The 126,524-nt window shown below is 31.4% G+C and overlaps 6 protein-coding genes across 6 annotated transcripts; all 6 read left to right on the top strand.

Annotated features, from left to right (window-relative positions):
* The first annotated feature begins 55,764 nt into the window (after positions 1-55,764).
* Positions 55,765-64,354, top strand: LOC139529990 (uncharacterized). Its single transcript, XM_071325998.1, has 4 exons — positions 55,765-55,864; positions 59,136-59,250; positions 60,827-61,008; positions 64,112-64,354. Exons 1-4 carry the CDS (start codon positions 55,828-55,830, stop codon positions 64,312-64,314), a joined length of 537 nt encoding a protein of 178 aa, XP_071182099.1. The 5' UTR covers positions 55,765-55,827; the 3' UTR covers positions 64,315-64,354.
* Positions 64,355-66,324: 1,970 nt separating this feature from the next.
* On the top strand, positions 66,325-73,810 carry LOC139529989 (cysteine and tyrosine-rich protein 1-like). The gene is made up of 5 exons (XM_071325996.1): positions 66,325-66,448; positions 68,585-68,723; positions 71,925-72,106; positions 72,274-72,573; positions 73,262-73,810. Exons 1-4 carry the CDS (start codon positions 66,412-66,414, stop codon positions 72,483-72,485), a joined length of 570 nt encoding a protein of 189 aa, XP_071182097.1. The 5' UTR covers positions 66,325-66,411; the 3' UTR covers positions 72,486-72,573; positions 73,262-73,810.
* An 11,464-nt stretch (positions 73,811-85,274) lies between these two features.
* LOC139482971 (putative ankyrin repeat protein RF_0381) lies at positions 85,275-90,468 on the top strand. Its single transcript, XM_071267000.1, has 4 exons — positions 85,275-86,298; positions 87,447-87,773; positions 88,768-89,091; positions 90,368-90,468. Exons 1-4 carry the CDS (start codon positions 85,275-85,277, stop codon positions 90,466-90,468), a joined length of 1,776 nt encoding a protein of 591 aa, XP_071123101.1.
* A 447-nt stretch (positions 90,469-90,915) lies between these two features.
* LOC139482970 (putative ankyrin repeat protein RF_0381) lies at positions 90,916-98,212 on the top strand. Its single transcript, XM_071266999.1, has 3 exons — positions 90,916-91,324; positions 94,410-94,706; positions 97,878-98,212. The coding sequence occupies exons 1-3, from the start codon at positions 90,916-90,918 to the stop codon at positions 98,210-98,212; spliced, it is 1,041 nt and encodes a 346-aa protein (XP_071123100.1).
* Positions 98,213-103,281: 5,069 nt separating this feature from the next.
* LOC139482969 (ankyrin repeat and SOCS box protein 2-like) lies at positions 103,282-106,873 on the top strand. Its single transcript, XM_071266998.1, has 3 exons — positions 103,282-103,621; positions 104,989-105,309; positions 106,710-106,873. Exons 1-3 carry the CDS (start codon positions 103,282-103,284, stop codon positions 106,871-106,873), a joined length of 825 nt encoding a protein of 274 aa, XP_071123099.1.
* A 930-nt stretch (positions 106,874-107,803) lies between these two features.
* Positions 107,804-123,946, top strand: LOC139482968 (rabankyrin-5-like). The gene is made up of 6 exons (XM_071266997.1): positions 107,804-108,215; positions 109,878-110,216; positions 111,422-111,655; positions 112,735-113,073; positions 115,145-115,516; positions 123,579-123,946. The coding sequence occupies exons 1-6, from the start codon at positions 107,804-107,806 to the stop codon at positions 123,944-123,946; spliced, it is 2,064 nt and encodes a 687-aa protein (XP_071123098.1).
* The last annotated feature ends 2,578 nt before the right edge of the window (positions 123,947-126,524 follow it).

Below are 126,524 nucleotides of genomic sequence, written 5' to 3'. Positions count from 1 at the left end.
TTTCTGTGCATTTATAACATTATTTAGGACATTTTTTATATAAAAGCCTATTGTCAGGATGGGAAAAGCTAAAAATAGGACAAACTCAAGTTTTAGGCTCTAAATTTGCAATATGTGACATTTTGCCCCCAAAAAGATTGAAATGTGGCTACTATTATCTCAAATGATCAGTTAAGACAAAAAAAAACAATTGTTTTCTGATTTTGATGTTTCACCGCATTTTGCTTAAAGGTGTCATACCACCAATTAAAAGTCCCTATCTGTTCAACCAAATTTTGCAATTTTCACAGCTTTCTAAATATTTTACCTTAAGTTTAACTTCATAGAAACTAGGTATATCCTGAATTGTACAGGTGTCACCTTTCTGCATGCCAATTTTCAACATACATTCAAAATCATACAAGAAAGCAGAGAGCTTCCGAAAGGAGGTACCACTAAAAATAACCCCTGGTTTTCTGGAAATCTTAAATTAGTATACTATGGAGCGCATTAATCCTCAATTTTTAATGCAAACTCATAGACAGGTAAATTTTGGCTCAAAATGGTCTTAATATATTTCTCTTTCAACAAAACTTTCATTTCTGCAAATTTGTTCGTTAGTTTAGGGTGAACAATGACATCAAATGCACTTTTTTTTGTCCGAGTAGGCCTACTTTCACATACGTTCTAAATTTGAGGGAGTAATTGGTGGTATGACACCTAAAGAGACAAAAAAGTTGATTAGAAATCTTTTATTTTGCTTTATTCTTAATCCTTAGTCAATTTGTAGTTAAAAACAGCCTATCTGAGCATTATGCGACTTATAATAAAAATTTCACAGCTCAATTTAAACTGACTGTAATGTATGACTTTGATAGAAAATACTTGAAAATTTCATTTTGGGCTACAGGAACATAAACTTTCAATATCAAGATCATTGTTTGCTGATTTTTTTCTTGTTTGTTCTACTTCTTTAAAGACTTCCAACAATTTTTGCAATGAATTTAGTAAAAAATCCAAGGTATTGAAGTGTCAAGGAATATTGACCCCCCTTTTTTTCATCTGGTGTCAGTAAAGTACTACAAATTGATCAAAAGTGCAGTCATGGTCATTTAACTGTGTTTATTTACATCAGTTAATAAAAATTAAGATATAAAAATTTCATTTGGAATAATAAATGGTGCTTTTGTGAGTTTCTGCAGTGCTTACATTAGGCTATGCTATCTGCCAAGTACATAGTATGACGCAATGCTATAAGGGGTAAAAATCAAATAATTTCATTAAATCTGCATGACAAATTTTTTTTGGGGGTAGTAAACAACTTATGTTTCAATGTCTAACACCACAGAATAACTTTCTGTGCATTTATAACATTATTTAGGACATTTTTTATATAAAAGCCTATTGTCAGGATGGAAAAGCTAAAAATAGGACAAACTCAAGTTTTAGGCTCTAAATTTGCAATATGTGACATTTTGCCCCCAAAAAGATTGAAATGTGGCTACTATTATCTCAAATGATCAGTTAAGACAAAAAAAAACAATTGTTTTCTGATTTTGATGTTTCACCGCATTTTGCTTAAAGGTGTCATACCACCAATTAAAAGTCCCTATCTGTTCAACCAAATTTTGCAATTTTCACAGCTTTCTAAATATTTTACCTTAAGTTTAACTTCATAGAAACTAGGTATATCCTGAATTGTACAGGTGTCACCTTTCTGCATGCCAATTTTCAACATACATTCAAAATCATACAAGAAAGCAGAGAGCTTCCGAAAGGAGGTACCACTAAAAATAACCCCTGGTTTTCTGGAAATCTTAAATTAGTATACTATGGAGCGCATTAATCCTCAATTTTTAATGCAAACTCATAGACAGGTAAATTTTGGCTCAAAATGGTCTTAATATATTTCTCTTTCAACAAAACTTTCATTTCTGCAAATTTGTTCGTTAGTTTAGGTGAACAATGACATCAAATGCACTTTTTTTTGTCCGAGTAGGCCTACTTTCACATACGTTCTAAATTTGAGGGAGTAATTGGTGGTATGACACCTAAAGAGACAAAAAAGTTGATTAGAAATCTTTTATTTTGCTTTATTCTTAATCCTTAGTCAATTTGTAGTTAAAAACAGCCTATCTGAGCATTATGCGACTTATAATAAAAATTTCACAGCTCAATTTAAACTGACTGTAATGTATGACTTTGATAGAAAATACTTGAAAATTTCATTTTGGGCTACAGGAACATAAACTTTCAATATCAAGATCATTGTTTGCTGATTTTTTCTTGTTTGTTCTACTTCTTTAAAGACTTCCAACAATTTTTGCAATGAATTTAGTAAAAAATCCAAGGTATTGAAGTGTCAAGGAATATTGACCCCCCTTTTTTTCATCTGGTGTCAGTAAAGTACTACAAATTGATCAAAAGTGCAGTCATGGTCATTTAACTGTGTTTATTTACATCAGTTAATAAAAATTAAGATATAAAAATTTCATTTGGAATAATAAATGGTGCTTTTGTGAGTTTCTGCAGTGCTTACATTAGGCTATGCTATCTGCCAAGTACATAGTATGACGCAATGCTATAAGGGGTAAAAATCAAATAATTTCATTAAATCTGCATGACAAATTTTTTTTGGGGGTAGTAAACAACTTATGTTTCAATGTCTAACACCACAGAATAACTTTCTGTGCATTTATAACATTATTTAGGACATTTTTTATATAAAAGCCTATTGTCAGGATGGGAAAAGCTAAAAATAGGACAAACTCAAGTTTTAGGCTCTAAATTTGCAATATGTGACATTTTGCCCCAAAAAGATTGAAATGTGGCTACTATTATCTCAAATGATCAGTTAAGACAAAAAAAAACAATTGTTTTCTGATTTTGATGTTTCACCGCATTTTGCTTAAAGGTGTCATACCACCAATTAAAAGTCCCTATCTGTTCAACCAAATTTTGCAATTTTCACAGCTTTCTAAATATTTTACCTTAAGTTTAACTTCATAGAAACTAGGTATATCCTGAATTGTACAGGTGTCACCTTTCTGCATGCCAATTTTCAACATACATTCAAAATCATACAAGAAAGCAGAGAGCTTCCGAAAGGAGGTACCACTAAAAATAACCCCTGGTTTTCTGGAAATCTTAAATTAGTATACTATGGAGCGCATTAATCCTCAATTTTTAATGCAAACTCATAGACAGGTAAATTTTGGCTCAAAATGGTCTTAATATATTTCTCTTTCAACAAAACTTTCATTTCTGCAAATTTGTTCGTTAGTTTAGGGTGAACAATGACATCAAATGCACTTTTTTTTGTCCGAGTAGGCCTACTTTCACATACGTTCTAAATTTGAGGGAGTAATTGGTGGTATGACACCTAAAGAGACAAAAAAGTTGATTAGAAATCTTTTATTTTGCTTTATTCTTAATCCTTAGTCAATTTGTAGTTAAAAACAGCCTATCTGAGCATTATGCGACTTATAATAAAAATTTCACAGCTCAATTTAAACTGACTGTAATGTATGACTTTGATAGAAAATACTTGAAAATTTCATTTTGGGCTACAGGAACATAAACTTTCAATATCAAGATCATTGTTTGCTGATTTTTTCTTGTTTGTTCTACTTCTTTAAAGACTTCCAACAATTTTTGCAATGAATTTAGTAAAAAATCCAAGGTATTGAAGTGTCAAGGAATATTGACCCCCCTTTTTTTCATCTGGTGTCAGTAAAGTACTACAAATTGATCAAAAGTGCAGTCATGGTCATTTAACTGTGTTTATTTACATCAGTTAATAAAAATTAAGATATAAAAATTTCATTTGGAATAATAAATGGTGCTTTTGTGAGTTTCTGCAGTGCTTACATTAGGCTATGCTATCTGCCAAGTACATAGTATGACGCAATGCTATAAGGGGTAAAAATCAAATAATTTCATTAAATCTGCATGACAAATTTTTTTTGGGGGTAGTAAACAACTTATGTTTCAATGTCTAACACCACAGAATAACTTTCTGTGCATTTATAACATTATTTAGGACATTTTTTATATAAAAGCCTATTGTCAGGATGGGAAAAGCTAAAAATAGGACAAACTCAAGTTTTAGGCTCTAAATTTGCAATATGTGACATTTTGCCCCCAAAAAGATTGAAATGTGGCTACTATTATCTCAAATGATCAGTTAAGACAAAAAAAAACAATTGTTTTCTGATTTTGATGTTTCACCGCATTTTGCTTAAAGAGACAAAAAAGTTGATTAGAAATCTTTTATTTTGCTTTATTCTTAATCCTTAGTCAATTTGTAGTTAAAAACAGCCTATCTGAGCATTATGCGACTTATAATAAAAATTTCACAGCTCAATTTAAACTGACTGTAATGTATGACTTTGATAGAAAATACTTGAAAATTTCATTTTGGGCTACAGGAACATAAACTTTCAATATCAAGATCATTGTTTGCTGATTTTTTCTTGTTTGTTCTACTTCTTTAAAGACTTCCAACAATTTTTGCAATGAATTTAGTAAAAAATCCAAGGTATTGAAGTGTCAAGGAATATTGACCCCCCTTTTTTTCATCTGGTGTCAGTAAAGTACTACAAATTGATCAAAAGTGCAGTCATGGTCATTTAACTGTGTTTATTTACATCAGTTAATAAAAATTAAGATATAAAAATTTCATTTGGAATAATAAATGGTGCTTTTGTGAGTTTCTGCAGTGCTTACATTAGGCTATGCTATCTGCCAAGTACATAGTATGACGCAATGCTATAAGGGGTAAAAATCAAATAATTTCATTAAATCTGCATGACAAATTTTTTTTGGGGGTAGTAAACAACTTATGTTTCAATGTCTAACACCACAGAATAACTTTCTGTGCATTTATAACATTATTTAGGACATTTTTTATATAAAAGCCTATTGTCAGGATGGGAAAAGCTAAAAATAGGACAAACTCAAGTTTTAGGCTCTAAATTTGCAATATGTGACATTTTGCCCCCAAAAAGATTGAAATGTGGCTACTATTATCTCAAATGATCAGTTAAGACAAAAAAAAACAATTGTTTTCTGATTTTGATGTTTCACCGCATTTTGCTTAAAGAGACAAAAAAGTTGATTAGAAATCTTTTATTTTGCTTTATTCTTAATCCTTAGTCAATTTGTAGTTAAAAACAGCCTATCTGAGCATTATGCGACTTATAATAAAAATTTCACAGCTCAATTTAAACTGACTGTAATGTATGACTTTGATAGAAAATACTTGAAAATTTCATTTTGGGCTACAGGAACATAAACTTTCAATATCAAGATCATTGTTTGCTGATTTTTTCTTGTTTGTTCTACTTCTTTAAAGACTTCCAACAATTTTTGCAATGAATTTAGTAAAAAATCCAAGGTATTGAAGTGTCAAGGAATATTGACCCCCCTTTTTTTCATCTGGTGTCAGTAAAGTACTACAAATTGATCAAAAGTGCAGTCATGGTCATTTAACTGTGTTTATTTACATCAGTTAATAAAAATTAAGATATAAAAATTTCATTTGGAATAATAAATGGTGCTTTTGTGAGTTTCTGCAGTGCTTACATTAGGCTATGCTATCTGCCAAGTACATAGTATGACGCAATGCTATAAGGGGTAAAAATCAAATAATTTCATTAAATCTGCATGACAAATTTTTTTTGGGGGTAGTAAACAACTTATGTTTCAATGTCTAACACCACAGAATAACTTTCTGTGCATTTATAACATTATTTAGGACATTTTTTATATAAAAGCCTATTGTCAGGATGGGAAAAGCTAAAAATAGGACAAACTCAAGTTTTAGGCTCTAAATTTGCAATATGTGACATTTTGCCCCCAAAAAGATTGAAATGTGGCTACTATTATCTCAAATGATCAGTTAAGACAAAAAAAAACAATTGTTTTCTGATTTTGATGTTTCACCGCATTTTGCTTAAAGGTGTCATACCACCAATTAAAAGTCCCTATCTGTTCAACCAAATTTTGCAATTTTCACAGCTTTCTAAATATTTTACCTTAAGTTTAACTTCATAGAAACTAGGTATATCCTGAATTGTACAGGTGTCACCTTTCTGCATGCCAATTTTCAACATACATTCAAAATCATACAAGAAAGCAGAGAGCTTCCGAAAGGAGGTACCACTAAAAATAACCCCTGGTTTTCTGGAAATCTTAAATTAGTATACTATGGAGCGCATTAATCCTCAATTTTTAATGCAAACTCATAGACAGGTAAATTTTGGCTCAAAATGGTCTTAATATATTTCTCTTTCAACAAAACTTTCATTTCTGCAAATTTGTTCGTTAGTTTAGGTGAACAATGACATCAAATGCACTTTTTTTTGTCCGAGTAGGCCTACTTTCACATACGTTCTAAATTTGAGGGAGTAATTGGTGGTATGACACCTAAAGAGACAAAAAAGTTGATTAGAAATCTTTTATTTTGCTTTATTCTTAATCCTTAGTCAATTTGTAGTTAAAAACAGCCTATCTGAGCATTATGCGACTTATAATAAAAATTTCACAGCTCAATTTAAACTGACTGTAATGTATGACTTTGATAGAAAATACTTGAAAATTTCATTTTGGGCTACAGGAACATAAACTTTCAATATCAAGATCATTGTTTGCTGATTTTTTCTTGTTTGTTCTACTTCTTTAAAGACTTCCAACAATTTTTGCAATGAATTTAGTAAAAAATCCAAGGTATTGAAGTGTCAAGGAATATTGACCCCCCTTTTTTTCATCTGGTGTCAGTAAAGTACTACAAATTGATCAAAAGTGCAGTCATGGTCATTTAACTGTGTTTATTTACATCAGTTAATAAAAATTAAGATATAAAAATTTCATTTGGAATAATAAATGGTGCTTTTGTGAGTTTCTGCAGTGCTTACATTAGGCTATGCTATCTGCCAAGTACATAGTATGACGCAATGCTATAAGGGGTAAAAATCAAATAATTTCATTAAATCTGCATGACAAATTTTTTTTGGGGGTAGTAAACAACTTATGTTTCAATGTCTAACACCACAGAATAACTTTCTGTGCATTTATAACATTATTTAGGACATTTTTTATATAAAAGCCTATTGTCAGGATGGGAAAAGCTAAAAATAGGACAAACTCAAGTTTTAGGCTCTAAATTTGCAATATGTGACATTTTGCCCCCAAAAAGATTGAAATGTGGCTACTATTATCTCAAATGATCAGTTAAGACAAAAAAAAACAATTGTTTTCTGATTTTGATGTTTCACCGCATTTTGCTTAAAGAGACAAAAAAGTTGATTAGAAATCTTTTATTTTGCTTTATTCTTAATCCTTAGTCAATTTGTAGTTAAAAACAGCCTATCTGAGCATTATGCGACTTATAATAAAAATTTCACAGCTCAATTTAAACTGACTGTAATGTATGACTTTGATAGAAAATACTTGAAAATTTCATTTTGGGCTACAGGAACATAAACTTTCAATATCAAGATCATTGTTTGCTGATTTTTTCTTGTTTGTTCTACTTCTTTAAAGACTTCCAACAATTTTTGCAATGAATTTAGTAAAAAATCCAAGGTATTGAAGTGTCAAGGAATATTGACCCCCCTTTTTTTCATCTGGTGTCAGTAAAGTACTACAAATTGATCAAAAGTGCAGTCATGGTCATTTAACTGTATTTATTTACATCAGTTAATAAAAATTAAGATATAAAAATTTCATTTGGAATAATAAATGGTGCTTTTGTGAGTTTCTGCAGTGCTTACATTAGGCTATGCTATCTGCCAAGTACATAGTATGACGCAATGCTATAAGGGGTAAAAATCAAATAATTTCATTAAATCTGCATGACAAATTTTTTTTGGGGGTAGTAAACAACTTATGTTTCAATGTCTAACACCACAGAATAACTTTCTGTGCATTTATAACATTATTTAGGACATTTTTTATATAAAAGCCTATTGTCAGGATGGGAAAAGCTAAAAATAGGACAAACTCAAGTTTTAGGCTCTAAATTTGCAATATGTGACATTTTGCCCCCAAAAAGATTGAAATGTGGCTACTATTATCTCAAATGATCAGTTAAGACAAAAAAAAACAATTGTTTTCTGATTTTGATGTTTCACCGCATTTTGCTTAAAGGTGTCATACCACCAATTAAAAGTCCCTATCTGTTCAACCAAATTTTGCAATTTTCACAGCTTTCTAAATATTTTACCTTAAGTTTAACTTCATAGAAACTAGGTATATCCTGAATTGTACAGGTGTCACCTTTCTGCATGCCAATTTTCAACATACATTCAAAATCATACAAGAAAGCAGAGAGCTTCCGAAAGGAGGTACCACTAAAAATAACCCCTGGTTTTCTGGAAATCTTAAATTAGTATACTATGGAGCGCATTAATCCTCAATTTTTAATGCAAACTCATAGACAGGTAAATTTTGGCTCAAAATGGTCTTAATATATTTCTCTTTCAACAAAACTTTCATTTCTGCAAATTTGTTCGTTAGTTTAGGTGAACAATGACATCAAATGCACTTTTTTTTGTCCGAGTAGGCCTACTTTCACATACGTTCTAAATTTGAGGGAGTAATTGGTGGTATGACACCTAAAGAGACAAAAAAGTTGATTAGAAATCTTTTATTTTGCTTTATTCTTAATCCTTAGTCAATTTGTAGTTAAAAACAGCCTATCTGAGCATTATGCGACTTATAATAAAAATTTCACAGCTCAATTTAAACTGACTGTAATGTATGACTTTGATAGAAAATACTTGAAAATTTCATTTTGGGCTACAGGAACATAAACTTTCAATATCAAGATCATTGTTTGCTGATTTTTTCTTGTTTGTTCTACTTCTTTAAAGACTTCCAACAATTTTTGCAATGAATTTAGTAAAAAATCCAAGGTATTGAAGTGTCAAGGAATATTGACCCCCCTTTTTTTCATCTGGTGTCAGTAAAGTACTACAAATTGATCAAAAGTGCAGTCATGGTCATTTAACTGTGTTTATTTACATCAGTTAATAAAAATTAAGATATAAAAATTTCATTTGGAATAATAAATGGTGCTTTTGTGAGTTTCTGCAGTGCTTACATTAGGCTATGCTATCTGCCAAGTACATAGTATGACGCAATGCTATAAGGGGTAAAAATCAAATAATTTCATTAAATCTGCATGACAAATTTTTTTTGGGGGTAGTAAACAACTTATGTTTCAATGTCTAACACCACAGAATAACTTTCTGTGCATTTATAACATTATTTAGGACATTTTTTATATAAAAGCCTATTGTCAGGATGGGAAAAGCTAAAAATAGGACAAACTCAAGTTTTAGGCTCTAAATTTGCAATATGTGACATTTTGCCCCCAAAAAGATTGAAATGTGGCTACTATTATCTCAAATGATCAGTTAAGACAAAAAAAAACAATTGTTTTCTGATTTTGATGTTTCACCGCATTTTGCTTAAAGAGACAAAAAAGTTGATTAGAAATCTTTTATTTTGCTTTATTCTTAATCCTTAGTCAATTTGTAGTTAAAAACAGCCTATCTGAGCATTATGCGACTTATAATAAAAATTTCACAGCTCAATTTAAACTGACTGTAATGTATGACTTTGATAGAAAATACTTGAAAATTTCATTTTGGGCTACAGGAACATAAACTTTCAATATCAAGATCATTGTTTGCTGATTTTTTCTTGTTTGTTCTACTTCTTTAAAGACTTCCAACAATTTTTGCAATGAATTTAGTAAAAAATCCAAGGTATTGAAGTGTCAAGGAATATTGACCCCCCTTTTTTTCATCTGGTGTCAGTAAAGTACTACAAATTGATCAAAAGTGCAGTCATGGTCATTTAACTGTGTTTATTTACATCAGTTAATAAAAATTAAGATATAAAAATTTCATTTGGAATAATAAATGGTGCTTTTGTGAGTTTCTGCAGTGCTTACATTAGGCTATGCTATCTGCCAAGTACATAGTATGACGCAATGCTATAAGGGGTAAAAATCAAATAATTTCATTAAATCTGCATGACAAATTTTTTTTGGGGGTAGTAAACAACTTATGTTTCAATGTCTAACACCACAGAATAACTTTCTGTGCATTTATAACATTATTTAGGACATTTTTTATATAAAAGCCTATTGTCAGGATGGGAAAAGCTAAAAATAGGACAAACTCAAGTTTTAGGCTCTAAATTTGCAATATGTGACATTTTGCCCCCAAAAAGATTGAAATGTGGCTACTATTATCTCAAATGATCAGTTAAGACAAAAAAAAACAATTGTTTTCTGATTTTGATGTTTCACCGCATTTTGCTTAAAGAGACAAAAAAGTTGATTAGAAATCTTTTATTTTGCTTTATTCTTAATCCTTAGTCAATTTGTAGTTAAAAACAGCCTATCTGAGCATTATGCGACTTATAATAAAAATTTCACAGCTCAATTTAAACTGACTGTAATGTATGACTTTGATAGAAAATACTTGAAAATTTCATTTTGGGCTACAGGAACATAAACTTTCAATATCAAGATCATTGTTTGCTGATTTTTTCTTGTTTGTTCTACTTCTTTAAAGACTTCCAACAATTTTTGCAATGAATTTAGTAAAAAATCCAAGGTATTGAAGTGTCAAGGAATATTGACCCCCCTTTTTTTCATCTGGTGTCAGTAAAGTACTACAAATTGATCAAAAGTGCAGTCATGGTCATTTAACTGTGTTTATTTACATCAGTTAATAAAAATTAAGATATAAAAATTTCATTTGGAATAATAAATGGTGCTTTTGTGAGTTTCTGCAGTGCTTACATTAGGCTATGCTATCTGCCAAGTACATAGTATGACGCAATGCTATAAGGGGTAAAAATCAAATAATTTCATTAAATCTGCATGACAAATTTTTTTTGGGGGTAGTAAACAACTTATGTTTCAATGTCTAACACCACAGAATAACTTTCTGTGCATTTATAACATTATTTAGGACATTTTTTATATAAAAGCCTATTGTCAGGATGGGAAAAGCTAAAAATAGGACAAACTCAAGTTTTAGGCTCTAAATTTGCAATATGTGACATTTTGCCCCCAAAAAGATTGAAATGTGGCTACTATTATCTCAAATGATCAGTTAAGACAAAAAAAAACAATTGTTTTCTGATTTTGATGTTTCACCGCATTTTGCTTAAAGGTGTCATACCACCAATTAAAAGTCCCTATCTGTTCAACCAAATTTTGCAATTTTCACAGCTTTCTAAATATTTTACCTTAAGTTTAACTTCATAGAAACTAGGTATATCCTGAATTGTACAGGTGTCACCTTTCTGCATGCCAATTTTCAACATACATTCAAAATCATACAAGAAAGCAGAGAGCTTCCGAAAGGAGGTACCACTAAAAATAACCCCTGGTTTTCTGGAAATCTTAAATTAGTATACTATGGAGCGCATTAATCCTCAATTTTTAATGCAAACTCATAGACAGGTAAATTTTGGCTCAAAATGGTCTTAATATATTTCTCTTTCAACAAAACTTTCATTTCTGCAAATTTGTTCGTTAGTTTAGGTGAACAATGACATCAAATGCACTTTTTTTTGTCCGAGTAGGCCTACTTTCACATACGTTCTAAATTTGAGGGAGTAATTGGTGGTATGACACCTAAAGAGACAAAAAAGTTGATTAGAAATCTTTTATTTTGCTTTATTCTTAATCCTTAGTCAATTTGTAGTTAAAAACAGCCTATCTGAGCATTATGCGACTTATAATAAAAATTTCACAGCTCAATTTAAACTGACTGTAATGTATGACTTTGATAGAAAATACTTGAAAATTTCATTTTGGGCTACAGGAACATAAACTTTCAATATCAAGATCATTGTTTGCTGATTTTTTCTTGTTTGTTCTACTTCTTTAAAGACTTCCAACAATTTTTGCAATGAATTTAGTAAAAAATCCAAGGTATTGAAGTGTCAAGGAATATTGACCCCCCTTTTTTTCATCTGGTGTCAGTAAAGTACTACAAATTGATCAAAAGTGCAGTCATGGTCATTTAACTGTGTTTATTTACATCAGTTAATAAAAATTAAGATATAAAAATTTCATTTGGAATAATAAATGGTGCTTTTGTGAGTTTCTGCAGTGCTTACATTAGGCTATGCTATCTGCCAAGTACATAGTATGACGCAATGCTATAAGGGGTAAAAATCAAATAATTTCATTAAATCTGCATGACAAATTTTTTTTGGGGGTAGTAAACAACTTATGTTTCAATGTCTAACACCACAGAATAACTTTCTGTGCATTTATAACATTATTTAGGACATTTTTTATATAAAAGCCTATTGTCAGGATGGGAAAAGCTAAAAATAGGACAAACTCAAGTTTTAGGCTCTAAATTTGCAATATGTGACATTTTGCCCCCAAAAAGATTGAAATGTGGCTACTATTATCTCAAATGATCAGTTAAGACAAAAAAAAACAATTGTTTTCTGATTTTGATGTTTCACCGCATTTTGCTTAAAGAGACAAAAAAGTTGATTAGAAATCTTTTATTTTGCTTTATTCTTAATCCTTAGTCAATTTGTAGTTAAAAACAGCCTATCTGAGCATTATGCGACTTATAATAAAAATTTCACAGCTCAATTTAAACTGACTGTAATGTATGACTTTGATAGAAAATACTTGAAAATTTCATTTTGGGCTACAGGAACATAAACTTTCAATATCAAGATCATTGTTTGCTGATTTTTTCTTGTTTGTTCTACTTCTTTAAAGACTTCCAACAATTTTTGCAATGAATTTAGTAAAAAATCCAAGGTATTGAAGTGTCAAGGAATATTGACCCCCCTTTTTTTCATCTGGTGTCAGTAAAGTACTACAAATTGATCAAAAGTGCAGTCATGGTCATTTAACTGTGTTTATTTACATCAGTTAATAAAAATTAAGATATAAAAATTTCATTTGGAATAATAAATGGTGCTTTTGTGAGTTTCTGCAGTGCTTACATTAGGCTATGCTATCTGCCAAGTACATAGTATGACGCAATGCTATAAGGGGTAAAAATCAAATAATTTCATTAAATCTGCATGACAAATTTTTTTTGGGGGTAGTAAACAACTTATGTTTCAATGTCTAACACCACAGAATAACTTTCTGTGCATTTATAACATTATTTAGGACATTTTTTATATAAAAGCCTATTGTCAGGATGGGAAAAGCTAAAAATAGGACAAACTCAAGTTTTAGGCTCTAAATTTGCAATATGTGACATTTTGCCCCCAAAAAGATTGAAATGTGGCTACTATTATCTCAAATGATCAGTTAAGACAAAAAAAAACAATTGTTTTCTGATTTTGATGTTTCACCGCATTTTGCTTAAAGGTGTCATACCACCAATTAAAAGTCCCTATCTGTTCAACCAAATTTTGCAATTTTCACAGCTTTCTAAATATTTTACCTTAAGTTTAACTTCATAGAAACTAGGTATATCCTGAATTGTACAGGTGTCACCTTTCTGCATGCCAATTTTCAACATACATTCAAAATCATACAAGAAAGCAGAGAGCTTCCGAAAGGAGGTACCACTAAAAATAACCCCTGGTTTTCTGGAAATCTTAAATTAGTATACTATGGAGCGCATTAATCCTCAATTTTTAATGCAAACTCATAGACAGGTAAATTTTGGCTCAAAATGGTCTTAATATATTTCTCTTTCAACAAAACTTTCATTTCTGCAAATTTGTTCGTTAGTTTAGGTGAACAATGACATCAAATGCACTTTTTTTTGTCCGAGTAGGCCTACTTTCACATACGTTCTAAATTTGAGGGAGTAATTGGTGGTATGACACCTAAAGAGACAAAAAAGTTGATTAGAAATCTTTTATTTTGCTTTATTCTTAATCCTTAGTCAATTTGTAGTTAAAAACAGCCTATCTGAGCATTATGCGACTTATAATAAAAATTTCACAGCTCAATTTAAACTGACTGTAATGTATGACTTTGATAGAAAATACTTGAAAATTTCATTTTGGGCTACAGGAACATAAACTTTCAATATCAAGATCATTGTTTGCTGATTTTTTCTTGTTTGTTCTACTTCTTTAAAGACTTCCAACAATTTTTGCAATGAATTTAGTAAAAAATCCAAGGTATTGAAGTGTCAAGGAATATTGACCCCCCTTTTTTTCATCTGGTGTCAGTAAAGTACTACAAATTGATCAAAAGTGCAGTCATGGTCATTTAACTGTGTTTATTTACATCAGTTAATAAAAATTAAGATATAAAAATTTCATTTGGAATAATAAATGGTGCTTTTGTGAGTTTCTGCAGTGCTTACATTAGGCTATGCTATCTGCCAAGTACATAGTATGACGCAATGCTATAAGGGGTAAAAATCAAATAATTTCATTAAATCTGCATGACAAATTTTTTTTGGGGGTAGTAAACAACTTATGTTTCAATGTCTAACACCACAGAATAACTTTCTGTGCATTTATAACATTATTTAGGACATTTTTTATATAAAAGCCTATTGTCAGGATGGGAAAAGCTAAAAATAGGACAAACTCAAGTTTTAGGCTCTAAATTTGCAATATGTGACATTTTGCCCCCAAAAAGATTGAAATGTGGCTACTATTATCTCAAATGATCAGTTAAGACAAAAAAAAACAATTGTTTTCTGATTTTGATGTTTCACCGCATTTTGCTTAAAGAGACAAAAAAGTTGATTAGAAATCTTTTATTTTGCTTTATTCTTAATCCTTAGTCAATTTGTAGTTAAAAACAGCCTATCTGAGCATTATGCGACTTATAATAAAAATTTCACAGCTCAATTTAAACTGACTGTAATGTATGACTTTGATAGAAAATACTTGAAAATTTCATTTTGGGCTACAGGAACATAAACTTTCAATATCAAGATCATTGTTTGCTGATTTTTTCTTGTTTGTTCTACTTCTTTAAAGACTTCCAACAATTTTTGCAATGAATTTAGTAAAAAATCCAAGGTATTGAAGTGTCAAGGAATATTGACCCCCCTTTTTTTCATCTGGTGTCAGTAAAGTACTACAAATTGATCAAAAGTGCAGTCATGGTCATTTAACTGTGTTTATTTACATCAGTTAATAAAAATTAAGATATAAAAATTTCATTTGGAATAATAAATGGTGCTTTTGTGAGTTTCTGCAGTGCTTACATTAGGCTATGCTATCTGCCAAGTACATAGTATGACGCAATGCTATAAGGGGTAAAAATCAAATAATTTCATTAAATCTGCATGACAAATTTTTTTTGGGGGTAGTAAACAACTTATGTTTCAATGTCTAACACCACAGAATAACTTTCTGTGCATTTATAACATTATTTAGGACATTTTTTATATAAAAGCCTATTGTCAGGATGGGAAAAGCTAAAAATAGGACAAACTCAAGTTTTAGGCTCTAAATTTGCAATATGTGACATTTTGCCCCCAAAAAGATTGAAATGTGGCTACTATTATCTCAAATGATCAGTTAAGACAAAAAAAAACAATTGTTTTCTGATTTTGATGTTTCACCGCATTTTGCTTAAAGGTGTCATACCACCAATTAAAAGTCCCTATCTGTTCAACCAAATTTTGCAATTTTCACAGCTTTCTAAATATTTTACCTTAAGTTTAACTTCATAGAAACTAGGTATATCCTGAATTGTACAGGTGTCACCTTTCTGCATGCCAATTTTCAACATACATTCAAAATCATACAAGAAAGCAGAGAGCTTCCGAAAGGAGGTACCACTAAAAATAACCCCTGGTTTTCTGGAAATCTTAAATTAGTATACTATGGAGCGCATTAATCCTCAATTTTTAATGCAAACTCATAGACAGGTAAATTTTGGCTCAAAATGGTCTTAATATATTTCTCTTTCAACAAAACTTTCATTTCTGCAAATTTGTTCGTTAGTTTAGGTGAACAATGACATCAAATGCACTTTTTTTTGTCCGAGTAGGCCTACTTTCACATACGTTCTAAATTTGAGGGAGTAATTGGTGGTATGACACCTAAAGAGACAAAAAAGTTGATTAGAAATCTTTTATTTTGCTTTATTCTTAATCCTTAGTCAATTTGTAGTTAAAAACAGCCTATCTGAGCATTATGCGACTTATAATAAAAATTTCACAGCTCAATTTAAACTGACTGTAATGTATGACTTTGATAGAAAATACTTGAAAATTTCATTTTGGGCTACAGGAACATAAACTTTCAATATCAAGATCATTGTTTGCTGATTTTTTCTTGTTTGTTCTACTTCTTTAAAGACTTCCAACAATTTTTGCAATGAATTTAGTAAAAAATCCAAGGTATTGAAGTGTCAAGGAATATTGACCCCCCTTTTTTTCATCTGGTGTCAGTAAAGTACTACAAATTGATCAAAAGTGCAGTCATGGTCATTTAACTGTGTTTATTTACATCAGTTAATAAAAATTAAGATATAAAAATTTCATTTGGAATAATAAATGGTGCTTTTGTGAGTTTCTGCAGTGCTTACATTAGGCTATGCTATCTGCCAAGTACATAGTATGACGCAATGCTATAAGGGGTAAAAATCAAATAATTTCATTAAATCTGCATGACAAATTTTTTTTGGGGGTAGTAAACAACTTATGTTTCAATGTCTAACACCACAGAATAACTTTCTGTGCATTTATAACATTATTTAGGACATTTTTTATATAAAAGCCTATTGTCAGGATGGGAAAAGCTAAAAATAGGACAAACTCAAGTTTTAGGCTCTAAATTTGCAATATGTGACATTTTGCCCCCAAAAAGATTGAAATGTGGCTACTATTATCTCAAATGATCAGTTAAGACAAAAAAAAACAATTGTTTTCTGATTTTGATGTTTCACCGCATTTTGCTTAAAGGTGTCATACCACCAATTAAAAGTCCCTATCTGTTCAACCAAATTTTGCAATTTTCACAGCTTTCTAAATATTTTACCTTAAGTTTAACTTCATAGAAACTAGGTATATCCTGAATTGTACAGGTGTCACCTTTCTGCATGCCAATTTTCAACATACATTCAAAATCATACAAGAAAGCAGAGAGCTTCCGAAAGGAGGTACCACTAAAAATAACCCCTGGTTTTCTGGAAATCTTAAATTAGTATACTATGGAGCGCATTAATCCTCAATTTTTAATGCAAACTCATAGACAGGTAAATTTTGGCTCAAAATGGTCTTAATATATTTCTCTTTCAACAAAACTTTCATTTCTGCAAATTTGTTCGTTAGTTTAGGTGAACAATGACATCAAATGCACTTTTTTTTGTCCGAGTAGGCCTACTTTCACATACGTTCTAAATTTGAGGGAGTAATTGGTGGTATGACACCTAAAGAGACAAAAAAGTTGATTAGAAATCTTTTATTTTGCTTTATTCTTAATCCTTAGTCAATTTGTAGTTAAAAACAGCCTATCTGAGCATTATGCGACTTATAATAAAAATTTCACAGCTCAATTTAAACTGACTGTAATGTATGACTTTGATAGAAAATACTTGAAAATTTCATTTTGGGCTACAGGAACATAAACTTTCAATATCAAGATCATTGTTTGCTGATTTTTTCTTGTTTGTTCTACTTCTTTAAAGACTTCCAACAATTTTTGCAATGAATTTAGTAAAAAATCCAAGGTATTGAAGTGTCAAGGAATATTGACCCCCCTTTTTTTCATCTGGTGTCAGTAAAGTACTACAAATTGATCAAAAGTGCAGTCATGGTCATTTAACTGTGTTTATTTACATCAGTTAATAAAAATTAAGATATAAAAATTTCATTTGGAATAATAAATGGTGCTTTTGTGAGTTTCTGCAGTGCTTACATTAGGCTATGCTATCTGCCAAGTACATAGTATGACGCAATGCTATAAGGGGTAAAAATCAAATAATTTCATTAAATCTGCATGACAAATTTTTTTTGGGGGTAGTAAACAACTTATGTTTCAATGTCTAACACCACAGAATAACTTTCTGTGCATTTATAACATTATTTAGGACATTTTTTATATAAAAGCCTATTGTCAGGATGGGAAAAGCTAAAAATAGGACAAACTCAAGTTTTAGGCTCTAAATTTGCAATATGTGACATTTTGCCCCCAAAAAGATTGAAATGTGGCTACTATTATCTCAAATGATCAGTTAAGACAAAAAAAAACAATTGTTTTCTGATTTTGATGTTTCACCGCATTTTGCTTAAAGGTGTCATACCACCAATTAAAAGTCCCTATCTGTTCAACCAAATTTTGCAATTTTCACAGCTTTCTAAATATTTTACCTTAAGTTTAACTTCATAGAAACTAGGTATATCCTGAATTGTACAGGTGTCACCTTTCTGCATGCCAATTTTCAACATACATTCAAAATCATACAAGAAAGCAGAGAGCTTCCGAAAGGAGGTACCACTAAAAATAACCCCTGGTTTTCTGGAAATCTTAAATTAGTATACTATGGAGCGCATTAATCCTCAATTTTTAATGCAAACTCATAGACAGGTAAATTTTGGCTCAAAATGGTCTTAATATATTTCTCTTTCAACAAAACTTTCATTTCTGCAAATTTGTTCGTTAGTTTAGGTGAACAATGACATCAAATGCACTTTTTTTTGTCCGAGTAGGCCTACTTTCACATACGTTCTAAATTTGAGGGAGTAATTGGTGGTATGACACCTAAAGAGACAAAAAAGTTGATTAGAAATCTTTTATTTTGCTTTATTCTTAATCCTTAGTCAATTTGTAGTTAAAAACAGCCTATCTGAGCATTATGCGACTTATAATAAAAATTTCACAGCTCAATTTAAACTGACTGTAATGTATGACTTTGATAGAAAATACTTGAAAATTTCATTTTGGGCTACAGGAACATAAACTTTCAATATCAAGATCATTGTTTGCTGATTTTTTCTTGTTTGTTCTACTTCTTTAAAGACTTCCAACAATTTTTGCAATGAATTTAGTAAAAAATCCAAGGTATTGAAGTGTCAAGGAATATTGACCCCCCTTTTTTTCATCTGGTGTCAGTAAAGTACTACAAATTGATCAAAAGTGCAGTCATGGTCATTTAACTGTGTTTATTTACATCAGTTAATAAAAATTAAGATATAAAAATTTCATTTGGAATAATAAATGGTGCTTTTGTGAGTTTCTGCAGTGCTTACATTAGGCTATGCTATCTGCCAAGTACATAGTATGACGCAATGCTATAAGGGGTAAAAATCAAATAATTTCATTAAATCTGCATGACAAATTTTTTTTGGGGGTAGTAAACAACTTATGTTTCAATGTCTAACACCACAGAATAACTTTCTGTGCATTTATAACATTATTTAGGACATTTTTTATATAAAAGCCTATTGTCAGGATGGGAAAAGCTAAAAATAGGACAAACTCAAGTTTTAGGCTCTAAATTTGCAATATGTGACATTTTGCCCCCAAAAAGATTGAAATGTGGCTACTATTATCTCAAATGATCAGTTAAGACAAAAAAAAACAATTGTTTTCTGATTTTGATGTTTCACCGCATTTTGCTTAAAGAGACAAAAAAGTTGATTAGAAATCTTTTATTTTGCTTTATTCTTAATCCTTAGTCAATTTGTAGTTAAAAACAGCCTATCTGAGCATTATGCGACTTATAATAAAAATTTCACAGCTCAATTTAAACTGACTGTAATGTATGACTTTGATAGAAAATACTTGAAAATTTCATTTTGGGCTACAGGAACATAAACTTTCAATATCAAGATCATTGTTTGCTGATTTTTTCTTGTTTGTTCTACTTCTTTAAAGACTTCCAACAATTTTTGCAATGAATTTAGTAAAAAATCCAAGGTATTGAAGTGTCAAGGAATATTGACCCCCCTTTTTTTCATCTGGTGTCAGTAAAGTACTACAAATTGATCAAAAGTGCAGTCATGGTCATTTAACTGTGTTTATTTACATCAGTTAATAAAAATTAAGATATAAAAATTTCATTTGGAATAATAAATGGTGCTTTTGTGAGTTTCTGCAGTGCTTACATTAGGCTATGCTATCTGCCAAGTACATAGTATGACGCAATGCTATAAGGGGTAAAAATCAAATAATTTCATTAAATCTGCATGACAAATTTTTTTTGGGGGTAGTAAACAACTTATGTTTCAATGTCTAACACCACAGAATAACTTTCTGTGCATTTATAACATTATTTAGGACATTTTTTATATAAAAGCCTATTGTCAGGATGGGAAAAGCTAAAAATAGGACAAACTCAAGTTTTAGGCTCTAAATTTGCAATATGTGACATTTTGCCCCCAAAAAGATTGAAATGTGGCTACTATTATCTCAAATGATCAGTTAAGACAAAAAAAAACAATTGTTTTCTGATTTTGATGTTTCACCGCATTTTGCTTAAAGAGACAAAAAAGTTGATTAGAAATCTTTTATTTTGCTTTATTCTTAATCCTTAGTCAATTTGTAGTTAAAAACAGCCTATCTGAGCATTATGCGACTTATAATAAAAATTTCACAGCTCAATTTAAACTGACTGTAATGTATGACTTTGATAGAAAATACTTGAAAATTTCATTTTGGGCTACAGGAACATAAACTTTCAATATCAAGATCATTGTTTGCTGATTTTTTCTTGTTTGTTCTACTTCTTTAAAGACTTCCAACAATTTTTGCAATGAATTTAGTAAAAAATCCAAGGTATTGAAGTGTCAAGGAATATTGACCCCCCTTTTTTTCATCTGGTGTCAGTAAAGTACTACAAATTGATCAAAAGTGCAGTCATGGTCATTTAACTGTGTTTATTTACATCAGTTAATAAAAATTAAGATATAAAAATTTCATTTGGAATAATAAATGGTGCTTTTGTGAGTTTCTGCAGTGCTTACATTAGGCTATGCTATCTGCCAAGTACATAGTATGACGCAATGCTATAAGGGGTAAAAATCAAATAATTTCATTAAATCTGCATGACAAATTTTTTTTGGGGGTAGTAAACAACTTATGTTTCAATGTCTAACACCACAGAATAACTTTCTGTGCATTTATAACATTATTTAGGACATTTTTTATATAAAAGCCTATTGTCAGGATGGGAAAAGCTAAAAATAGGACAAACTCAAGTTTTAGGCTCTAAATTTGCAATATGTGACATTTTGCCCCCAAAAAGATTGAAATGTGGCTACTATTATCTCAAATGATCAGTTAAGACAAAAAAAAACAATTGTTTTCTGATTTTGATGTTTCACCGCATTTTGCTTAAAGGTGTCATACCACCAATTAAAAGTCCCTATCTGTTCAACCAAATTTTGCAATTTTCACAGCTTTCTAAATATTTTACCTTAAGTTTAACTTCATAGAAACTAGGTATATCCTGAATTGTACAGGTGTCACCTTTCTGCATGCCAATTTTCAACATACATTCAAAATCATACAAGAAAGCAGAGAGCTTCCGAAAGGAGGTAGCACTAAAAATAACCCCTGGTTTTCTGGAAATCTTAAATTAGTATACTATGGAGCGCATTAATCCTCAATTTTTAATGCAAACTCATAGACAGGTAAATTTTGGCTCAAAATGGTCTTAATATATTTCTCTTTCAACAAAACTTTCATTTCTGCAAATTTGTTCGTTAGTTTAGGTGAACAATGACATCAAATGCACTTTTTTTTGTCCGAGTAGGCCTACTTTCACATACGTTCTAAATTTGAGGGAGTAATTGGTGGTATGACACCTAAAGAGACAAAAAAGTTGATTAGAAATCTTTTATTTTGCTTTATTCTTAATCCTTAGTCAATTTGTAGTTAAAAACAGCCTATCTGAGCATTATGCGACTTATAATAAAAATTTCACAGCTCAATTTAAACTGACTGTAATGTATGACTTTGATAGAAAATACTTGAAAATTTCATTTTGGGCTACAGGAACATAAACTTTCAATATCAAGATCATTGTTTGCTGATTTTTTCTTGTTTGTTCTACTTCTTTAAAGACTTCCAACAATTTTTGCAATGAATTTAGTAAAAAATCCAAGGTATTGAAGTGTCAAGGAATATTGACCCCCCTTTTTTTCATCTGGTGTCAGTAAAGTACTACAAATTGATCAAAAGTGCAGTCATGGTCATTTAACTGTGTTTATTTACATCAGTTAATAAAAATTAAGATATAAAAATTTCATTTGGAATAATAAATGGTGCTTTTGTGAGTTTCTGCAGTGCTTACATTAGGCTATGCTATCTGCCAAGTACATAGTATGACGCAATGCTATAAGGGGTAAAAATCAAATAATTTCATTAAATCTGCATGACAAATTTTTTTTGGGGGTAGTAAACAACTTATGTTTCAATGTCTAACACCACAGAATAACTTTCTGTGCATTTATAACATTATTTAGGACATTTTTTATATAAAAGCCTATTGTCAGGATGGGAAAAGCTAAAAATAGGACAAACTCAAGTTTTAGGCTCTAAATTTGCAATATGTGACATTTTGCCCCCAAAAAGATTGAAATGTGGCTACTATTATCTCAAATGATCAGTTAAGACAAAAAAAAACAATTGTTTTCTGATTTTGATGTTTCACCGCATTTTGCTTAAAGGTGTCATACCACCAATTAAAAGTCCCTATCTGTTCAACCAAATTTTGCAATTTTCACAGCTTTCTAAATATTTTACCTTAAGTTTAACTTCATAGAAACTAGGTATATCCTGAATTGTACAGGTGTCACCTTTCTGCATGCCAATTTTCAACATACATTCAAAATCATACAAGAAAGCAGAGAGCTTCCGAAAGGAGGTACCACTAAAAATAACCCCTGGTTTTCTGGAAATCTTAAATTAGTATACTATGGAGCGCATTAATCCTCAATTTTTAATGCAAACTCATAGACAGGTAAATTTTGGCTCAAAATGGTCTTAATATATTTCTCTTTCAACAAAACTTTCATTTCTGCAAATTTGTTCGTTAGTTTAGGTGAACAATGACATCAAATGCACTTTTTTTTGTCCGAGTAGGCCTACTTTCACATACGTTCTAAATTTGAGGGAGTAATTGGTGGTATGACACCTAAAGAGACAAAAAAGTTGATTAGAAATCTTTTATTTTGCTTTATTCTTAATCCTTAGTCAATTTGTAGTTAAAAACAGCCTATCTGAGCATTATGCGACTTATAATAAAAATTTCACAGCTCAATTTAAACTGACTGTAATGTATGACTTTGATAGAAAATACTTGAAAATTTCATTTTGGGCTACAGGAACATAAACTTTCAATATCAAGATCATTGTTTGCTGATTTTTTCTTGTTTGTTCTACTTCTTTAAAGACTTCCAACAATTTTTGCAATGAATTTAGTAAAAAATCCAAGGTATTGAAGTGTCAAGGAATATTGACCCCCCTTTTTTTCATCTGGTGTCAGTAAAGTACTACAAATTGATCAAAAGTGCAGTCATGGTCATTTAACTGTGTTTATTTACATCAGTTAATAAAAATTAAGATATAAAAATTTCATTTGGAATAATAAATGGTGCTTTTGTGAGTTTCTGCAGTGCTTACATTAGGCTATGCTATCTGCCAAGTACATAGTATGACGCAATGCTATAAGGGGTAAAAATCAAATAATTTCATTAAATCTGCATGACAAATTTTTTTTGGGGGTAGTAAACAACTTATGTTTCAATGTCTAACACCACAGAATAACTTTCTGTGCATTTATAACATTATTTAGGACATTTTTTATATAAAAGCCTATTGTCAGGATGGGAAAAGCTAAAAATAGGACAAACTCAAGTTTTAGGCTCTAAATTTGCAATATGTGACATTTTGCCCCCAAAAAGATTGAAATGTGGCTACTATTATCTCAAATGATCAGTTAAGACAAAAAAAAACAATTGTTTTCTGATTTTGATGTTTCACCGCATTTTGCTTAAAGGTGTCATACCACCAATTAAAAGTCCCTATCTGTTCAACCAAATTTTGCAATTTTCACAGCTTTCTAAATATTTTACCTTAAGTTTAACTTCATAGAAACTAGGTATATCCTGAATTGTACAGGTGTCACCTTTCTGCATGCCAATTTTCAACATACATTCAAAATCATACAAGAAAGCAGAGAGCTTCCGAAAGGAGGTACCACTAAAAATAACCCCTGGTTTTCTGGAAATCTTAAATTAGTATACTATGGAGCGCATTAATCCTCAATTTTTAATGCAAACTCATAGACAGGTAAATTTTGGCTCAAAATGGTCTTAATATATTTCTCTTTCAACAAAACTTTCATTTCTGCAAATTTGTTCGTTAGTTTAGGTGAACAATGACATCAAATGCACTTTTTTTTGTCCGAGTAGGCCTACTTTCACATACGTTCTAAATTTGAGGGAGTAATTGGTGGTATGACACCTAAAGAGACAAAAAAGTTGATTAGAAATCTTTTATTTTGCTTTATTCTTAATCCTTAGTCAATTTGTAGTTAAAAACAGCCTATCTGAGCATTATGCGACTTATAATAAAAATTTCACAGCTCAATTTAAACTGACTGTAATGTATGACTTTGATAGAAAATACTTGAAAATTTCATTTTGGGCTACAGGAACATAAACTTTCAATATCAAGATCATTGTTTGCTGATTTTTTCTTGTTTGTTCTACTTCTTTAAAGACTTCCAACAATTTTTGCAATGAATTTAGTAAAAAATCCAAGGTATTGAAGTGTCAAGGAATATTGACCCCCCTTTTTTTCATCTGGTGTCAGTAAAGTACTACAAATTGATCAAAAGTGCAGTCATGGTCATTTAACTGTGTTTATTTACATCAGTTAATAAAAATTAAGATATAAAAATTTCATTTGGAATAATAAATGGTGCTTTTGTGAGTTTCTGCAGTGCTTACATTAGGCTATGCTATCTGCCAAGTACATAGTATGACGCAATGCTATAAGGGGTAAAAATCAAATAATTTCATTAAATCTGCATGACAAATTTTTTTTGGGGGTAGTAAACAACTTATGTTTCAATGTCTAACACCACAGAATAACTTTCTGTGCATTTATAACATTATTTAGGACATTTTTTATATAAAAGCCTATTGTCAGGATGGGAAAAGCTAAAAATAGGACAAACTCAAGTTTTAGGCTCTAAATTTGCAATATGTGACATTTTGCCCCCAAAAAGATTGAAATGTGGCTACTATTATCTCAAATGATCAGTTAAGACAAAAAAAAACAATTGTTTTCTGATTTTGATGTTTCACCGCATTTTGCTTAAAGAGACAAAAAAGTTGATTAGAAATCTTTTATTTTGCTTTATTCTTAATCCTTAGTCAATTTGTAGTTAAAAACAGCCTATCTGAGCATTATGCGACTTATAATAAAAATTTCACAGCTCAATTTAAACTGACTGTAATGTATGACTTTGATAGAAAATACTTGAAAATTTCATTTTGGGCTACAGGAACATAAACTTTCAATATCAAGATCATTGTTTGCTGATTTTTTCTTGTTTGTTCTACTTCTTTAAAGACTTCCAACAATTTTTGCAATGAATTTAGTAAAAAATCCAAGGTATTGAAGTGTCAAGGAATATTGACCCCCCTTTTTTTCATCTGGTGTCAGTAAAGTACTACAAATTGATCAAAAGTGCAGTCATGGTCATTTAACTGTGTTTATTTACATCAGTTAATAAAAATTAAGATATAAAAATTTCATTTGGAATAATAAATGGTGCTTTTGTGAGTTTCTGCAGTGCTTACATTAGGCTATGCTATCTGCCAAGTACATAGTATGACGCAATGCTATAAGGGGTAAAAATCAAATAATTTCATTAAATCTGCATGACAAATTTTTTTTGGGGGTAGTAAACAACTTATGTTTCAATGTCTAACACCACAGAATAACTTTCTGTGCATTTATAACATTATTTAGGACATTTTTTATATAAAAGCCTATTGTCAGGATGGGAAAAGCTAAAAATAGGACAAACTCAAGTTTTAGGCTCTAAATTTGCAATATGTGACATTTTGCCCCCAAAAAGATTGAAATGTGGCTACTATTATCTCAAATGATCAGTTAAGACAAAAAAAAACAATTGTTTTCTGATTTTGATGTTTCACCGCATTTTGCTTAAAGAGACAAAAAAGTTGATTAGAAATCTTTTATTTTGCTTTATTCTTAATCCTTAGTCAATTTGTAGTTAAAAACAGCCTATCTGAGCATTATGCGACTTATAATAAAAATTTCACAGCTCAATTTAAACTGACTGTAATGTATGACTTTGATAGAAAATACTTGAAAATTTCATTTTGGGCTACAGGAACATAAACTTTCAATATCAAGATCATTGTTTGCTGATTTTTTCTTGTTTGTTCTACTTCTTTAAAGACTTCCAACAATTTTTGCAATGAATTTAGTAAAAAATCCAAGGTATTGAAGTGTCAAGGAATATTGACCCCCCTTTTTTTCATCTGGTGTCAGTAAAGTACTACAAATTGATCAAAAGTGCAGTCATGGTCATTTAACTGTGTTTATTTACATCAGTTAATAAAAATTAAGATATAAAAATTTCATTTGGAATAATAAATGGTGCTTTTGTGAGTTTCTGCAGTGCTTACATTAGGCTATGCTATCTGCCAAGTACATAGTATGACGCAATGCTATAAGGGGTAAAAATCAAATAATTTCATTAAATCTGCATGACAAATTTTTTTTGGGGGTAGTAAACAACTTATGTTTCAATGTCTAACACCACAGAATAACTTTCTGTGCATTTATAACATTATTTAGGACATTTTTTATATAAAAGCCTATTGTCAGGATGGGAAAAGCTAAAAATAGGACAAACTCAAGTTTTAGGCTCTAAATTTGCAATATGTGACATTTTGCCCCCAAAAAGATTGAAATGTGGCTACTATTATCTCAAATGATCAGTTAAGACAAAAAAAAACAATTGTTTTCTGATTTTGATGTTTCACCGCATTTTGCTTAAAGGTGTCATACCACCAATTAAAAGTCCCTATCTGTTCAACCAAATTTTGCAATTTTCACAGCTTTCTAAATATTTTACCTTAAGTTTAACTTCATAGAAACTAGGTATATCCTGAATTGTACAGGTGTCACCTTTCTGCATGCCAATTTTCAACATACATTCAAAATCATACAAGAAAGCAGAGAGCTTCCGAAAGGAGGTACCACTAAAAATAACCCCTGGTTTTCTGGAAATCTTAAATTAGTATACTATGGAGCGCATTAATCCTCAATTTTTAATGCAAACTCATAGACAGGTAAATTTTGGCTCAAAATGGTCTTAATATATTTCTCTTTCAACAAAACTTTCATTTCTGCAAATTTGTTCGTTAGTTTAGGTGAACAATGACATCAAATGCACTTTTTTTTGTCCGAGTAGGCCTACTTTCACATACGTTCTAAATTTGAGGGAGTAATTGGTGGTATGACACCTAAAGAGACAAAAAAGTTGATTAGAAATCTTTTATTTTGCTTTATTCTTAATCCTTAGTCAATTTGTAGTTAAAAACAGCCTATCTGAGCATTATGCGACTTATAATAAAAATTTCACAGCTCAATTTAAACTGACTGTAATGTATGACTTTGATAGAAAATACTTGAAAATTTCATTTTGGGCTACAGGAACATAAACTTTCAATATCAAGATCATTGTTTGCTGATTTTTTCTTGTTTGTTCTACTTCTTTAAAGACTTCCAACAATTTTTGCAATGAATTTAGTAAAAAATCCAAGGTATTGAAGTGTCAAGGAATATTGACCCCCCTTTTTTTCATCTGGTGTCAGTAAAGTACTACAAATTGATCAAAAGTGCAGTCATGGTCATTTAACTGTGTTTATTTACATCAGTTAATAAAAATTAAGATATAAAAATTTCATTTGGAATAATAAATGGTGCTTTTGTGAGTTTCTGCAGTGCTTACATTAGGCTATGCTATCTGCCAAGTACATAGTATGACGCAATGCTATAAGGGGTAAAAATCAAATAATTTCATTAAATCTGCATGACAAATTTTTTTTGGGGGTAGTAAACAACTTATGTTTCAATGTCTAACACCACAGAATAACTTTCTGTGCATTTATAACATTATTTAGGACATTTTTTATATAAAAGCCTATTGTCAGGATGGGAAAAGCTAAAAATAGGACAAACTCAAGTTTTAGGCTCTAAATTTGCAATATGTGACATTTTGCCCCCAAAAAGATTGAAATGTGGCTACTATTATCTCAAATGATCAGTTAAGACAAAAAAAAACAATTGTTTTCTGATTTTGATGTTTCACCGCATTTTGCTTAAAGGTGTCATACCACCAATTAAAAGTCCCTATCTGTTCAACCAAATTTTGCAATTTTCACAGCTTTCTAAATATTTTACCTTAAGTTTAACTTCATAGAAACTAGGTATATCCTGAATTGTACAGGTGTCACCTTTCTGCATGCCAATTTTCAACATACATTCAAAATCATACAAGAAAGCAGAGAGCTTCCGAAAGGAGGTACCACTAAAAATAACCCCTGGTTTTCTGGAAATCTTAAATTAGTATACTATGGAGCGCATTAATCCTCAATTTTTAATGCAAACTCATAGACAGGTAAATTTTGGCTCAAAATGGTCTTAATATATTTCTCTTTCAACAAAACTTTCATTTCTGCAAATTTGTTCGTTAGTTTAGGTGAACAATGACATCAAATGCACTTTTTTTTGTCCGAGTAGGCCTACTTTCACATACGTTCTAAATTTGAGGGAGTAATTGGTGGTATGACACCTAAAGAGACAAAAAAGTTGATTAGAAATCTTTTATTTTGCTTTATTCTTAATCCTTAGTCAATTTGTAGTTAAAAACAGCCTATCTGAGCATTATGCGACTTATAATAAAAATTTCACAGCTCAATTTAAACTGACTGTAATGTATGACTTTGATAGAAAATACTTGAAAATTTCATTTTGGGCTACAGGAACATAAACTTTCAATATCAAGATCATTGTTTGCTGATTTTTTCTTGTTTGTTCTACTTCTTTAAAGACTTCCAACAATTTTTGCAATGAATTTAGTAAAAAATCCAAGGTATTGAAGTGTCAAGGAATATTGACCCCCCTTTTTTTCATCTGGTGTCAGTAAAGTACTACAAATTGATCAAAAGTGCAGTCATGGTCATTTAACTGTGTTTATTTACATCAGTTAATAAAAATTAAGATATAAAAATTTCATTTGGAATAATAAATGGTGCTTTTGTGAGTTTCTGCAGTGCTTACATTAGGCTATGCTATCTGCCAAGTACATAGTATGACGCAATGCTATAAGGGGTAAAAATCAAATAATTTCATTAAATCTGCATGACAAATTTTTTTTGGGGGTAGTAAACAACTTATGTTTCAATGTCTAACACCACAGAATAACTTTCTGTGCATTTATAACATTATTTAGGACATTTTTTATATAAAAGCCTATTGTCAGGATGGGAAAAGCTAAAAATAGGACAAACTCAAGTTTTAGGCTCTAAATTTGCAATATGTGACATTTTGCCCCCAAAAAGATTGAAATGTGGCTACTATTATCTCAAATGATCAGTTAAGACAAAAAAAAACAATTGTTTTCTGATTTTGATGTTTCACCGCATTTTGCTTAAAGAGACAAAAAAGTTGATTAGAAATCTTTTATTTTGCTTTATTCTTAATCCTTAGTCAATTTGTAGTTAAAAACAGCCTATCTGAGCATTATGCGACTTATAATAAAAATTTCACAGCTCAATTTAAACTGACTGTAATGTATGACTTTGATAGAAAATACTTGAAAATTTCATTTTGGGCTACAGGAACATAAACTTTCAATATCAAGATCATTGTTTGCTGATTTTTTCTTGTTTGTTCTACTTCTTTAAAGACTTCCAACAATTTTTGCAATGAATTTAGTAAAAAATCCAAGGTATTGAAGTGTCAAGGAATATTGACCCCCCTTTTTTTCATCTGGTGTCAGTAAAGTACTACAAATTGATCAAAAGTGCAGTCATGGTCATTTAACTGTGTTTATTTACATCAGTTAATAAAAATTAAGATATAAAAATTTCATTTGGAATAATAAATGGTGCTTTTGTGAGTTTCTGCAGTGCTTACATTAGGCTATGCTATCTGCCAAGTACATAGTATGACGCAATGCTATAAGGGGTAAAAATCAAATAATTTCATTAAATCTGCATGACAAATTTTTTTTGGGGGTAGTAAACAACTTATGTTTCAATGTCTAACACCACAGAATAACTTTCTGTGCATTTATAACATTATTTAGGACATTTTTTATATAAAAGCCTATTGTCAGGATGGGAAAAGCTAAAAATAGGACAAACTCAAGTTTTAGGCTCTAAATTTGCAATATGTGACATTTTGCCCCCAAAAAGATTGAAATGTGGCTACTATTATCTCAAATGATCAGTTAAGACAAAAAAAAACAATTGTTTTCTGATTTTGATGTTTCACCGCATTTTGCTTAAAGAGACAAAAAAGTTGATTAGAAATCTTTTATTTTGCTTTATTCTTAATCCTTAGTCAATTTGTAGTTAAAAACAGCCTATCTGAGCATTATGCGACTTATAATAAAAATTTCACAGCTCAATTTAAACTGACTGTAATGTATGACTTTGATAGAAAATACTTGAAAATTTCATTTTGGGCTACAGGAACATAAACTTTCAATATCAAGATCATTGTTTGCTGATTTTTTCTTGTTTGTTCTACTTCTTTAAAGACTTCCAACAATTTTTGCAATGAATTTAGTAAAAAATCCAAGGTATTGAAGTGTCAAGGAATATTGACCCCCCTTTTTTTTCATCTGGTGTCAGTAAAGTACTACAAATTGATCAAAAGTGCAGTCATGGTCATTTAACTGTGTTTATTTACATCAGTTAATAAAAATTAAGATATAAAAATTTCATTTGGAATAATAAATGGTGCTTTTGTGAGTTTCTGCAGTGCTTACATTAGGCTATGCTATCTGCCAAGTACATAGTATGACGCAATGCTATAAGGGGTAAAAATCAAATAATTTCATTAAATCTGCATGACAAATTTTTTTTGGGGGTAGTAAACAACTTATGTTTCAATGTCTAACACCACAGAATAACTTTCTGTGCATTTATAACATTATTTAGGACATTTTTTATATAAAAGCCTATTGTCAGGATGGGAAAAGCTAAAAATAGGACAAACTCAAGTTTTAGGCTCTAAATTTGCAATATGTGACATTTTGCCCCCAAAAAGATTGAAATGTGGCTACTATTATCTCAAATGATCAGTTAAGACAAAAAAAAACAATTGTTTTCTGATTTTGATGTTTCACCGCATTTTGCTTAAAGGTGTCATACCACCAATTAAAAGTCCCTATCTGTTCAACCAAATTTTGCAATTTTCACAGCTTTCTAAATATTTTACCTTAAGTTTAACTTCATAGAAACTAGGTATATCCTGAATTGTACAGGTGTCACCTTTCTGCATGCCAATTTTCAACATACATTCAAAATCATACAAGAAAGCAGAGAGCTTCCGAAAGGAGGTACCACTAAAAATAACCCCTGGTTTTCTGGAAATCTTAAATTAGTATACTATGGAGCGCATTAATCCTCAATTTTTAATGCAAACTCATAGACAGGTAAATTTTGGCTCAAAATGGTCTTAATATATTTCTCTTTCAACAAAACTTTCATTTCTGCAAATTTGTTCGTTAGTTTAGGTGAACAATGACATCAAATGCACTTTTTTTTGTCCGAGTAGGCCTACTTTCACATACGTTCTAAATTTGAGGGAGTAATTGGTGGTATGACACCTAAAGAGACAAAAAAGTTGATTAGAAATCTTTTATTTTGCTTTATTCTTAATCCTTAGTCAATTTGTAGTTAAAAACAGCCTATCTGAGCATTATGCGACTTATAATAAAAATTTCACAGCTCAATTTAAACTGACTGTAATGTATGACTTTGATAGAAAATACTTGAAAATTTCATTTTGGGCTACAGGAACATAAACTTTCAATATCAAGATCATTGTTTGCTGATTTTTTCTTGTTTGTTCTACTTCTTTAAAGACTTCCAACAATTTTTGCAATGAATTTAGTAAAAAATCCAAGGTATTGAAGTGTCAAGGAATATTGACCCCCCTTTTTTTCATCTGGTGTCAGTAAAGTACTACAAATTGATCAAAAGTGCAGTCATGGTCATTTAACTGTGTTTATTTACATCAGTTAATAAAAATTAAGATATAAAAATTTCATTTGGAATAATAAATGGTGCTTTTGTGAGTTTCTGCAGTGCTTACATTAGGCTATGCTATCTGCCAAGTACATAGTATGACGCAATGCTATAAGGGGTAAAAATCAAATAATTTCATTAAATCTGCATGACAAATTTTTTTTGGGGGTAGTAAACAACTTATGTTTCAATGTCTAACACCACAGAATAACTTTCTGTGCATTTATAACATTATTTAGGACATTTTTTATATAAAAGCCTATTGTCAGGATGGGAAAAGCTAAAAATAGGACAAACTCAAGTTTTAGGCTCTAAATTTGCAATATGTGACATTTTGCCCCCAAAAAGATTGAAATGTGGCTACTATTATCTCAAATGATCAGTTAAGACAAAAAAAAACAATTGTTTTCTGATTTTGATGTTTCACCGCATTTTGCTTAAAGGTGTCATACCACCAATTAAAAGTCCCTATCTGTTCAACCAAATTTTGCAATTTTCACAGCTTTCTAAATATTTTACCTTAAGTTTAACTTCATAGAAACTAGGTATATCCTGAATTGTACAGGTGTCACCTTTCTGCATGCCAATTTTCAACATACATTCAAAATCATACAAGAAAGCAGAGAGCTTCCGAAAGGAGGTACCACTAAAAATAACCCCTGGTTTTCTGGAAATCTTAAATTAGTATACTATGGAGCGCATTAATCCTCAATTTTTAATGCAAACTCATAGACAGGTAAATTTTGGCTCAAAATGGTCTTAATATATTTCTCTTTCAACAAAACTTTCATTTCTGCAAATTTGTTCGTTAGTTTAGGTGAACAATGACATCAAATGCACTTTTTTTTGTCCGAGTAGGCCTACTTTCACATACGTTCTAAATTTGAGGGAGTAATTGGTGGTATGACACCTAAAGAGACAAAAAAGTTGATTAGAAATCTTTTATTTTGCTTTATTCTTAATCCTTAGTCAATTTGTAGTTAAAAACAGCCTATCTGAGCATTATGCGACTTATAATAAAAATTTCACAGCTCAATTTAAACTGACTGTAATGTATGACTTTGATAGAAAATACTTGAAAATTTCATTTTGGACTACAGGAACATAAACTTTCAATATCAAGATCATTGTTTGCTGATTTTTTCTTGTTTGTTCTACTTCTTTAAAGACTTCCAACAATTTTTGCAATGAATTTAGTAAAAAATCCAAGGTATTGAAGTGTCAAGGAATATTGACCCCCCTTTTTTTCATCTGGTGTCAGTAAAGTACTACAAATTGATCAAAAGTGCAGTCATGGTCATTTAACTGTGTTTATTTACATCAGTTAATAAAAATTAAGATATAAAAATTTCATTTGGAATAATAAATGGTGCTTTTGTGAGTTTCTGCAGTGCTTACATTAGGCTATGCTATCTGCCAAGTACATAGTATGACGCAATGCTATAAGGGGTAAAAATCAAATAATTTCATTAAATCTGCATGACAAATTTTTTTTGGGGGTAGTAAACAACTTATGTTTCAATGTCTAACACCACAGAATAACTTTCTGTGCATTTATAACATTATTTAGGACATTTTTTATATAAAAGCCTATTGTCAGGATGGGAAAAGCTAAAAATAGGACAAACTCAAGTTTTAGGCTCTAAATTTGCAATATGTGACATTTTGCCCCCAAAAAGATTGAAATGTGGCTACTATTATCTCAAATGATCAGTTAAGACAAAAAAAAACAATTGTTTTCTGATTTTGATGTTTCACCGCATTTTGCGAGACAAAAAAGTTGATTAGAAATCTTTTATTTTGCTTTATTCTTAATCCTTAGTCAATTTGTAGTTAAAAACAGCCTATCTGAGCATTATGCGACTTATAATAAAAATTTCACAGCTCAATTTAAACTGACTGTAATGTATGACTTTGATAGAAAATACTTGAAAATTTCATTTTGGGCTACAGGAACATAAACTTTCAATATCAAGATCATTGTTTGCTGATTTTTTCTTGTTTGTTCTACTTCTTTAAAGACTTCCAACAATTTTTGCAATGAATTTAGTAAAAAATCCAAGGTATTGAAGTGTCAAGGAATATTGACCCCCCTTTTTTTCATCTGGTGTCAGTAAAGTACTACAAATTGATCAAAAGTGCAGTCATGGTCATTTAACTGTGTTTATTTACATCAGTTAATAAAAATTAAGATATAAAAATTTCATTTGGAATAATAAATGGTGCTTTTGTGAGTTTCTGCAGTGCTTACATTAGGCTATGCTATCTGCCAAGTACATAGTATGACGCAATGCTATAAGGGGTAAAAATCAAATAATTTCATTAAATCTGCATGACAAATTTTTTTTGGGGGTAGTAAACAACTTATGTTTCAATGTCTAACACCACAGAATAACTTTCTGTGCATTTATAACATTATTTAGGACATTTTTTATATAAAAGCCTATTGTCAGGATGGGAAAAGCTAAAAATAGGACAAACTCAAGTTTTAGGCTCTAAATTTGCAATATGTGACATTTTGCCCCCAAAAAGATTGAAATGTGGCTACTATTATCTCAAATGATCAGTTAAGACAAAAAAAAACAATTGTTTTCTGATTTTGATGTTTCACCGCATTTTGCTTAAAGAGACAAAAAAGTTGATTAGAAATCTTTTATTTTGCTTTATTCTTAATCCTTAGTCAATTTGTAGTTAAAACAGCCTATCTGAGCATTATGCGACTTATAATAAAAATTTCACAGCTCAATTTAAACTGACTGTAATGTATGACTTTGATAGAAAATACTTGAAAATTTCATTTTGGGCTACAGGAACATAAACTTTCAATATCAAGATCATTGTTTGCTGATTTTTTCTTGTTTGTTCTACTTCTTTAAAGACTTCCAACAATTTTTGCAATGAATTTAGTAAAAAATCCAAGGTATTGAAGTGTCAAGGAATATTGACCCCCCTTTTTTTCATCTGGTGTCAGTAAAGTACTACAAATTGATCAAAAGTGCAGTCATGGTCATTTAACTGTGTTTATTTACATCAGTTAATAAAAATTAAGATATAAAAATTTCATTTGGAATAATAAATGGTGCTTTTGTGAGTTTCTGCAGTGCTTACATTAGGCTATGCTATCTGCCAAGTACATAGTATGACGCAATGCTATAAGGGGTAAAAATCAAATAATTTCATTAAATCTGCATGACAAATTTTTTTTGGGGGTAGTAAACAACTTATGTTTCAATGTCTAACACCACAGAATAACTTTCTGTGCATTTATAACATTATTTAGGACATTTTTTATATAAAAGCCTATTGTCAGGATGGGAAAAGCTAAAAATAGGACAAACTCAAGTTTTAGGCTCTAAATTTGCAATATGTGACATTTTGCCCCCAAAAAGATTGAAATGTGGCTACTATTATCTCAAATGATCAGTTAAGACAAAAAAAAACAATTGTTTTCTGATTTTGATGTTTCACCGCATTTTGCTTAAAGGTGTCATACCACCAATTAAAAGTCCCTATCTGTTCAACCAAATTTTGCAATTTTCACAGCTTTCTAAATATTTTACCTTAAGTTTAACTTCATAGAAACTAGGTATATCCTGAATTGTACAGGTGTCACCTTTCTGCATGCCAATTTTCAACATACATTCAAAATCATACAAGAAAGCAGAGAGCTTCCGAAAGGAGGTACCACTAAAAATAACCCCTGGTTTTCTGGAAATCTTAAATTAGTATACTATGGAGCGCATTAATCCTCAATTTTTAATGCAAACTCATAGACAGGTAAATTTTGGCTCAAAATGGTCTTAATATATTTCTCTTTCAACAAAACTTTCATTTCTGCAAATTTGTTCGTTAGTTTAGGTGAACAATGACATCAAATGCACTTTTTTTTGTCCGAGTAGGCCTACTTTCACATACGTTCTAAATTTGAGGGAGTAATTGGTGGTATGACACCTAAAGAGACAAAAAAGTTGATTAGAAATCTTTTATTTTGCTTTATTCTTAATCCTTAGTCAATTTGTAGTTAAAAACAGCCTATCTGAGCATTATGCGACTTATAACAAAAATTTCACAGCTCAATTTAAACTGACTGTAATGTATGACTTTGATAGAAAATACTTGAAAATTTCATTTTGGGCTACAGGAACATAAACTTTCAATATCAAGATCATTGTTTGCTGATTTTTTCTTGTTTGTTCTACTTCTTTAAAGACTTCCAACAATTTTTGCAATGAATTTAGTAAAAAATCCAAGGTATTGAAGTGTCAAGGAATATTGACCCCCCTTTTTTTCATCTGGTGTCAGTAAAGTACTACAAATTGATCAAAAGTGCAGTCATGGTCATTTAACTGTGTTTATTTACATCAGTTAATAAAAATTAAGATATAAAAATTTCATTTGGAATAATAAATGGTGCTTTTGTGAGTTTCTGCAGTGCTTACATTAGGCTATGCTATCTGCCAAGTACATAGTATGACGCAATGCTATAAGGGGTAAAAATCAAATAATTTCATTAAATCTGCATGACAAATTTTTTTTGGGGGTAGTAAACAACTTATGTTTCAATGTCTAACACCACAGAATAACTTTCTGTGCATTTATAACATTATTTAGGACATTTTTTATATAAAAGCCTATTGTCAGGATGGGAAAAGCTAAAAATAGGACAAACTCAAGTTTTAGGCTCTAAATTTGCAATATGTGACATTTTGCCCCCAAAAAGATTGAAATGTGGCTACTATTATCTCAAATGATCAGTTAAGACAAAAAAAAACAATTGTTTTCTGATTTTGATGTTTCACCGCATTTTGCTTAAAGGTGTCATACCACCAATTAAAAGTCCCTATCTGTTCAACCAAATTTTGCAATTTTCACAGCTTTCTAAATATTTTACCTTAAGTTTAACTTCATAGAAACTAGGTATATCCTGAATTGTACAGGTGTCACCTTTCTGCATGCCAATTTTCAACATACATTCAAAATCATACAAGAAAGCAGAGAGCTTCCGAAAGGAGGTACCACTAAAAATAACCCCTGGTTTTCTGGAAATCTTAAATTAGTATACTATGGAGCGCATTAATCCTCAATTTTTAATGCAAACTCATAGACAGGTAAATTTTGGCTCAAAATGGTCTTAATATATTTCTCTTTCAACAAAACTTTCATTTCTGCAAATTTGTTCGTTAGTTTAGGTGAACAATGACATCAAATGCACTTTTTTTTGTCCGAGTAGGCCTACTTTCACATACGTTCTAAATTTGAGGGAGTAATTGGTGGTATGACACCTAAAGAGACAAAAAAGTTGATTAGAAATCTTTTATTTTGCTTTATTCTTAATCCTTAGTCAATTTGTAGTTAAAAACAGCCTATCTGAGCATTATGCGACTTATAATAAAAATTTCACAGCTCAATTTAAACTGACTGTAATGTATGACTTTGATAGAAAATACTTGAAAATTTCATTTTGGGCTACAGGAACATAAACTTTCAATATCAAGATCATTGTTTGCTGATTTTTTCTTGTTTGTTCTACTTCTTTAAAGACTTCCAACAATTTTTGCAATGAATTTAGTAAAAAATCCAAGGTATTGAAGTGTCAAGGAATATTGACCCCCCTTTTTTTCATCTGGTGTCAGTAAAGTACTACAAATTGATCAAAAGTGCAGTCATGGTCATTTAACTGTGTTTATTTACATCAGTTAATAAAAATTAAGATATAAAAATTTCATTTGGAATAATAAATGGTGCTTTTGTGAGTTTCTGCAGTGCTTACATTAGGCTATGCTATCTGCCAAGTACATAGTATGACGCAATGCTATAAGGGGTAAAAATCAAATAATTTCATTAAATCTGCATGACAAATTTTTTTTGGGGGTAGTAAACAACTTATGTTTCAATGTCTAACACCACAGAATAACTTTCTGTGCATTTATAACATTATTTAGGACATTTTTTATATAAAAGCCTATTGTCAGGATGGGAAAAGCTAAAAATAGGACAAACTCAAGTTTTAGGCTCTAAATTTGCAATATGTGACATTTTGCCCCCAAAAAGATTGAAATGTGGCTACTATTATCTCAAATGATCAGTTAAGACAAAAAAAAACAATTGTTTTCTGATTTTGATGTTTCACCGCATTTTGCTTAAAGAGACAAAAAAGTTGATTAGAAATCTTTTATTTTGCTTTATTCTTAATCCTTAGTCAATTTGTAGTTAAAAACAGCCTATCTGAGCATTATGCGACTTATAATAAAAATTTCACAGCTCAATTTAAACTGACTGTAATGTATGACTTTGATAGAAAATACTTGAAAATTTCATTTTGGGCTACAGGAACATAAACTTTCAATATCAAGATCATTGTTTGCTGATTTTTTCTTGTTTGTTCTACTTCTTTAAAGACTTCCAACAATTTTTGCAATGAATTTAGTAAAAAATCCAAGGTATTGAAGTGTCAAGGAATATTGACCCCCCTTTTTTTCATCTGGTGTCAGTAAAGTACTACAAATTGATCAAAAGTGCAGTCATGGTCATTTAACTGTGTTTATTTACATCAGTTAATAAAAATTAAGATATAAAAATTTCATTTGGAATAATAAATGGTGCTTTTGTGAGTTTCTGCAGTGCTTACATTAGGCTATGCTATCTGCCAAGTACATAGTATGACGCAATGCTATAAGGGGTAAAAATCAAATAATTTCATTAAATCTGCATGACAAATTTTTTTTGGGGGTAGTAAACAACTTATGTTTCAATGTCTAACACCACAGAATAACTTTCTGTGCATTTATAACATTATTTAGGACATTTTTTATATAAAAGCCTATTGTCAGGATGGGAAAAGCTAAAAATAGGACAAACTCAAGTTTTAGGCTCTAAATTTGCAATATGTGACATTTTGCCCCCAAAAAGATTGAAATGTGGCTACTATTATCTCAAATGATCAGTTAAGACAAAAAAAAACAATTGTTTTCTGATTTTGATGTTTCACCGCATTTTGCTTAAAGGTGTCATACCACCAATTAAAAGTCCCTATCTGTTCAACCAAATTTTGCAATTTTCACAGCTTTCTAAATATTTTACCTTAAGTTTAACTTCATAGAAACTAGGTATATCCTGAATTGTACAGGTGTCACCTTTCTGCATGCCAATTTTCAACATACATTCAAAATCATACAAGAAAGCAGAGAGCTTCCGAAAGGAGGTACCACTAAAAATAACCCCTGGTTTTCTGGAAATCTTAAATTAGTATACTATGGAGCGCATTAATCCTCAATTTTTAATGCAAACTCATAGACAGGTAAATTTTGGCTCAAAATGGTCTTAATATATTTCTCTTTCAACAAAACTTTCATTTCTGCAAATTTGTTCGTTAGTTTAGGTGAACAATGACATCAAATGCACTTTTTTTTGTCCGAGTAGGCCTACTTTCACATACGTTCTAAATTTGAGGGAGTAATTGGTGGTATGACACCTAAAGAGACAAAAAAGTTGATTAGAAATCTTTTATTTTGCTTTATTCTTAATCCTTAGTCAATTTGTAGTTAAAAACAGCCTATCTGAGCATTATGCGACTTATAATAAAAATTTCACAGCTCAATTTAAACTGACTGTAATGTATGACTTTGATAGAAAATACTTGAAAATTTCATTTTGGGCTACAGGAACATAAACTTTCAATATCAAGATCATTGTTTGCTGATTTTTTCTTGTTTGTTCTACTTCTTTAAAGACTTCCAACAATTTTTGCAATGAATTTAGTAAAAAATCCAAGGTATTGAAGTGTCAAGGAATATTGACCCCCCTTTTTTTCATCTGGTGTCAGTAAAGTACTACAAATTGATCAAAAGTGCAGTCATGGTCATTTAACTGTGTTTATTTACATCAGTTAATAAAAATTAAGATATAAAAATTTCATTTGGAATAATAAATGGTGCTTTTGTGAGTTTCTGCAGTGCTTACATTAGGCTATGCTATCTGCCAAGTACATAGTATGACGCAATGCTATAAGGGGTAAAAATCAAATAATTTCATTAAATCTGCATGACAAATTTTTTTTGGGGGTAGTAAACAACTTATGTTTCAATGTCTAACACCACAGAATAACTTTCTGTGCATTTATAACATTATTTAGGACATTTTTTATATAAAAGCCTATTGTCAGGATGGGAAAAGCTAAAAATAGGACAAACTCAAGTTTTAGGCTCTAAATTTGCAATATGTGACATTTTGCCCCCAAAAAGATTGAAATGTGGCTACTATTATCTCAAATGATCAGTTAAGACAAAAAAAAACAATTGTTTTCTGATTTTGATGTTTCACCGCATTTTGCTTAAAGGTGTCATACCACCAATTAAAAGTCCCTATCTGTTCAACCAAATTTTGCAATTTTCACAGCTTTCTAAATATTTTACCTTAAGTTTAACTTCATAGAAACTAGGTATATCCTGAATTGTACAGGTGTCACCTTTCTGCATGCCAATTTTCAACATACATTCAAAATCATACAAGAAAGCAGAGAGCTTCCGAAAGGAGGTACCACTAAAAATAACCCCTGGTTTTCTGGAAATCTTAAATTAGTATACTATGGAGCGCATTAATCCTCAATTTTTAATGCAAACTCATAGACAGGTAAATTTTGGCTCAAAATGGTCTTAATATATTTCTCTTTCAACAAAACTTTCATTTCTGCAAATTTGTTCGTTAGTTTAGGTGAACAATGACATCAAATGCACTTTTTTTTGTCCGAGTAGGCCTACTTTCACATACGTTCTAAATTTGAGGGAGTAATTGGTGGTATGACACCTAAAGAGACAAAAAAGTTGATTAGAAATCTTTTATTTTGCTTTATTCTTAATCCTTAGTCAATTTGTAGTTAAAAACAGCCTATCTGAGCATTATGCGACTTATAATAAAAATTTCACAGCTCAATTTAAACTGACTGTAATGTATGACTTTGATAGAAAATACTTGAAAATTTCATTTTGGGCTACAGGAACATAAACTTTCAATATCAAGATCATTGTTTGCTGATTTTTTCTTGTTTGTTCTACTTCTTTAAAGACTTCCAACAATTTTTGCAATGAATTTAGTAAAAAATCCAAGGTATTGAAGTGTCAAGGAATATTGACCCCCCTTTTTTTCATCTGGTGTCAGTAAAGTACTACAAATTGATCAAAAGTGCAGTCATGGTCATTTAACTGTGTTTATTTACATCAGTTAATAAAAATTAAGATATAAAAATTTCATTTGGAATAATAAATGGTGCTTTTGTGAGTTTCTGCAGTGCTTACATTAGGCTATGCTATCTGCCAAGTACATAGTATGACGCAATGCTATAAGGGGTAAAAATCAAATAATTTCATTAAATCTGCATGACAAATTTTTTTTGGGGGTAGTAAACAACTTATGTTTCAATGTCTAACACCACAGAATAACTTTCTGTGCATTTATAACATTATTTAGGACATTTTTTATATAAAAGCCTATTGTCAGGATGGGAAAAGCTAAAAATAGGACAAACTCAAGTTTTAGGCTCTAAATTTGCAATATGTGACATTTTGCCCCCAAAAAGATTGAAATGTGGCTACTATTATCTCAAATGATCAGTTAAGACAAAAAAAAACAATTGTTTTCTGATTTTGATGTTTCACCGCATTTTGCTTAAAGAGACAAAAAAGTTGATTAGAAATCTTTTATTTTGCTTTATTCTTAATCCTTAGTCAATTTGTAGTTAAAAACAGCCTATCTGAGCATTATGCGACTTATAATAAAAATTTCACAGCTCAATTTAAACTGACTGTAATGTATGACTTTGATAGAAAATACTTGAAAATTTCATTTTGGGCTACAGGAACATAAACTTTCAATATCAAGATCATTGTTTGCTGATTTTTTCTTGTTTGTTCTACTTCTTTAAAGACTTCCAACAATTTTTGCAATGAATTTAGTAAAAAATCCAAGGTATTGAAGTGTCAAGGAATATTGACCCCCCTTTTTTTCATCTGGTGTCAGTAAAGTACTACAAATTGATCAAAAGTGCAGTCATGGTCATTTAACTGTGTTTATTTACATCAGTTAATAAAAATTAAGATATAAAAATTTCATTTGGAATAATAAATGGTGCTTTTGTGAGTTTCTGCAGTGCTTACATTAGGCTATGCTATCTGCCAAGTACATAGTATGACGCAATGCTATAAGGGGTAAAAATCAAATAATTTCATTAAATCTGCATGACAAATTTTTTTTGGGGGTAGTAAACAACTTATGTTTCAATGTCTAACACCACAGAATAACTTTCTGTGCATTTATAACATTATTTAGGACATTTTTTATATAAAAGCCTATTGTCAGGATGGGAAAAGCTAAAAATAGGACAAACTCAAGTTTTAGGCTCTAAATTTGCAATATGTGACATTTTGCCCCCAAAAAGATTGAAATGTGGCTACTATTATCTCAAATGATCAGTTAAGACAAAAAAAAACAATTGTTTTCTGATTTTGATGTTTCACCGCATTTTGCTTAAAGAGACAAAAAAGTTGATTAGAAATCTTTTATTTTGCTTTATTCTTAATCCTTAGTCAATTTGTAGTTAAAAACAGCCTATCTGAGCATTATGCGACTTATAATAAAAATTTCACAGCTCAATTTAAACTGACTGTAATGTATGACTTTGATAGAAAATACTTGAAAATTTCATTTTGGGCTACAGGAACATAAACTTTCAATATCAAGATCATTGTTTGCTGATTTTTTCTTGTTTGTTCTACTTCTTTAAAGACTTCCAACAATTTTTGCAATGAATTTAGTAAAAAATCCAAGGTATTGAAGTGTCAAGGAATATTGACCCCCCTTTTTTTCATCTGGTGTCAGTAAAGTACTACAAATTGATCAAAAGTGCAGTCATGGTCATTTAACTGTGTTTATTTACATCAGTTAATAAAAATTAAGATATAAAAATTTCATTTGGAATAATAAATGGTGCTTTTGTGAGTTTCTGCAGTGCTTACATTAGGCTATGCTATCTGCCAAGTACATAGTATGACGCAATGCTATAAGGGGTAAAAATCAAATAATTTCATTAAATCTGCATGACAAATTTTTTTTGGGGGTAGTAAACAACTTATGTTTCAATGTCTAACACCACAGAATAACTTTCTGTGCATTTATAACATTATTTAGGACATTTTTTATATAAAAGCCTATTGTCAGGATGGGAAAAGCTAAAAATAGGACAAACTCAAGTTTTAGGCTCTAAATTTGCAATATGTGACATTTTGCCCCCAAAAAGATTGAAATGTGGCTACTATTATCTCAAATGATCAGTTAAGACAAAAAAAAACAATTGTTTTCTGATTTTGATGTTTCACCGCATTTTGCTTAAAGAGACAAAAAAGTTGATTAGAAATCTTTTATTTTGCTTTATTCTTAATCCTTAGTCAATTTGTAGTTAAAAACAGCCTATCTGAGCATTATGCGACTTATAATAAAAATTTCACAGCTCAATTTAAACTGACTGTAATGTATGACTTTGATAGAAAATACTTGAAAATTTCATTTTGGGCTACAGGAACATAAACTTTCAATATCAAGATCATTGTTTGCTGATTTTTTCTTGTTTGTTCTACTTCTTTAAAGACTTCCAACAATTTTTGCAATGAATTTAGTAAAAAATCCAAGGTATTGAAGTGTCAAGGAATATTGACCCCCCTTTTTTTCATCTGGTGTCAGTAAAGTACTACAAATTGATCAAAAGTGCAGTCATGGTCATTTAACTGTGTTTATTTACATCAGTTAATAAAAATTAAGATATAAAAATTTCATTTGGAATAATAAATGGTGCTTTTGTGAGTTTCTGCAGTGCTTACATTAGGCTATGCTATCTGCCAAGTACATAGTATGACGCAATGCTATAAGGGGTAAAAATCAAATAATTTCATTAAATCTGCATGACAAATTTTTTTTGGGGGTAGTAAACAACTTATGTTTCAATGTCTAACACCACAGAATAACTTTCTGTGCATTTATAACATTATTTAGGACATTTTTTATATAAAAGCCTATTGTCAGGATGGGAAAAGCTAAAAATAGGACAAACTCAAGTTTTAGGCTCTAAATTTGCAATATGTGACATTTTGCCCCCAAAAAGATTGAAATGTGGCTACTATTATCTCAAATGATCAGTTAAGACAAAAAAAAACAATTGTTTTCTGATTTTGATGTTTCACCGCATTTTGCTTAAAGGTGTCATACCACCAATTAAAAGTCCCTATCTGTTCAACCAAATTTTGCAATTTTCACAGCTTTCTAAATATTTTACCTTAAGTTTAACTTCATAGAAACTAGGTATATCCTGAATTGTACAGGTGTCACCTTTCTGCATGCCAATTTTCAACATACATTCAAAATCATACAAGAAAGCAGAGAGCTTCCGAAAGGAGGTACCACTAAAAATAACCCCTGGTTTTCTGGAAATCTTAAATTAGTATACTATGGAGCGCATTAATCCTCAATTTTTAATGCAAACTCATAGACAGGTAAATTTTGGCTCAAAATGGTCTTAATATATTTCTCTTTCAACAAAACTTTCATTTCTGCAAATTTGTTCGTTAGTTTAGGTGAACAATGACATCAAATGCACTTTTTTTTGTCCGAGTAGGCCTACTTTCACATACGTTCTAAATTTGAGGGAGTAATTGGTGGTATGACACCTAAAGAGACAAAAAAGTTGATTAGAAATCTTTTATTTTGCTTTATTCTTAATCCTTAGTCAATTTGTAGTTAAAAACAGCCTATCTGAGCATTATGCGACTTATAATAAAAATTTCACAGCTCAATTTAAACTGACTGTAATGTATGACTTTGATAGAAAATACTTGAAAATTTCATTTTGGGCTACAGGAACATAAACTTTCAATATCAAGATCATTGTTTGCTGATTTTTTCTTGTTTGTTCTACTTCTTTAAAGACTTCCAACAATTTTTGCAATGAATTTAGTAAAAAATCCAAGGTATTGAAGTGTCAAGGAATATTGACCCCCCTTTTTTTCATCTGGTGTCAGTAAAGTACTACAAATTGATCAAAAGTGCAGTCATGGTCATTTAACTGTGTTTATTTACATCAGTTAATAAAAATTAAGATATAAAAATTTCATTTGGAATAATAAATGGTGCTTTTGTGAGTTTCTGCAGTGCTTACATTAGGCTATGCTATCTGCCAAGTACATAGTATGACGCAATGCTATAAGGGGTAAAAATCAAATAATTTCATTAAATCTGCATGACAAATTTTTTTTGGGGGTAGTAAACAACTTATGTTTCAATGTCTAACACCACAGAATAACTTTCTGTGCATTTATAACATTATTTAGGACATTTTTTATATAAAAGCCTATTGTCAGGATGGGAAAAGCTAAAAATAGGACAAACTCAAGTTTTAGGCTCTAAATTTGCAATATGTGACATTTTGCCCCCAAAAAGATTGAAATGTGGCTACTATTATCTCAAATGATCAGTTAAGACAAAAAAAAACAATTGTTTTCTGATTTTGATGTTTCACCGCATTTTGCTTAAAGGTGTCATACCACCAATTAAAAGTCCCTATCTGTTCAACCAAATTTTGCAATTTTCACAGCTTTCTAAATATTTTACCTTAAGTTTAACTTCATAGAAACTAGGTATATCCTGAATTGTACAGGTGTCACCTTTCTGCATGCCAATTTTCAACATACATTCAAAATCATACAAGAAAGCAGAGAGCTTCCGAAAGGAGGTACCACTAAAAATAACCCCTGGTTTTCTGGAAATCTTAAATTAGTATACTATGGAGCGCATTAATCCTCAATTTTTAATGCAAACTCATAGACAGGTAAATTTTGGCTCAAAATGGTCTTAATATATTTCTCTTTCAACAAAACTTTCATTTCTGCAAATTTGTTCGTTAGTTTAGGTGAACAATGACATCAAATGCACTTTTTTTTGTCCGAGTAGGCCTACTTTCACATACGTTCTAAATTTGAGGGAGTAATTGGTGGTATGACACCTAAAGAGACAAAAAAGTTGATTAGAAATCTTTTATTTTGCTTTATTCTTAATCCTTAGTCAATTTGTAGTTAAAAACAGCCTATCTGAGCATTATGCGACTTATAATAAAAATTTCACAGCTCAATTTAAACTGACTGTAATGTATGACTTTGATAGAAAATACTTGAAAATTTCATTTTGGGCTACAGGAACATAAACTTTCAATATCAAGATCATTGTTTGCTGATTTTTTCTTGTTTGTTCTACTTCTTTAAAGACTTCCAACAATTTTTGCAATGAATTTAGTAAAAAATCCAAGGTATTGAAGTGTCAAGGAATATTGACCCCCCTTTTTTTCATCTGGTGTCAGTAAAGTACTACAAATTGATCAAAAGTGCAGTCATGGTCATTTAACTGTGTTTATTTACATCAGTTAATAAAAATTAAGATATAAAAATTTCATTTGGAATAATAAATGGTGCTTTTGTGAGTTTCTGCAGTGCTTACATTAGGCTATGCTATCTGCCAAGTACATAGTATGACGCAATGCTATAAGGGGTAAAAATCAAATAATTTCATTAAATCTGCATGACAAATTTTTTTTGGGGGTAGTAAACAACTTATGTTTCAATGTCTAACACCACAGAATAACTTTCTGTGCATTTATAACATTATTTAGGACATTTTTTATATAAAAGCCTATTGTCAGGATGGGAAAAGCTAAAAATAGGACAAACTCAAGTTTTAGGCTCTAAATTTGCAATATGTGACATTTTGCCCCCAAAAAGATTGAAATGTGGCTACTATTATCTCAAATGATCAGTTAAGACAAAAAAAAACAATTGTTTTCTGATTTTGATGTTTCACCGCATTTTGCTTAAAGGTGTCATACCACCAATTAAAAGTCCCTATCTGTTCAACCAAATTTTGCAATTTTCACAGCTTTCTAAATATTTTACCTTAAGTTTAACTTCATAGAAACTAGGTATATCCTGAATTGTACAGGTGTCACCTTTCTGCATGCCAATTTTCAACATACATTCAAAATCATACAAGAAAGCAGAGAGCTTCCGAAAGGAGGTACCACTAAAAATAACCCCTGGTTTTCTGGAAATCTTAAATTAGTATACTATGGAGCGCATTAATCCTCAATTTTTAATGCAAACTCATAGACAGGTAAATTTTGGCTCAAAATGGTCTTAATATATTTCTCTTTCAACAAAACTTTCATTTCTGCAAATTTGTTCGTTAGTTTAGGTGAACAATGACATCAAATGCACTTTTTTTTGTCCGAGTAGGCCTACTTTCACATACGTTCTAAATTTGAGGGAGTAATTGGTGGTATGACACCTTTCGGGATCCGGGATTTTTATTTATTTAAATTCGGGACCTCGGGATTTCGTGTTTTTAAGCCCGGGATTTCGAGATCATGACCCCTCCTATCCCCCCCTATATATCCATACGGGTCAATCAATTTTTCCCAAATTAAGTTAAGAGAAAGGGGAGGGGGTCAGTGAAAAAACTATGTGAATTAAGTTTTTTTATTCTTCATTGAACTTTTGATGTCGTCCCTAACTCAATGCTAATGTACCGATACTTGAATGTAGGACAGAAAGTCACAGGACAAAAAGTCACAGACAAAAAGTCACGGACAAAAAGTCACAGGACAAAAAGTCACAATTATTTTTTTCTGATTATTTTCTTTGAATAAAAAACACTTATTTCTACAAAAATATTTTTGTATTTTTCTTAAACTATTGTATATAAACCAACTTTTTAAACAAAATATATAAAGTTAATATCAAAGATTATCAAATAATTGTTAAAAACACAAAATGTCAAAGTGACTTGGCACATTTCCTAAACTTTAATATGAATACATGTATTTAAAAGTAAATATTTCAAGATATATTCTTATATATTAAAACAATTGTCAATAAATTATTTGTGACTTTTTGTCCTGTGACTTTTTGTCCTACCAAATTTGTGACTTTATGTCCTGTGACTTTTTGTCCTGTGACTTTCTGTCCGTTTACCCCGATACTCATGTCTACTTGTACAACAAATTAAGAAATTATGTTAATGAAAATAAAATTTTGCAAATCGATTAAGTATATTCAAACGTATATCTGGCGAAAAATACTATTTGAAACAGTTTATTTTCAAGGCAATTTCTGTCAAAAATCGGTTTAAAAAAGTGAATATTTCGGGATTTTTCAAATGGCGGATGATGTATATGGAAATGTTGCATCAAATCAAGGATCTGTATAGTACGACATTCCTTGATTACATTTAATTTTTCATGTAGAATCTCTAATGTTTCTGTTATATTCTTTGGTGATATTTCGGGAACATTTTATTTTGACAGATATCCAAGATATACTGTTACCAGAGAAAAGTTAAAAATAAAATTTTCTCTGCTTTTTTAAAGGCGTTTTTCCTGTTTTCTGTATAATTTATCTTTTTTTAGAAATATATTTTATATAGTGTCAGGTAGACGTGCAAACCAAAAGCAACCAGGTGACATTTAACATCCTGTGTATACATGTATTACCAGAGTTTGAATTTTGTGATATACAAAAGTTTTCATACAAATATATCTTCTCTTCCCCGTGTCAAATCAGAAGAAGAATGTCTCATATTAAATTTTAAGAAAATATGAACATCATAAAACAATTTCTTTAAAAAAATATTTTTTGCTTTAAAAGATAATTAAATTATTATTTATGTTTCTATAATTATATATTTTTAAGAAATATTTTGATTCAAATTTTAATTTAAATGGATTTGTTTTATTTAGTAGAAAAATTAAACGAGATTCATTGAATTTGATTTTGTTATTTTTTTTTTTAGATTTAATATTTTAAGGAAAATCAAGGCATTCAATAAATTGATATAAAGTTAACCTTGTGAAGAAAAAAAAATTGTTATTGTATACATTTCAACATAGACATATACTATAGTATACAATTGCTCTGATTTCAACCAACAACATTGTACGCGTACGGTCCGGACCATATACGTATACTCGTACGGTCCGACCATACGCGTACGGTCGGACCGTATGAGTATACGCGTATGGTCCAGTACGAGCTAACCATACATGTCATCATATGGGTTAAATTTAAACAAACGTTTATCACAGTCTTTTTTTTTTTTAGTTTTACAAATTGTTATTATTACAATTAGATGGATTAAATGAACAAACGAACTATTGAAATTAAATAGTTTTTTAATTGTATATCTGAATCCTATATATTTTGGGACTCTCACCCAAGGTGACGCTTGCTTCCACAAGTAACGTAAATTTTTTACACTTAAATGTTTGCAGTTTATGCATTTTCCTTTGCATTTACATTTTTTGGTAAAGTTGCTAAATATTCGAAAACAGTTGTTCTCTCACATTATGTTTACTTCCGATATCTTCAATTTCAGTGATCTTATTCAATTCATGTTAACTATTACTGATCGACATACTTTATACAAGAGATTAACAGATTTAAATAGCGTGAATGATCAATCTGTTAAATAGTTAAAATATAAAGTTTTTATTTCAATTACAATTGCACTTTTTTATAACAATTTGAGAGTTACGTTATGTTGATTTGTTATATGCATTTGTATTTAATAAACTTCACCAACTTCTTAATATTAGTCAAAAAATACTATTTTGAAAAAGTACGCATGCGGTCCAGACCGTACGCGTACGGTCCAAATACTCGTACGGTCTGGAACATATGTATATATATATACACGACAATATTTATCGACAGAGTTATCCGTCCTGAATAGGACTGATATATATATATATACAAATGTAGTTGGGTATGCGTACGTGTTGCTTATGTGATAACAAATCCGGTAAATAGTCTTAATTGTGACATAACGGTAGATATACCGTTTCCGTTCACAAAAAAAATAACTTATTATATATGTCATGTATATGTTCAGCATAAAATGCAGTACAAAACCTAACTTGACATAAGGATTACTATGAGGAAGGCGCTACCTTAAATGCCAGCTTTATACTATGCCCTATATATTGATTGATTGTAGTGGTTGTTTAACGTCCAGTGGCAATATTTCATGCATGTTCAGGAAGAATGTCCTACATATAGTTTTTTGTCTAAAATAAAATAAAGGGGCATCCCTTTGTTTATCAATGTTTATATATGAGATAGTGATTGGTCGAAATGTGAAAGGCTTGGGAGATAAGTACAAATTACTCTAAGATAAGCAGCGGGAACACATATTTTTTTTACCAAAAAATACTGTCCGAATAATTTTTCTTTAATTCTAGCAAGGTTTCGTTAAACAAACCAACTTTCTAAAGTTTGTATCTCGAAAAAGGCAATCATTGTCGCCTAGGGGGAAATAAATTAGATGAAAAATGTGGCCAACCTCAAAAAAATTGCAACAGAATTATTTTTGGTATTTTTCAATTCTAAAAGGCTTTCTTTGTAACATACTAAAAGTCTACCAAGATATAGGAGTGGGAAAATGGATTTTTTTGGGTGAAAAATAGCAAAATTTGACAAAAATATTAAAAAACTGGGAAAAGCTTGTTTAACATTCATTTTTGATGATAATCATTTCAAATCAGAAGTTTTAGAACAGGTTATACAGTGTTTATGAAATGAAATAATAAAAAAATAGTTTGTTTTTGTTATAAACATGAAATTTTAGGTGAAAACATCCGATTTGTTTTGTAATTTGAGATTTACAAAGAATGAATTGATTACCAACAGGACAGGAAAAATATAAATATTGGTAATAGAAGTTCATTTGATAGTTCAAAAAAGACAAAAACCTTTATTCTAATCATTCATAAACTTTACGGCAATTTTTAATAGGATAAATAGTGATTTTTGGTAAAATATAGCAAAATCATCAAAAAATCGTTAAAATCTGGAAAAACATTAATTTGGAAGTTTAACTGTTTTTAAATCACTCCAAAAATAAACAAATGAAAATCTCAATAGAATAATAATCAGATGAAACAAAATTCATGGTAAAACAAATTTGAAAATAACAGATTTTGGGTGAAAAAAAAAGATAAATTTGGCCAAAAATTGTCAAAAACTGGAAAAAACTGATAAAATTCATAGTTTTTTTCAGAAATCAATTAAGATGTTAGTGAATATTAATTTATATTCTTTATATGAATAAGTGCAATGCTTAAATTCATACTATTTTAACCAACAAGAGATGTTAAGCGAAAATCAAAGATTTATTGAACATGCATAATGAGAGGTAAAAAGTAGTTGTCTCATTGGCACTCACACCACATCTTCCTATATGTAATCATTGAACAAAACGGATAATTTAAAAGTAAATGACAAGATATATGGACATTTTTTTAAAGATTATTCCATAGTTTTCTGTATACAACAAATATCTTTTCATCAGTAAAGTCAGATTCAGCAATGGGAACAGAATTAGAACAACTCAAACCACAACATCCTACCGAACACTTCTGAAGACCATTTTGTCTACAGACACATCATTTAATGTTGCAGTTTTGCTTACAGTTGCATCTTATAATGGTAAAATTTTTATCAGGTGCAGCAGGAAGTTCCATCAAAATTGTACGAAGTTTTCCACGTGAAACTTCCCAACCAGTCTGCATGGTCTGTAGGATCTATGTCAACTTCTTCTTACATTCATATTTGGCACTTATAATACACTCAAAGACTATGAAATTGCCCTGAATCGGATGCTTCTTCTCCTGCTTTGATGATATCTGCTTTAATCAAGGATTAGCCTTAAAACATGACAAGCATTTTCAGATCTTCTTGGTTAAGTGTTTTTAATACATGTCCTTTGCCTATAAAAGCCTAGATGATGAGTCACAACCTGTTATAGAATGCAAATAGAGCAACAAATTACAAACATCCTCCCCAAGAAATCCTTTAGACTGTTCTATGTTCCATATTTTCATTGTTTTGGTTAATTGACATTTATTCAGATTTAAAGACAACCCGTTTGCACTGCTGATTAACATAATGAATAAGTAACACTAATAGATCCGTATCTTCACCATTTACTATGATATTAAAGACAAGGCACAGTCCAAAGCTGTTTGCACAATAAGAAGATCTGCATTATCAGTTGCATTCTTACATCTAATGTTATTATCCTTTAGCTTGTTACAAAGCACGTTAATAAGAGCTTGTTTGTTTTGACTGTTTAATATGAAAAGTTCCGTTATAGATGAGGTGAAATTGATGTTCGGCGAAATGATGCCTTTTGTTCTACGCAAATGTGTTATATCTTTAATTGAAGGAAGTTCTTTATAACTGTCAAAAACAATTACAGGGTCTTATATACCTCCTGATTACACAATCGACATACATTCGTGTAATGTCTCCAAATGATATACCATGTATCCAAGGAAGTCATTGCATTATAGTCATCCACCATCAAGGACATACTGAAGACCCTCACCATCTATTTAATGTATGCAATCACTTCCACATACTAATATCGCATCAGCTAAGTTTGACTTGCATGCCTCTCAAGGTAGTCAGTTGTAGTAATCAAAAATAGAAGAAGGAATGCTGGACAATTCATACTGAAATACCTGGGATGTGTTTTCATGAGAGACCATCTGCTGCTGTGGTCAGGCGTTGTCCAGACCATCAATTGAGGATCTGACTCTGACTTTGACTTAGCTTTGGCTGCCAATGTTGTTGATTGGTTTGACTTTTTGAAGCTTTAACTGTACATTTTTTCGCATTTCATCGATTCTAACGTTTCATTTCAAACACCAGCGAGATCTTGCATTGCACAAGCTGGCATAGATAGTCTCCATAGTGATCGTTGGGATTCACCCATTTTTCAGCCCTGTTTAGACCTCCAGAAGATTTGATACTTCTCATCAAGATCTGTTCTATAGATGTATAGAAAGACCACTCCAAAATTGTCTGTTCTCCTAAGTGTGTAGTATTGATGAATAAAAAAATCTATTATCCTTTACTAAAAAGGAACTTTTCATGTCAAACAGTCAAAACCAACAAGCTCTTATTGACGTGCTTTGTGACAAGCTTAAGGATAAAATTATTAGATGTAAGAATGCAACTGATAATGCAGATCTTCTTATTGTGCAAACAGCTTTGGACTGTGCCTTGTCTTTAATAGTCATAGTAAATGGTGAAGATACGGATCTATTAGTGTTACTTATTCATCATGTTAATTAGCAGTGCAAACGGGTTATTTTTAAATCTGATAAAATGGCAGTCAACCAAAAAAATGAAAATATGGAACATAGAGCAGACTAAAGCATTTCTTGGGGTAGATGTTTGTAATTTGTTGCTCTATTTGCATTCTACAACAGGTTGTGACTTATCATCTAGGCTTTTTGGAATAGGCAAAGGACTTCCATTAAAAAACCTAACCAAAAATATCAAGATCAAGTTTTTATGAACAAGGCTTCATTAAAGCAGATATCATTAAATCAGGAGAAGAAGCGCTCAAATGATTATATGGAGGACTTCCTCTGGAAGGACTTACCATTCTTCTCTGGAGAAAATTCCAATCCATAGTAATTACTGGAAACACATTGGTTCAGGTGAAAAGTTTACCATCAGATTAAGGGCAATTTCAATGTCTTTGAGTGTATTATCAGAAGAAGTCAACATAGATCCTAGACTATGGTTAAGAAATCAAACATTGAAAACTTTAACCAATTTTGATGGAACTTTCACCTGCACTTGATAAGCTTCTTAACATTATAAGATGCAACTGTAAACAAACTGTGACACCAAACGATGTGTCTATTAAAAAAAGGGGTTCTGAAAAATATGAATAGTAGTTTTTTCCAGTTTTTGACGATTTTTTGACAAATTTAGCTTTTTTCACCTAAACTCAGTTACTTTACTATTTGTTTTACAATAAATTTTGTTTGATCTGATTATAATTAAATTAAGATTCCAATTTTTCTATTTTGGAGTGATTCAAAAACAGTTTAAACTCCAAATTGGTGTTTTTCCAGTTTTTAACGATTTTTGATTGATTTTGCTATATTTTACCGAAAATCAGTGTTTACCCCAATATTGAATTGCTGTAAAGTTTTGGAATGATTAAAATAAAGGTTTTTGTCTTAATTGAAAAATCAAATGAACTTCTGTTACCATTTTTTATATTTTTCCTGTATGTTTTGGTAATCAATCCACGCTATGTGAATCTAAAATTCCAACACAAATCGGATGTTTTCACCTAAAATTTCATGTTCACATAAAAAAAATCTATTTTTTATTATTTCATTTCATAAACACTGTATAACCTGTTCTAAAACTTTTGATTTGAAATGATTATCATCAAAAATGAATGTTTAACAAGCTTTTCCCAGTTTTTCGCTATTTTTGACAAATTTTGCTATTTTCACCCAAGCAAATCCATGTTCCCACTCAGATATCTTGGTAAACTTTTGGTATGTTACGAAGAAAGCTATTTGGAATCGAAAAATACAAAAACAAATTCTGTTGCAATTTTTTTTTTAGATCAAATGCTATTTTGACTAGACTATAAATGATATTGTGGAAACACTTTTTTTGCAGATTTCACATCGTTCAGCTATGCAGATCCAGTGACCAAAAGGGGGTGGGGCACGGAGGTAAGATCCCCCTTTTTTTGACGACCAATGCATTTGAATGAGGACATTACTGTTTACTGTAGTAATGCAACTATGTTTCTACCTTTACCCTTTTTTGTACTGAGATCTGAAAACAACTCAATGGTACATGTACCTGCATTTCACTTACCATATTTTGTATATTAAATTTATCATGATATTATTTCACAATAAAGATCTGTGAAATCACTTCTGGTTTAGTTTCATATGTTTCATGATAATTGTCTTTTGAAAAGAATGATATTTACTTAAATATTTCAGGATATCAATCTCATTAAAATATAGATATCTGGTTACGGTATACTCATAGCTCATATGTAGTATAACGTAATCAGAGATATATATTTAAATTAGATTGTCAGGATATTATTTTCAATTATAATCTTTGAAATTATTTCCAATTTATTTGTTTTTTTTATTTACTTATTTAGCTTATATTCAGATACACTTTTAATATTCCATAGTATTTGCAATAATGATTTTTTTTTATTAACTATTCTATGTTTTACCTTTCCAGATAGAATTTCACGGCAATGGATAATATATCATAGTGAAATATTTTCCTCCGGATTAAAACAAATAACAACAACTACTGTTACATATTTTGCCGCCGGATCATATTTCATCCAGATATAATTTTATTTGCTTTATACGTGTATCTGTAGGCGATCTGCCAGATGAGAAATTCTATAATGCAAAATAAAAGTGAAATTGAATTCATAATTGATTTTACCGTGCAGGTCCAATATTTTCAGATACACTTGAAACTTTTTGCAATATAAACAAATGTATCATTTTAACAGTAATGTTTGTATGCTTAATTGTTTGATTAATACGTCACCGTAATTATTTATGCAGTTTCCAAGTAGTGGTATTGAATTCCAGTATAGTTAGAATTAATTGCATGCACTTCCACATATAATAATTAGACTGATAATGTTCAATGAGATTTTAGTCTTTCTTTTCGTCATAGGTGAGTTAAGTAATGAAGATTTGTTTTATTGTTTTATCGCAAAAGAGACAACCTACTACGTCATACACTATAATTACAGTATAACAGAAAGGTGTCAGTGTTGACATCTTCCGGAACGTGTTGTACTGCCAGTACTTTGTTCCTATTCAATAAACCTGATACTAGATGTTAGATTATGGCTGAACAGAGAATAAATCAAACATAACTCACCATTTTTTTACAAATTTATTAAAACAGTTAAGTAAAACATAGTCAAATCTTCGAATGGTACACTAAATATGCGAAATATATTATGTCACAGGGGCCAGTTCTACGAGGATGTCTTAGGACTAAGACATGTCTTAGTTAGGATGGTCTTACGACATATCTTAGTCCTAAGTGGGTTTCACAAAGTGGCCCTACAATAAGACATCTCTTAAAGTTGGTCATTAAGTTAATAGGACTACACGATGGCCTTAGGATAGTCATAAGTTTGTTTAAATAAATTACACTTATTTTCTAAATGAATTTTGCAAATCATCAACTTATCTAGACTTATTATTTATTTTTCTAGTCTCCTTTTCATGTTCCTAACTAAATAATTATAATTTGACGGATTATCAACAATGATTTATCAATTATAAAGAACATTCGATGTGTTTATAGCAAGAATACCCGATTTTATCCTTTAATCTTATCAAAACCGATGCAGTGACAAATTGAATTCATCACACTTGTACTTACAAAAATTATCAACACGTATTGTTTTTTCTTCTCAAATTTGTATTTGAATTTTTTACAAGTTTATTGGTGTATTATTAATAGGTTATTTATATAAATTACAATAATGTTTTATATTAATAATTTTAAAAGTTATACTTAATTCATGTGCAATTCACATGGGATTCACGTGACACTCCCATGCACTGATTTCACCTGGGTTAAACATATCAGTTCGGTTGAGGTGAAATTCAAGTGAATTAAAGTGAATATCACCTGAGATTCACATTCGTGAATTCAAATTTTAGTTCATGTTAAATTCAAGTGAATAAAAGTGAAATACACCGGAGATTCACATGAGTTCACATTTTAGTTCATGCTAACTTCATGTGAATTAAAGTGAATGTTTTTCTCTGACTGTATATGACGTTTTTACATTAAATCCATTGGATGTTGGATGTGTACGGATTGATATTTTAGTCTTAGATGCATGCATTTTTAATTAGTTGTTAGTGGCTTTGAACTAGCTGTCAGTTACCTGCGAGTACACTCAAATCTGTACCTAGTGTGTTTTTGTTGTTGGGATGTACAAGAACCCGGCCAAGTCCACTTGTATTTTTGGCCATCTGCTGATTTAAGCCTTTTTCAACTGATTTTTATAGTTCGTTCTTATGTTGTACTGCTATACCACCGTCCCAGGTTAGGGGTGATTGGGATCCCGCTACCTTGTTTAATCCTGCCACATTCTGTATGTATGTGTCTGTCGACCAATTCAGGATCCTGTAATTCAGTGGTTGTCAACGGTTTGTTTATGTGTTATATATTTGGTTTTTCGTTAATTTTTTGTACATAAATAAAGCCGTTAGTTTTCTCGTTTTAATTGTTTTACATTGTCATTTCGGGATTCTTTTATAGCAGACTATGCAGTATAAGCTTTGCTCATTGTTGAAGGCCGTACGGTGACCTATAGTTGTTAATTTCTGTGTCATTTTGGTCTCTTGTGGAGAGTTGTCTCATTGGCGATCATACCTCATCTTCTTTTTTTATATTCACCTGAGATTCCAATTAATTCAAATTTAAGTTCATGTAAAATTCGTGTGGGTAAAATTTCCTTGTGTACATATTTGATTAAAAACATAAATCTGATTCTAAAATATTGAAACTATCCAATTCATATCTAGAAAATCATTTGTTCCGTAATCAGAAAGTTTGGAAAATGTTCAAAAATAATTTTTATTAGATAGATGAAAAAAAAAGCGTCGGAGTTATATCGTCATACATAAAAAAAATTTAGCTTACCTATTAGCCATCCACTGGATAGTATTTGAACAGATTGACACAGGAGCAACTCATTTTTAACTTTTATGTTTAAGCAATGGGTATTTAGTACTATCAAGACATACATCATAAGTGTTTATGCCATGCAATTGTGAAATCAAAAAAATATAGGAAATTACATGTGCCTGGTTTTTTTTTCTCTCAGGATTTTAAGGTAAAATAAAATGGCAAATAAACAAGCTTTCATTTCCATTGTCTAAGTTATCCATGTCGACATGTGAACCATCGAACAGTTATATGTCCCCAGGCTATTCCCTCGATATAAACTTTATACTAAATAGAAATCTATAGGAGCGCCTACGCAGCCAAAAAAAGAGAGCCGAGCACTGTAAAGAACACATTGAGAGTTAGGTTGAATATACATGGTTTTAAGATGTGTGCAACTATGACAAAATTATAATATTAGATTCAGTGTCTTTTTTGGGACCAAAATATTTGAAAATCTAAAACTAAATATAAAAGTCCAAGACCCCCAAATAAATAGTAGGGAATGTTGGTTTGTATGCACCCTTAAAACATAGGGTTCAAGGGCCCAAGATTGCGACCACCGTGGAATTCCTCTCACATAAATATAAATGATACAATTCGATGAAGAACGTATGACGTCTGTCACATATTTCGACCAATGAAAAAGCTGTACAATTATATGAACACACAAGGATGTTAATCTCCGATACACAAATAAGTTTTCGTAAATAATTTTTTAATCGGATTATGATGATGTTGATGTTGAAACACTGCGTCATTTTTCAACCAATGAAAAAGCTGCATATCAATAAAAAGGTAAAAGGATGTTAATCCCTTGCCAGGAAAATATTGCCATAGGAGATTAACATATCGTTGTACGTACTGTTCAAACAAACACAAATTTATTCTGGTTGAATATACCTAATTTACGAAATAAACAAAAAAATGAAATGCAACAACATCAATAGACGACGTAATCATTAACAGTATACGTGACCTCATGCGATTTACTAACTCCCTACGCACCAATAGGGGTCACAACGCGATGGAGTTTAACCAATCACACCGTCATAATTTACCGGCGTAATCAGCAAGTGAACAACAATAACATATTGCGAATGGACTTTCATAAAGTTGCGTTGGTGGCATTTTAAACCCTATTTGTTTCTTAATTTTTGTGTCGCTTTCAAGTCTGTTCAGCTTTCAACAAACTTTCGTGCAAAATCTGGGTGTTGTATGAATATTGTTTTTAAATTTCATTTTGAAGACGAAATACTATGCGCCAAGTGTTACACGCACAGCCATTATTATGGCACCTACTGTAGTGGATACTGTAGCGGATTACATGGAAGCCAATATTGTTCCAACGAAAACCATGCTATGTAAGTATGAGCCAAATCAATCATTAAAAGGCGGTGGAACAAAACAAAAAAAATACTAATTGTTTATACATATGTACCATCAATGAACATTGATTCATAGTTTGTACAGGGATACCTTATGTTGCGAAAATTTTCTCTATCAAATTCTGTTTGGCAATATTTCACACTTAGTATGAGCAAAAGGATAACCATATTTGTCCTTGCATTAAGGATTCTTGAAAGTCCGTCAGAATGATGACGTTCGTTCCCATATCATCAATATCATTCTATTGTATACTAGTATGCAATTAACGTTAAATTTTCGTGGTAAAGTCCATATCTTTAATACTATACACAGTATAAAAGTTTTTGGTGGTAAAGTCCTTTGAATGATTGCAAGGTGTAAATAAAGGCAACAGTAGTATACCACTGTTCAAAAGTCATAAATCGATTTAGAGAACAAATTCGGGTTGCAAACTAAATTGTAAATATCAGTCTAGCAGAGATTATCTAGTTTGCTTGATTCTTAACTTCATAGGTTAATGGTAGGTAATATGACACTCTTTCTCGGTCACTTTAAGCAACATGTCAACTATATTTGATGTATGAAATGATTGTATAGTGTATATGTCTGTCTGACAGGTTCTTCTAAACTCACATTGACCGTATGCAATGATTGAATAGTCTACATGTCTGTCTGGCAGGGTTGACCTTGGCCTCTTTTTTTATTGTTTAAAAGTAAACGTTGTCTTACTTGATGAGTAAATTTCTATAAATAATTGATCAAAATATATTTTGTGTCAGAGCATAAACCTATTTTCATTTTCATAAGTAAAAGTTTCTTTTTCTTGGAAAGGTTGGTTTCACTAAAACTCCAAGCAATAGGTATTATTTGTATCGGGTACCTATATAGAATTATTGTAAGGTGTATATTATCCTACATTTTTCATCAGAGCGTCACTGGTTAGTCTTTTGAGGATTACATTTTAAACTTGGCACCTTTTGTTAGCTATTATTCGTGTGTTTCTCTGTCCTATATGTTCTCCCATTTATTTGTATTGTAGTCCTATCATGTAAGGTTGTCACTTTAATGTTATAATTAACATTGCCATAAAAGCAGCAGGTTTGGCATGCCACAAAACCAGGTTCAACCCACCATTTTGTTTTATTAAAATGTCCTGTATCAAGTCAGGAAAATGGCCATTGTTATATTATAGTTCATTTCTGTGTCTGTTACAATTTAATGTTGTGTTTCTGCTGTGTCGTAGTTCTCCTCTTATGTTTGATGTTTCCCTCAGTTTTAGTTTGAAACCCAGATTTGTTTTTTTCTCAATCGATATATGAAATTTTTAACAGCGGTAAACTACTGTTGCCTTTATTTACATCTTCATTTTATGAAGATATACTTGTAACCTTTTTCGCAAAGACTTTCAGCATACATTAAACCATGTCCAGTAAGTAGAGGATATATTTTAGCTTCCTTACCCTTGTTTTGTCAAATATGACACTCTAACAGTTATGATAAATTTTTCATATCGTGAACATGTGAAACAAACTTCTAGTTGTAAACGTAATAAATGTTTAATACTTTTCACAGTTCCGGAAGTGGCATAGCGGGATTGATTATAGGTGTATTGGTAGCAGGAGCCATTGTTGTTGTCATTGTTGTTATATGTATAAAAGGAGGATGTAACAAAGGCAGACCAGGCAGAGTAATGACAACAACAGATGGAGGCGTAGGAACACATGTGGCTGTTACAAACACCAGTCATAACCCAGGTAATTATATTGATTAGGGACGGTATACAGATTTGTAGTAACAACAACAGGTACAGACATAGGAACACATGTGGCTGTTACAAACACCAGTCATAACACAGGTAAAATTATGATTTGGACGGCATTCTTATAAGTTATAAAAGGGACGTGTTTTGAAAGGCGAGGACGAGACGAAAAGATTAGTATACACGTACTTGCGCAGAGGTATGTCCACGTCGGGGTTTGATTGGTTCATTAGGCTTTCTTTTCGACGATGCCTTTCTTTTTTTTCCATGCCCTCAAAGCTTTGCATACTGAAAAGAACAACATTGTAGAGGTAATATTTTTCAAAAAATAGATATCTGTTTTAATACACTGTACCGTATACATTTTATTAATTATGTTTGAATTGGTGTATTAAGAAGGCACAACACAACACTGTTGTCCCTTCTAAATAATATATATACTTAATTCGAAAATCATGTTCCCCAAAAGATTTGGCACAAAGTATTTTGTGATACATATGTTTTTAGTAATCTCTAAATACCAAGTTGCATGTACTTTTGTCCTACATTTTGTAACTATCAAATATTCATAAATTGCTCAATCCAATGTATAAATGTTTTGTTGGACTTATCCGTAGACTTATTATTTATAAAATGTCAATCAAATAAGTTAATATTCTATAAGAATTAATCGGGTTGACAACAGATACCTTGCGGAGCACAGCGGTAGACTAGTATATAATAGTATCAAAGTTCTTCAAAGATGCATTATGCATTACCAAAGAGTTCGACACAACACTTAAATAATGATTTTTTTGGGTTTCAAATATATATTAATAAGGAATATAGGACAACTATTTCGCCATCAGAAGTATGACTTAATTTTGACAAAAGAAGTTAACAAAAACCTATTGATAATGTATTATTGAATTGCAAGTCAACAATTCAATAACATTAACGGTACCAATTTTTCTGCACCAGATGCGCATTTCGACAAATAATGTCTCTCAGTGATGCTCGTGGCCAAAATATGTAAAATCCAAAGCTTATATAAAAGATGTAGAGCTATAATCCCAAAGTTCCAAAAAAAGTATAGCCAAATCCGTGAAAGGAATCAGAGCTTTGCATGAGGGAGATACATTCCTTAATTTATAATATTTTTTAACATTTTGTAACAGCAAATTTAATAACACAAAAAATCCGTATTTTCATGCCAGTACCGGAGTACTGGCTACTGGGCTGGTGATACCCTCGGGGACTAACAGTCCACCAGCAGAGGCATCGACCCAGTGGTAGAAATGACATTAACGGTACCAATTTTTCTGCACCAGATGCGCATTTCGACAAATAATGTCTCTTCAGTGATGCTCGTGGCCAAACTATGTAAAATCCAAAGCTTTTATAAAAGATGTAGAGCTATAATCCAAAAGTTCCAAAAAAAGTATAGCCAAATCCGTGAAAGGAATCAGAGCTTTGCATGAGGGAGATACATTCCTTAATTTATAATATTTTTTAACATTTTGTAACAGCAAATTTAATAACACAAAAAATCCGTATTTTCATGCCAGTACTGGAGTACTGGCTACTGGGCTGGTGATACCCTCGGGGACTAACAGTCCACCAGCAGAGGCATCGACCCAACATCAACCTGATTTTAATCCGTCACTCATGTAATCTTTTTAAATAACCTTAAGTGGATATTGGTTATGCATATTTTCAGCATGTAGTTTTGTTTCAACATTGTTACTGTTACAGCAGGCGCGTAGCTACGTTTACGTCAAAACGCCCGGGCGTACACTTGAATTTTGGTAAAAAAACCAATTTTAATCTAAATAATTAGAAAACGAACTGTGTAGAAGCACATCAGCCTTGTAAATATTTCTTCTGACAGTTGCTTTTAATCGCGAATAAAAATGATGACATTCACTTTTCAATCAAATGGTACCGTGTTTTATATTTATTCATTTTCTGTCAAAATCTGAATCTACTATGAATTCTTCTAACTTTCCTTTGGTTTAATACATTTTCTTTATCTGCTGAGATTCGATATGTGTTTTGCATTTTTATGGAGCCTAAACCATTTATGTTGCGATCAAGCGAGACAAAGCGATCGCAGATCTTCTTTGGCGTCGTCACCATTTAGGTTTAGTATTTGGTTCAAGATTTTTTTTTAAATATCTCTGACTTTGTCAAACCTTCGTGAAATTTTACGAAAGTTGGACAGAAGCTTTTTGTGATAGAAAGACTCAAAGAGTATTAAGAACCAGTGATGAAATAATACTTTTAACTTTCTTGTAAGTTACTGATAAAAAGTAATTTCTATTTATAATTTACAAGTAGATAAAGTCTAGGGTAAAAGTTTATTACACATCAATTGCTTTGTCAAACCTACATTAAATTTTATGAATCTTTGGCAGAAGCTTTTTTTAAGATTAATGTCTTAAAAAAATTCAGAACGTAGTTTTTTTCATTTTTCAGTTGACATACGGACTTATCTTTTAGCAATTATCAGACGGTCTGGGATTATCATTTTTACATGATAAATTTGAAAACCATCAGAGACTATCATAAAACTTGGATAGAAGTTAATATTGCAGATTAACAAAAACTATTTTCCCGTTTGAATGGTTTTACACTGGTAATTATTGGGGGCCTTTATAGCTTGATATTCGCTGTGAGCCGAGGCTCCGTGTTAAAGGCCGTATTTTGACATATAATGTCCTTTGTATCATATTTGTTTGTTTTTATAGTAATTAAAACCCAATGTTGTCAATATGGAAGTTTATGCGACTGTCATACAATACAAGTGCGAGGTTTAGCTAGCTACAAGTCATCTCACGATTGATATCACATAATATTACCTGTAGTGGTAGGTTTTTATGGCTAGTACTAATATCCATATATCTGACCCCTTATATCATTTAGCGTGATAATAAAACAATAATGTAACCATTTCAGTTTTTATCACAGTAAAAAGAGGTTCAATAAAAACGTCTTATATAGATATAATTGCCAATGAAACAACTCTCCACAAGAAACTAAATAACATAGAAGTTAATAACTATAGGTCACCGTAAAAGTTTTATTAACATGTACAATATTTTATTTCGATATTTCAGGATATTTGCAGCCTATGAATCCATATGGTTATTCTGCTCCTCCTCCAGCGTACGGAATGATGTATCCACAAACACAACAGGTTTCGCCAGCTTATCCGCCGGCTCCTGGAGTACAGCAGGGGTACGGTGCACCTGCCCAGCCTCAATACAGTTCTGTTTATAATCAACCAGTCTTTGGCAATTTGCCACGTGCAAATATGTGAAACGTAAAATATTGTTTAAATGAAATGCATTTTTTGCGCACTCTCTATTTTATTACCTATTCAATCAAATGTATATAGTTAGTACTAACTATTAAAATTTCGTTAACGATTTTGTATTGTTATAAAAAAATATTGATGAATGTTTCTGTATTTACTTTATATTCTATTTTAGTGACAAGTGTACTTCATTATTACAATGAAATGCTTTGTATGCAACAAGTAACGATTTCTATTTGAAAAAGAGAAAATCTATTTTATTCTCTTTTTTCCATTTTATACTTAAATGAAATGTGTATAGTTTTTATATTGGCAAGCTTGTATATATTTTGGGGCACAATGATAAAATAACTTATTTTTGAAAAGCAGCATTCAATGACGAAGCAAGCTATCATTTTCAGTTTTCAGTTTGGGGCAAAACCCCCAAAATGAAATTACGACATACAATGTGTCTGTATCATATGATTATGTAGCTGATTCAAATGAGATATAGTTTTGTAAGCAAACAATGAAATCTTGTAGAATTGGGGAACATGCCCCAAATATTTTTTGAAAGAAAAGATTTAAGTTTATCATACTTTCCGATAAGTGCAAGAACAAAGAAAATATCAGTTTGCTTGAATAACAAGACAAAAGCAAATATCGTAAAATATATGTTTTAGGTTATCTTTAATTAGTAACAACATTCTTCCTTCAGTCACAATGCCGTTTTGTCATAAATCAAACATTTTTTTTTGTTTGTATTGATTCACAATTTTTTTGATGTCGTTTAAGGTAGCACAATACAAAGATTTATCATCCCCAATAAGACATCTTTAAACTGATGTAACTCCACTCATCTTTCTTTAAATTTTATAAATGAGGTACCAAAAGAAAGTAGAAGGATTAATCTTTAAAATTTTGATAATTTCATTATGACATAATTATTACATTATTAATTGTTATGTAATCAGTTGCCATATTGTGATGACCATACTTGAATGAATTTAGCCTCTTTGTTATTCATAGCATCCCATAATATTTTATATATTCGTGCACAACACAGTTTGACCTCGAAAACCGTGTCTTAGATTTTTCCTATTGTATTTCATTCTCTCATAAATCTTCAATGAAGTTTGCAACATCAATTCATAAGAGACCACTAAATTCAATTGGGTATACAAAAAATCTATTGATGTTTTTTGGAAATCTGAGACGCATTTTTGGGGATCAAGCTGTGTTGTACAAGAATCTTTAAAATATTCTGGGATGCAATGAAGAACAAAGACGCTCAATTCATTCAAGAGTGGACATAACAATATAGCAACTAATTACATAATAATTAATTATGTAATAATTATGTCATAATGAAATTATCACAATTTGAAAGATTAATCTTTTTTCTTTCTTTCGGTACCTCATTTATAAAATATAAAGAAGGATGAAATGAAGTACATCAGTTTAAAGTTGTCTGATTGGGAGTGAAAAAAACTTTGTATTGTGCTACCTTAAATACAAACAGATCTAAAACAATAATGTTATGAGTATGAGAATGAAATTATGATTTTTTTTTGTATTTCAGGGACGTTTTGCCCACTTTAATTATAAATAAAAACAGTTACAAAATTGTTTATTTAACACAAGTTTTAATCAAATTTAGATCATACCAATTTCAATATGATAACAGAAATTTGCAGTATTCATTTTGACAGGTTTTTTTTGGCATAATTCCACTGAGTTTGCTTATCTTATTGACTTTTTAATTTTCAACAATGGTGATTGATTATTATGGTATTTAAGAAAAACAAATATTCCACGCTTTTGATAGCTTGTTTGATGTCAAACTAGTTTCTATGAACAATAAACATTATGAAAATTCTTTTAAGCCAAAAAATACAAAACCTGTATATTACACAATTATTGATTTTAAGATGCAAGTCACAGTGTGTTAAACTATCGAACCTTATTGCGAAATGTATGTATAATATTTAAATAGTTAAAATTAAATGCTTCATTGTATTTCTATACGTCACAGTTATTATTTATGTGGTTTCCAAGTAGTTATATTGAATTCCAATATTGAGATACTGTGAATTGTCTACATGAATTTCAACAGACAATATGTATAATGCGATTTTAGTCTTACTTTTTATCATAGGTGAGTTTAGTAACGATCATATTATTGTTTAATCGCAAAAAGAGACAATCAACATTTACCACTTTATTCACTATAATTTCAGAATTACAGGAAGGGTCAGTGTCTACACATCCGGGAACATGTAGTAGTTTATCGTTCGTTAATATACCAACATCAGAATACCTTATATCATATGTCAGCTGAATAATAATTGCAACAGCAGTACACCGCTGTTCGAAAAGAGATATAAATGGAATAGAACTGTCTCATAGTTTTATTAACAAAAGTTCAAAAATCAAGTATATATATAATAACATTAACGGTACCAATTTCCCTGCACCAGATGAGCATTTCAACAATACATGGTTTTCAGAGAAGCTCGTAGCTAATTTTTTTGAAATCCAAAGCTTATATAAAAGATGAAGAGATATAATCCCAAAGGTCCAAAAAGTATAGCCAAATTCGTGAACGGAATCAGAGCTTTGCAGGAGGGAGATACATTCCTTAATTTATAATCATTTCTAGCATTTTTGAACATCAGATTTTAATAACACAAAAAAATCCGTTTTTTCATGCCAGTATTGAAGTACTGGTTACTGGACTGGTGATACCATCGGGGACTAACAGTCCACCAGCAGAGGCATCGACCCAGTGGTAGTAATACCATTAAGTAAATCATAGCCAAACCTTGGAAAAGTATTCAAGTATAAAATGTCCCACATCAAATGACAAAAACAAAAGAAATATCAGTCCAAGGTTGGGTTTAAAAAAAAAACTAAATGTAATTGCAATGGTTGCGGTATGTTTTATAATTAAGTTAATCGTACCAAAATAATGACAATGTAGTTGCTGATAATTTTCTCGAAAAGTTTATCAAATCAAAGTATTCAAGAAATACCGAAGAGCGACACATTTGTGAAGTTATTCATGAATTTGTTATTTTAAAACATAAACTGTTATAGTTAACACGAGGAAAAGAGGCTCGAAAGATACCAGAGGGACAGTCAAACTCATAGATCGAAACTTAACTGACAACACCATTAACAAAAAAAGAAAGACAAATAGACAAATTATAGTACACCAGACACGACATAGAAAACTAAAGACTAAGCAACACGAACCCCAATAAAACTGTTGGTCTCAGGTGCCCGGAAGGGTAAGCATCTGCCATGTAATATAGTGTGAATTAATCGAACTAAATAAAATATAAACGTAGATCAATGAAACATTAATTTGATTCTTAAGTAGGAAACTACTCAATTCACACCTATTACAACAGTTTTTCCGAGATGACATACTGCACATGAGGAAAATAATAATATAGTTGTAACGCTCTATATAAGAACAATTCTAGCTTATCTATAAGCCATATTTGTACAGCATTCAAAGGGATAATAAGCACTATTGAGAAATATATCTTAAGTATCGATGCCATATAATGTAAAATAAAAAATATATTAGAAATAACATGTGCCTATCAATTTTGTTTTTTTAAAGATCAAAGAAAATGGTAAATAGAATATTTACTACATTGCATTGTCTAAGGTATATGTTTAGAAATGTTATATTTTCCGAAGCGATACCCTCTACAAAAACTTGACATTTTTTCCGAAGCGATACTCTCTACAAAAACTTGACATAGAATAGCCATTTACAGGAGATCCTTCTCAGGTAAAAAAAACCCAAAGCCTAAAAAACTGAATTGAGTATTCTGTGGTATATACATACCTGCTATTAATATATGTGTAATTATAACAACATTTTTATATCATAACAATCAGTATCTTTTCAGTAAAAATTGAGACCAAAATATTTTAATAGCCAACACTTTATGTAAGTGTTTATGAGCTCATGAAGTCAAATGTCACAAAAAAAGCCAAACCGTATTCTGATACCAGCAATTTCAAATCAATTGAATCTCTTATCATATTGAAAATATAAGCAATTGAAATGGCAGTACTTTAGAAGCGTTATAATCAGTCAATGTAGATCATTTGCCTCAAAAAGAGTTCCCTTTGATAATGCTGTCTTTGCGTGCATGGCTGTTTATACTCTCTCTGTTGTTTCGTAATTTTTGACTCATTTACGAGTTAGTTAAAAGCTTTCAACATAATCGTACAAAATATTGTGTTTAATCGTTCTTATTTTATTTTGAAGACGAAGTACTATGTGACACCTGCTACAAGTACAGCTATACATACGGGTCTTACTCCACCTATTGTAGTGGATACTGCAGCGGATATTCTGGATACCAATATTGTTATTACTATTATTATGACTACGGAGACTATGTTATGTAAGTATGAACCATGATTATTTCAAATCAATGAATGAAGAATGATGAAACAAAAGCTATTTGTTTGGTGTTGCTGCCCATCCTATTTGTTTGTTTGTTTTCGTATATAATTGTTTTTAGCAAAAGTCAGACCGCTAGTTTAAAGACCATACGGTGCTCTGTCTTGCGAACTTCGTCTTTGGTTAGGAGTTTTCTCATTAGCAATCATGCCACATCTGTTTTACGATATAAATAAATAAATTGACAAATTCATACATGCCGACGATATTATTACATAATAACTACATGATTCGCTCGTGTATGTAACAACGAATTAGTTTTAGCGAAAGAAATCTACGCATATAACTGAAAAATTATTACACCAGGGTTTTTGATAACACAAACTAGTCAAACCATTTACTTAATAAAATCAGAGGTACTAGGAAATCTTTCGTAAATAAAATGCAGACATCTTATACGTTCAGGTATTTCCCATCCAATCTGTTATGTTAATACTTTTCCCAAAGAACAAACATAACAGCATTCACCTCAAAAGCATTGAAAACCTCTAAACAGACTTATCAAGAAGAGATATAGTTACGACACTGTTGTCAGGTCATTCAAATTGGCATATTTTGGCTTCAAGGTGGTACCAAACACCTTGACTTCAATTAATTTGACTCGTTTAATTTTCAGAAAATTTTGACAAAATATTTACTTATAGCCTTTGACAAAAATACAAAAATTTTAAATAAATTGAACCACGAATTTTCTCGGAAAAAAAATCTATAGATATATAACAATTTGATAACACTAATTTTGATCATCGAGAAGCTTACAAAATCCTTACCAATACAATGTGATTAAAACGTTCAGCCGAGTTATCTCTTTGTAGTGTTATTAACCATCTTGATATTGATTCACTTATAGGGTCTTTGTATCGGAAATAGACACATTTATTCTTAAACTAGTTGTTGGCATGATACGGGTTATTTTCTTCTCATATATTGTATGATACTAAACCTCTAACGGGATGGATTGTACATGATATTCATACGATTAAGACATAATCTTACAAAACAATTTAATCGAGGTCCAGATCTATCATTACAGTTACTACTAGTAGTTCTCTGTTAATTTATATATCATTGTCATTTTGTTCAGTTTCTTTTGTTACCTTTTCCGACATCGGATTCGGAGATTCTGACTTCTTTTAAACTGTGCGTATTGATGTGTGATTGTTTTTTTTCTACAGAAGCTAGGTGTATTGGGGAGGCTTGAGATATAAAAATATCATGTTTAACCCCGCTGCATTTTTGTGCCTGTCCGAAGTTAGGCTCGTCTGGCCTTTGTTTGACCTGTGTGATTTTTAATTTTTAGTTTCTTTTTCTACATTTGAAAATGCCTGTACCAAGTCAGGAATATGACAGTTCTTGTCCATTCGTTTTTGATACGTTTTGTTTTTTGATTTTGCCATGTGATTATGGACTTTCCGAATTGATTTTCCTCTAAGTTCAGTATTTTTGTGATTTTACTTTTTTTTTTATATATTGTTGTGTTTATCGTCCATCGTCATTAACTAGTACATATTTTGGTCTAGGGGCCGAAACTGCTGAAACACACCTATCGCTGTATTGAAGACCCGTTGGTGACCTGCGGCTGTTTTATGCTCTTTTGTCGTTTTGTTGTCTCTTTGACACATTCCCCAATTCCATTCTCAATTTAATGCATATCGACAATCTTTCATGTTATGAGAAATACTTTAGTCGATTCAACAGTTAATTTCCGTGACAAAAAGTTTTCGCCACAAAGTTTGATGGTATCTATACCTAAAGTTTAATTACGAAAATACTACTAGTATTGGATCATTTGACATTACTGTAAATACTCTTATGGATTCATATTCTAACTGTGTTAAGTGCAACCGATCATAAGGTGAAAATGGAACAGCAATGTCACGAAAATTAAAATAAACAATTGGAAAGGACAAGGTCGTATTGTTTTTGAAAAGACTTTGTCACGACAATTACATTTCCAACTTCTTATATGATGATGTTTAAAAGAGTGACACTCTATTTAAAAGTTGGATTTATTGAATAACTAATCAGCTTGACCTTATATAAACATCGTTATTTTAGTCTCTGTTTGGTCAAATTGATTCTGCTGTATTCAGATATTTATATCTATGTTAGAAGAGTGCATTCAGTAAATCATATAGATTACTGTTCTCGGGCGGCGACGGCGTTAACTATTATTGTTGCTATATACTAGTACTGTACATTTTAAACAGATACCTCATATTAAGAAAGCTCAATTTTCGTCGGTAATTTTTCTGTTGTTTTGATCTGATTATTTTGGTTTATGTACTGCAAGATGTAAATGTCTGACCTTGTCTCATTTGTTAAGGTTAAATTTTCATAGTAAGATTACACTGTTTCTAGGGTACTGTAAGAAGGTTAAATATATTTGCTGTATGCAATGATGTATGATGTATATGTCTGATTGCCAGGTTTGTCTGAACTTGACCTCATTCTTTTTGTTCAAAAGTCAACGTTAGGTCTAATACTCACAAACTGTAAACATTTGATCATTTATATGTAGTGTATGCAATAATTGCAAGATATGCAGTCTGTTTAAGAGAGTTCATCTGATCTTCAACTCATTTGCATGGTTCATTGGTCAAACATTTTTTTTCGTGGATAGGTCTGTCTCTCAGAAACTGTAAGCAATAGGAAATAACTGGATTGGACATTTTGAATGATTGTAAATAAACTCATCATAGATACCAGGACTAAATTTAGTATATACGCCAGACGCGCGTTTCGTCTACAAAAGACTCATCAGTTACGCTCGAATAAGACGTAGATTTATCTGACATGGTACATCTGAATTTGGTTTCATTTACATGCATGGCTCATTAATATATTTAATTTTATGTAATACTTGTTTTATAACCTTTTTCGTAAAGATTCTCGGCGGGAATTGAATCCGGACCATTAAAGCAGGCAACGCAATATCGCTTGTTCAAACTTGTTTTGTAAAAAATAACACTTTAACGGTTGTTCATATCGTGAACATGTAAAGCAAACTAGTAACATTGAAGACCTATTGGTGTCCTTTCTGTTGTTGTCTTTTTTTGGACGGGTTGTTGTCTCTTTGACACATTCCCCATTTCCATTCTCAATTTTTGTAAACGTTATAAATGTTTAATATTTTTTATAGTTCCGGAGGTGCCATAGCAGGATTGGTTATAGGTGTATTGGCAGCAGGAGCCATTTTTGTTGTCATTGTTGTTATATGTATAAAAGGAGGATGTAACAAAGGCAGACCAGGCAGAGTAATGACAACAACAGGTGGAGGCGTAGGAACACATGTAGCTGTTACAAACACCAGTCATAACCCAGGTAAAAATATATTGATTAGGGATGGTATGCAGATTTGTTATGATTACCTAATTTTGGGCAGATGCATATGTACACAGGGGTTTGATTACTTATTTTTATTAGCAACATTGTATACAGGTTTTATGAACACAACTTTTCTTTTACAATATTTTGTTTTAAAATTTCAGGATATATGCAGCCTATGCAGCCTATGAATCAATATGGATATTCTGCCCCACCTCCTGCGTACGGCATGATGTATCCACCAGCACAGCAGGTGTCGCCAGCTTATCCGTCGGCTCCTGGAGTACAGCAGGGGTACGGGGCACCTGCTCAGCCACAATACAGTTCTGTTTATAATCAACCAGTCTTTGGCAATTTACCACGTGCTAATATGTGACAATTTGTTTAAACTAAATGCATTTATTTTTGTACACCCTTAATAATTGGTTAATATGTTAGTTATTGAATCACATGTATATAATTAGGTCTTTCCACTTTTCCGTGGAAAGACCTATTGGATTTCTTCTGATTATTATTATTATTATTATTTTTTTTCTTCCGCCAACTTTTTTTTCCTTCACAGTTTTTTTGTTTCGCAAGATGTCGCTTAGACATATGGTACATGATATCGAACAGTTATTATGCTTTTGTAACTGACACCGCGTAACCAAAATCTTTTCAATGTAAGAGTTATCTCCCCGAACACTGTTTTTCTTGTGATCGCTCAATATTCGCAACCATATAAGAAACCGACAAATATATCCTCAGGATGATTTGATTTATTTTGACCGAAGCTATCCGGAGACTCCATATGAGAGTTATTTCCCCTTTTATATTTGATATAAGTGATTTGCATTTTTAACTGGAAACCCATAAGTGTTAGAGGCCTAGGGTCTTTTGTTTTGAGGTCCAATATATATTTTTGGAATCAGTGTCAATTAAACTATCAAACTATACCGGAAGTAACATGGTTTGAACCGGAAGTAAACAATTATCTCCCTTATCTATATCTTTTTCCATAGAAACCATACTTTTTTGGAATCAGCGTTCAATTAGCTGTCATTTGACGCTACAATTGACATTTAACACCAAATTTTAATATTTTCATATAAAAAAGATCCTTACTGGTGGAAAGACCATCAATGGTTCTCTGAACAATTGGTTTTTAATTAGCACTTACTATTAATGTTTCGTTAAATTTGATGACGATTGTGTATTGTTATTGAACACAATATTTATGAATATTTATAAAAGTAAATCTACATATTACACTATATTCTGTTTTATTTTCGACTAGTTTACATTAATATTATTAATATAAAAAAATATGTTTTGTATGAAACTACCAGTAGTTTACTTACAGTCTATGATTGCTGTCACTGTTCAAACTCTGTAATGCTCGTAGCGAATGCTTTATTTACAAAATACTTTTGGGGAAAAAGTTCAGGAAGTAGTCGAATATCAAACATTCCGAACTCTGAAGATAATTCTAAATGGTTATTCCCTAAACGAATATTGTACATTTTTGAAAACTACCAAATTTGCTTTTTGATTTTACCTTTTTATATCATTTAATGCATTAACTGAAAGATCTTAATTTACATGAATGATGAAAAACCCACAAAAACACACATAGATCAACTGGGCATATTTCTAAAACGTTTGATCCTATTTTAACTGCATTAATTTAACATGAGAATAAAACTATTTTCATATGCCGATGTCGTTCTTGATTTCAGATGACATGAAGTATACAATGATCTATATCAATTTACTTTTTACAAAGTGGGGACTTAGATTGAGAGTTTTTTCATTGGCACTCATACCACATCTTCTTATATCAATATATTAGAATTCCTATGTGCACCAATCATGCAGCGCTCTCTGTGAAATTGTTTCTATACTAATATGAATCATAATCTACCTAAATCTACCTAAATATTTCAAGCAATAGATATATTTTTGTTAGCATTCAACTTCAAATGTATAGGTTTTAGTAATGATTCATCATTGTTTACCTACCACTGGGTACGAACCGCTAAAGATTAACTAGTAGGCGATGAGAGAATCGTCAGCTAAGTACAAAGTACATTAATGATATAGTTTGAAATTCAAAATCTCCCAATTGATACAATATTTCCGTGCTTGTATTGCCTATCATGATTACTTTGAAAGAGGGTTGCTGCTCACTAGGAAGCTATCAAACCGAGAGTTTCAAATGGTGAAGTTGAAATCATCCCTTCGAAAATGTCACGGACGCCATCATGAGTTAATTGATCGTAATGGAATAACCGTTTCACAGATGATATCGGATATGTTCCTTACGTCGTAACTACAATCCCCTCTACTTTTGATGAATGTGACCTTCCGAATTAGACTATTTAACGGGATTGTATTAACATGAGCAACATGACGGGTGCAACATGTGGAGCAGATCTGCCTACCCTTCCGGAACACCTCAGATCACCCCAATTTTCCAGTGGGATTCGTGTTGCTTATTCTTTAGTTTTTAATATTGTGTCATGTGTACAATTATTTGTTTGTTTGTCTTTTTCATTTTTAGCCATGACGTTTATTTTCGATCTATGAGTTTGACTGTCCCTCTGGTATCTTTCGCCCCTCTTTTACATTAAAAAAAATCAGTTTGTACATTTTACAAGTGCTTAAGAAAGACAGAAACTTTTTTACGTAAAGCGTAAAATTTACGTTTACAGGAGTTTGACTGCACTGTCAGGTACATCTGCATTTGATGGCCGTACATGTCTTATGTGTATTGTATATCCAGACTATTTGTAGGAAACACGTGTGGTACAGAATGATATCGGTGTTAAACATCGTTGCAATTAACATTGGTAAACAAATATACTAACGATACGTTTTGGTTTGTAATTTTTTATTTTCCCAAAATCTTTTCTTAAACATATGAATTGAACTTATTTTGGTAATGAATAGATTAAATGGACCGTTTTGTTATGTTCATGACCAAGAATAACTTTGTATACTGACTGGGTGTGTCTGCGTCTCTACTTAAAATACAAACAGATCTAAAGCGTCATTTAAATGCAAAATTTTATAACTTTTAAATAATTGATAAACTCCAAATAAATAACAGTCATTTGTTTAACGGTGTTTGTTTACGTTAAGCTGAGAGAAAATACTTTGACCTGCATGTTTATTTTTCACTGCCTTAAAAAATATTATTGTAAGCTTATAACTAATAACATAATATTAGCATGCATATGCAGTTACAACACAATGTTTTGACGACATTCGATAAACAAGTTATAACTTAAAAGTCTATAAAATATTGAGCTCCTGACACAAATGGTTTGCTATTTTTAAGATTTTAGAGTACCAAATATCATGCTTTAATGAAACTGACATATCTCGAAATTGAAAGGTTTAGAGGGGGTGAGTGTAAAAAAAATGGCGGGGGGGGGGGGGGGTCAGAGAAAAAATTAGGTGAATTCAGTTTTTTTATCCTACATTGAACTTTTTATGTCGTTCCTAAGAGATCATACCCTTACCAATAAAATATACCAAAACACTGGTGTCATGAAATGTATTGTGATACATGTACTGCCATAATAGCGTGCTAACCTCCATTGGGGGAGATAGTGTATTCCAACTACTGAACTTTAATTGGACAGAGTGGCGTAACTTGATTTTTAAAGTGCAAGGTTAAAAAGTAACATCATACACATCAACACAATCACGCACATCCATCGACATCCACCTACACACCCATCAATAGTACTATCAATAAGTATACCAAAAACACAGGGTTCAAGTAACTGTAATGTTATTCAATACCGCAGCACATAACTCGATGTTGCATTCTAGCATTAGGTGTAGGAGGTCGTTGTCCATATAAAGTTTTTCAAAACATAGTATTTGCTGCTTTCGGATAAGTATATAGCATTGATGACTACTAGCAGAGACTTGTTGACATCCACGATTATATTAATCATCAAAATCTTTGTTCCTGGAATGCACCATTAATTGAGTTTCTTGTTTGACAATAGTTGTGTTCATGTTTGCAAGATAATTGTTAAATTGGAATTCCTATGTATAATGGTATACTTACTCCTTGCAGTATTTTTTATCCTGGTTATAAATTGTTTTTAAATTAAAATACTGAAGAGAACTGAAAGTTAATACGTCTGACACAATATTTTACATTTTAAACAATAATAACATATACCGTCATGTTTGTAACCCTATCTTTTTAATTTATGATTGTATTTTATCTTAAAGAAAATTGAATTTATTTTTATTTAAATTCCGATGTTGGTCTGCGTGGTTTTCTAAAAATTGTGGATGATCCATGGTAACAAACTTGTATGAGCAAACCAATCATACATAATCGGTTAACATTGTAGAGGTGAAACTAGTTATGAAATCCAGATTAATTCAACTAGTAATTACTATGTGAGGGAACACATGTAACAAGTCAGAAATATAACAACAAGACAATTATGGACAAAGGAAATTAACCTAAATATTACTTATTTTTAAAAAGTGTAAAGGCGTAGGTTCAGTAAGACCCCTTTTTGGCCTCAAAATATAGCAGTTTTACAAAAGTATGAAACTGTAATCTTTAAGCTATTTACTGGAAAGCAGAATGCTTCTGCTACATAAATATGGACTGTTTTTGACAATACAATACACATATATCGGATACTAGCATCATTAAGTCATGCTAAATTACTGAAATCTTCACAGTTAGAGCATTTTAGTTAAATTTTCGACGGTTTCCGTCTAAAATGAAAGTGGCCGCATTCGTGTTCATTCATAATATTGAAGTTGTATTTAATGATAATACATAACATTTATAAAGGTTGAGGTTGAACGCAGATGCGGCAACTTTCATTTTTGACAAAAACCATCTGAAAAGTGACGGTTTTTGGCATATTTGATAGATTTTTCATATTTAAGCTTAAATCTGAGCGTTTTAAATGACTTAATTAGTTAAAATCTTTTACATACACAAATTGAATCAATTTAAATAAACATTTAAGTGTTTAAAAAGTGTCCAACATCTTTCGTTTGATGAACTTGAAAAGCCAAAATCGGCCCTTACCGGACCTACTCCTTTGTTTTCCAGTACAAACTAGGTAGGTCCTCAGATTTCCTGCACAATGGAATGTTTAATGATGCCATTAAGGGACAACAATTTAATTATGAGGGAGGGAAGGGGGCTCGTAGATTGTGGAAGTAATTATTTTGGTTCCGATTTTGGTAGAATATAATAATCTTGCCCTTATCATACAGTGCTACCTGTGACTTTATCTTATTAATGGTGGCCATAAAAAATATGTTCACCATGGTGGCCCTATATGTTCATCATCATACCCCCTGTTGCTTTTTTAATACACAAGGTATTAATCAAAAACTAGTCAAGGATAAAGGGAAATCTTGAATGCATTGAAGTGTTAAAATTATATAACTTACAGGTCAGGTGTCTCAGGTAAAATATACATGTATGTGTTTGTCAAATTTAATAACTGTGATTATGACAAGAAATTCAAAAATAAAATGAAACAATAAAACTAGTTGAACAAACAGCTTAATTAAAAAATAATTGTCTCCTGACTATTAGTTTTGATATTATACCTTTTAAATAATTTTTGATCAATTTAAGTTATTTTTTATATTAAGTCTATTTTTTGGTAGTGAAGAATAACTGAAATTCATTTTCAAATATACTGCAAACATTTACAATGCCTGCCTTTTTCTATTGTCTAGGTGTTTCTCAAATTAATTTTCTAAAATCAAAATGGTTTATTATTGTAGATAGACTGATCTTAACATATGTTTAAGATTGTCTTTAGGACTTACGCTAAATAAAATTTAGGCAATTCATTATTTCTTTATTGAATAAAATATTTATAAGTATTAGAAATATTCAGTACAGCAAAATTTGATAATATTTTTATTGTCATATGATATTTTAAACATGATCCATGTTTTAGAGGTTAAGCATTTCTTTTACTTTTTGTTCTTGGGTTAGAGACATTTTAATGAGAAGGTAAATAATTTTCAAATAGATTTATATCTCAAAGTTGTTTTGTTAATTTTACAATCAAGGAATAGGTGTTCTTCATTGACCTACAAGAGGCACAGTTTACACATTCTATCCTTTCTAGGAATTTTATATTGTCCACTATTTTCTATTTCTAAATTATGACCAAAAATTCTCTACCTTAATTGACACAATCAAGTTAACTTTACAGTTTTTATCATAAGTTATTATTTTTTTATTTTTCTTTAAATTCATTTTTTACTAAGGACTTTAAAAGTCTTAATTCATTCAAGTCCCTGCAATTATTAACTTTATCTAAAAGGCCTAGGTTGATTGAAATATTCTTTGTAAATGTATACCAAGAATATGTATCATGCCAGTCCAGCACTTTCAACAATATAATATACTGGGAAAAAAAATGATTTAATTAATAGACCATTAAAGTGTCACCATCTTTAGAAGTGCACTTTACTTTTTCTGGAGAGTCTGACAAATTTTGAAAGAAATTAACCAAACTGAAGATAACATATTTAATAAGTTTCAAGACAATTTCTTTAAATAATTTCTTTTCATAAGATTCACTTGATTTAGATATATAAGAACATTTTTCATTATGATTAGCATTTTTAATGAACATTTATCAAAATTTTATGATAACTAAGTGGACATTTGGAAAATAAGTCTTTTCGGTGATTGTTTGTGCACAACTCTTGTTTTGAGATTTGAAGAAAATTTAGATAAACAAAATTAGTTTTTTCCTAAACCATATAATGGTACTTGTAGTTTTCCTGAATAATATTAGATGTTATCAAAATCTATTGTAAAAGGATTGATATTGAATCATCTTATTTTGTTAAGAAACCAAATTGTTTAATTACTTTCATTTTTTTTATATAAAATATCACTTGCATGATTATTAGTTATTATTAATAGTAATAACTCATTTAATAATAATCTTTATTGCAAAATTACACCCATGAGGGTCAAGCAATACAATCAAACCATAATTTTATACTATACAATGCAATACAGTGAAATACAATGAAATACAATGAAATACAAAATAATACAATACAATATATAGAATAATAGAACATTAGAGTTCAATTATAAATGTATGTAAAAAAACACCATCATAACCTTGCCTGACACGGGTCTGACTCCCTCAGTTCTAAAGACTGTTTTATGAAGACTCCAATATGACAAACAAGTTCAGGGATGGGGTTAAGAATGTGTTTAAGTTTATTGAATGCACCAAGATGTTGAAATAATGGTACATAGTCTTTTAGATAAGCAAAAAGATTAGAACGCAAAGATAAGTTAATGTCACAATACAAAAAGAAATGAAATTCATCATCTAGGACTTCACATTTTTTACATAATCTTTGTGCTCTTGGAATGTTTCTGTACCTTCCTAATTCAATGCCTAGGGAATGATCACTTAGTCTAAATTTTGAGAGTGACTGCCTATGTATAAAATTATTGCAATTTAAACGTTAACAAACAATTGAATACAATGTACATCATGTACATTTATATAAACCTTTTATTTAAAAAACAATTATTAAAAGTCTGTTTATCATGTTTATTTCAAATGCTAGTCAATAACTTTGGCTTTGACTTTTTGCCATTTCGACGCATCTTTTATTAGGATAATTCTGGAAAGTTCCAATCATTCTGTAATTGTTCCAGTGATTTCTAAACTGCACAGTTTCTAAAATCTCTTTTGGCTCGTTTGTAATTAAAATACGACTCGTGTTGCATACCTCTGGGTCTTCCTTCTTGCATCCACACTCTTCGCATATTTCGTTCTTTCGTGTGTGCTTGCTTCACGTCGGCATTCCAGTAGGTTTTTGTGTGCGGATTATACATATTGCACGGAATTGTCTTTTTCGCAGTATTTATAAACGTATTCACCAGATTATGATAAAAAAGGTTTATGTCAATGTCATTATTCTGCACTTCTTGTATAAGTATATCTAAAGGAGCACACTATGTATCTTGATATACTTTAATACTATGTTCATTTATCTTATGCCAAGCTGGGAGTTTGGAAAAATTGTTTAAGTCAACATGCGGATGTTCGTCTAGTTCCACACAGGCGATAACTGGTAGGTGATCCGATGTCGAGCTAAACATTCCTTCTTCTAGGATTTCATACCGTCTTAATTGTCTGACTAACGTCTCGTCTATCAATATATAATCTAACATTGTGTTTTTAAATGTAAATGTGAACTCTGGACCTTATTTTGCATGTGTCAATAAATTGATGACAAATATTATGTCTATGTACAAAATTTTGCAGTTCTTTTGATTTTGTCGTGTTTGTAAACTGTAGATTTTTGTTTATACAACTAGCATTGAAGTCACCTGCAACAACGACTTTGCCGTAGTTAATGTAATATGTGTATAAATCATCAAGGGCGTTTAACTCTTGTCTATAATTATCAATCGAACCGTCAGCAGGTAAGTATACACCGAAAATAAAAATTGACCCAAAACTTTTGTTTTTCAGCTCAACACCAACAATTCTATCTGAATTTGTTTCTGTAATTTCTTCTATTGAAAATTGTAAAGATGCTTTGTATAAAATAGAAATACCACCTTTACCATGTGTACAATTACATAAATCATTTAACTTGTCAGTTTTTGAAATACTCTTGTATCTCATATCTATACTGTTCATATAAGGCAATAAATTTGGTTTTAGCTTATGTTCACTTATTATAGCAATATCACAGTTTGTAGATTCTAGTAAGTTTGCAAGACATAAGGTAGAGGACATAATCCCTCTGACATTCCATGATAAAATATTAAGACTCATTAAAGCATTAATGATAAAACATTTGTTAAATATAAACATTATATACATGTACAACATTTTAAGTGTTTGATAATCTTGTAGTGTTCGACTTGTATCTTTCTATGAATGTTCATTACATCTGTCTTGCCAGTCGTGATTGTTCAGCCATCTCCTACAGCGTACACCAGTAGGCCAGAATGATTCGGTCTCGATAATGCTTGCGGATTCTTCTGTGACGTTTAACTTAGCTGATATTCGTGAATAATTGTATCTGCCGTGAAATAGTTGTAGAAACGTACTGTTAACACCTTTCACTTCGAGAAATTGTAAAATTCCAGATCGTGTTGATTTGTTATCTATTCCGGATAAATAGTATCTAGCGGATTGTTTCTTTGGTGTTACACCAACAAAAATATTCTCATTTAATGGTTTTATTTCTTCGGTATTACCTTGTACACGTACCGGAATTTTAAAATTTAAATGATCCTTGTTTGGAACTTTCGCTGTTTCCTTTAAATGATCTAATTCGGGATTCGACACAAAATGTTTTGAATGGTCTACTTGCGATGACAAATGATCACTTTCTTTCAAGGTTACATTTGTACCGTTACTATTTCCTGGGGTAGTCTGTACATTTAAATGTTCATTGATCTGTGACTTTTTCGTGTCCGTAGAGTGTAACGACGTGCTGCCTTTTAACTCACCAGAGGCTCTACTGGGGGAAGTTATCGATGCGTAAGACGGTTTAACAATTAATTTTAGTTCATTTAATGACTTTTGCATAACCGATTGTAATTTGTTATGTCTATCAAGTTCGATATTCATAGTCTTAATATCTTGCTGAAAGTTATTCAGATCAAAATCATCCAATATTTTTGTCGACTGGGACAGCACTTTAAATTTGGCATCGTTTTGTGTTGATTTTCTCTCGTAGTCCCTTAAATGAGTAGCTAGTTGTTCATTTAAATCTAAATATTGCGAACGAAGTTTATTGTTTTCAGTTTGTAAGATTTTAATCATTTTTTCATGTTTCTGGTCTGATTTTTCTAGTTCCGAAACTCTTTCTAATAAAATATGGATATTTGCGCACATTTCGATAATTTCATTAGAAACCACTTCGTTGTTATGCTCAACAACACTTAATTTATTGTCATCTTTTCTGAAGACTTAGTCGATTTGCGCTTTATCACTTTGCAGGAACATATATATGATATAGCAATCCCTAGCATATTTAGACGTAGAAGTGCTTTTTGTCGTAGATTTTCTGTTGTAAAGTTTCCCTGTGGGACACCCCTGTATAGATTTTGCTCTACCAGCTAGAGTACTTCGGTACCATGTTAGGCAATCGTCAGAGTTATTTGTCTTTTCAATAAGTTTTGAAATATATGTTTCTTTTGGTAGATCAGCAAGATCGTAGTCTAGTTTTGCTATAAATTCTTGTTGGGGAACATAGACGGACTCTTGTGAGGGCTGGGAATACGAGAACTCATCGTCTTCGTGACCATTGTTTGTGACATTGTTTACCTTTTGTTGACTTGGAGTTCCGACTTCGGTACAAACACGAACAAAGTCTGAGTGTTGGGGTAAATACTCTCCAAATGTCCCATTTAGGGATCCATTACCAATAATACAATGATCGTGCTGGAGTACAGGAGCTGAATCCATGTTCACATTCACATAAATCACCATATTATATCATATGAAATGTGTTTTTCTGACACTGTACACAGACAAATATCCACAAAATCGGTCTTAAATGCAGTTTAATCTTATCAAAATAGATTTAAGGTGTGTTTATTATTAATGTTCTAAATCACAAATCCGACAAGCTTTCATTTAAACCATTACAATATTAATCACAATTTATTTGGTTGATGTCCAATACAAAAGTTACATATTTAATTACATTAGAAATAAAAAAAATAATAAGCATGGGTGTACTGAAAATTCGACATTTTTTAAAAATGACCCATATATCAGTGACCACCGTGGATAGTTAACTTGGAATTGACAGTAACTAGCAAATAACCATTATGTATAGTACATATGTATGTTCATAGTATGCATACAGAAAAATGCGAAAATAATAGTCCAGTCCCCAAGTACCCATGTCGATTAAAAGCTCAATAGAGCGTACGTTATGTCCTTGTTTGTGCAATATGCAGCCACTTAATGAAGCTTATCTATTTATCTACATCTTATTACTATAAAATAATGTTTTTGTCTGTGACTTAAAATACCGTCCGATGACGGAAACAATATCTGAACGCTTTAATTTTCGTGTTACTCCCAACATATCCCAGACAGAATAACACAAGTAAGAATAACAAATGCGACTATGCATGATACCTATAGGACACAGAGGTATTTATTGTTGAAGCAAGAAAAACAACACATAAAATGAGGATTTTTATGAACTTTCTCCTTTAATCCCACTCTGTTATCATCAACCGACTTCCTTCGTCGTCGCCATCCGATCGTCGTCTGTCGTTTACAATGATCTTTTCCTCTGATAGTACTTATACTTTTTTTATTTTAGCCAGCTTTGCCACAATCATCATTTATTTTAATTAAAATATGTGTCTTATGGTCCGGCATGCCAATTAACTTGGACGTCATAACTAAGAATAGAACATAGAGGTAAAAGCAAGTTTGTTTGTTTGTTTTTTTTTCATCTTGAAAACAACTTGTATAAAGGTTTTTTGATGGACCCGAAGAGTGACGAAAGATACCAGAGGGACAGTCAAACTCATAAATCGAAAATAAACTGGCAACGCTTGGATAAAAATGAAAGAAGACAAACAGACAAACAATAGAACACATGACACATCATAGAAAACTAAAGAATAAGCAACATAAACCCCGCAAAAAACTAGGGGATATCTCAGGTGCTCCGGAAGGGTAAGCAGTGACATGTGGCAACAATCATGTTTCTTATGTTATAACAAATCCGGTAAAAACTCTAATTTGGTAGGTCACATTCATGAAAGAGAAGGGGATTGTAGTTACGACGTAAGGAACATATCCGATATCGTGTATGAAACGGTTATTCCATAACGGTCAACCAACTCGTGATGGCGTCCGTAAAATTTACGAAGGGATGATTTCAACTTCACCATTTGGAACTGTTAAGTTTAATAGCTTCCTTCTGAGCAGCAACCCTCTATCAAGAAAATCATGGTAGCAAATACAAGCACGGGAATATCGTATGTTTTACATTTATTTAGAAGAATTAGGTAAAATTAAAATATATGAAGCACATGATCATTTCAACTTTCCAATTAAAAACTAATTTATCAGAAGTAACATATTGGCCATCACAATATTCCAGCATTCCTCTAATTTACTATTAACCAAATAGTCCTTATGGTATTCCAAAGTAATCATTTTTTAACATATGCTACTATTTGTAAGTTTAAAAGCATTGTTTTTTTCTTTCTTTTAGATGGATTTTTCAATTTGAAATGAGGAATTGTGGAATACAGGGTTAAAAGACAAAAGTTCTGATTGAACTTATGTCAGAGATAGATAGAGATAAAAATAACCCAGAAGGTTTTTAGAACCACAAATGTTAAATTCCACTAAACTGTTTCACAGTATTTCTAAAGAATTTCTTTCGTTACGAAGATAGTCTTTGTCAATCTAATGGACAATTATTTCGTCGAGCAGGCAAGGTACTGTTGTTTGTATTGGATTTTGTGAAACTCGGGTACCCAGTGCAAATTAGGTAAGTCCTCCGATTTTCTGTTCAATGAAATGTTTATTGAATCAATCTACGTTACCGTTGAAAATAATCACACATAACCAAATTAGCCTACAGGGATGTACTTATTACATTAAAACGGTTGCTGCATAGTTATGAGGAAAAACTAGTGAAATTAAAATTAAAAAAACTGACTCAAGAACTGAAGAGGATAGTCGTATCACAATTTTACCGATTGTGGTATTCCTGATTTTGAATCATTGATTTAGAATATTATGAATTAAAAATAGTATATTGACAACTTAAAATTTATGACCTGTATTCCGCGTCATAGCTGATTGTTGTTTATATCACAGAATAAAACATTTATTGTATTTTGATAAGCTACCGTTTGTGTTCAGTGACTTTTTAAAAAAGAAAATCAATAACTAATGAAAATTGACACATGGATGCACTATAACTATAAGGTATTGTGTTATAAATTAATTGTTTTATAATGATATATAATTTATTTCAAATTTCATGGCAAAACGAGTTAAAGGTAAGATAACTACTTTTGTATGATAAATATACTTCCAAACATCGATTTTTACATTTTCATTTTCATACTTAGGATTTATAACATTTGTCATGTTGATTCAATGAAGAAAAAGTAATGGATGGATCAAAGTTTGTTGATCAATTGGTTGAAGCGATTAATACGCAGGATGTCAAAACTCTTCTCCATCTGTGTTGTGATAGTTCCAAAAGGGATAACATTTTGAAATTTACAGACGACGATGGAAATAGACTAATCCATCTTGTTGCTTCTTTTGGTTCAATTGACCTTATACGAACTTTAATTGAAATAGGTGCTGATGTGAAAGAGAAAAATTGCGACCAAAAAACTGTTTTACATGTTGCTAGCTCGTATGGTAATACGAAAGTAGTAACGTATCTATTACAAACTGACGATGACCTCAAGAATGACGCGACAATATGTGAAAAGAAAGATTACAAAAATATGTTATATTACGCTGCCAAATCTGGAAATATAGAAACAGTCGAAAGTTTACAAAATATTGGTCATTTTGATATCAACAAAATATTCCCGAATGGAAGTACAACATTATTGGTGTTAGTTAAAGAGGATGATTCTAAAGGCGTTGAGACTTTGTGTCGATGTGGAGCTGATGTAAATCTTGGAAGTATCAGTATGAATAGTATTGAGCATGGATATAAAGCAATTCATGTGGCTTCGGAACAATATAGTTCACGGAACAGACATGACAGAGATGTAGAAATGATCCGGATACTCTTAAAATATAATGCAAACGTAAACGAACCATACATAACATCAGAGTCCATCATGCAACCTCTTTTCATGGTTTTAAGAAGGAGAAAATTACACAATGCTAGTGTGTTGTTAGAGAATGGGGCTGATATATCATTTCAGGGGAAAACTCAAGATGAAACAATTGGGTGTTTTTGTTTAGCGATACAAAGGTGTCCATCCCTTGTTCCAGAATTCATCAAACGTGGTGCAAACCTGTACGAGACACACCAAAACTGTTCAGTTCTGATGATTGCCATATACAGCAATGCCGGCAGTGAGGTTATTGAGGCTTTAGTGAAAGCTGGTGCAGATATCAAATTTGGTCGAAACGGAAAAACTGTTATACAATGTTGTGAACGTTATGGTAATTATATATTCTTTTTTTCTACTCATATCGATCGAAAAGCAATAAAACTAACTTGTGCACTTATCTCACCCAAATTAAACAAATTAAAATTGACCGACGACAGGAATGATTCTGATTCTGAAAGCACCTTATTAAATAAAATAGGAGAACTATTGAAATTTTGTAATACATTTAACATAAATTAAATATACTGTTTTTTTTAAACAAAAAGGGGTCGTATATACGATTTTTGCTTTATGTAACGAAGGCTCTTATATATTGTAAACTCCCACACTGAGTCTTAAAACAAATATATCGAAGTTTGCTGAGTTTGATAAATTGATATTTTACGAATTCACGCAGTATCTTCCCAAAGACAAACTTCTTGCAGATGTTTAAAATTTCACTTTCGGAGATATTTTTGAAACTCCATAACCAGCATTTAAAGGATTGCTTGAATATCAACTATCCCAATGAACATGAAATAAACAATGTTTTCGACGGTCGAAGGGTTTCTTCGTATATCGATCTTTTCCTCCATTTAGAGAAAGAAGCAGAAAAACGACTTCAAATTAAAATCTATGATAAGTTTCCTCATGGTTATTCAATTTCTTAGAAGTTAAATACCTACCCTATCAAATAGCGTGGGCATATTAATTCAATCGGTACGTTACGTTCGAAAAACAATTATCATGTACAACGATATGTTCACCACACAAAGACTGTTTCAAAACATTTATGAGGTTACATTGAAATAAATATCTCTTGACCGATACGAGATGCCAGTGTATAAATTCACTAAAATAATAATATCTTCAGACTCGTACATCCATTTTGTTTTTAAAGTTTTACTGATTATATCTCCATTTTAATTATTTTTATACAGTGTAATTATCATGTGTCGAAACACTGCTATTCTAAGGTAGAAGAGATTTAAGCGTTCGCAAATATGTTGAACCTAATTACACGGACTTTTGTCGTTTTAAAGTCATGAAACCGTTCAATAATTCAAAAAATATATGTTCTTTGAAATCAACTCAAAACAGGCAATCACGGTTCATCATCATTCTATTCAGCATTACAAATGAACGTTTTAATATGTAACGTGTAAATTAGCAACAGGCACACCTTTAAACCTTTTGAAAGTTATAACTCTTTTATTTCAGACCAAATAAAGTCTTTTCTTACAGCAGGGATATCTGTGCAGGATATCGAGTCGAAGCATAAAGTATCTACACTAGGAATGGCTGTGGCAACTTTTACATGGGATCATTTGTATTACATGACTCAATCGTTGGATCTTAAAAATGAGATAGCAGACTTAATTTCAAAAGGAGCTAATCTTGATATGGCAATTGAAGGACATGACACACCCATTATTAAAGCAATCAAAATGAATTTGCTAGATGTCTTCGAAATGTTGATAGCCACTGGTGCCAACATTGATAAACCAGGAAAAGATGGCAATACAGCTGTCCATGTTTCTTGTATAGGTTAGTTGATGTCTGTTATATGTCAAAGTCATATATTTGACAGCCAAGATGGCTAAAGGGTACTTTAACATAATATAGCTTCAATTTATCTCGGGTCAACTACAACAAAAGAGATGGTTCGTGCTGCTTAGTCTTTAGCTTTCTATGTTTTTTTGTGTACTTATTTGTCTGTTTGTCTTTTTTTTCTAGCCATGGCGTTGTCAGTTTACTTTCCATCTTTGAGTTTGACTATCCCTATTTTATCTGTCGCCCCTCTTAGACAAGAAAATGTTGGCAATTCTCATCCCATCTCGTTTGTTCTACCAGGGTTGATCTGAGCCAGATTGCTCCTACCAAATAACCATAACTGGAGTTTCTTCATTTTGCATGCTTTCCTTCGTTTTTGAACATTTTGTCCGGAATGTCAAATCCACAATAATACTTAAGAAATATTGTAATACTTACTATGAAAAAATATGAATAAATCCAGTGTTTACGGTAGGATTCGAATACAAGACCTGAAACATAGAGACCCACGACTCATATCCCTACATCAGGACGACTGGACACAAAGTAGCGGTTTATTTCATGAATATAAACATAATTATTGTCATGGGCTGATTTAGGGTATAAACATGTACTTTTAAGTAATATATGAAGTTTATTATTATGATTGTGTTGCGTTCTAGACTAAATTTTATCCCATCTAGAATATCTGGGATGTAAAATTGTTATCCGATTCGGACTTGGTGTGTCAGTGTTACATCACCTTTGGCATCCGGCTATCTGGGTGATCATTCACTGACACACCGCGTGTCATGGGAAACCTATTACAAATCCTCATATATAAATACAGCCGAAAGTGTTCAAAACGAAATCATCAAACAATGTATTTCCAAACTTTAACCGATTATGCCGTAATTAGAGAAAATGATATGTTTATGTATCAACCATTACAGTCTGATCTACCTGACTATTTTGTAAAGTATCATTTTTATATTTTTATGTCCTTCAGAGTCAAAATGGAAATATCTAGAAACATTGATCGAATCAGGCGCAGACCTTAACAAGGCCAACTCCACATGCATTTACCCATTAGAGCTTGCTTTGAGGTATTTCAATGATACAAAAAGCAACGTGTCGAAAGAAGATATCATTACAAAAATGCTAGATAAAGGTGCAAATCCAAACTTAACTGCACCTGGTAAAAACTCTCCGCTAATTTTGGCAATAGAGAAGAGATTAGACATCATTGTTGAGATATTGCTTCATAAAGGTGCTGATATTTCTCATATTGGGAAACAAGAATCTACAGCATTTGAAACGTGTTTGAGATCGGGTGAGTTTACTTATTCTTTATTAATTCTTATATCTTAAGTCAAATAACAACTTATTACCATGTGTGAGTATGTGTGTGTGTTTGCGCGCGAGAGAGAGAATTTAATAATAGAAAATAAAAAAAGGAGAGAATTAAAGGAAGAAAGGAAGAGAGAAAGGAAGAAAGAGAAAAAAAAGAATAACTAGAGGCTCTTAAGAGCCTGTGTCGCTCACCTTGGTCTATGTGCATATTAAACAAAGGAAAAATATGGATTCATGACAAAATTGTGTTTTGGTGATGGTGATTTGTTTGTAGATCTTACTTTACTGAACATTCTTGCTTCTTACAACTATCTCATTATCTCAATTTATAATGAACTTGGCCCATTAGTTACAGAGGAAAATATTTTGTTAAAATTTACAAAAATTTACAAAATTAAAAAAAATATTAAAATTTGACTACAAAGGGTAATATCTCCTTGAGGGGTCAACTGACCTTTTTGGTCATGTTGACTTATTTGTGGATCTTGCTGAACATTATTGCTGTTTACAGTTTACCTCTATCTATAATAATATTCAAGATAATAACCAAAAACAGCAAAATTTCCTTAAAAATTTCCAATTCAGGGGCAGCAAACCAACAACCAGTTGTCGGATTCATATGAAAATTTCAAGGCTGATAGATCTTGACTTGCAAAACAATTTAACCCCTGTCTGAATTGCTCTTAATGCTTTGGTTTCAGAGTTATAAGCAAAAATCTACATTTTACCCCTATGCTCTATTTTTTTGCCATGGCGGCCATCTTGGTTGGTTGGCAGGGTCACTACACACATTTTTCAAACTACATACCTCAATGATGGTTATGGCCAAGTATGGTTTAATTTGGACCAGTAGTTTTAGAGGAGAAGATTATAAAGGGCAGTAACTCCTTAAGGTGGTACCTAACACTACAGGGAGATAACTCTGTAAGGTCAGCTTAACGTTTTAATTACGTTGTGTTGTAAAGGGAATATTAAGCTTTTCAATGATAAAAATTGGTGTTTGTCAAACTGCTTTGAAAATTTTGAACCAACCGTTTTGTCAGAAAATTTTCTGACAAAACAGTTGGTTCAAAATTTTCAAACTTTTTATATTTTAGTTAAAGGGTCAAAGTAAATACTGTGTTAAAATTTTATGAAAATTAAACGAGCCAAATTACTTTTAGCATTATTGCTGTTTACAGTTTATCTCTATCTATAATTATATTCAAAATAATAGCCAAAAAACGGTATAATTTCCTTACAATTCCCAATTCAAGGGGAACAAACCAACAACCAGTTGTCCGATTCACCTGAAAATTTTAGGGCAGATAGATCTTTACCTAATAAACAATATCACCCAATGTCAGATTTGCTCTAAATGCTTTGTTTCAGAGTTATAAGCCAAAATCTACATTTTACCCCTATGTTCTATTTTTAGCCATACCGGCCATCTTGGTTGGTTTGCCGGGTCACGCCACACATTTTTTTAAACTAGATAACCCAATGTGGATTGTGGCCAAGTTTGATTTAATTTGGCCCAGTAGTTTCAGAGGAGAAGATTTTTGTAAAAGCTAACGACGGACGACGCCGGACGCCGGACGCCGGACGCCGAACGCCGGACGCACAGTGATGAGAAAAGCTCACCTGGCACGAAGGGCCAGGTGAGCTAAAAAGGAGAGAATTTAATAATTGAAAAAAGACAAAAAAAAGAGAAAAACAAAAAAAAAAGAAAGAGGAGAGAGAGAGAGTTTAATAATAGAAAAGAAAAGAGAAAAGAAAATAAAAAGAGGAAAGAAAGAAAGAAAGGAAAGGAGAGAGTTTAATAATGGGAAAGAAAAAGAAAGAGAAAGAAAAAAGAGAGAAAGAAAGAAAAGGAGAAAATAGAGAAAGAGAGAGGTTAAAATTTAATTTTATACAAACAAATCTTTTGAAAGGACGCAGGGATATCAACATTATCAGATGTCTCATCAATCACAAACTGCCTATGAATCAAGCCAATTCTGCAAGACAATACCCTATGGAATTGTTGATCAAATATTTTCCTGACATTACTTTATTTCGACTAATGCTTTCAAATGGCGCTGATCCAAATATTGTGACAGCTGGGGAAGATTCTCTTTTAAGGAAGACAGTAAAATTACAACTGTATGATCTCTGCATAGCGCTGTTAGAGGCAGGGTCTGATGTTAATATGAAAGATGTGGATGCATTAACTGCATACGATATTTTCGCAAGTAAGCTTGATATCTATAGTTGAAAAATGGAAACGGTGCAAGTATAATATATTAATTTTCGTCCGAAGTTGTTTGACTGTAAATCATACATCCGTAGTGTTTGTTTTAGTTATACTTTGCGCAATTTTGTTTTTATATTAAGTAAACGGTTTGTTAGTTAATGAGAATTTTGGGTCCACAAAGTGAGTTAATTACTACATTGCCTTAATTAATGAGACTGGGATTAACATTGATATAATGCTTACATATTTTGCCCAAAATGTAGTTGATATATTGCGTTTAAAAATATGCATAATTGACAACAGGTCTTTCTATCAAGTCACAGGTGGTGCACATTGTCAAATGATGATATGATTATACAAGGGAAACCCAATCTTGTGTGGATAGAAAATAATATAAATAAAAATATTTTAGAATAGAATTTGAGAATATACCTGTTATTCTTTTTGATGATTTTCATGATCTAAATTTTCCAAGAAGGTACAAAGTTTAATACTTGAAAGCCATGGATACATAAGAACCGAACAGTGGAAACGCTATTAGACCATACATATCCGAATCCATATAACTCTCCATGAAGATGTTGATACTAAGTAACTTTTATAACTTCTTACAGTTTAAATGAAGGATTTACGAAAATTCAGTTCTATGGGATGTATATAAGTACTAACGTAAAAGAACTTTCTTCGAAAAAATATTATTGAAAAATGCAAAACAAATATTACAACACAAGCATTTTATCAAAGTTTTAAAAATAGTTTGTGTCTGTATGTCTTCTGTTGAAGTATATGATAAAAAGAAAATAACATGTCAATCTTCATATCAGACTATATGGTCAAGATTATCTCTAACGGCTCTCGGGCTGATATCATGACTTAGTGCTGATAAGGGGTCTGATATGAATAATGCCATGTTGTTACAATCTATATTTGTTATATGCTTCAACAATGGAAGAAAATAACACATAGATTTTACATAAAAGTTAACGGACACCTAATGTAAAACATCCAATAGGAAATATTTCTGTCATATGCCTCAACGGAGGATATAAATGACGGTATAATATATATTTATACTGACGATAAAAAACAATTGACAAAACATAATGAGGAGGATATTTTGACTGGTCAGGTAATCCATTTTTATAGGAGATTTTGAAATGATAATGGATAACGATCACAGACAGGAAAGACGAGGTAAGAAAGATGCTAGTTTTAAACATTAAATCGTATTGATGGAGTGTACCGTAAAATGACTGATATTCTGATGTATCCCTTTTTTAGATTTGTTCCTTGATACTTAAATTTAAATTCATATCAGTTTTAAAGAAAATGTTATATGAAACATGTAAAAAAAACCATGATTAATATTTCGGGCAATATTTTCAGAAATATAGATACAACTTCTCTAAGCAAGTCAGAGCGGTCCAAATAATTGTATCTATAGAGGCTTAAAAGTAAAATCACAAAAATACTGAATTCCGAAAATTCAAAACGGAAAGTCCATAATCAATGGCAAAATCAAAAGCTCAAACGAGTGGATATCAACTGTAATACTCCTGACTTGGTACAGGCATATTCTTATGTAGAAAATAGTGGATTGAACCTGGTTTTATAGCTAGAAAATTTATAAAACCTCTCACCTGTACGACAGTTGCACTTAATTCCATTATATTGATAATGCGTGAACAAAACAAATAGACATAATAGGTAAAATGTCAAAAATACAGCAGTCAATAATTGTGTAATACATTGTAATCTTAATCATTAAAACACAACAACATACATATATGTTACAAAGAAACATAAAAAGGCATATAGACAAAGCACATAGCAAAAATGAAAGACAAGCAACACACAAGTTTTCGAAGTAACACCAAAAGGCATATAAACAAAGTTCATTAGCAAAATGAGTCATTCTAATACGAGAATATCATATCCAATTTTGGGACGTACAAGTAAATTACAAATTGGTTCTCTATTACTCACAATTTTGACCCTAAAAAAAACTTTGCGGAAATGTGTTGAAAATTTTATGAACACATATGCTAATATGTCCAATAATTTGCCCTTAACATGTTTTTTCAACAATTCTGTCACAAGGGACGTATTTATGACGTCATGACATACTACTAATATCGAAAAATCTTGAATTCGGCACAATATTGGACCGTTTTCTGCAAAATCAACAGTGGCGTCGCCCTTCTCAAACAAATATATTTGCTAAAATATTCCGAAATACCATACTCTTCACTTTTCAATCAATATGCCAATGAGAGAAGCGTGATGCCATATATAAAGTCAAGAAATAGGTTTTAATAAGTTGAAAATTTCTAAGAAAATAGATTATAATGACATCTTGTCCTCTATTTGAGTCTTATATTTATATAATTATGAAGCGGATATACAACTTTTTTCGTATTATACTTTCAAATATCATGTATTTAGCGTTATACCTTAGATTTACATTGATAATATAAGTTTTAAAAAAAATCTCCTCTACAGGGCCGTCAATTAGCGTTCTTAATTCTACTCTTTTCCAATTGAAATAATTTTGAAAACTTTGAACCAGATCGTACTGTATGCAAAATGTAAAATTCCTTTGCAAGCATATGCCATTTGTTTAATTACATAGAATGTGTAAAAAGTAACACATTCCGGTTTTTCGCTTCTGTATGCACGTTCTATGTAGACACGTGTTAAATATATCTGTAAATATAAACGTTCGATTTAATTTCTAGTTGTAAATTAACATATGATAGAAAGATTTGGTATGAGTCCGAATGAAGCAACTCTCCATCAAAGTCATAATTTATTACGGTAAACCATTATAGGTCTAGGTACGGTATATAACACGGAGTCTATGCTCACACCGAACAGCAAGCTATAAAGGGCCCCAAAAATTATTAGTGTAAAACCATTCAAACGGAATAAACAACGGTGTATTCTATAAAAAAACGAGAAACGAGAAAAGTGAAACACTTATGAACTACATAAACAGAGGACATTCACTGAACATCAGACTCCTGACTTATGACAATTGCAAACAATTCATGTTCACTTCAAATATTTTTTTTATTATTTAGATTCAGCGGTAGCTCTTTTCAAGGCTTTTGTATTAGCTGGAATTGATGTGAATCAACACAATCTGTTTGGAACATATCCATTATTTTTGGCTATTTCCTTTGACAGAGAAGAACTTGTTCAATTTATATTAGACAACGATGCAGATGTAAACATAGTCGATGAAGCTGGAGAAACATCGTTGACGAAAGCTATTTTTCATGGATTTGATAATATTGTCCAACTTCTTCTGCGTTCTGGAGCAAACGTTGACCATTTCTGCAAAAGATTAACTGCAGTTAATCAAGACAAAAGAAGAGGTAAACATCTGTTATATATATATATATTTATTAGAAGTAACACCCCGTAAGATTTATCGTTGATTGTTTATTCAGTCATTTTATATATTTATAAATATATTGAGTGTTAATTGCCTTAAGTTTTATTTGAATTTTGGGTTCTCAATGCTCTTCAACTTTGTACTTGTTTGGCTTTTTAACTATTTTGATCTGAACATCACTGATGAGTCTTATGTAGACAAAACGCGCATCTGGTGTATTAAATTATAATCCTGGTACCTTTGATAACTATTAATCGAAACGTTATTAGCCCTTACTTTTACTTCTAGTTGATTTTGTATTTTTATCCAAGTATGCAGGGTGAGTCTTTCTTCCGTGTGAGAGATTTTTATCGGTGTGTTGAAGAACCATTGGTGGCATTAGACTGTTATCTGCTTTTTGACCGGGTTGTTATCCCTTTTACACATCTCCTACATTCTTTCTCAGTTTTATCATAACTTCAGGATGTTGATTTTACCTGAGTCTTATCTTCTCCAATAAATTTCTTACCAAAAGTTTCGATCATAATATACAATGTATCTGTATATGTCTTTGTCAAATTAATATCTATAATTATCATATAATTTAAAATGTCAAATTGTTAGTTTGAATTATCGACAGTTATACATGTAGTTCAACATAAAGGGAAAACAAAAAAGAAATCACTAATTTGTTATAATTGCTAAATCATGTTTCACACTGCTGCCTTACATGTTTGACTCAAGTAATGGTTAACTTAACATGTTAAGCAATATTCGATTCCAATTCAAAACGACGCCAATCAGTAATTTAGGATGCAGTGTACATGTGTTCTTTGACCTTAATTTCCAAAAAGGGAAAATAGGGATGTTTCGATATTGTACACTCAGAATGTCAAAGTCTAACGATGACACAAAAAGATAAACTTACACACATTTTGTTTTGTTTCGTGTTCTCACAAAAAAGGGGAGCAATGAAAATATGAATGAATGAGTCACTACGACATGAAGACATAAATACCGAATATACAATCGACACCTAACTGGACATGCATAGCTAAAAGGATAGTCTGTGAACTTTATTTTTCTTTGTAGTTTTGACAATGCCTTATCGTGTTATAATTATGCCTTTTGTTAGGTTCTTCTTTTTAAAGTGTTATCATCACGCCGCAAAGTGCATTATGTCTACTGTTTCGGCCCGTATTTCCGTTCTTCAGAATGATTCACAGTCCTTCCATCAGTCAGGTTCTTGTCAGTGCTACTCCTCTCAAGCTGCCTATCAGAGTTTCATATAATTTTGTATATAATTAGGAAATACTATATTCTGATTGTTTTTAGTTATGCCCCTTTGATCTTAGAATTTAAGTCATACTATACTTTTGCAATAATTTGTAATGACAACTCCTCTGAAACCAAACAACACAATTTTATGAAACTTTGAACTCAATAAGGACATACTATTCAGATGTGCAAGTTGATTGTAAATACATTATAATTCAAAGTTCATTTTAGGTATTATGCCTTTTTTAATTAGTTTGTTATCATAATATACTACTACAGCATATTATCATGGTAACTCCTCTGAAACAAACCAACTGTTTCTGAACACTTGTAGATAATATGAACACACCATGTACATGAATTTGTGCATATCGACAAGAAAATAAAATTCAGTCTTTTTCCATGCCCTTTGAACTAAGAATCTCGACTGTAATATACTACTGCAACAGACTGACATCGAAAATCCAGAGCAAGAACAAAACGGTTATTAAAGTGATACAGCCGACTATGGGGTTTATGGGTTATTGTTAATGTTGATTATATAATGTCAATGGCAAATCAATAATTATTTCATAGACAATGTTAAAAAAACAGTTCTTTGTCTTTTATTGAAAGCTTGCAAAAGGTATTAATCAGTTTTTCTCGGATGTTACTTAACTATTCATCTTTTGATAGAATATATAATTTTTCTATCAATGCTAAACTTGTAAAAACTATACTTTATTAGGAAATGGAATCGTTTCCGGAAGAATGTCCCACTTGTGCAGCGCTAATGCAGACCTTTCGTTACTGTTGAACTTAAGTTCTAATTAATGTTAACAGTTGTATTAAGATTTTATGCGTCTGCATGTTCGAGGTTTCGGAAAGATCGCTTAACCTTACTCCCAATTTGATGAGCACTTTCCTTTTTGGTTCTGTTTTGAACACATGAAAATCACGTGTGTTTGTGTAATAAAGTTTTTCTCCAATCCTTTAAATGATATAATGTTTTAACTTCAAATGACCAATTCTTTGTGACCCTTTTATAGTCCTACACAGTAAAGACGTGTTCACAAACACGATTGTCGTCCTAAAGTGTGTTTCAATATCGCATACGTTCTGTTACATGCACCCAACATACTTTACCGTTTATTGCAAACGTCAATGTAAATTTAAGCACATGAAAAATAACGAATTGCTTTGACCTAAATTTAATTCAAGTAAGCAAAGTCTGGTATCCTCATCGAAGAGTTTAAATTCTAGCATTGACATTAAATCCAATGTAAAGAATTTCTCAAAAGATTATATTCCGAAGTCTTTTAAATCTCTTTAAGTCTCTAAATCTTGGAGTTACCCTTTCCTAAAAGTGTACCACAGCTTCCAAATGTCTACTAGTATTTACATTAACTTAACAGTCATAGGATCGTAAACAGTTAGGTTGTGTTTATAATATTTACGTCTGCATATAGACTGCAAACTATGAATATTTTTATTTTATAAGAGTTATGGTATGCACCTTATCCATTTTCGCCTTAATATACTACGGCGAATAAACTCATTTTCATTCTTAATTTTATCATCATAGATACCAGGATTTATATCATTTGTATGTGTGCCAGACGCGCGTTCGTCTTCTAAAGACTCATCAGTGACAATCGAATCATAAGTTTTTCATCGCAATTCTTATTGGGTATGTAAATATAAAAAAGAAGATGTGGTATGATTGTCAATGAGACAACAGTCCACAAGAGACCAAAATGTTCACAAAGGCTCTTCCGTTCTACATGTTTCTAATGTCCAAGTTACCATATTTACTTTTTAGCTTCCTGTGATGCTTCATTTAGAAAAGAGAAAAAAAACGTTTCTACAATATCATCAGCTATGTTGTTTTTAATTTTGTGTATTTTTCCAATAGTTCATGTTCATACCTACTTTGAAGCTGGATGTAGGATACACAGGAAACATGATGACCAGCCTGAGATATGTTTACTATTGAACTTGATAACAAACAGTCAAATGCCTTTGGAGAAAATACGACATTTTGTTAGTTCTTTGTTAGAATTTGGCGCCGATCCTAATCTTGAAATGTCTGGAAAAGATTCGTGTCTCATACACGCTGTCAAACTTGACGACTCCTTATTGGTAAAGACTTTACTGAATGCAAATGCAGATATCAAACATATTGGACACAAAGGATACACAGCCTTACATGTTTTTTTCTTGACCAATCATAGTCCAGGTACAGTTTGAATAGTATCAATTTGTAATAACTACTTTAAAAATCGAGTTGATTTAAAAAAAATGATATTTGGTAACCTGTTGTATTAGCATAGGCACATCTCTTAACCATAGCGATTATTTGACTACATCTACTCAGTCATGGTATACTTACATACAAACTTTGCTTAGTTTACATGTATTACTTTGATAGGTCAGTTGATTGGGAGTCACTAGCGGTATGTCAATGATATTTAGTATGCAGTTCTATCAACATTGAAATATACCATTTCGATGGAATTTATTTCCCCCTAGCTCATAATCAGTCTTGTATATTGACTATGACACTTCTACGCAGTTTACATATATTAGTTTATGATTATGTCAGTTTATAGTAAACCACAAGTAGTAGATCAAGGATATTTGGTTTTCAGTTATATGCGTTGGCATATCTCATCTCCATGAAAAATAGTTGGTCCTTATCCGTCAGTCATTGTCTATTGACTTTTAACCCTTTGCTTAGTTTACATGTATTAACTTGTAATAAGGTCAGTCTGGGTAGATAAAGTAAACGTTTATGTTTAGGTTTGTTTAGAGGGAAACGTCAATGTTATTTGTTATATATTTATGCAATTGTGTTAGGATTGAAAAATTGTTTCCATGGATGATGTTAATTCCTGTTTTTTGACGATCAGTCGTGGTTCATGACTTTGAATATTTGAATAACTTACATGTTAAAGTATAATAAATTGCTATTTTAGTTTTTTAACATTTGCATTATGAAAACAACAAATAGACGAGACACATCTCAGTTAAAAAAGATTACAATATAACACATAGAAATAAATTTTCTTGCACGCTTATTAGAGATTTCCAATAAAATGACATATACGTACCTAACTCGACGTACGCACGTAACGGGACCGGTTATTGCGAACCAATTAATTTTGTTAAACGCGTCACTCAAGTTTTAACTAAGTATTCCTAAATTATAAAACCCATTCATAAGAAATTTTATCAATATCAAGTATTTCTAAGATGATGAAAAACGAAAGAAATTATGATTTTTATATATCACGTGACTATTGAGATTCCCGCCAATACTTCACTGTCATAAGACCACGTATATATACGTATCTTTACCTATCATACGATTCATTTGAGTTGTCTTTCGTGCTTCTCATGACCATGACTTTGTTTTTCCGATATACTTTGCAAAAATTAATGAACCTTTTATTATTTGATATTTGTATTGCTCTTGTTTGTCGTTATCATGGTGTCCCTTCTTCTTTTCGTTTTTTTATAATGTTTTGTAATATCTTATTTCCGTGGGTATTTAATATTAAATAAGTTTTTTTTTTTTTTGCAATTTCATAAAAAAAAATGAACTGAAAGTGTTAATTAGAATATGTCTCAGTTAAAGTTGATAACTGGGATTGCATCATACTTTATTCAGCATCATTTCAAACGTTCTCTTCTGTAGTTAATCTCCTTAGTTTACAATCTCCGATTTTTTTTCAACTGGGAAAATGTACGACAACGGGATGAGTATACTTAAAAAAAAAACAGGTCTCGTACGTCTTTAAATTTAACTAGTTGACATACACTTTTCTTTCAAATGAAAGTCAACGAACATTAAAAAAAAGAAAAGATTTTAATTGATAATAATGTATGTAAATAAATGTGTACACCAAATCATTACATAGATTGTAATTTGGAAGGTGTACTTGATTCGCAACTGATGAATAATATGCATATAAACATTGGTCACTGTAGATAGTAAACTATCAGTTAATAGTACATAGTAATTGGCTAAAATATCCTTACCCCAAGTATCTCGGATTAAAAGAGGATGGGAATGCTATTTACATACTTGTTACACTTTTGAGACAACAATAATGTCACTTCAGTCTTTACGGGAATAACTCTTACTTATCCAATTAGAAGTGGATTTGTAAGCTATCACATATACTGATTGTATTAACGAAACATTTTAGTTTCAATTTTTGTCTCGCTTTGGAGGAATATGTATAAAAGTGACAAATCTGCGACAGATAACCAGTGACTAAAAAACACTTTATATTCATACTTATATACTAGTACAATGTACATGGGATTGACTGGTAGCAGGCTAGCCTCGAGTACGGGTTCAATTATTTTGTTGGACCCCCTGATCGAATGACTTTGAGAATATATTTTTCGGCTTCTCCACCAAGCATGATGCATTCACGAGTAAGAACAGGTATTGGTTTACTTGTAGAAAGACAAGTGTGTCCTTATAGTGGTTACGCTCTCTTGTTACCTAGCATATGAAAGTGCGACGCTAAGTATTGGGCATGTACAATAAGATATATTTGCATTTATCATTATCATTTCATCATCCTTAATAAATACATGTAATACTTGTCGCTGGATATAAGACATACAACAGTATCATCATCATAAGTAATATAGCTTGAGGCTAATTCTCCGTCGTAAGTACATATATAGCTTGAGGCTTCTTCGTCGTTAGTATTATAACTTGAGGCTTAATTCTTATCTGATATTTTAGGCAATGTATGTCGAGAATTTATTTTACGCATGCATATCTATGCTACATATAAATGTCCAAGTTAAAGCCAATAAAAATCATTGAAGTATGTTTATCAAATGATCATGTGACAATTAAAACAGTAAGAAAGGAATTGACTCGTGAGACTGAAACGAAGCATCAAAACAGCAATTTATAGTATTTCCAAAATAAACTCCATGTACCGATCTGATATTATCCATAGCTGCTGAATACTATCTTAAAACAACAACAACTTATGAATAGAGAATAATTATCCAGTTTATAGTATTGAACAATTATGTCGTACTGTTAAACCATTGTCCTAGTATGGATGTGCCTGTCCAACGTCAGGAGCCTGTGATTCAGTGCTTATCATTTGTTGTTGTTTTTTCGTTCATTTTTTTAACATTAATTTGGCCGTAAGTTTTCTCGTTTTAGTTGTTTTACATTTTTCTTTTTGTGCCGTCTTATAGCTGACTATGAGGTATGGGCTTTGCTCATTGTTGAAAGCCGTACGGTGGCCTACAGTGGTTAAAATTTCTGTGTTATTTGGTATCTTGTGAAAAGTTGTCGCATTGTTTGTGGTACATATCACCAATGAAGTATAAGAAATTCATACACATAGATATAGTCTAAAAAAGCAACACTACTTGTCAGTATCACATTTCTGTGTTAAGTGAGATACTAAATCACGGAAAAAATAAAATTCAGAGTGTAGTCTTAAACTTTTCAATCTCATGCGAGATGTCTAATGTTCAGACAATGTTGTTTTTAAAAAGTATTTATCAAAGTCAAATGACAATGATTTAAGGTTTTTTTTCGTGCAGCACAATTTGTGAATATGGCCGAATCCAAGATATTTGAAAGAGGGTGTAGTTACCGATAATTGGATTTATGCTGACGATTATACCGTAACAATTTGTATAAATATTGTGGAAAACATGAGACTTTCAAAATTATTTAGCGATCAAAAGGGGGGAGTATTCCCTCTACCCCTGTATCCTCGAATGCACGTTTAGGTATACAAGGACAAACACCTCGTCCCATACATTAGTATAGGTAAAGACGGAAAAGTACCATTTGATAAATATATCAATGATATGAATTTCTGCTAACATCAAATTATCTTTAATAAAATTATAGAAAATTATATTGAAAAAAATAGTCGAGTACACCTTTTTCATTCGGGTGTGTTGGAATCTACTTTAAACTTAAAACTTGTAAAAACAAAAACAAATAGACAACCTTTTCGCTTTGGAATTCCTTATTTTAATATTTTCATGCTAAATGTTGTCTTTGTATTTGTTTAAATTCATAATTTGAGAATTACTAAAATATGGGTCAAGTGAAATGACAAGAAATGATGGGTGTATTTGATTACAAGTTGCTAACTTACTTAATCCATTATAATATTTGTTTTAATAAAATCTTTCAAAGTTTAATGACAAAATATTCAAAGATTAAAAAAAATAGTTGGGTTGATTTTTACATATAGTATATTCCAGCAAAAAATGCGTGTTAAAAGAGCAAAACATTCATGCAGTGGATTCTCCCCTCCGTCATGCTTCAATGCAATAGAACGAAATACGTTGAGTTAGGTCGGTTATGTCGAGTAAAGTCATTTTATTGGAAATCTCTATTACTGCAATGACTGTTTAGTCTTACTATTATACTGACAATGGATAGAAGCCTAAAAAGACATTGCTTATGGGCCGAATATAAGTCGACCAAAGGAAGCTTTCAACTTTAAAATTAGTAGACAAACATTATATTTAGCCAGTTATGTACCTGTCTAAATTGTGGTAACGGTGTTTTAAGAGCCGCGACATCGATACGTATGAGTTCACCTTCGGTTTCTGAGGAGGTTCATAGTCATGGTGTTGACAGTTCATTTTCGACTTATGAGTTTGAAAATCCCTTTTGTATATTTTGTCTCTCTATTATATACGTCGGTAAATGTATAGTGTTGAACACTATGTTTTGTATCTATCATTTAGAAAACAATATGTTGATTACATATATTTGATTGTTTCTGTTAAATTTTATTAATTCACCATTTGTTTTTTAAATTGCGAAAAATCATAGCTATTATTCTTTCATACGAGTATTTTGTATAGACACTTGTCTATTATAGAAAATTTCATTTTGACCCGTTTATTGAATTTTGAGTCATTTTTCATTACCCCGAAATCTCCTATTATTCTTGTGTCTGGATATATTCAATAATGAAATTTGACAAGTTTCAGCGCTATAAAGCGGAGTTCAGTATTTTTGTGATTTTACCTTACACTACAAAGTATTCTATTTCAATGTTAAGCATAGGCATTTATGCAACTTGTGTTACTTCAGATAAAGACCCCCAAAACAAATCTGTTATTTATTATGGTAAAGCAAGTACCTTTAAGTTAAGTTTTAATAAAAATTGTTTTTTAAATAAGAAAAATAAAAAAACAACGGAAACTATTTATCATGTTTTTAATTTTGTTTCCAAAATGTCAGTTACTTTATTTTATAATATATAGCATCGTACAAAACACACCATGAACAAACAATGACTGGTAACCTTGAGGAAAATTGTTCGCCAATCTTTAAAACCTTGCTTGAGTATGGTGCTCCAACTAATATACCGTCTTCTGATGGAGATCTACCAATTCATATTGCTGTATCGAAATGCTCAAACCAGTGCCTGTTTGATGATAATCTAGCCGAGATAATGACGATGATAGAGTCAAATAAAGATCTTATAAACATACCAAACAAAAACAGAACTACTCCGTTTTTAGGTGCTACTAAGTTTTGTAGCCTAGACGTTATACAAATGATGGTAAATCTGGGCGCTGACGTTAAGTCAAAAGGAATGTATGGTAATACAGTTCTTCATGAAGTCATGGGTAAGTAAAACTTTTATAGAAAAACTATTCGATAAAAAAGTCCTCTAGATTGGTAAAACTCCGGTCATTTTATGCTGAACATTTAATTTGCAATCATAGTGGGATAGCTTTCAAATACAAACATAAAGAATTAGATAAATGTGTTTCAACGCAAAAGAAATATAACATTGTTTATTCAGACTGACAATATCTTAAAAATCAAACCATTCTAAATATGCATATCAGCTTGACATCATACATTGCGGCGGGAAAAAATGAAATACAGGTGTAACGATACACGGTTATCTCTCTTCATGGACGCCACAACGAGTTGGTTGACTATGCGGATATCCGTTTCACAGATGACAACGAATAAGTCGTAACTGCAATCATGTCCCCCATTTCCAAGAATGTGAACTACTTAAGTAGATTTATCACCATGTTTGTATAAACATGAGCAACTCGACGGGTATTTAGTCTCCTATGTTGTGATGTTGTGTTGTGTGTACTGTTGTGTGTTGATTTGTCTGTTTCTTTTTCAGCCTTAGTTCTGTCAGTTTATTTTCGAATTATAAGTTTAAATGTACCTTTGGCATAATTCGCCTCTTTTATTGGTTATTATGCATGTGCAATTGAAGTCTTTTATATGAGTGCAATACTGTGATCGTACACAATTTTCATCTTGTTAACTGACACCCAGTACATTAATCAAATTTGATACACGATGAGACACAGTGTCTTGTACCTGTTTTTGACACATTCCCTATTTCCATTCTCAATTTTATTACATATAATAGATATGTAAAATCTTATTCTGTAACAAATATTTCTCTACTTTCGTTATGTAAGCGGTTTTTTTTCTATGCAGATTAATTGTTGTTTATAAAGGTATCAAGCAACTGGTGAAAGTTTAAAGAAGTAGGGTTTAGAGCTAAAATGCCTCGTTTGATTAGGGAACCTTAACACTGGTTGTCTCATATATTTCGGGGAAAGGATAGAAGAACTATGACACTTCCAGTTTTATCTTTTCCGTGCATGTTTTACTCATGCTTGTCACATTTTAAAAATTCAAGTCTTGTTGATCACTGTGTATTGACATATATATATATCTGTAGTGTAGTTTGGATGCTTATTACTGTCTGATTGAACATTTATACTCCTAATCTTCTTTTAATTTATAACACAAATTCCTCACCATGTAATCTTGTGTATAATTGAGTTGTTGGGTATACACGAAAGAGAGACGGAGTAACCCAATGACATAAATAACCCAAAGATATTTAAAATGTTTGATGCTATAAACGTGGTAATATTTCTATTTTAAATAAATATGATTTGTACAACACGAATTAAAAATATGTATATTCTTACTGGATTTTTTTTTACAGAGAAAGTACAGTTCGACAAAGATGTCGTATCATTTTTACTGTTACATGACGCAGATATTAACGCCATTAACGACTTAGAGGAGACGCCACTTATTACATGCACCAAAAGAGGATCGACATTTTCAAACCTAGAAAACATAACTTTTTTACTTGAGAATGGCGCTGATCCAAATATCTGCGCTGAAGGATTTAATTCTGCATTTCTAGAGGCGATTAAATTCGATTCGTTCGACGTTGCTTTTGTTTTGAAGGACGCAAAGGCAAATATAAATCATATAGGAAAGAATGGAAATTCAGCCCTTCATGTTATTTTTTCTAAAGGTATCAATCTAATATTTGTTAATGCTTAGTCAATTAACCGTTCTTAAAGTTTACTCTATTTGATAGTTTTTTTGTTAATTAGTATCATTCGTTTCGGATCGGCACAAAAATCATATAAACGAATTTATATGATTGTGTTTACTATGAAAAATTCAGTACTCATAAATTTATTGTTAACTTTCGAAACATGATTTGAAGGCGTCCTTCGTAAATTTCTTTTTCGTCATCTTTTTAATAATCTTTTCAGAAATTAACACAATGAAATATGAAAAAACAGGAAAGTGTCCCAAGTACACGGACGCCCCATCCGCAATACTATTTGCTATGTTCATTGGACCGTCAAAAATGGGTTAAGATCTCTAATTTTGCATTAGAATAAGACAGATCATATCATAAGGAACATGTGTACGTAGTTTCAAGTTGATTGGAATTCAACTTAACCAAAACTGCCTTGACTAAAAACATGAAACTGAAACGGGACAGACGGAAGGACGGACGAATGAACGAACGGTTGGACGATCGGACGCACAGACCAGAAAACATAATGCCCATAAATGGAGCATAAAAATTAATCTTATGAAAGTTTTGTTTTGTATACCTATCACGTAAATTATAATTTTGACTATCAGTAAAATGTAAATAGTAAAAACCATATCTATAAATGATTGAAAGACAAGAATGAACTTTTGATACTAAATTTATTTTCCACATTTAACCAATTTCAACTTTTAAGCAATAAACCGGAGTCTGTCATCATGTCATCACTATTAGCCATGCAAATTTGTTTAACAACTTATTAAGTTTATTTATTCCACTTCCATTACAACTTCTACATACAACAATGAAAAAACAATGGCAGAATATAAGCCTTTTGGACTAACTTAAGGTTTTGGACCGTCCCATAAGTCTATTCTATAATATTTAGCCCCAATAACTAGAGGTTGTCATACCGTATTCTAACATACAGCAGTGTGTGATACAATGCGGTGTGAAAACAATAATTTTGCAAATAATTATACCAATAATTTAATTCAAGTTTACTCCTTACCAGACTGAGTACTGGCTCAGTAAACTCTGTAGTAAGAAACATTTCACAATACAAATATGGCTTACCTTTAAAGAGTATCATATCGACTGATAGACATATTTGTTTTCTGTATCCAAAGGTGACGCAATCAGTATTTTGATATCAAGTGAGACATAATATTGAAAGCTTAATTTGAAAATTAAGGTAAATCATCAAGCGAATTGAAATGATAAACTAGAGCGGTGTAATAAAAATTGATAAGTTGTGCAGAAATGTGGACAGGTTCTATGAAGGTTGAAATATCTACTATTTGTGATGATTTTATGATTTTATGATTTTATGAAATTTTAAATTTTATTTAATTTTGTTGTAGAATACTTCTATGAATCAGATGAATCTACATCAGATGACGAATACACATCGTCTTCATATAGCTCATTGAATCCACGTGCAGGTGGAGTGTTCGAAAATACTGATTATAGCACAGACGACGATGATACAGGAGAAGATTCGATTCATTGTGACGGTGAAATATAGAAATAAGATTACATTATTGTTTCCCTTATTGATCGTTGTCTATGTTGCTTCATTGTAAAACGAAGCATGGAATGAATCAATAAATATACGCCCCACCCCCTTTCCTAACACACAAAAATAAACAACAAAAACAAACAACATATTCTCATAGATTTGAATGGTTTAACACAAGTAATTTTCTTAAAGAGAGACATATGATTATCTCAAATAAACAAATTACAATTATATGCAAATATTTACGCTTAATTTCGATCCTAGTTACTGTTTTGCAGAAGCTTGAATAGTAGGTTATTTCTTAATGAAATTACCAGAGTGTTAACTGCGAGTACTGTACTTAGTATTTTGTTGTTGACCTGATGCAATCTGGATTTGTTAGAATAGATAACATAAAAGAAAACCGCTTTGGACGCATACATTTTTTGATCAATTGAAAACAACAGCATACGACAACATGGACGTTTCGTTCCGAATTTTTAAAGGAGTTCGGCATTTTGTTATTTATAATAACGTACGGTGAAGGCAATTAAAATCTTAAGACATCATAGATATCCGCAATTTCAAAAAATATTTAGATGATTTTTTTTCTATTATTAATAATGAGCGAGAAAATGTGTGGTTGTTGATTGGTTTGTATCTTCTAAATAGATTTATGAAAAATGGACATTGATAAACTACTACTATATAATTTCAGTAACTTTATTTCAGTAATCCTTCATATTGCAATTAGAACTAAATTTTACATAGCCTAGTTGATCCAGTTGTTTATTGCGCTGGACACATTGCAGGAAGTGTTGCCTTGTTGTTATAGAGTCAGGTATTAGTATTCCTATCTTGCTGAGGAAATGATATATTTAATGAAAATTTGAAGATCTAGTTAACGTTGTTGGTCTGAATTTAAATATATGTATAGAAAAATAGAAATAGGAGAAAATGCATATATATGACGTTGTATTAAAAATTGTTTACATAATATCTACTGGTTTCATACCTCTTAGTACATTTATTTCAGTTTTTGAAGCATTATTTCAACAAGTGGTAGCAGTATCTCGACTGGTGGATGCCGGAGCATGTTTGAATATTGTAAACAATGACGGAGAGACACCGCTTTACTTTCTCATTGTAAAACAGGATGCTACCATTAATATAGTGTTATCAAAGCTTCTGGAAAAAGGAGCCGATCCAAACCTTGGTGATGATTTGCCATTTATTGTTGCAGCAAAATTAAATCAACCAGCAACGATAAAAATGTTATTGGAGCATGGTGTGGATGTGGATCAAAAGAATTCTCGAGGAAATTCAGCACTTACAACTATTTTAGATGGTAACATTGACTTCTGGAAAGGTAAGAAAAAAATTGTTTAAATCTAGCATTTTTATTTATTTATAATCATTGTACGGAAGTTGTTACTTAAATGAATGCGTTCATTTTGCATGTTTTGTTGTCAAGGTGAATGCAAACCATTAGGACACAATAAAGAAAAGGCCCATGTGGATATTAATTCTATCTATTGTCCTTTGTCGAAAGATCAAGTGTTAGCCTGACACTAACCAAGGTTCATGTCAATGTGAATTCCGGAGCTTCAAACACTAAACGATATCAAACAAAATATAAATATTTGTGAAGTCATGCAAAAGAAAGGACCTTTCTATTAAATACAATATGGAAAACAGCGATTTCTAGAAATTTTTCGATTAATTCTAGCCTTGTTTGATATACTCATGAAGCTTGATAACGTGGATATACGACAAAGTGACCGTGTCTTTGTTACAGCCTTCTAGAAAAGACAAAATATGTATTTGACTTTCTAAATACTTTGTTGGTTTGAACTGTTGGATATTCAAAAAAATTAAAAACGGGTTGGGTTTTCATAAGTATCCTACTGCAAAAGTGTTGTAGTATATTTATGCTTATAGATAAAAAAAATAATCTAAATACATGAAACAGAAAAGGAAAAAAACCCAGATGGATTAACAATTGAAACATTGTTAGCGCTTTTAGTCGTTGTTACTTCAGCTCTTCAGTATATATGTATATAAACGTAATTTTATGATAACATATCCACAATTCCTCACATTTAATTGTACACAATCCCTTAGACGTTCGAAGGAAACAAATTAAAGTTAACATGACAAATCGTTTGGATATAAACTCATCATAGATACCCAGATAATTAAAATTGATATACACACAATCCTCGAAACCACATTATTTGGAACACTGCAATAGCTAGCTGTTTTATAAGATCATCAAATATTGTATCAATCTATACAACTAAAGGAACTCATATCGGAAACAACACTAGGCTAATAAATAGCCGCGAACAACCGCCAAATTTATAATGGCTGCTAAACAAGGCAGATTCTAATCTAAAATAGAGTATACGAAAGTACAAACATGGGGATATCGTCGCTGTGGAACATCCAAAATATATTAACGAAGTGGTCAACCTGTAACATTTACAGTGACTGCACTAAGGAATTGCAAAACCAGGAGTCTGATTGATTGAACAACAAACTAAACGTACATGGACAACTACAAATGGCAAACTCTAGACATCTTCTGTGAAAGGATCAGAGTGCATAATCAACACATTAGTGATACTCAAGTCAGAAATAATTCATGCAGTAAACATGTTGATTGTTACGGAATGGGAATATGACATATTTTTCCAAAGTTGTGGAATGAAAATAAAGCTCTTCGAATATAAAAAAAACCCCAGCTATTGTCGTATAGATCTGCATAATGGATATATTGAGATTAATTTTATACTGGTTGGTTTCCCTATTGACATGCAATATATTGCAATTTAATAATCAGATACTGGTGTGTTAAGCGTTGAATATGCGAAAAGCTTTAATTGGTTGTAGTCAATGCCAAGTAAGGCAATGCCAAGTACAATTTTAATATGTTAATACATGTTGTTCAAATATTTCTGGCATCTTTAGTAATATAACATTGCTTCATACGAAGCCCCACTATAATGTGTTTGTTTTATTTTCATAGGGTCTGGAAGAGAAACAGTAGATATTATCTTGAATGCGGGAGCATCAGTAAATCTTTCCGACGGCGAAGGCAAACCACCCCTGTTTTTATTAATAAATTCTGCTAAACAAAACTATGGATGCGACACATTCGACATGTCAGTCAGTGAAATAGTTTCAGAACTTATTAAAAAAGGAGCAGATCCAAATACAACACCATTTGGGGAGGATTCTGCTCTGATCGTAGCAGTAGAAAATATTATGCCAACAATTGTCAAAATTCTTTTGGAATCCGGCGCAGATACTAATCACATTGGTGAAAATGGGCAAAATGTTTTACATAGTTGCTTTAGGTCTAACAGTAAGCTTGCTTTCTATTTTTCATATTACATTACCATCTTGATAACTAGTTACATGTACACAAACTAAGAAGATATTCTACGAGAGCAAACTCTATATCCAAGTCAAAAGTGTAAAAAGTAATCTATTATGAGTCAAGGTACCGCCTACAACACAAAGTTTTTGCTTACACAGAACAGTACGCTATTTAGGGCCCAAAAATGACCAGTGTAAAACATTTCAAACAGGAAAAACTAACGATCTAATCTATATAAAAATGATAAACGCATATGAACAACACATCAGCTAACTAGAACCACTGGAAAGTGTCCTGACTTAGGACATGTGCATATAACGCAAATGCATCGGGTTTAAAATGTTTTAACAGGCGCCAACATGTTTTTTGTAACAAAACTATAACACCATAGATAAGATTGGTATTTTAAGACGGCATAGGATTAAGAGTTGTTTTAATAATTTGAAAATACTCAATTCTTCTCATGAATAGTTAACCTCAGGAATAGATAACCTTGACCGTATTTGGCAAAACATTTCCGAATTTTTGTGCCCCAACGCGTTGTAACTTCGTACTTTATTTGGAACTTTTAAGTTTTGTTGCTTCGGGCGTCACTGCTGAGTCTTTTGTAGACGAAACGCGCGTCTGGCGCAAATACAATTTCAAGCCTGTTATATATGGTGAGTTAATTTATAACCACTGGGTCGATGCCACTGCTGGAAGAGTTTTTATTCAGTGACAGTATCAAAAGACAATGCCCAGAAGTCAGCATTTCTATGTTATATGTCACCGTACGGTCTTCAACAATGAGCAAATCCCATACAACAAAGTCAGCTATAAAAGGCCACGAAATTACAAATGACAAACAATGACGAGAAAACTAACGGCATAATGTATGTATATGAAACACAGCCACAAGCGACAACCGCGGAATTAGCTCCACTTAATGTTCACATATGGAAGTCGAGGCACATACAATCAGTGGAATTATTAAGCCGGGTTCGCACTAAATACATTTAACCCGGATTAACTTATTTGGGTCGAACGTAGACAGATATAACTTAGTGTGAATATGGTTATACGTGTATTAATTTTAAAAGTTTGTTCTGAAATAGTTTCAAGCAATTGTATACCAGAACCGTTACCGGGTTATTGTTAACAACACCTTCCGTTGTGCATAACTGGTTTTAATAAAAACAATATATTTTCAGAAATGCAAATTTTCCGGTACGGAGATTTAAAGAGTAAAAAGTTAGAAATACTCGAGGCACTTTTATCGAAGAAATTAAACGTCAATCTTCAAGACAACGATGGATATACTCCCTTACAACTATCAATACAAAATCTGAAGATTGACGGAACGAAGAAAATTTTATCTGCTAATCCTGATTTGTTACTTCAGAGACAAAATAGATTAAATGAGTTTGATATGTGTTTGGTGATCGGTAAGTACATTTAGAACAATTGTATTCTAAGTTTCGTTATTAGTTATTTGGAATCAAGTCACAACAACCGTATTTGATAAAAAAACGCAATTATATATAAATTCAATGAATAAAAAAAAAGAAATAACAGTAACTTTAAGTATCATCTAATAACAATCATTTTGATGAAAAATGGAGTAATAAAAGACACTAAAAAGACGAAAACAGAAAGGAAAAACCGAAAATGGGAATTAATATTATGATAACAATTAGTAAAGAGAATAAAGAAGTGGTTAATTAGAATCGAATCATTGAGATATACAGTCCTCACCAAGTATATCAGGCGTAAAGTTTGTGACTTTAGACGCGCGTTTCGACTTGTTAATACTCATTCATGGTGCTAGAATCAAAACAGTTATGATGCTAACTCAAATACTACATGTAGTACCAACTTAAAAGCATTATATATAATAAAGAAGATTTGATATGATTGCCACTGAGACAACTGTTCACAAGAGACCAAACTGACACAGACATTAACAGCTATAGGTCACCGTAAGGCCTTCAACAATGAGCAAAGCCCATATAGCATAGTCAGCTATAAAAGGCCCCGATATGACAATGTAAAACAATTCAAACGAGAAAACTAACGGCCTTATTTATATATAAAAAAATGAATTCAAATCAAAACATGAGATTCCCACAACAATGTGACAAATACGAAGAAGAAAGTAATGCCTGACGTTAGAACAATTTTCGTATTTCGAGTTTTTCAAGATGTTGTGAACAGTAGATTTAAGTAGAAAGATCATTGATAATTAATGTCAAAACAAAAGTGAAAAAACTGAGTTAGTGTTACCCTAGGGAGCAGAAGGTCCACCAGAATTGGTATAGATCTAAGCTTGTATAAATTCATAAAAAATACCAGGCGCGCGTTTCGTCTAGATACGACTCATAAATTGACAATCAAGGGCAATACTAGACTATAGTATATTAAAATGTATGATTACTACTGACAATCGATGTTGATGTGCTTATCAAACTTGATGACTTTGTTCTTTCTTTTTGTGAATATGCATTTGTGCGGTGTTTTTCAACAGATGACAGGCCACAAGAGTGCTTGCTGTTCCTAGACGCCCTTACTGATCACCAAGGCTTAGGCAAACATGTTGATGTCTTCTTTCATAAGTTTTGGGAATACATCAAAGCAAAGGATATGTCAGACAATAGCGCTGTTGTCGATAGCGTTACATTCAAAATGTTGTCTACTGAGGAATTGGTAAATGTAAATGTAGAAAAAAAAAGGGACGACTCACCACTCATTTACTTCTGTCAACTTGGATGCATTAAAGCCGTGAAAAGGTTATTGTTTCACAAAGCCGATGTAAACCATGTTGGAAAGAGAGGAACTGCTCTACATAACATGATTGATTTAAAAGGTTAGAATTAATAACACGTTCAAATTTGCGCAATGTAACGACGCTATTTGTAATAAAATGAAATTCTGTAATAAAGTTACTTTTGATGAAACGAATTCAACACATTTTAATAGACTTATTGCTCATTAGCTACATATAAATAGTAAATAAAACCAACACATAAAACAGTTTATTGAGCATTCGCTACTTTTCTCCCAAATCATAAAACCATAATTTAGTGTATTCAAAGACCAATATTTCCAAAAAAAATCTTTGACTAGGGTAGAACCCCTTAGTCATGTTAGTGTTTTGATTGATTTGAAAACTCCTTAGTTTGAAATGTGAAATAAGACAAACGCATTTGTTTGGATACTAGTACCGCTTATGTTTTTACCACTCCATAGACGATTAAGATAAGCGTCTTATAAGCATTTGTTTGAAAGACAAGAGAGACAGGTTTTGCAATCCAGAAGATATTATGAAAACTTGTCGAGTGCAATTATGGTAGTCTTCAAAAAAAAAAAACTAAGACATGTTTATGTAGGAGTTAATTTAAAATACAAATTAATGAAATCCCCGTATTCTGTCTTTAAAACATTTAAAAGCTCATTAATAAAACAAATCAAGTTATGATATATACGTTATAATATTTTGTAAAGACTTACGGACACAATACGGAAAGAAAAAAATACGTGTAAATTGAAATTTGTGAAATTGTCTATTAAACAAAAATGTCGAAACATATCGAACAAGGTACATGTAACGTCTTCATTGTCTTTAAGTAGATATTTGTAAAATTGTCAGTCTTATCGAAAATTCTATGTATATGTTTGGTTACTATCATAAATTAACTGTTTACAACACAACTTCTTGTTGTTTGGTTCCTCAACGCTCTGTAATTTAGTTTCTCTGGCCTTTTAATCTTTTTTTTATTGGAGCGTCCCTGATTGTCTATACACGAATTGTGCGTGTGGCGTTTGATATTTAAATCCTGGTATCCTTATTGATTTTATTAACTATCACGTATTTGTTTTTATATGCCTATTCAAATATCTTCATAAAAAGCTTCATATTTGAATTGCAGTGATAGCTGATCATACATTCAATAGATTGATATTGCTCTTAATTTCATGTATCGCGTAAACGTAAGAACACTTTGTTTCAATTTTTTTTTACGAAAAATTCAAATGCGATCCATATACAAAAAGGGAAGTATTTTCCATTGTTGACACGTGCACACCAATACGCATCGGTCAGGGCTGTTATTTTTGTGTGAGCCAAATTGTTTTTTTTTTATATATATTTATGTTTTGATATACAGTTGAATGATTCAAAGATATTTAAGCTATGTTAAGCAACATTTGCAAAATCTTTTATAGTCTTTTCAGTATTTCATATTAAAATAAAATCAACATTTTCCACCACATATATCATGATATAATGTATGTGTTTCCCTTGTATACAAGTTGAAACCGACAGTTCAAAGGTACCAGAGGGACATTCAAAGTCATAAGTCGAAAACAAACTTTCAATGCCACGGCTAAAATAAAGTAAAACAGTCAAACAATAGTAAACACAGCATAGACAACTTATCATAAAGACAGAGCAACAACAAGACTTTGTCAATGTCCTGCTACGTGACCTAGAGTAAGGAATATAAGATATAATGGTCAGGAAATTTGAAGGTTTGTTATCTCCTTATTGCCAAATATCGGAAGGTGGTTTTTTTTTCGTTGATAGTATCAAATGAAATTTTATTCTAAGTTTGTTTTTGTAATTAGTAGCACGATGCATGGAAATAGTGTAGCATTGGCTGCTCAATCTTAAGTGTCCCTGAGTTGTTAACTTTTCATAAAGGATGATGTAGTTTAATCATACGGAAATTGTGAAATTGATTGTCGATTGAGATCATTTAAACATTTTGCTACTGTAATTACCGTTAAGTTAGTTTTATGTGTACCATAAATACATGTCAACTATTTAAGGTAGATCCCGATACTAAAGGATATAACAACGTTTTCAAATTTTATTATTACATTTTCGTATATTCTTGTATGACATAAACGATGATTATTTTTTTTATGATATGCAGATAATGAAAATGCCGTGCCAATATTTGAATGTTTGCTCCAACAAAACGCGAAGCTAAATATTTTGGATGGTATGGGCAAGACAGTTCTGAAAAAAGCAATTGATATACTGTGTGGTAAGCAGACGATATATTGGAGTATGGATGATTATCATTTTCTAAATGGTTGTAATTTTACTCCTACTCTTAGTTCATTTATCCAGAAAATGTTACAGGCAGGGGCGATCCCAGCTCGAGATGACTTGAATAATACATTATTTGTTTGTTCAAAGAAAAGCGATTTTAAAGGAATGGAATGCCTAATACGTCATGGAGGAGACTATTGTGCAACAGATAAAAATGGGATGTCTTTTGTGCATCTGTCTTTGGTAAATTGTGAGTATTTTTCAAATTATTCTTAACTATATCTTATGCTTAACAATATATGTGGACGTTTCAATGGACATGTACGTTGACGATTGGTTTAGTAGCAGTTTATTGTTTCTGTTAGTCCGTTATTTCCTCTTATAGTTGATGTTCCCCCACGGTTCTGCTTTGTTACAGATTATTTTACGCTTAATCAATTTATTACTTTTGAACTGCGGTATACTACTGTTGTCTTTATTTAACAGCTGTTATTACAAAAATGATAAAGGGCATAGGTTTTGCTTCTCTTGGTTCTTGTCTTGTCTCACTTAATGCTGAGCAGGTAGTAAGCATATATGGAAGGTCTTCTGGTTTTTTATTACACAACTGACATGTTGGAGCAATTTCATATCTGCTGAATTTATGCCGATCAGCTTGTAGGGTATATGTTCGTGGCATCATCCTTTTGATAATACATTTTCGAACATCTACAAGTGTAGGTTGCAATGTGATGTATGATATATGCGGCTGTACAGTTTTGATATGCTTGATAGCTAGATAGTTAAGTGTTGTCTCTTGGACTGTATCGATTTGAAGAACATTATTCCAGTAGTTTGACAATTTAAGATTTATTAATATTTTTCATTTAGATTTTATAGGTAAATTGCTTTGACGTTATATGAATATATATTTTGAAGATCATATATTTGAAATGTTTCCAATGCACAAAAAAGAAGCTTTTTGGATTGTCAACACTAAATGTTGATTGGCGTTGTAAAACATCTTGAATAGTTTGATTTTTAGCCGATGGTAAAGAGTAGATTATTGAAATACATGTAACTAAGTCAGTATACAAATCTATTGCCACTTTTACAATGAAGTTTTATAAAATTTATATTTATATATTATATCCTAGAATGGAAAGTCGATATGCACTACTATTTTATTCAAAGGTCAAAACACAGGACTGTTCGGCATATTTTCAATATTTTTATGCCCCGAACTTGTTAGACTTATACTAACATTATGTACTACTCAAATATATTCACTATTTCAAAATTCAATTTTCACCGCAAAATATGTTTTATACGGATATATTTCCCAAACTATTTCTCTACAACATGAACATAGAGGACATATCTAGGAACCAGTATGTAAACAAAACGAACTATCTATGGATATTGTATAATAGAGGCGTGATTTGAGAAACAGATGTATTTACAAAGTGCAACCTACAATTGTAAAGTGATAACCCCACTTTAAAAGAGTAGGGGTATACTGTTGTGCTCTGCCTGTCCATTATTTTCTCATTCCGTCAGTCCATCCGTCCCATGAATATTGTCGTCGCATTTTTCTCAGGAACTACAATACAAGGATTCAGGGTGTATATAAGTCAGCTTTACCGTGTGATGCGTTTTCAGAATCATCACTCAACAACTTCCTGTTTACCTAACGCTTGTATCATTTTGCACATGATAGCCAAATTGAAAATGTTTTTTCACATTTTACTCAGAAACTACAATACAAGGATTTCTTAAATTTGGTTTTCACGGCTATACAGTGATGCGTTTTCAAATTCATCACTAATTAACTTCTTGTTTACCAAAATATTTGGGCGCGGATATTTTCATGGTACAGTAGCTCGCAGTTTCACTTGGTTATATCATAATTTATCAATAACTCATCTGAAAGAACTGTTAGTCATCGCGAGATTAACCAACCAAGTAACCATTACTTCGGTACTGGTTTTAAACCGTAATTGTGTTTATGACAGAAATGTGATATTTTTTGTGAGGCTAAGTTTTCAATTTCTGTCAATTTAATTTCAAACTCAAAATTTACCAACTGAACCAGAATCGGAATTTAATGTATTGTTGTAGAATGTGAATATAAGATTTGCAATATATTTATTTAAAGATTTCAACATGTTTGAAACAATCACAGTACGTATGTTCTTGTCCCGAGTCATTCGCAATCAAATTTTATATTTGTTCGCTTTTTATTTCATTTTGTAAAAATTCTGGTAAAGTATTGCAATTAATTCATGCTTGTAAGTTAAGAAAACAATATTGTTTAAAGAAAAGAGTTTTGGTATTATTTTGGATTGTTCCTAGTGTCGTATTAAACTGTAACCAAAAAAAGGAGGATATATTGCCAAACCACTTTTTTAATTGAAAATAGGAAATTCAATGATATAATATAAAAAGAAACGCATAACGGATTTTTAAATTTTAATACATGTATTTGGAATGAAAATTTTACAATTACTACATGTAATAAGTAAATTCACCGAAAACGTATTTGCTTGAGAAGACGACAGTTAATTCCTTCTAGATTGAAGTAAATGGATCACAATCAAAGTTACTTCCGATGCCAATATAGTTGGTACCGGGTATGAGCACCCCTCCCTGCTAAGACTGATACATGACTTGACTTTGATGCAAACAAGGTTACACTATTGTTGCGTGGAACTGATCCTTTTGCAACATTTATCGGAGCTGATCAACGGTATCAGACTGGTTTGACGCTTGCGCACACGTTTATCCAGTTGGTCTTGTAGATGCTCAATAGGATTACAGACTGGTGTGTTCGAAAGCCAAGGTAGCACATTGATGTCTGCTGGTATCTGTGTCCGTGTCGACAATTGTGCTGTGGTTAACATTTTCAGTGTTTGTTTCGTCACTCAGGAACGACCGATGACGATATTTCAAATAGCAGGGTTATTTAGGTTATGAATACGTCTGCAACATACTGATATCATAACAATATTTTCGTTGTTGAACACTATGATATGATTTTTCAACATGTTTGTACCGTCTTTGTGGTCTCTTTGTCACTTTACCCGTATTAATTCTCAATTTTATTTATGTATTATTCAGATTCAATAAAAACGATAAGTTCGTAAAATGTTAGACGTTCAAACAAACCACAGGCATCGAATTAGCAAGCAAGACATTCAAAAATCGTGTAAGGTCAAATTTATGTCCTAAATCCTATTTTTTTCCTTGGTCGGGTTGTTGTCACTTTGACACATTTCCCATTTCTATTCTCAGTTGTATACACAGAGTATATTATATCGGCTTATTTTGCAGTTTATTTAATACGGTAATGTACAGGGTAAAGTAAGCTATCATTTGACACCAGAAATTACTTGTATTTAAACGGACGTGGTTTACTATCTCATTTAATCGAAGACAAAATACCCAAAACAACATTTTCAATATCAAGGTTTGATAAGCTATCCTTTAAACCCGGACATACTGTTGTTGTAGATTTATTCTCATCCTAAGCTCATTTGAATGGAAAAAAAAATAAATGATATCTGAACAAAACGGAACAAATGGTTTTTAATTATGTATAGAAATTTTGGTAAAAAACTGTTTGATAACTCCTAATGTCTTGATTTGTCTGTCTATTTCGTTGGGTTGCTGTCGCATTTTTGTATACCTCTATTATCTTTCAATCAAAACCGAAATATTGACATGGATATAACAAACTTTTGTCGTACTTTAATAAATTAAAACCAGGATAAGCTATAAGCCCACTTTTGAATATACAAAAATAATGGCCGCCCTGAGTAAATGAGATATTGCCTTATTTAGTAAATAAATCCCATTGCAGCCAACATTTCTGGGTTTCGGACAAGTTTGTTTTCCCAATCAAATGCCGTTTGACCGCAGATAATAAACCAAAAACACTTTGATTCTATGAAATTGTAAATCAAGATATTCCGCTGGCTGTTTTCGATCTTTCCGATCCTTATTTACCCCCTGATTCTAAGAAAGCGTGTCATTTCCGATTTAGATTTGAGTAAATATCACCTCGACTACATGTAACACCGGGTTAATAAGTTCAAGGTACAAGAAGTAATAAAAAGATATAATTTATGCTAACCCCATGTATCTTTATAATACATTTTCGTTAAACATGCACGAATAGATTTGTAAACATGCATCAAAAGCATTTTGCACATTCAATCATTCTCCCCTGGAAAATAAGGCCAAATTGTAAGTCAGAGCGCGTTATTTAAAAAAAAGTAACAATACAATGTGTAATCCCGTAGTGAATTTTACATTTCATAACTTAATTTAAAACCATTATTTTATGACATCAACATTTGCAGTTTAAACAATAATTTTAATTGTTTGACGACATTAACCATATCTTCCTTTTGATATTGTAGTGAGAATAAATGTCACACTTTATTTATTTTTTCTAGCGTTAAATGGTGCACTGGAATTTTTGCACTTTCTTATTGATAGTGGACGCCCATTAAGCAGTATAGATTCCGTAAAAAAATCAATATTATTATCATTATTGAAGTCTAATAAAGGATATGGATATGATTATATGGAAGGAGATAAATTCAAATCAGAGATAGTGGCATTCCTTATAAAAAATGGAGCATGCTGTGTAAAAGATAAGGAAGGAAACGGGCCGTTGCATATTGCTGCTAAAAATGGATATCTGACAACTTTAAACGTACTTTTGCAGTCAGACCTTGGTTATATAAATGTATTTGACCACAATGTAGTTGGTGATACAGCGGTACACATCTGTCTAAAACATCGTAAGTAATCGGACAATGTATAAACCAAAACAAGTATAACATAGCTGTCGTTATTTAGCTATACCTTCTATAGTTATTACAGGTATCAGGCTTATAATTTGATACGCCAGACGAGCGTTTCGTCTCCACGAGACTCATCGCTAATACAGTCATGCTTAATCTCATTTCTATTTCTAAATAGGAGAGCGTATTTGATTTTCTTATCCAATTATCATATTTGACATATTGTCATGTTTACATGATCATTATACACATACTCACTTGATATATTGATACAAGAAAGCTCCAAAGCAAACATTGTGTCGCATGGTGGCCCCTTAGTGTCACAAAGTGTCATGCATATTGTTGCCTAAGTGTTCAGGAAGAGTGCAAAGTATCTACAAATATTGACTACTAGTATTTAATTTTTAAAAGTCTGATGAACGATGGTTTATATTTTGTAAGATGGTGCTATATTTAATATAGTACATATAATTGGTCTCATTAAAACCAGTATCTATTATTATAAAATAACGAGGTCCAAATTGTCAGCCGTAATGGGGTAGAACGACAAATCAAAGAATTCAACTTTATATATAGCTTATATAGGACAATGGTGTTGATTAAAAATTACAGCACTCCAGACCCTTTTGTTGTCCACATAATTAATACTGCCAATAATTAACAAGTTCCAGGTCGAATTCGATACCGATAGTTTATTCAACTGTTACCTACTACCTTATCTGTACGTTCCGTATCTGACAGGCGCACCACCATACAGTGTATTTAGGATTTTGCTATATTCACTGGTCATAACCATAGGGTTGACACTACTAAATTCAATCATGGTCATATTGCTCCCTATTGTAGTATTTTGATCAGTATGACTTTCTAAGAAGTCAATACGAATACCAAAAATCTAGACTAACATCAAGGTGTATAGGTACTTTTTTCAATTGGTTAGCCTGCATGACGTAAAACAGCGAATCAAAGAATTTAACGTTATTTATAACTTATATAGGACACTGCTGCTGATAAAAAATACTCCATTCCAGGCCCTTTTGTTTTCCAAATAATTAATATTACCAATAATTGATTAGAAGCATAGTATTATACTTTAATTCAGTCACGGACCCGTGACATCATGGGTGTGTTCTAGTGAATAGTGAAGAAAAGAGGGAGCGGTTAAGTGTTAGGAAGAAAATGTAGATCGAAATTCATCGTTTTGGAACCATTTGGTTTTAAAAGCTGTCGTGATTATATTGTTCGGTTAGAGAATGTGTTAATATATTCTAAAACATTTTTTTTTCAAAGTAAAGTATTTGTTCATCCTAAGAAATTCATTTAGTATGTTCCGAAACATGACGATTGAGAACAACTGAGGTCTTCAATCGGTTCTGAATGTAACACCTTAACCTGATTTAATTTGTGTCGTCATGCAGCGTAAATTGATGGCAACATATATAGCTTTTACCTACAATACATTTTAACATGAAAAACAATCGAGAGAGAGAGAGAGAGAGAGAGAGAGAGAGACAGACAGACAGACAGACAGACAGACAGACAGACAGACAGACAGAGTGTAGAAGACATTGTAGCTTCCGTTCCCCGGAGTCCTTCATTGATTGTCTGTTGCGAGTTAGAATTATGACAGTTGTTTTCCATTTCGTTTAAGGTAGCTCATAGGTATATGATTCCCATTTCCTTATACTTTGCCATAATGAAGACCTTAATATGTTTTTTTTTCAAAAATGTAATAGGAAGGATGGGTCTCCGTGTTATTTTAGGCTATGAGTCGTTCACAATTGCCAAAATTTGATAAGAATGATCATGAAAAAGAAATCAATGTCAATTGAAGGACAAGGTAAACTTATATTTTACATTCAGCAGAGGATATACCTATCAAAACTATAGATTATATTCTATTCATACTTTAAACGATAAAATTATTTCAAATCTCTACCTGTGTGAAGTTTACATTCTGACGTCAAACTCTCGATTCTACGTCAGAGTTAATGTTAATCTGACTATTCGGTCCCAGTACGTACAAACTTGCAATCCTTTATGGTTGGATTTAACATACATAAATAAAATTCAAAACTAAGAAAGCAATGAATGAGGTTGTAACATTTGGTATCTTCTTTTAATGCCCCATTTATGTTTTCTGGTCTGTTCGTCCGTTCGTTCGTCCGTTCGTCCATCCGTCCATCAAATCGTCCGTTAGTCCGTCCCGCTTCAGGTTAAAGATTTTGGTCGAGGTAGTTTTTGATGAAGTGGAAGTCCAATCAACTTGACACTTAGTATACATGTTCCCTATGATATGATCTTTCTGATTTTTTTGCTAGATTAGAGTTTTTATTCCAGTTTCACGGTTCACTGAACATAGAAAATGATTGTGCGGATGAGGCATCCGTGTACTTGGGACACATTATTGTTTGTGATTATTTGTTAAATATTTGTTGTTTTTATTGTGACTAAGATTATAACACGATATTGACTGCAAATTATGTTTTTTTACCCTTTTGTCTATTTTTCTTCACGCATTGTGGTCAATATAATGGAATTTGATGCGACTGTCGTACAAGTGAGATGTAAAGCGCTATATAACACCAGGTTCAATTGACCATTTTCTTCATAAGAAAATGCCTGAACTAAGTCAAGTATATGACAGTTGTTATCCATTCGTTTAATGTGTTTGAGCTTTTGATTTTTGCATTTGATTAGGGATTTTCCGTTTTTTATTATCCTCGGAGTATAGTATTTTGTGATTTTACATTTTTTTTATCTGTTGATTATTTTTGAAGTTATTTTCTATCGTTTTGTCCTGATGTCATCGCCTTATTAGTTTGAATATTACACAGATGGAAAACCTGCAGTATATACATGCAAATTATGTAGACAACGTGTTGTTAATTTTTGTGTCATTTGGTCTCTTGTGGAAAGTTGTCTCATTAGCAATCATACCACATCTTTTTTTTTCATAAATATATTACGACAAATACTGAAAAATAGGAAATAAATAAAAGGATATTTTTATTCCATACTTTTTGAAAAAAAGATATTGAAATCAAATTCTGTAAACTAAGTCTTTAATCTTTCAAATTACTAAATATATGGCATAAATAAAACTCAAAAATCAGAGTAAAACAGAGACCACAATAATCAACTGCGATAGTACTAATAATACTAAAGTAAAACCAAACATCTCAACTTGTCACACTATACAGATTTTTACGTGGATTTACAATTATTTATTATGAACTTATCCATTAATCCTCAATATTGGAATATGATTAATCAATGATTTACCTGATAACGCTTTTTTTGTCATACATATTGATGACCGGATCATATTCAATCAATCCCAGATATATCCCAACTAATTCTAATCTTTAAAAAAAATGTTCCTTTAAAGACCATTAACGATATTTTACTTATTGTTTTACCTGGGAATGATTTATCACTAAATGATGGTGAATTTGTCATTTATATAAACAAGAAATAATTCGACCCTTGTGATTTTATTTTCTGTTTTTTTTTCAGCAAAGGCTAACGTATATGAAGTTGTTAGAAGGTTGCTAGAAAGTCATAACTCAAAACTGGTTTGTAATTTTAACAGAGAGTCAGTATTGTATCTTTCGACGGTTATTTGCCGAGAACTGAAAACATGCAATGTAGATGTTACATCACTTACAACTCAGTTGGTCACAACATTACTTGAATATGGCATTGATCCGAATAAGCACTTGCAGAATCATATACCGTTGTTTGCTGCATTGAAAGTAGGAAATGTCAAGACTTCAACACTCCTGTTGGAAGCTTCTGCAAATGTCAATGTAACTAACTCTAGCGGAAAATCGGGACTTCATATTGTTCTTGAAAGTAATGGAGGAACAGGTAAATCTTTATAACGAAACATTTTTATAAAATATGATGTGGTTATAGAATATATTTCACCCTTTTATCAATCAAATACTCTCAGTCTGTGTGCAAGGCTTAAACATTTGACTGATTACTCAAACACTGTCTTTCTACATGTCATTTTTTTTATTTGGTTAAACAGGTATTTATTATCAGTTTGGAGTCAGACAATTTACGTTGTTTTATCTTTAATATTAATTTTTTTTTCATTAATCCAATAACATATCGGTTCTTTTTCTTCTGCTCTTGAACCAAATATGCATATGTTGGACAAAGAAGGAATAATGAACGAAAGGATCACAAAGATTTTGTTTCCGATTGAAAAATGGATAGTTCCTTACTTGATTTATCAGTTTGCAGTTTACTTTATATCTGATCTCAATGGCAAAATATATGAAACTTTAATGAAATTGAACAGAAAATCTTCTTCTTCCGTATGTATTGAAGATTTTATTTTTTTTTATCTCAACACAGGTTTCTTGATTAAGGTTTGTAGACAAAACATGACGCAAAAATGTTAGATTATTAACATTATAAAATCAAAAAGGCGTAAACAAAACAGTTAAACAATATGATAGAAATGTCTACCACAGGCAAATGCCAGTTCAGCAATTCTATAAACAAGCGACTGCCACTTGGTGTTTGGTGTCTTCAGTTCTTCAAACGCAGTACGTTTTTTTTATAGACTTCGTCTGTCTGAATTCTGATCGGAGTTCGGTATTTTAGTGTCAATTGTTTTCAATGTACATTCCTTTCCCAGAAGTTTTCTTCCATATTAAATCTTCATCATATTCACTTTTTAAATACCAGAAAAGAGGAAGACACTATAATTAATAATTCGCACTTATGGATACAATTATGATATAATTTGTCTTAATTTATGAAAAAACTCACATGACCGAATTGCAATTACCGTAGTCAATATTGAAGTTTTGAAACAAAAATCCTATTGTAATTGGAGATCCAAAACTGTATTTTATTTTGAAATATATTGGTATCCATTAGTTCGAATTATTAATCACTGAAATAGGTCATTGTTTTTTTAATGGGAATTAACAATTTTATCTTAAACAAAAAAGTATAAAGTCTTAATCGGATTTGTTATTGCAAGGGTTCAAAGTGACTATATGCTTCAAATTTATTTTTAACACAGTAAATCAATAATCTACAAAGACTTCATATAAGGAATTTTTCCTCATTGCCTTTTTTTTTTGTATTTTCCATGCAGTTTATTCAGTTTTGATAAAAGATTCATTAATGCTGTATTTGTTAAGATAAAGGTAAATTTTTATTCTCAGCCTATGATATGACCAATGCATATTTCATATATAAAGTTGCACATTGACTGTTTTTATAACAACTTGATTAGCAACTTTGCAGGATCTGCTTACCCTTCCGGAGCACCTGAGATCACCCCTAGTTTTTTGGTGGGGTTCGTGTTGTTTATTCTTTAGTTTTCTATGTTGTGTCGTGTGTGCTGTTGTTTGTTTGTCTTTTTCATTTTTAGCCATGGCGTTGTCAGTTTGTTTTAGATTTATGAGTTTGACTGTCCCTTTGGTATCTTTCGTCCCTCTTTTACATTAAATATCACTGATAAAACATTAAACTGTGTCAAATAGATGTAATTCTGACACAATTTTAGAAGAAACATATGTGAAATGAGATGTATAATGGGTCCGTGTATATCTGCGTCCATTCGTTTTTCGTTTTGAAATATCAAAAACAAAAAACAAAAAACGAAAGTGTTTTCATTTTTCGTTTTTGATTTCATAAAAACCAAAATGAAAAACGAAAGTGTTTTCATTTTTCGTTTTTGATTTCTTAAAAACAAAACGAAAAACGAAAGTGTTTTCATTTTTCGTTTTTGATTTCTTAAAAACCAAAATGAAAAACAAAAGTGTTTTCGTTTTTCGTTTTTGATTTCACAAACGAAAAACGAAAAACAAAAGTATTTTCATTTTTCAATTTTGATTTCTCAAAAACTAAAATCGAAAAATGAAAGTGTTTTCATTTTTCATTTTTGATTTCACAAACACAAAAAGTGTATTTATGTTATCTTTCCAACATAGTTTAATTGTCATTCAAAAAATGACAATGTTGTTTTTTGTCATTCATTTAAAGGTCGTTAAAGTATACATGCACAGCGGTTGTCAGATCAATACTACTTTAATCGAAGATAATGTCGACGGATGCAAAAGTCTTTAGCAATCGGAAAAATATGGATGCGTGAACTTTATTACTTTTAAGTTTAGAAAGGTCGATCCAAGATTATTAGAATTGATGACCAAGATCCATCTGCCAGTATTTTACGAACTACGAGGACGATAATGTATTTTGCTTGATTTAATTTTCAAAATTTCCGCAATTTCACAATTCAAACTGGGATATTAAATTGGTTTGTCATTAGGAGCTAAAAGGTATTAATTTTGATTATTTGTGAAGACTATAAGGTGACATTAACTAGAGGTCGTTGATGGGGGATTATGGAATTGAGAATAGTGGACAAAAAATATAAATAATAGAGACAATGGACCAAGAAATAAATAAAATAGCTAGAATAATGGTGTT

The sequence above is a fragment of the Mytilus edulis genome, chromosome 7 (genome assembly GCF_963676685.1).
Source record: "Mytilus edulis chromosome 7, xbMytEdul2.2, whole genome shotgun sequence".
Lineage (NCBI taxonomy): Eukaryota > Metazoa > Mollusca > Bivalvia > Mytilida > Mytilidae > Mytilus > Mytilus edulis.
Note: the sequence above shows the minus strand (reverse complement) of the source record. Positions and strands in the feature narration are given on the sequence as shown.

What these genes read in the sequence shown, in the direction of transcription:
- LOC139482968 (XM_071266997.1), top strand. Translation starts at nt 107,804, where the DNA reads ATGCATATATATGACGTTGTATTAAAAATTGTTTACATAATATCTACT. An exon ending in TAGTTGCTTTAGGTCTAACA is followed by an intron (nt 110,217 to 111,421) that starts GTAAGCTTGCTT and finishes ATATATTTTCAG; the next exon opens with AAATGCAAATTTTCCGGTAC. An exon ending in TAACATGATTGATTTAAAAG is followed by an intron (nt 113,074 to 115,144) that starts GTTAGAATTAAT and finishes TATGATATGCAG; the next exon opens with ATAATGAAAATGCCGTGCCA.
- LOC139482971 (XM_071267000.1), top strand. Translation starts at nt 85,275, where the DNA reads ATGGATGGATCAAAGTTTGTTGATCAATTGGTTGAAGCGATTAATACG. An exon ending in ACAATGTTGTGAACGTTATG is followed by an intron (nt 86,299 to 87,446) that starts GTAATTATATAT and finishes CTTTTATTTCAG; the next exon opens with ACCAAATAAAGTCTTTTCTT. An exon ending in TGTCCATGTTTCTTGTATAG is followed by an intron (nt 87,774 to 88,767) that starts GTTAGTTGATGT and finishes TATGTCCTTCAG; the next exon opens with AGTCAAAATGGAAATATCTA.
- LOC139529989 (XM_071325996.1), top strand. Translation starts at nt 66,412, where the DNA reads ATGTATAATGCGATTTTAGTCTTACTTTTTATCATAG. An exon ending in GACTACGGAGACTATGTTAT is followed by an intron (nt 68,724 to 71,924) that starts GTAAGTATGAAC and finishes TATTTTTTATAG; the next exon opens with TTCCGGAGGTGCCATAGCAG. An exon ending in AAACACCAGTCATAACCCAG is followed by an intron (nt 72,107 to 72,273) that starts GTAAAAATATAT and finishes TTAAAATTTCAG; the next exon opens with GATATATGCAGCCTATGCAG.
- LOC139482970 (XM_071266999.1), top strand. Translation starts at nt 90,916, where the DNA reads ATGGGAAAGAAAAAGAAAGAGAAAGAAAAAAGAGAGAAAGAAAGAAAA. An exon ending in TGCATACGATATTTTCGCAA is followed by an intron (nt 91,325 to 94,409) that starts GTAAGCTTGATA and finishes TTTATTATTTAG; the next exon opens with ATTCAGCGGTAGCTCTTTTC. An exon ending in TAATCAAGACAAAAGAAGAG is followed by an intron (nt 94,707 to 97,877) that starts GTAAACATCTGT and finishes TTTTTCCAATAG; the next exon opens with TTCATGTTCATACCTACTTT.
- LOC139529990 (XM_071325998.1), top strand. Translation starts at nt 55,828, where the DNA reads ATGTTCAATGAGATTTTAGTCTTTCTTTTCGTCATAG. An exon ending in AGTCTTTCTTTTCGTCATAG is followed by an intron (nt 55,865 to 59,135) that starts GTGAGTTAAGTA and finishes TTCATTTTGAAG; the next exon opens with ACGAAATACTATGCGCCAAG. An exon ending in AAACACCAGTCATAACCCAG is followed by an intron (nt 61,009 to 64,111) that starts GTAATTATATTG and finishes TCGATATTTCAG; the next exon opens with GATATTTGCAGCCTATGAAT.
- LOC139482969 (XM_071266998.1), top strand. Translation starts at nt 103,282, where the DNA reads ATGACTGGTAACCTTGAGGAAAATTGTTCGCCAATCTTTAAAACCTTG. An exon ending in AGTTCTTCATGAAGTCATGG is followed by an intron (nt 103,622 to 104,988) that starts GTAAGTAAAACT and finishes TTTTTTTTACAG; the next exon opens with AGAAAGTACAGTTCGACAAA. An exon ending in TCATGTTATTTTTTCTAAAG is followed by an intron (nt 105,310 to 106,709) that starts GTATCAATCTAA and finishes ATTTTGTTGTAG; the next exon opens with AATACTTCTATGAATCAGAT.